The 144,179-nt window shown below is 38.3% G+C and overlaps 3 protein-coding genes and 1 pseudogene across 4 annotated transcripts; 1 reads left to right on the top strand and 3 right to left on the bottom strand.

Annotated features, from left to right (window-relative positions):
• Positions 1–9,471: 9,471 nt before the first annotated feature.
• LOC149812770 (putative inactive receptor kinase At1g27190 pseudogene) lies at positions 9,472–12,178 on the bottom strand (annotated as a pseudogene). The gene has a single exon (XR_016428325.1). The product of XR_016428325.1 is annotated as a putative inactive receptor kinase At1g27190 pseudogene (transcript).
• A 3,925-nt stretch (positions 12,179–16,103) lies between these two features.
• LOC149812769 (putative inactive receptor kinase At1g27190) lies at positions 16,104–17,688 on the top strand. Its single transcript, XM_089991972.1, has one exon. It carries the CDS (start codon positions 16,278–16,280, stop codon positions 17,427–17,429), a length of 1,152 nt encoding a protein of 383 aa, XP_089848098.1. The 5' UTR covers positions 16,104–16,277; the 3' UTR covers positions 17,430–17,688.
• Positions 17,689–31,879: 14,191 nt separating this feature from the next.
• MOS14 (ARM repeat superfamily protein) lies at positions 31,880–100,541 on the bottom strand. The gene is made up of 27 exons (XM_089991971.1): positions 100,250–100,541; positions 99,948–100,025; positions 99,720–99,782; positions 99,039–99,086; positions 98,797–98,943; positions 98,439–98,570; positions 97,967–98,007; positions 97,409–97,500; positions 90,512–90,639; positions 89,441–89,516; positions 89,226–89,346; positions 89,033–89,132; positions 88,754–88,835; positions 79,594–79,676; positions 76,497–76,616; positions 67,691–67,742; positions 67,442–67,597; positions 38,527–38,650; positions 38,312–38,393; positions 38,146–38,234; positions 37,991–38,065; positions 37,398–37,452; positions 36,925–37,044; positions 36,747–36,839; positions 36,518–36,663; positions 32,977–33,154; positions 31,880–32,515 (listed from the first exon to the last, which is right to left on the bottom strand). The coding sequence occupies exons 1-27, from the start codon at positions 100,388–100,390 to the stop codon at positions 32,237–32,239; spliced, it is 2,901 nt and encodes a 966-aa protein (XP_089848097.1). The 5' UTR covers positions 100,391–100,541; the 3' UTR covers positions 31,880–32,236.
• A 26,707-nt stretch (positions 100,542–127,248) lies between these two features.
• LOC149812767 (thiohydroximate-O-sulfate sulfur/sulfate-lyase (nitrile-forming) NSP5-like) lies at positions 127,249–131,069 on the bottom strand. The gene is made up of 2 exons (XM_089992019.1): positions 130,949–131,069; positions 127,249–128,686 (listed from the first exon to the last, which is right to left on the bottom strand). The coding sequence occupies exons 1-2, from the start codon at positions 130,976–130,978 to the stop codon at positions 127,745–127,747; spliced, it is 972 nt and encodes a 323-aa protein (XP_089848145.1). The 5' UTR covers positions 130,979–131,069; the 3' UTR covers positions 127,249–127,744.
• Between the last annotated feature and the right edge of the window lie 13,110 nt (positions 131,070–144,179).

The following is a 144,179-nucleotide window of genomic DNA, read 5'->3' as shown; positions in this document are numbered from 1 at the left end:
AAGCATTGAGGAATAACAAGGGAGTGAGGCTCTATTTATAGAGCCTCACTCCAACACATGGGAGGCAGTCCAGCTCTTTGGACTGCCTTCCAACAGTCATTATTATGACTGTTGGGTGGCAGTCCAACGTCTAGTTGGACTGCTGCCCAGCAGTCATAGTGCACAACAGTCAAAATATGACTATTGGGCACAACAGTCATAGATATGACTGTTGGGTTTGAACTGTATGACAGTTTATTTATTACAATGCTAAATTACATTTTAGTCTTTAGTGGACTGTACTATATGATAAAAAGATAAAAATACCCTTATCGGGTATTTGAATACAATTTTATTTTTAACACTCCTCCTCAAACTTATGGGGAAATCACCGAAAGTTTGCTAAGAAGATACAAAAATTGAGGTAGTGGAAGAGCTTTGGTGAAGAAGTCTACAATCTGAAATTCGGACTGGACATATGGTAACGTAATGGTCCCCTTCAAATATTCTTCGCGAACATAGTGACAATCCATCTCAATGTGTTTTGTTCGTTCGTGAAATGTGTGATTGCTGGCTATATATATGGCACTTTTATTATCACAGCATAGCTTTGAAGGTTCTGAGACATCAACACCCATATCGGAAAGTAGTGCTCTCATCCACACAACTTCAGTGGTTGTGGTAGTCATTGCCCTGTACTCAGCTTCCGTAGAGGATAAAGACACTTTCTGTTGTTTTTTGCATCGCCAAGAAATGAGAGAATCACCTAAAAACACACAAAAGCCAGTAGTTGAGTGACGGTTATTGGGATCTCCTCCTCAGTCAGAATCAGTGTAAGAAATAAGACTTAAATATGAGCAAGAGGATAAGAATAGTCCTTTAGATATAGTTTTCTTGATATATCGAACTATTCTTAATACTGCACTCATGTGGACGGTTGTGGGTGCATGTTGAAATTGACTTGCAGAATGTACAACATGCGTAATATCTGGCCTTGTAATGGAGAGGTACATCAACGATCTAATAAGTTGTCGATAAGGGGTTGGATCATCTAATAATACTCCATCTTCAGCTCGCATTTTTGCATTTATTACTTCAGGAGTATCAGCATATTTTGTGTTTGTGATTCCTAAACGCTCAACAATATCAGCTGCAAACTTGATTTGAGATAAAATATATCCTCTTGGTGAGTATGCTACTTCAATTCCTAAAAAGTATCTCAAAAAACCAAGATCAATCATATCAAAAGACTTTTTAAGTAAAATTTTAATATCTTTAATTTCCTTTTGATCATTCTCTGTCATGATCATATCATCAACATACAAAAGAAGAATGGTCAATGAGGTACCTGTAGATCTCACAAAAAGAGTAGTGTCAGTGTAACAAGATTTAAATCCAAGTTTTAATATCGTACCACTGAACCGATCATACCATGCTTTAGGGGCTTGTTTAAGCTCGTATAGGGCTTTTTGAAGACGAAGGATCATGCCTTTTTCAATAGACAGACCAGGGGGAGGATCCATATATACTTCTTCATTTAAGTTTCTGTTCAAGAATGCATTTTTAACATCTAACTGGTATATCGGCCATTTTCGAATAGATCCTATAGCAACTAGAGTTCTAACTGTAGTCATACGAGCTATTGGGGTAAAGGTTTCTTCATAATCTATACCATATTCTTGAGAATATCCTTTTGCAACAAGTCTTGCTTTATATCTCTCAAGAGACCCGTCACTTTTTGTTTTAATTTTAAACACCCATCTACACCCTATTGTCTTCTTTCCGAAAGGAAAAGGTTGAATTGTCCAAGTGTGAGCCTTGTGTAATGCATCTAATTCAATTTTCATGGCTTTAACCCATTCGTTTATATTTTTGGCCTCGTTATAGTTGGATGGTTCATGATAGGAATGAATAGCTAGAAGACATGCCCTGTAGTTTGGTAAGAAGGATTCATATGAGACAAACCTACTTGGAGGTCTATGTGTTCGTTCTGACCTTCTAACCCTAGTTTCTTCAGTATTTGTTAATTGATTATATCTGTCAAGGGCACATGGATGCTCCCCAGTATTTCGTCTAGAGTATTGAAGAAGATCTTGAGATGGTTCACTACTTGAGTCATTAATAGACTCGAAGGTTTTAATATCATTACTAATACCTTTATTGGGTAACAAATCAAATAAGAAAGCATACTCGGATTCTTCCTTAGGAACTTCAAAATCAAATCCACTCTCATTTTCTAGAAAGGTAACATTTCTAGAAACATAGAGTTTATCATTTGTTTTATCATAACATTGATATCCTTTTTTATTATCTGCATAACCAAGAAAGACACATTTTATGGCTTTAGGAGAGAGTTTGCTATATTTTTCAAGAAGCACGAAGCATTTACAACCAAATACCCTTAGCCTTTTTAAATCAGGAGAAATTTTAAAGAGTTTTTCAATAGGAGACTTGTTTTCCAAAGTTTGAGAAGGCATTCTATTTATTAGATAGACTGCGGTTAGGGCAGCTTCAGCCCAAAATTGCTTTGGAATTTCTTTTGAAATAAGTAGGGTTCTAGTAGTTTCAATGATATGACGATGTTTTCTTTCAGAAATCCCATTTTGTTGAGGTGTCCTAGGGCATGATTTTTGATGCACAATTCCATGATTTTTTAGATATAATTGAAATCCATTTGAAAGAAACTCTCCCCCAGAGTCGGAGCAGAAGACTTTAATATTTGTTTTAAATTGATTTTTAACTAGATTGTGAAAGTTTTTAAAACATGAAAAAACTTCGGATTTGAGTTTTAGAAAGTAAATCCAAGTATGTCTACTAAAATCATCTATAAATGTAACATAGTACGAATAGCCACCTTTTGACATAACAGGGGCGGGACCCCACACATCCGAATGCACTAATTCAAAATTTTTATGTGTCACAGAGGTTCTAGACCCAAAAGGTATCATTTGCATTTTTCCAAGTATACAATCTTCACATACAAAATTTTTATCTTTACAAAATTTTTTCAAAAATGGAAAAAGAGATAATTTGGATATACTTGGGTGTCCTAATCTTTTATGCCAAAGATCTATATTAATGTCTTTGACATGATTACAAAACGAGTATTTTGGTAAACACAGGAAATCCATGTAGTAAAGGTCTCCTGGTCTATGGCCTTGCCCAATCAGCTTCCCTGACTGGAGACCCTGCACCCAACACGCCTTAGATGAGAAGAATACTTTACAACCATAATCAGCAATTTGAGAGACTGAAAAAAGATTTAAATCCAGTTTGGGAATGACTCGCACTTTTGGAACAAAGAATTTTTTTGAAATATCATCAAGGTTTCCTAAGCTTTTGACTTTTAAAGAGGTACCATCGGCAGTTGACACACATGAGAAATATGATTTAGTGCAATCGGATAATAGAGATTCATTATGAGTCATGTGGAAAGAAGCACCTGAGTCTAGAATCCAAGAGGTCTTACCTAGAGGAGACGAGGAAGAGATGGCAGCTCCGGATGTAGAAGGTGCAGCCTTAAGAAGTTGTGAGACGACTTCTGCTATTTGAGCAAGATTTAATTCATTGAAGCTGCCCCCTTTTCTTGATTCTTGAGGTTCTTCACTTAAGGCGGCCACCTTTTTAAATTTGGGATATTCCGGTCTTATATGTCTGGGTTCCTTACAATGATGACAAATAATTTTTCCTTTGTATCCTCCCTTGTATCCTCCTCCATTATGTCCTTCCCCATTGAACTTCTTCTCAAAGTGAGGTGGTTTATATGTTTTCACAAAATTTCTGGGCCTTGCCATGGCAAGGACCTCATCATTAGACTTATGCATTCCAAGTCTTGTCTCTTCTTAACAAATTTGAGCAAGGGCCTCACTTATAGAAGGAGAAGTGGTCCTATGAAGTAAGGAAGATCTTACTTGCTGAAATTCCGGTCGAAGGCCATAAAGAAATGAGAAAAGATTTTCTCTTTCGATTTGGGTCTTTCTCATATCAATAGTCGAACCTTCCCATTTTGGTTTCAACATGGCTAATTCATCCCAAATAGGAGATAAAATACCGTAAAAATCTCTTACACTTTTATCTCCTTGTTTTGAATTACGTACCTTGTCTTGGAGATAATAAAGTCTAGCCATATCCTTTTGGATAAAGGTACTTCTTAGAAAGCTTCATGCGTCACATGCCTTCTTGAATTTGATGATATTGGTGGCGATCTTGAACTCCATGGTATTCATAAACCATGAGAGTATTTGTGCATTGCTTGCCTCCCAATCTTCCAATTTATTTTTGAAATTCTTCCAAGGCTTTGACTTGATCTCCTTCTCTTCTAGTCAATTTGAGTTGTGGTTCACTAGTAGAACCACTAACAAAACCCCACAATTTTTTTCCTTGATATGATTCTCCATAGCCGTCGCTCACATCAAGTAGTTGTTTTCATTGAGTTTGTAGGTGATGACGGTGGCGGACTCTCTTTCTCCCATAATGAATACTTAGAGTTTAAATTAGAGGAGATAGGGAATGATCAATGATCGAAGAACACTTCCTTCATGAGATTCTCCTTCTTTCAAGAGCCTAGCTCTGATACCATGTAATGAAACAAGGTACAATGGAACAATAGTGAAACAAACACAATGCCAACAAAGGGCTTTAATAAACTCACTTGGTCACTAATGGACCAAATACAATCTCAAGAGAGATAAAAATACCAAAACAGCACAAGAGGCATACAAGCCTATAAGATGGGAAAAAACTCTAGAAAAAAACCCTCAAATGCTTCTTAAAGCATTGAGGAATAACAAGGGAGTGAGGCTCTATAATAAATAATGACTATTGGGTGGCAGTCCAACGTCTAGTTGGACTGCTGCCCAACAGTCATATTTTGACTGTTGTGCTTGAACTGTATGGCAGTTTATTTATTATAATGCTAAATTACATTTCAGTCCTTAGTGAACTGTACTATATGATAAAAAGACAAAAATACCCTTATCGGGTATTTGAATACAATTTTATTTTTAACAATCTTAAGGATCAGAAATGCAAAAAAAACCTGAAAAAAATCAAAAAATTTACTTTTCTTCTAGTCAAACATTACCCTCGATCATATGGTACTCTCTAGTAGGAAGTAGTCGTTTTTTCATATTTGTTTTGCAAATCAAACCCTATAGATATTATCTATATAGTCTTTTTAGTTAAAAACATGTTTTAAGAGCTGCAAAAATCAACATGTAATGTGCCAAAATTTCACAACTGAAAAAAAAATCATGTTTTTACATTAAAAGCACTTGATCCAAACCATGCTAAACGCATCTATGATGTCGTTCGCCAATGAGATACAAAGCTAGGGGAGAAAGTGTTGGGTGCAAAGACTAATGACTCACTTCCAATGTAGTTTGGCTGCAAATCAAACAATTTGTGACCAAAATCATGGCTGAAGCTCGAATGATAGAAATGCATAGAAGTATGCCTCATGTTTGTAGGAATATAATCATAGGAACCTCATTAGTCCCATGGACAGATATAAAGAGAGGCTCAATGTAGTATGAATCAGTGAGTTCCATACTTGCATATTACCATATTACATAGAGCCATGCATGATCAAGCATATATACATACACAAGAAATGTGCAGCAAAAAAGATTCTGAAGTTGGCCAAATCCATGTTAAACCATTCATATGCAATCTCATCTACTCTAAGTGATTGCTTGGAAGTTGATCAGCAAAACAAAGTCCCACATTAGTAGATACTTGAAGAAGTTGGGATTCCGAGAATAGCTCACCACATTGTAAATCCTCTCTTGGATTTTACATAACTTTGGAGAAAACTACTGTAAAACCACAATCTAAGAGCAAGGACAGCACCTGATTTTCAGTCACTCCCAGAGTGTAAAACAGACTTATTATCTTTCTTCTCTCTTCCTAATTAATGTACTTAAACAAGCAAACGATCAATTTGTGGTTAAAGTAGCCAGCACTTCACAGAAAACAATCAATGTTTAAAAATGCTCCATCTTGAGGAATCGAGGGACCTAACTCAACTTTGTATGTCATTTGGATTCATATTAAATGGAAACTGAAAACAACTGAGTGACGATCGCTTTCATCACTAAAAATTTATCTCACATGATCATGTAATTTACTTCTGTGTTCAGCCCATTTGTATGTTATTCTTAATGAGAAACTGCACAATAATAGCATGTCAAGCAACCTTTTAGGTGTGTCCATGTGGCATATCTAGAGATAAAAATAGTTACTGTATTTATGTAAATTCTGCATCAATTACTGAGTTTATCTAATATTAACAAATTTAGAATGTTAACTAATGATGGTAAACTCTCTTATCAACAGAATCAAGAGACTAGATTCTGCAGATAACCCTTTTGAGAGCTTGTGTGGTAAAAAATCTCAAAATGTAATCCACATCATTTGATACTTCTATAAGCTAAATTCCCACATGGTTAACTGGTTAGTTTCCTACTTAGATCTGCAGTCTAGTTTCATCTGTCATCTGATGGACAAGAGTATAACAGCCACTAGAAGCCACCAGCAAACTGACAATGACCCATATGGTGAAAGGAGCACAGAATTTTCCTGCATGTGCACTCTGTCCTGGGCATGTGTTGCTCAGAATGAATTAGCTGAAGGTACAAGTTTCATTTGAAAAATACAGCATCAGTATAATTCCTTATATATTGCCACTGTCCAATTTGAGGGTTCGTAAACACTACTGTGCTGCAAAAAAGTAACTGGGGCAAGGGTATGATGTGATAGTAAATGAGATTTATACAGGTAAGTCAAACTCCACATAATTCACCACAGCACATCAATCGGTTGAGAAGATGAAATTAGCTCAATAGAACAATCGGTCATTTAAGTGTAAAATTCAACATAAAGGATTGAACTTTTCTGCAAGCACGTATATACTGCCATAGGCATAAAAGATGCAGAGTTTCTAACCATAAAGAAGCTTCCTTCCGCACACAGCTTTTCCTACCAATATGACTCACAAGTTTCACCAATATCCCAAATTTTGCACCAAACAGAAAAACATAACCACAGAAATCTGTCAATTTTTCCACTGAAAGATTTTTCATAAAAAAAAGTTACTGTTTCCACATCAACTGATGGAGGTAGCAAATTTTTTTGTTTTATTAGCACTAATAAATTTCCCTTTATCATTTCCCTTGCTTGTATTCCACAGATCATTGTAGTCACTTTAGCTATTAGGCTCTTGCCATAACTTCAGGCAGTTCTGTTATTTCATCATGAAGGAGTTAACGTTGTACCAGCATAAGAAGCAAATCTCCAAAACAAATTTGTTGGGTGTCTGCATCAGTACATTTCACTCTATTATATACAACAATTTTGCATGACTTAAAACCTGCTTCTGGGATACGTGAAGAGTTATTTCATGTGAGCATTCATCATCAATTTTATTTTACCATGTACACTTTTTTTATTTATAACCTGAAGAAACCGCACCCAGCACGAAGACCTGGTCGTGCTGGCTCAGCCTGCCATACCTACGGTTGTCGTGCCGGCAGCGTAAAACTCTGAGGCTAGGACCCCTGCCCCCGGGGCCTATGCTATGCGTTGGTTACCATGTACACCTGCTTCTGAGATTTTTTCTTTAAGCATACAATGGTAGTTGCCTCCATACTTGGACTCCACTTCCCTGGCATCGAGTCCTGTCCCAAAAGAGACATCTAGGCTATTGTATCAAGTTATCAACCACCTATCAAGAATCAGTAGCTCACTATGGCTATGTTTTTCAAATTTATTTGATATGTGTTATTTTCCATTGGAGATCACTTTTTCTTCGACTACTTGACATTTTATGATCTTTTGAAGTGTATTAGTCATATTTACACCTTTAGGTCCTATATTTTACCATTAAAGCCTCATGCAAAGAGGTGTTCTATTTTGCTAGTTTCATGGAAAATTAGCAATTTATGCAACTATAGCAACTGCTTTATAGAAATCCAGAATGGTGGCACCCTTCCTCAATCTTATCATTAGTGGTTGCTGCTTTCTAGCAGAAAGGAAAATCATCAGTAACATTCATGAAAGACATCCATAGCACTTTTTCAATAGAAAACGTCTTATAAAAAATATGAGATGCCTATTATGACAAAGAATGGGAATTACACAAACAATAATAATAAATACATTAAACTTCAAAGCTTTACTACATTACCATGTCAATGAAACTATTTCTCGCAAGTGCATAGAAAAATTCATTTTATGGTCATACATACAGGACTTTGGTTTGATCAGTCTATGACCTGCTAAAGCAGAATTTCCAAGGATGAATGGTATATCTTGAGCAACTATCCTCCCTTTATCAGACTCAGCATATTCAAGTTTCTCAAATAGATACAACAATTACAAAGTACTCTTCCCTTTTGATCTACACCTCAGAAATAATTAATCCTCCCTGCTTTACCATTCATGTTTGATGTTAATCTGAGAGAACATGCCCCCATGCAATAAAGAAACCAATCATGTTTTCTATTTAGTAAATAATGTTCTGATGAAAGGGAAGATAATTCAATAAAAGGAGAAAGAAACAGAAGCAACATATGCAGCTTTGTGCAAACGTTAGTGTGATCACTTGCGTATCTTTAACCTTGACATCTTGCCTACGGCAGTTGCTATTTACATAACCCCAAACAACATTTTCACCTTTTCAGACTGTTCAGATCTTATCATTTCCAGTTTCAAGGTTATGCACGCTACATGTTCATTTATTTCCCTCACAGGATTCTAACCACACTTTTATGGACCTATCCCTTCTATAGATAATCAACCATTTCCAACAGCATGTTTCAAATAGATTGAAACCACTGGAAGACAAAGCTCAGTCAGTTGAGTTTCCAATTGGTTTCAATCATATATGAACCAGCTGGTTGAGTAGCGCAGCTAGAGGAACCGGTCTTTGTGTTAAAACAAGTCACCCCCCAGTATTCAAAACCAGCCTGAACAATTACCAGATGGAACAAAAGCCTCAAATCTAGGAAGCAACGAGTAAACTGCAGAGTGGACAAACCATGGAAAATTTATTGGGCAACCACACAGTCTAACATGAACCGCCAGGTCTCATAATTAGGAGTTAAGCATTAGAGCCTTTCTGTCAGGTGATGCTACATATCCATTTAATCAATACTAAAACTCATTCACACCAAAAGAAAAGCCTTAAACTACCTCTGAAAATGTGTATATGCATGTGTGCACGTGTCCAAGGCTTGAAACAGATTATCTGTCTGTGCACAAATTCTCATTTATTCAAATTAAATTCGACCATCTAACTAAACCTACTTAAAATGGAAAAGCAAAAAGAGGGGGGAACTTTGGTTATCACATCAAAAGGAAGATGGGACATATTTTTACCACATGTAAATAATCGAGGCATAATTTGCAGAATATTCTCAATTAACGACTTCCAAGCATACAGTAAGGAGAACAGTTAGCACGCCCAAACAGTGGAATGAATGCCTAATAAGCGCTAAAATAATAATTGTTTTGATCATAAATGATAGCATGAGATTCTTTGAAGCATACGTGATGAAACTCATGAAAAGCAAAAAAGGTTCAGAATATTACACAGAAAGGAATTGACACAAAGTACATTAATTCTAGGAAAAGAGTGAAATTTGAAGATCCTACAAAATCCAACATACCATGCAAATACAACAATACAACACTGAAGTGAAGATCAGAGGAATTCATTCACTACCGATGATTCGTTTCTTCACTTGCGGATGCCAGTTTATTCAAGACGCTCCTCGTCCTCCTTGTTTACTACCATCGGGAACTCATCAAAATGTTCAGAGAAATCAGACTGCTCGCCCATGCTCTTGAGTAACTGGTAGACCTGAAACATAGATGCCCTTTCTTTCGGTCGGGGTGCCACACAAGAAAATGTGACCCTGAGGAACTGCATGATCTCATCGTCGTGACCCTTCCCGCACAAAGACTTATCAATGGCATCCTTAAGACGGCCAGCGGCTGCAAGCTGATTCACCCAATCAACCAAGTTCCCCTTGAATCCTTCATCGGCATTGGACACATCCATCGGCTTCTGCCCAGTCACCAACTCCAACAGCAGCACCCCAAATCCATACACATCCCCCTTCAATGAAGCAACCAATGTGCTCGAGTACTCAGGCGCGACATACCCGAAATCACCAAAATCACCATTAATGAATGTACTAAGATTATTGTCGGAAGAAGCCAGCAACCTGGCGAGCCCGAAATCCATAATTCGCGCTTCGTAGTCCTCGTTCAAGAGCACGATGGCGGAACTTATGTTCTGGTGGATGAATGGTGGCTGGTAGCCATGATGAAGCCAAGCTAGGCCTCTGGCTGCCCCAATGCCAATCTTCAACCTCATCGCCCAATCGAGCGAGCTCGGACGCATCACACCATTGCCGTGTAGGAGCGACCACAGGGTCCCATTGGGCATGTGTTTATACACCAAGAGCCTTTCTTCCTCAACGATGCAATAGCCCAACAGCGGCACCAAATTGGGGTGCCTGAGCTGCCCAAGCCTACCCATCTCAGACCGGAACTGTTTCTCCGACAACGGGCAGTTCGGCAGCCGCTTGATCAGCAATGCAGATCCATCGGACAGATACGCCCGGTAGGAAGTGCCGGTTCGGCTCGACAAAATGATGTTTTCGGGATCGAAATTGTTGGTAGCAGCCATCAGATCGGCCAATTTGATCTTGACGATGGGATTCTGAAACATGAACACATGAACAAATTTGTGTGCCCTTAATCTATCCACCCAGCCGTAGCCCCCACTATCGACGCCGGCGTGCCTTCCCTTCCTGCCACCGAAGTACCACCACCGAATGAAGAATCCGAACAGCAGCGAGATGCCGGCGCCGAAGACTCCGGCTGCGATGATGATGATCATGCTAGTCCTGCCCAGCCCGCCGCACTTCGATCCGAGCGGGCGGCCGCAGAGCTTTCTGTTGCCACTGAACCAGGAAGGATCGAACCCGGCGAAGGACGACGGGATCGCGCCGGAAAGCATGTTGTTCGCAACCGGGAACTTCTTCAGGCGGTCGAGGCGAGAGAGCTGGTAGGGGATCGGGCCCGATAGCTGGTTATCGCTGAGGACGAGGGTGTTGAGGAAGCGGCAATCGGCGAGCTCCGGAGGGATCGAGCCGGAGAAGCGATTTTGCGACAGGTCGAGGGTGACGAGGTAGGGGAGCCACGAGCAGATTCCGGGAGGGATGGCGCCGGAGAAATCGTTGTTCGAGAGGTCGAGGGAGGTCATGCTGGAGCAGTACCGGAGGGAGTCGGAGATCTGGCCGGAGAGCTTCAAGCTGCCCAGGTGGAGCTCGAGCACCCGATTCTCGCGATCGTTCCAGCAGCTGACTCCGGCGAAGTTGCAGATGAAGCCGACCGTCGAGTTGCTGAAGTTCCACGTCAGCAGGTTATCCGCGGGGTCGGAGAGATACTGCTTCAACCCCTTGAGGCAGAGGACGTCGTCCTCCGCCCTAAAACGATGAAGGAACACAGACGCCGCGAGGAACATGAGAAGAAGATGATGGAAGAATGGGGTTTTCACCATGGTGGCGATTGTTGGTTTTGCAGAAAGACGGGGGAGAAGACGGAAGGCTGAAGAATTAGGCCTTCTTCTCCTTCGTAGATGAATCGCTATGGATAAATCATGAATTCTTGTGGTGGTTGGGATTGTTGGTGTTGCAGAAAAGAGGGATAGGAGACGAATAGATGTCAAATCATGGTTTCCACTCCTCCATGGACGTATGATACGAGGAACTTAGGCTTTTTCAAGATGTGGGTATAGCTAGCTTCTGATGGTTATGCAGAAGGGAGGAGAAGATGATAGATAGGAAGAGGAATTAGGAGTTCTTCCTTTTCATTTACGAAGAACTCATGGTTTGTTTTATCTTGGTGGGTGGTGGTTCTGCAGAAGATGGGTGGGAATATTAGGGGGGTTTCTCTCCTAATAGATGGATGAGGACAAGGAAATTAGGTGTTGGCGTTGGTGGGGATTGCTCTCTCTGCAGAAAGAAGGGAGAAGAAGATGAACAGAAGGAAAATCAGAGCTTCCTCTTCCTCATGGAATGACCACCATGAGAAAGCAAGGTTTTTTTGTGGGAAAGGTTAGGCAGGAAGAAATGGGATGCCTGGTTTTCTCATGGGAGAGAGAAAGGAGTAGCTCGTCTCAAAAGAGAGGCCGGCGGCCATTGACCATGAAGAGAGAGAGAGAGAGAGAGAGAGAGAAAGAGAGAGAATTGTTGATTTGATAATCAAACAGTAATTAAATGCTTATGTGTGTCTAATAATGACAAGATTAGTTTGATTTTGGGAGTTTGGGAGCACTAATTAGTTTAATTAATAGTTTGGTGGAGTTTGACTGCAACAGTCTAGTGGGACACCACTGTGTTCGGGTCGGGTCAGGATCCATATTTTGTGGACTCTTATCTGTATTCGGTTGAATTTGAAGAAGTTTGTAGGTACGGATATCAAAGGATCTTATCCGATGCCCGTCCAAATCTGACTCCATTTAGTTGAATTTAATAAGCTAAAATTATATCCGATTTAAATAGGATGTAGATATGGTTTTGATTTTGATTTCTTGGTATCGGCGCATATCCGGATTTGATGGATGGATGTCCAATCCGATTACATGTAAAAAACTGAATTTGATATGAGCTTTTCACCATAGGCCTCTGAATTAGAATCCATATCCTTTTAGCCAACCTCCGATTAGTTAGATCTGGTATTGGTTACATCCAACCCAAATATGAACCATTTACATATCTATTCTTAGGCATCAATGGCATGAGCTGGGAATAGTGCAGGTGGGTATAGATATGATATGGTCAGACCTCCAACTTGAACCTCATTACTGTTGTCTGGATATGGGTCGAAAAGACCCATTGGGCTATTCTTGTCAAGCTGAGATTGGTATGTAATGGATTTGGATCAGATCTTTTTATTTTTTTTTTGAAGAAAAGATCCATTTTATTTTTAAGAACTCTATTTCTTAACAAAATTTCAATCTTTTGTCAGGTCTTTTTGGTAAAAATAATTTGTTTTTTTACTTTTTTTATTCTTGGCAGATAGCTTAAGGTGGTACAAAATTCACATTAGGAGTGCTAACAGGTCATGTCCCACACAACCAGACAAGCTCATGGGTCATTCATTGTACATGGAGTTGTGGGCTTGGACTTTCACTTCAAAAGATTCCCAAATAATTCCATTGCAATAATGATCAATTTGAATTAGGATTGTGATCACTACTACAGATTGGATGTGATTGATAATTGTTATCTTTGGAATTGATTACTAAGGATGTCCATCAAACCCAAATCCAAATCTATTTAGACCCTTCCGTCATCAAAGTTAAATCCGATTAATAATCAGATTTGGATTCGATATCGAGTTTTGAATATGAATCCAAATCCCAGTCCAACTAAGATCTGAATCCAACTAAAATCCAAACCTATGTACCCATAAATGTCAGATTTTAAGATAGTCGGCATCCGATACCGATTAAGTTGGATTTAGTAATGCTTAAATACAATCTATTTACAATTTTAGGCCGACATGGACTAAAACCGTAAGTACTACAGGTTGAGCCAGTGCGACTAGGTGTTTGGGTCTGGAGCGGTTTCTTCGAGTAAAAAAAACATGACCCATTTGCATCTCTAGTTATTACAAAGCCACATAATTGGTATTGCTAAGTGATAGCATCTCAATTCGTGGAAGGTGCCAAATTGGATTAAGTTGGATTTAGTAATGCTTAAATACAATCTATTTACATTTTTAGGTTGACATGGATAAAAACCATAAGTAATGCAGGTTGAGCCAGTGCGACTAGGTCTCTGGGTCTGGAGCGGTTTCTTCGAGTAAAAAAAATATGACCCATTTGCATCTCTAGTTATTACAAAGCCACATAATTGGTAATGCTAAGTGATAGCATCTCAATTCGTGGAAGGTGCTAAATTTGAAAGTATTGCAGCTAACAAAGGGCCCTTGTACACACACGTATATATCACACATGTATATATGGATAAGCCTTAGACCAAACTTTAGCATAAATTTGTAAAATTTCATTAAATCATGCATTTGTAGTCAATTTGACTACATAAATGTACAAAGAGGTTTGTCACTTTTTGTTTCAAGGCTTTGTTTGGAAATTGATACTCCTAGTAAGTTTATGCATTTTGAAAAAGTATTAGTTGTCAATTCCTACTTTGGTGGCAACCATAGTGACAAATATCGAGAGATTTATGAAAATCTTGCATGAATTTGCCTTAAAGTTTAAAACAGCAATTTTTTGCTAGATTTTTAAACTGTGACAAATATCATGATATTTATGTTTTTAGCAGCTATTTATCATAAAAATCCTAAAGTTTTTTGTTTTTAAATATGTTTTATTTATATTTTCTTATATTTTTTATTATAATTTTAATTTATCTTTTATTCCTGAGATTTTACGGAAAAAAAATGCTGAGATTTTTGAAAATTTTCAAAATCTCTCAAGTTTTTTACTGCCATATTTTGCAGTTGTTAACTTTTGTCACTATGATAACAACTAGCTTACCACTTGGTAGTTACCAAATCCAAATTTTAGTGCAAATACAAAAGGGAGGTGGTCGCACACAGTGTAGCCGAGATCGGTGATTCATCGACCAAATTGTTCATGAATTTCGATCTGCTTCCCAGGCGATTTGGAGATCCCAATTTTCAAAGAAAGCCGGGTGGATCACCAGCTGAATGATAAAGCGGGCCAATTAATCATGATTTAAGGAGTTTGCAAGCTGAGGTTGCTCAATCTTTTTTCTTGATTAATCACGATTTGCCATATTCGACGAAGGCCTAATGATGCTCCAGTTAGAAGGATGGAGAAATAGAAAAATATATTAGTTAAAAGAGGTCAGGGTAGGCTTAGGAAGACATGGATGGAGGTGATAGGAAAGGATATGAATGCTTTGAACCTCACCGAGGACATGGCATTGGATAAAAATGAATGGAGGAGAAGGATTCATGTGGAAGACCCAGAATGATTTTCTTTGTTGGTTCATATCGCCGACCCCAATTGTTTTGGGATAAAGGCGTAGTTGTTGTTGTTGTTGAATCACGATTTGCCAAGGATGAGTTTGGCTAATACGAGTCTCACGTACTTTTCTCAGTGCATAAGGGCATGTTTGGAATCTCGATGCTAGGATGGGCATTCATGCTTTTAGTAGTGTTCCTGATGCAAAATCTTGGTCAAATGCCCATGGTGGTCCCGTTGGAAATTTCAGCCTTTGCCCATCTTTGAAAAATCTCATCTATCAAAATATAGTAGGATAAGATGAAAGACTAAAAAAAGAGTTGGTGTTAAGCGGTACTAAACAGGAATCCTCCAATTATGATTTTATAAACCTTATAAAAAACTCACCCATGTGTCAGAATTGAATGCTTCAAGAACTGATCCCTATAAAATCAAGTACAAAGATCACATTTTGTATGGTTAGAATTTAAAAATAAAATGAAAAAACCATTTAGCACGTTCATTTCACACCCAAAGTGTGAGTCTCTTTATATATATATATATATATATATATATATATATATATATATATATATATTGGTTCCTCCTTATGGTGGAAGAGCGTGGACAATTTTATTTTTCACTTATTGTTTTTGAAATCTGACCTTACAAATGCAATATGTGCAAGCTGTTTAGTATGAATAGGCTTTTGGATTATCTGATTATCATGTCTAAGTTTTTAAAAGCTTGGCTTCAAAAATCAATAACTCATTTTTTCTTAATAAAATTTAGAGACTCATAAAATCATATTTTCATAAGAAAAACATGATTCAACTGTTGATTCCTGGTAAATGAGTATGTTGAATACATTTATAAGGTCAAATTAATGAAACATGAAAACAGTATTATACGGATAGAAAGACATTATATATATATATATAAAAAGAGAGAAAGAAAGCTATCAACATTACTTAAAAGTGAAACTCAACAAACAGCACTATATGAAAAAACCACAACACAAAACAAAAAACTCATCAAGGACCACAGACATCCAGATGAGGATCGATTGGAGGCAGAGGCAGGTCTTTGACCCCATCCTTTTGATATTGTTATGGGTTTATATATATATATATATATATATATATAAACCTTCTGAGTGACGAACAACATGCTTTCCGGCGCGATCCCGTCGTCCTTCGCCGTGTTCGATCCTTCCTGGTTCAGTCACAACAGAAAGCTCTGCGGTCGCCCGCTCGGATAGAAGTGCGGCGGGCTGGGCAGGACTAGCATGATCATCATCATCGTAGCCGGAGTCTTCGGCGCCGGCATCTCGCTGCTGTTCGGATTCTTCATTCGGTGGTGGTACTTCGGTGGCAGGAAGGGAAGGCACGCCGGCGTGGATAGTGGGGGCTACGGCTGGGTGGATAGATTAAGGGCACACAAATTTGTTCATGTGTTCATGTTTCAGAAGCCCATCGTCAAGATCAAATTGGCCAATCTGGTGGCTGCCACCAACAATTTCGATCCCGAAAACATCATTTTGTCGAGCCGAACCGGCACTTCCTACCGGGCGTATCTGTCCGATGGATCTGCATTGCTGATCAAGCGGCTGCCGAACTGCCCCTTGTCGGAGAGACAGTTCCGGTCTGAGATGAGTAGGCTTGGGCAGCTCAGGCACCCCAATTTGGTGCCGCTGTTGGGCTATTGCATCGTTGAGGAAGAAATGCTCTTGGTGTATAAACACATGCCCAATGGGACCCTGTGGTCGCTCCTACACGGCAATGGTGTGATGCGTCCGAGCTCGCTCGATTGGGCGATGAGGTTGAAGATTGGCATTGGGGCAGCCAGAGGCCTAGCTTGGCTTCATCATGGCTGCCAACCACCATTCATCCACCAGAACATAAGTTCCGTCATCGTGCTCTTGAACGAGGACTACGAAGCGCGAATTATGGATTTCGGGCTCGCCAGGTTGCTGGCTTCTTCCGACAATAATCTTAGTACATTCATTAATGGTGATTTTGGTGATTTCGGGTATGTCGCGCCTGAGCACTCGAGCACATTGGTTGCTTCATTGAAGGGGGATGTGTATGGATTTGGGGTGCTGCTGTTGGAGTTGGTGACTGGGCAGAAGCCGATGGATGTGTCCAATGCCGATGAAGGATTCAAGGGGAACTTGGTTGATTGGGTGAATCAGCTTGCAGCCGCTGGCCGTCTTAAGGATGCCATTGATAAGTCTTTGTGCGGGAAGGGTCACGACGATGAGATCATGCAGTTCCTCAAGATCACATTTTCTTGTGTGGCACCCCGACCGAAAGAAAGGGCATCTATGTATCAGGTCTACCAGTTACTCAAGAGCATGGGCGAGCAGTCTGGTTTCTCTGAACATTTTGATGACTTCCCGATGGTAGTAAACAAGGAGGACGAGGAGCGTCTTGAATAAACTGGCATCCGCAAGTGAAGAAACGGATCATCGGTAGTGAATGAATTCCTCTGATCTTCACTTCAGTGTTGTATTGTTGTATGGTATGTTGGATTTTATAGGATCTTCAAATTTCACTTTTTTCCTAGAATTAATGTACTTTGTGTCAATTCCTTTCTGTGTAATATTCTGAACCTTTTTTGCTTTTCATGAGTTTCATCACGTACGCTTCAAAGAATCTCATACTATCATTTATGATCAAAACAATTATTATTTTAGCGCTTATTAGGCGTTCATTCCACTGTTTGGGCGTGCTAACTGTTCTCCTTACTGTATGCTTGGAAGTCGTTAATTGAGAATATTCTGCAAATTATGCCTCGATTATTTACATGGTAAAAATATGTCCCATCTTCCTTTTGATGTGATAACCAAAGTTCCCCCCTCTTTTTGCTTTTCCATTTTAAGTAGGTTTAGTTAGATGGTCGAATTTAATTTGAATAAATGAGAATTTGTGCACAGACAGATAATCTGTTTCAAGCCTTGGACACGTGCACACATGCATATACACATTTTCAGAGGTAGTTTAAGGCTTTTCTTTTGGTGTGAATGAGTTTTAGTATTGATTAAATGGATATGTAGCATCACCTGACAGAAAGGCTCTAATGCTTAACTCCTAATTATGAGACCTGGCGGTTCATGTTAGACTGTGTGGTTGCCCAATAAATTTTCCATGGTTTGTCCACTCTGCAGTTTACTCGTTGCTTCCTAGATTTGAGGCTTTTGTTCCATCTGGTAATTGTTCAGGCTGGTTTTGAATACTGGGGGGTGACTTGTTTTAACACAAAGATCGGTTCCTCTAGCTGCGCTACTCAACCAGCTGGTTCATATATGATTGAAACCAATTGGAAACTCAACCGACTGAGCTTTTGTCTTCCAGTGGTTTCAATCTATTTGAAACATGCTGTTGGAAATGGTTGAGTATCTATAGAAGCGATAGGTCCATAAAAGTGTGATTAGAATCCTGTGAGGGAAATAAATGAACATGTAGCGTGCATAACCTTGCAACTGGAAATGATAAGATCTGAACAGTCTGAAAAGGTGAAAATGTTGTTTGGGGTTAGGTAAATAGCAACTGCCGTAGGCAAGATGTCAAGGTTAAAGATACGCAAGTGATCACACTAACGTTTGCACAAAGCTGCATATGTTGCTTCTGTTTCTTTCTCCTTTTATTGAATTATCTTCCCTTTCATCAGAACATTATTTACTAAATAGAAAACATGATTGGATTCTTTATTGCATGGGGGCATGTTCTCTCAGATTAACATCAAACATGAATGGTAAAGCAGGAAGGATTAATTATTTCTGAGGTGTAGATCAAAAGGGAAGAGTACTTGGTAATTGTTGTATCTATTTGAGAAACATGAATATACTGAGTCTGATAAAGGGAGGGTAGTTGCTCAAGATATACCATTCATCCTTGGAAATTCTGCTTTAGCAGGTCATAGACTGATCAAACCAAAGTCCTGTATGTATGACCATAAAATGAATTTTTCCATGCACTTGCGAGAAATAGTTTCATTGACATGGTAATGTAGTAAAGCTTTGAAGTTTAATGTATTTATTATTATTTTTTGTGTAATTCCCATTCTTTGTCATAATAGGCATCTCATATTTTTTATAAGACGTTTTCTATTGAAAAAGTGCTATGGATGTCTTTCATGAATGTTACTGATGATTTTTCTTTCTGCTAGAAAGCAGCAACCGCTAATGATAAGATTGAGGAAGGGTGCCACCATTCTGGATTTCTAAAAAGCATTTGCTATAGTTGCATAAATTGCTAATTTTCCGTGAAACTAGCAAAATAGAACACCTCTTTGCATGAGGCTTTAATGGTAAAATATAGGACCTAAAGGTGTAAATATGATTAATACACTTCAAAAGATCATAAAATGTCAAGTAGTCGAAGAAAAAGTGATCTCCAATGGAAAATAACACATATCAAGGTTGTTACAAGCAATCTGACACAGGCAGGATAAATTTGAAAAACATAGCCATAGTGAGCTACTGATTCTTGATAGGTGGTTGATAACTTGATACAATAGCCTAGATGTCTCTTTTGGGACAGGACTCGATGCCAGGGAAGTGGAGTCCAAGTATGGAGGCAACTACCATTGTATGATTAAAGAAAAAATCTCAGAAGCAGGTGTACATGGTAACCAACGCTTAGCATAGGCCCCGGGGGCAAGGGTCCTAGCCTCAGAGTTTTACGCTGCCGGCACGACAACCGTAGGTATGGCAGGCTGAGCCAGCACGACCAGGTCTTCGTGCTGGGTGCGGTTTCTTCAGGTTATAAATAAAAAAAGTGTACATGGTAAAATAAAATTGATGATGAATGCTCACATGAAATAACTCTTCACGTATCCCAGAAGCAGGTTTTAATTCATGCAAAATTGTTGTATATAATAGAGTGAAATGTACTGATGCAGACACCCAACAAATTTGTTTTGAAGATTTGCTTCTTATGCTGGCACAACGTTAACTCCTTCATGATGAAATAACAGAACTGCCTGAAGTTATGGCAAGAGCCTAATAGCTAAAGTGACTACAATGATCTGTGGAATACAAGCAAGGGAAATGATAAAGGGAAATTTATTAGTGCTAATAAAACAAAAAAATTTGCTACCTCCATCAGTTGATGTGGAAACAGTAACTTTTTTTTTGAAAAATCTTTCAGTGGAAAAATTGACAGATTTCTGTGGTTATGTTTTTCTGTTTGGTGCAAAATTTGGGATATTGGTGAAACTTGTGAGTCATATTGGTAGGAAAAGCTGTGTGCCGAAGGAAGCTTCTTTATGGTTAGAAACTCTGCATCTTTTATGCCTATGGCAGTATATACGTGCTTGTAGAAAAGTTCAATCCTTTATGTTGAATTTTACACTTAAATGACCGATTGTTCTATTGAGCTAATTTCATCTTCTCAACCGATTGATGTGCTGTGGTGAACTATGTGGAGTTTGACTTACCTGTATAAATCTCATTTACTATCACATCATACCCTTGCCCCAGTTACTTCTTTGCAGCACAGTAGTGTTTAGGAACCCTCAAATTGGACAGTGGCAATATATAAGGAATTATACTGATGCTGTATTTTTCAAATGAAACTTGTACTTTCAGCTAATTCATTCTGAGCAACACATGCCCAGGACAGAGTGCACATGCAGGAAAATTCTGTGCTCCTTTCACCATATGGGTCATTGTCAGTTTGCTGGTGGCTTCTAGTGGCCGTTATACTCTTGTCCATCAGATGACAGATGAAACTAGACTTCAGATCTAAGTAGGAAACTAACCAGTCAACCATGTGGAAATTTAGCTTATAGAAGTATCAAATGATGTGGATTACATTTTGAGATTTTTTACCACACAAGCTCTGAAAGGGTTATCTGCAGAATCTAGTCTCTTGATTCTGTTGATAAGAGAGTTTACCATCATTAGTTAGCATTCTAAATTTGTTAATATTAGATAAACTCAGTAATTGATGCAGAATTTACATAAATACAGTAACTATTTTTATCTCTAGCTATGCCACATGGACACACCTAAAAGGTTGCTTGACATGCTATTATTGTGCAGTTTCTCATTAAGAATAACATACAAATGGGCTGAACACAGAAGTAAATTACATGATCATGTGAGATAAATTTTTAGTGATGAAAGTGTTCGTCACTCAGTTGTTTTCAGTTTCCATTTAATATGAATCCAAATGACATACAAAGTTGAGTTAGGTCCCTCGATTCCTCAAGATGGAGCATTTTTAGACATTGATTGTTTTCTGTGAAGTGCTGGCTACTTTAACCACAAATTGATCGTTTGCTTGTTTAAGTACATTAATTAGGAGAAGAGAAGAAAGATAATAAGTCTGTTTTACACTCTGGGAGTGACTGAAAATCAGGTGCTGTCCTTGCTCTTAGATTGTGGTTTTACAGTAGTTTTCTCCAAAGTTATGTAAAATCCAAGAGAGGATTTGCAATGTGGTGAGCTATTCTCGGAATCCCAACTTTTTCAAGTATCTACTAATATGGGACTTTGTTTTGCTGATCAACTTCCAAGCAATCACTTAGAGTAGATGAGATTGCATATGAATGGTTTAACATGGAGTTGGCCAACTTCAGAATCTTTTTTGCTGCACATTTCTTGTATATGTATATATGCTTGATCATGCATGGCTCTATGTAATATGGTAATATGCAAGTATGGAACTCACTGATTCATACTACATTGAGCCTCTCTTTATATCTGTCCATGGGACTAATGAGGTTCCTATGATTATATTCCTACAAACATGAGGCATACTTCTATGCATTTCTATCATTCGAGCTTCAGCCATGATTTTGGTCACAAATTAGGGATGGCAGTGGGGCGGGGCGGGGGACAAGGTCTCCACCCCGCCCCACCTCAAAATTAGAACCTCCATCCCCGCCTCCATCTCCGCACGAGGATGGATTTTAACCTCCACCCCCACCTTCATCCCCGTTTCATGTCCTCCATCCCCGGTTCAAATGGGGATGAGGCGGGGCGGGGTGGGGATATTGCAGGGAAAAGTGGCGGGGACAGCTGGGGTGGGGAAAAGTGTACGTCCATCCCTACCTCCATCCTCGAACGGGGATGGATTTTAACCTTCATCCCTGCCTCCATCCTCGTTTCATACCCTTCATCCCCGGTCCAAACGGGGCGGGGCGGGGGCCCGCTTTCCCCCGGTCCACTGCCATCCCTATCACAAATTGTTTGATTTGCAGCCAAACTACATTGGAAGTGAGTCATTAGTCTTTGCACCCAACACTTTCTCCCCTAACTTTGTATCTCATTGGCCAACGACATCATAGATGCGTTTAGCATGGTTTGGATCAAGTGCTTTTAATGTAAAAAACATGATTTTTTTTTCACTTGTGAAATTTTGGCACATTACATGTTGATTTTTGCAGCTCTTAAAACATGTTTTTAAGTAAAAAGACTATATAGATAATATCTATAGGGTTTGATTTGCAAAACAAATATGAAAAAACGACTACTTCCTACTAGAGAGTACCATATGGTCGAGGGTAATGTTTGACTAGAAGAAAAGTAACTTTTTTTTCAGTTTTTTTTTGCATATCTGGTCCTCAAGATGTGATCTAGGTATTTGTTTATTAGAAACTAACCTTGGGATCATATTTTTCTGGCATAAATGTCAGAATTGATGAGGATTGAAAAATCAACGGCCTACAGTATACTAAATTTTCAAACCTCAAAAAAATATATTTTTTTGGTAGAAAAACTAGAATCCAACGGTTGATTCTTACTATTTTTGTTCATGCTGAACACATCCATGAGGTCAGATTTGGTTAAAATAACCTCCCTCTGAGTTCCAACCAAGGGGTTCCTTAGCCATGTATAGATTTTGTCAAAATGATTGGTCTTTTTATGTGGGCTTTTTGATTGGGCGTTTGACATCATGAAGGATGTGAGACAACTCATGTAGGTGTGACAGGGCAAAGATGATGGCTATGAGCCTATGAGAAAGGGGGCTTAGTTAAGTACGCGGCCTGAAATTTAGGGTGTGTTTGGATTAAGGGAAAATGGGGTATTTTGGGATGCCCCTAGTGGCTACTATATGTTGATGGAGAGTGGTAAAAAAAAAGAAAGAAAGTCCGGGACAATAGTTCCCGTGATGTTCACTAAAGTCACGGGAATCCTGGACTGATGGGGCCTTGTGGAAAATTCTTGTGAACATTTTCTGCCATTATTAATGGCTTGATATGTGGGAAATCAATATTTCATGGTTATATACACGCATACTGTTCGGACTCGGCTTGTTAAGGGTACAGACCTGCTCGGACTCGGCTCATGAGCTCATTACTACCCAATCATGAGATGGCTCGTTGTCTAAAAAAAACAAAAAAAGGTGTTTTTTAAAGCTTGATAATGTATATAACATATGTATACTACATATAATATATGTATAAAACATATATAATATGTATATTATATATAATATATTAATTTATAAATATATAATATGTAAAACGAGCCAAGCCGAGCCAAGCTTGTCAAGTTTGTCCTCGGCTCATTTACCTAAATGAACTGCATCATAGCTAGGCTGGCCGAGCTCAATTTTTGAGCCGATTCGAGCCAAACGATCGATGAGCTTCCCGCTTCGTTTCTCATCCCTACCTCCAGTGAATACACCCAACTTCAGTCTCATGGGAAAAAGACATACACTTGTGGATTTCGAACTTGTGATGTCTAATCACCTTGGTGACCTTCACAAGTTCTTCATATGCTATTGGGGACTCTCTTTAATAACACTTATTGTTGATTAAACACATAAATCTCCTTTTAATAAATAGCATGAAAAAAGTTTAATGACTTCAATTTTTTTTTTTTAAATATGTACCCATGTATAAGGCTGGTAAGCGAAGCGATACGCTTGTGATTTGAGTTGGTTTGGCTCCTTCCTATGGCTCGAAAATTTAGCTCACCAAGTTGTACTTGTAGAGCTTATGTTCTTTAAGTAGGGTTCTTAAGAGCTTGATAGAATCAAGTCTACAATGCACCAAAATTTAATGATAAAAAAGTGAATCATGTTTCTATGTGAAACTATTTGATCCAATTTGCTAATCCTGATAAACGATGTTGAACACATCTTGTGGGGACAAATGAATGAGGTAATGTGCATAAGTATGACTTTTTGCCACAAAATTCAGTGTACTGAAAAAAATTCACACACACACACACATAATGACTTTTTGCCACAAAATTCAGTGTAGTAAAAAAAATTCACACACACACACACACACACACACACACACACACACACACACACACACACACACATATATATATATATATATATATATAGAGAGAGAGAGAGAGAGAGAGAGAGAGAGAAACCTGAGTTTTGGTGTGCCACCGTGCAGAGTCAGGAGCATCTCTCTCAATCAAACCCGTGTATGTTTTAAAGGATAGTTTGTTGTTAGAAATTATAACAAAGATCATGTTTTTCGAAATAAATTATGATCTTTTAAGTGGTAAAATTTTGGTGCAACTTGAGCCATTATTTTTTTTTTGCGTCCTCCAAAACCCTTTTTACACATCACAATAATATATGGCCCAAAATGGGGCTCTTATTAAACAAACCATGTATATGAAATTTGTAAGGCTTTTGTGACCATCCGATCATTTAGGACAGTAGCACAAAATGACACAAAAACTTGTGCTGCTGTTCGTGCTCGTGATCAGCGGTGCAAAAAACTGTGTGGTGCATGACCACGCGTCCGAACCATGTTTGATGAAAAACGGTTCGATGATATGGGTTTGCGTATATATATGAGTCACTAGAATATGCGAAGTAACATGTGAAGCACTATTTTGATGGACTTTTTGTTCTTTTCTCTTGAAACTAACCATGTAAATGTGATATACATGCTTGGTTTTATAAGGACCAGCTCTTAAATTTAAGGACGATTATGATGCATAAATAAGTTGACGACCCATAATCTTTATAAAGATTTAAGCATCCAAAACTCATATTTTTTTATTGAAAATACATGATTCAATAGTTGATTCCAAGAAATTCACTACGTCAAACACATCTACATGATTGGATTTGCAAAAAAAGTGTTGAAAATGCCAATTTAACATGGTAGCTCGTATATTTTTATATCTTATGTTCTAGGGACTCTCTCTCGATATATATATATATATATAGTGCCTTTGAAGGCACCAAATTATATGGATCTATGGAGTTAAAAATCATAGGTGCGAGCTTTATCAACTCAATATGACCACAAATGTGTTAAAAAAAGTTTGTTTACAAAGGATCAAGTCTTTTATCGAGTTATTTCAATCCAAAAGTACAGTTTTTTGAGTCATAAAATTTTAGTGAATTGTAGACTGTTCATTTTTTAATCCATTAAAAAACCTGCTTTTGTGTCACAATCATATAATTCAAAACTCATTTCTCACTAGATCACATCCATAAGATTTAATTTACAAAAAAAAAAATGTATGATTTTCAGCTCAATAGTTCTATAAAATATGGTGCCTTCCAAGGCACCATATATATATATATATATATATATATATATATATATATATATATATATATATATATATATATATATATATATATATATATATATATTGGCTACTAAAGTAATGAGTAAAAATCATATTTTTCCTCAAAATATTTCAATTTTTGGTAGATCAAATGTTACAGATGTGATCTACGTGATATACGTGGTTTGTTTAGTAAGAAACTTATTTTGAATGAGGTGATTATGATAAGCAATTAGGTTTTTAAAGGAGTCCAAAAATCAATGGCCCATAATTAATGTGCCAAAATTTTATAACTCAAAAGATCACATTTTTACATAGAAAAACACCATTCAAGGCTGATCCTTAGCAAACAAACCATTCCGAACACATCTATGTGGTTTGATTGAGTCGATACAACTTGCACCTATGATTTCTAGCTCATTAGTTCTGTGCCTTCGTTAATAGCCAATATTAACCTCACACACACATATATATATATATGCAAGTGGTTGATGGGTGTGGTTTTGATTGAAGAATATCGACTGTTTGACCCTCTTTTGTGTGTTTACTTTTTTAAAGAAATGACCCGCTTTTGTGTTAAAAAGTTTACCTGCCCTTCTTGCAAAAATATACACATGGATTTGCTTATTCCCTGTTCCCACTTTCCTCCTTCCAAAAAAATATTTTTTCATCACCCACTCGTTAACTTGTGCACACACTTTTTAATAACCCCCTTTTTGCTGACTTTTCAATTGCCAATTGCTGTACATTGGACTTGCAAAATTTTATTTATTTTATTAACACAATATATCCTTAGGATGTTGAAGCTCTAAACATCAGTGAAATAAGATCCAGGATTTGACTAAACATACCACAAGGATGTTAGGATTCTGCATGAAACATGTAAACTTCATCACAAGCCATGCTGCCTCCTGGAGTGAACTCTCCTCTGCATCACCAACTGCCTCCTGAAGTTTGCTATGAAAGCCTCCACCTTTGCGTTCACTTCCTCGGCCGAGGCCTGCAGATCGTCGTCGTTGTCGTCTTTGCGCCATTCATGTTTGTTCAGTGTGTTCAACTTCACCTTCCTTTTCTTCTCATCGATCGGCGGTGGCGCCTTCATGGAGGTGATCAAGATGGATCCTACAATGACATGAAGCAGCAGGAACAGTATAGGCTGCGCTAGCGGAGGCCGTTGCCTCTGCAAGAGCAGCAGCAGCAGGAGGTGCCGGATGGCTACTAGAAGCACTGAGGTGATCATGGCTACCAATGCAGTCTTAGTGAGGTGGCTGTATTGCTCTTGCCGGCGCCGGCGGTTCTGCTCTTCTTCTGCACTTCTCATCTTCATATTCAACTCCTTGCTTCCTACTGCACTACTTGATCCTTGATTTATAGTTGTGGGGAATAAGGTTACAGAGAGAGAGAGAGAGAGAGAGAGAGAGAGGTAATGAAGATGTCATGGATGAAGCGTGACAACATTGGGAGACATATTTATGAAGGTGTGTTGCTTTATGTTCTGTAATGTATTTGAAAAAGTGTACTGTGTGTGTAAGAACTAAGAAGGCATGCACTCCCTAATGATTCTCTTTTCACAAAGCAGCTTTGGAAGAGGTCAACCTTGTTCTGCTTTTGTTGTGTGCAGGAAGTTGGTGTGCAAGTGCATGACTGCCCTCCATCTCAAAGATGAACGGTGCTCAACAAGAGGTTGGTTGGTACATATGGGGGCCACCTTGGAAGCATGTCGACTATTCTCAATTAGCCCTGCTGAGGCTTTGATAACCATTATGTGTGTAAGATGGATGGCAGATATTGTACATAACTTTACTTACATTGCAATGGATCGGAAGTGATGCTTTTCACTGTTCACTTTTAAAGAGAAGGGTGAGCGTTGGGATCAGGTGAAATCACATTGCACAAATGCAATGTGCGGCTGCGCCTGATCACCATCCATCAGATGTTGTGCCCCACTCTGTCAGGCTGTACAACAGAGGGTTATCAGGTACCGCGGCACATCCCATTTGTGCAATGTGATTGCACCTGATCCTGCTTCGAAGGATGGCCCAGGTGTTTGTGCATTGGCTGTATGACAGATGGAGCCGCCCAAGTTCGTATTTGAGAATTGAGATGAGCATGTCACCACTTTTACAAACCAAACTCATTGCATACCATCCAACTGCATCCAATGTTCTTTAAGGTGTCATCTTTTTCATTGAAATACTGTCTCATGTGCGCCACCCTTTGCGCAAGCCGAAGCTTGGTGACTCTCTTCGGGCAAGGGTAAGCTCACAGAATTTTACGCTGCCAGGACAGTGATCATAAGTACAGTAGGCAGAGCCAGTGCGGCTAGGTCTATGATCTTGAAGGCGGTTTTTTGTGTAAATATATATAAAAAAAAATGATTTATTGTTCATCTTTATTTTTTATGGTTAGGGCCTTGGATGTAGAGTAGGGAGGGTGATGGTTAGGTGATCGGGACTAATGCATATAGTGATTTTCTGTGTTAAGCACAAACACAGAAAATCGCTACAGGGGCAGTGATTTTCTGTGTTTTTGTATGGCCCACGGGCGTAGCTAGGATTCATGTGAAGTGGGGGCAAACAGGGGTGTAGCAAAAAAAAAAATTTGTGTGATAGTCTGGGGTTGGAGGCAGCGCCCCCCATTTTTTTTTTTTTGAGATAAAATAAAAAATGGCTACAATTATTAATAAAAATCTATTTCATATGGACAAATCAAACTATTTGCTGCAGTCAGGGCTGGGCTACAAAAATGGATAAAAATCTATTTCATATGGAATCAGGGCTGGGTTAGGACTGGGCTTTTAAATTTTATTTTATTTTTTTAACTGGGCCGGGAGGCAGGACTGTACCCCCCCCCCCAGCTCCGCCTATGGTATGGCCCCAGTATTTTGTAAAGTACTCAGGCCCGATCACTAGATCTGCTCTATGTGGGGAGGTGCATGCATACTTTGTAAAATACTCAGTTCCGATCACTAGATCTGCTCTGCATGGGAGGTGCTGATGTTTTGAGTGTAAAAACTTCAGGTTCCCCTTGCCCACCAATATTGTCCACCAGTGCTGAACTGACTTATATTGATGAATCCGGGTAGTATATATTTGAATTTGGGTCAGATCCAAAACAAATATGTTGGAGACTAGTCTGATTGAACCTGATCTTTGCCTGACAAAATTGGATAAATCCTCATTTAATTCTCTGCGTGTGCTTGTGCATGCACGCATGCAAAAACTAGGAACCAACATAATTTGAACCCAAGATCCGTAGGGGAGAATTGACCAACTGTACCATCCAACCACCACAATTGATCTTAAAATATTCAAATCCTTCCAAAGTTGGTCTAAATTAATGGCAGATTTACTCTCTAATGTATGACTCCATGAAAATGCATGAATTGTTAGATCGAAAAAGTGATTGTACTGAATGACAAAAATGATGTGATTTTTGAAAAATCCTACAATTTTAGAAAACTTGCCCAATGTTCAAAACCACAACTTTTCGGTTGTAAAAGAACCTTTTCACCCTTCACACTTGCTAATTTCTTCTAATATGTGATCTTTCCTCTCAAATATCCAAGTATGTGAATTTTAGCCCGTATTTGTGATTTTTCTTACAAATATAAGAATTTCCTCCCACACATTTTTGAATGTCTCCTGCCTATGCTGCTTATTTGTTTTTTAGTAAAAAGATTTTTTTGAGAAAAATCAACACTTCAAAAGTGCGATGGGCCTTTAGAGAAGCTTCAAAAGCACTATGGGCCTTCACAATACTTCAAAAGCACGTATTTGTGGAAAAATTACAAAATATAGTATGCCATTCACAAATTTTGGGAGAAAAATAACATATTTGAGAGGACATTTATATATATATTCTCATATTTTGAGAGAATTCACAAATGTGTAGGAGAAAATTTACATATTTGAAAGAAAATTCGTATATTTGAGAAGAAAGTTCACATATCTAGAAGAAATTCGCATGTGTAAAGAGTGAAAAGGTTCTTTTACAACCGAAAAGTTAAGATTTTGAACATCAGGCAGTTTTTTGAAAAATATAGGGTTTTTCGAAAAATGCATCATTTTGTCATATAGTATGAAAATTTTCCATTGTTAGATTATCATAAGAATGATAAAGAATGCATCTTAAATTCCCTTATTGATTTATTTCATACATTGTTACTAGCTACAATAACCTTCAATGAGGGTGTGAATTTACATGATTATATCCAACCACCGTATTCCAACCCTGCTATGCATGTGTTAATTATTTGAGTACTCAAGAGAGAATTTAAAAGATCAATTATTTCTAGAAGAGTTGTTTTTCTATTTGTGAACTTCCAAGAAAAATATTAAAGAAACATTGCACCTTTTTGAAAGCTCGAGCATTTGGTATAGAACTTATGCATTGTTTAATACATTGATTAAGGTAACCAAGTTTGTGACCTCGAGATGATGAGACCCATGTAGTTCACCAGTTTGGCCATGATGAAGTTCACGAAGTTGGTCAAGTTTCACATGTCACCCACCTATCCCTTAGGTTGGTGAACCATGTCCCTCGATTAGCTAAGTTAGGGTGTCAATGGGTCTGACCTTCACAAAACCTGGGTGGTTCCAGACCCAACTCAGGGTTGCTGATTGCGAGTTCAGGTCCGACCGGTCCTTCCATAGGCAAAACCTGGGTGTCAATGGGTAGGATGTAATCCGATATCCAACCCAAATCCGATTCCGATAAGTTGCATCCGAGTCCGAATATAAATCTAACTAAGATCCGAATCTGATTATGTGTAAGTATTGGAATTTAAGCTAGTTGGATCTGGGTTTGGTTTGGTCTGATCCCATCTGACTCTGAATTCTAATCCGATTATGTCATATCCAATTAGGTTGGACTTGGTAATGGCTAAATCCAACTTGTTTACATCCTTATGCTGGACCAGACATGGTAAAATAATATATTCTTCTAATTTTTGCATTAAAAAGTTGCAGATCGTAATCGGAACTCAGGTCTAGTATGAAATTTCATAAACTATACCCAGTTCCATATGCTAATTGGATCCTCGGGTTCAACCCAAATAGTTAATCGGACCTCTTTCCTTATTACCAAATGTGTATGGTACCAGACCCTGTATGGTTTTGGATCAGGTCATACCCAACCCATCAACACCCCTTAATGGCCTGACACTAAAAGCCGTAGATCACTACATGATGTGGTCTTTCTGGGTCAGCACCTGCAGTACTCATATGCACTCGTGATGAGATCAACACGAGCTTCATGGAAAGGGATGTGGTCCAATGTGGCTTTCTTAGGAAAGTTGAAACGCTTTACTAGAGAAAAAGCTGCACCAACAAGTCTTTGTAACTAGGAAGGAGCAACCAGATGGCACTACCCACAAATTGACCGAGCTGGACCAAGTCAAGCCTGGCCCAATTCGGGCCTTGGGCCCAAAAAGCCAGCATTTCATGGTCCCCACAGCAACAGAATGCAGGCCCCACTCAAAATGCGGCCATGTGATTGGCTGTGGCACACAAGGGATCACTTAAAGAGACCCCTGGATCCAAGTAGGGGATAACCCCAAAAACTCACACCCAAGACCCCTCGGTTATGATTGTGTAACCTGATCATTCAGTTATCTCATTGACCCCAAATTTGACAGATTTCGGATGAGAAACAACCATGAATCCATGATTGGGTCAAAATGAACTGAACTAGGTCATGTAACCATTCATGTAGATGAAAGTTAAATCACAACTACTACACCTAGGGATGTAAATGGTTCAGATTCTGATCAGATGTGGCTAATACTAGATCCTACTCAGATATTGGCTAAATGGATTTGGATTCAGAATCGGATGGTAAAAAGCTCATACCCAATCTAGTTTTTTCACATGTAAACACATTCCCATATCCGTCAAATTCAAATATCCATAGGATACAGTAGCAGAAACTCAAAACCATATAAACACATTTTTATAAATCAGATATTGTTTTGGCTTACCAAATCTGTCTAAATGAAGTCGAATTCAGTCAGACATCAGATAACATCTGATCCATTGACATCCCTAACTCTACCAACCCAAACTGCTGTTTGAAAGCTTGGTTTTGAGAGATGGAAGTGGTGACGAGGATGGCAATGGGAGTGGAGATGGCCTCTCATTTCTCCATTTCAACTGCATCCTGAAAAGGATGCAGCAGACAACACTCTCATCACCCATTTTCTTCTCCACTCCATCACCCTTCTCATCTCTTCACCAATACCACCTCCCAACCAAAGCCTAAATTGTTTCATTTTCAGTGTAAGAAATCCATGCCAACAAGTGCAAGATCGGAATCAGTCCACCACAAACTATACAGAAGATGCCAGAAAAAGAAACAAAAACAAACCATGTAGAAGATGCCAAAAAAATATCAAAACCATTAAAGAGTTCCATCAATCCGTCCTTTACAACATGATAAAAATATACACTATCAAGAATATAAACAAATCCACTATTTTACATGATACAGCAAGAGGAGAGAATAACATCAAGTTTTCAAAACCAAAGTTTCATAAACGGCACTCAAAGTTTTTTCCTGAACAAATTTGCAATGAATTTGTACAGCTATTCTCAAGTATAAATTCCCTGGATAATATTGCCTGAAAAACTGCAATTGCTCCACTCTTCACTATGATACAACCGTTGAGAGTCCAAACCTACCTAGCAATAGACCATTTAAGAGAGCAAACACCACTAAGTAGCCCATCTTCTCAACTATTGTGCACGAACGAAATTCACCTCATGAGGTTTCAAAGCACCCTGCACACTATCTTGCACAGTTCTGTTGCGTCGACAAACATCAGACAATTCTTCAAGTGGGCCAATAAGAGCAGAACTATCTGCTTCGGATGCCAACTTTGACAGAGCACTAAGAAATCTGGAACTCTCAGACTCAGTAACAGCTGCCGGTGGGATGAGTGATATAGCTTCTTTTGCCCATTCACACACCCTCACACCATAAGACCTTGTTAGGGAACGCAAAACATATGATACCTGAAAAGACAGAATACATGTTTTAGATCACGAAAAACCTTTAGTCAGAGAGAGAGAAGTTTAGGAGGTCTCTGAAGGCAACAGTGGGAACCTTTCAATGAAAGCACAAAAAATCTCCTGATCATTCCTATCATGAGCAGTCTCCCATCTTTAAACCACTCACAAATATCACTATACGCAGCCATACTTTAGGCATCTGATCATAAATTGGGCCTGGTCCTCAATTTATAGGATGGACTATGAAAGTAAAGATTGATATGACCTGAAACTTTAGGCTTTTTCTTTTTTTCTACTTACTCCTCCCCTTTCCAAATCCCCCAGGATCTTGTATAAAGTCAACCAGATATATGACTAGTTGAACGTTCTGGTTCAGTTATATTTTTCACAACATTATTGGGCTCATACGCAGACAGAGAGAAAGACACATTTGACAAGTTCAATAAAATGTTTGTAAAACAAACCTCTTCAAGCCGAGATGTTGGAAGTGCACCAGTAATTGAGGCTATCAAAATTCTAGTGATATTTGAACCTCTGGGAAGGACCACATTGTCTATTACAGAACGACACTCCTTCCCATTAGCAGAACTTGCAAGATCAAAAACATCAGACATGAAGGTCAAGATGGAATTGCAAGCTTCCCTGTCACAATTGGAAAAGTTACAAGTTCAGATTTATAGAAATGTTTGAGAAATCTGTATTTCAAACACAACCTGGAAAAAATCAAAGGAACAACCTACAGAATTGAGACATTGTGTCAGTTGCAAAGGCTACAGGAATCACAAACTTATCTTTCAAGCAGATAAAGTCATAAAACTTCAAATTATTACTCATGACAAAACAATGTTTTCCACAAAATAGCATAAAAAATTCCATTATTTTGTAATTATTGAAAGCTGAACTGGCATTTGTAGTAAAGTAACTTGGCAAGGCTACTAACATCACCTCTCTCATTATGCTAACATCACATATTTTCTCATTATTTATCAATAAAGATTTGATCAACTAAAAGAATCATTAATATCAGTTTCTATTGATCAAATAAAAGAGTTAATAATATGAATTTCTATTAATCAACTAAAAGAATCAATTATATCAGTTTCAATTTTTACAATTTTTTTTGAATTTATAACCCGAAGAAACCGCACCCGGTACGAAGACCTGGTCGCGCTGGCTCAGCCTGCCATACCTACGGTCGTCATGTTGGCTGCGCAAAACTCTGAGCCTAGGACCCCTGCCCCAGGGCCTATGCTACGGATTGGCTTGCGCAGAGGGGTGACACCCATGGGAATCAAACCTTGACTGCCCATCTAGCAGCCAAGGCCCCACCCTACTAAGCCAACCCCCCTTGGGAATTTACGTTTTTTCTGCAGCAATGCTGATCCATCGATGTTTGTTAAACACAATGTTCATAGAACTTTGATTTTACTTGTATATGTTGATGATATGATACTGACAGGGAGCGATAATGAACTCATAAAGGAATTCATTTATAAAATTGAGCATGAGTTTCATGTCAAAGATATGGATTGTTTACATTATTTCCTGGGTATTGAAGTTGATTACAATTCCCAGTGCATATTCTTGTGCCAAGAAAAGTATGCAGGGGATCTTTTGGAACGTGCTCAAATGCAAGTGTAAATCTATTGCCAATCCCATAGCCAAAAAATATCAATCCAATCTCCTAGACAAATTTCATGATCCAAACCAATACAAAAGCCTCCTGATCAGAGTTACCGGAAGCTTCTTAGGTAGGTGGGAAACTCGCTTCCCGGAAACTTGCTTCGGAAGTGCGATACTCCTCGCTTCTGAAACTTCATGGGAATCTCGATTCCCTCACACTTCTTCTTTGTTTCCTACACACATGGTCTATGGTTCCTATATGTTTTTCTCACGCTTCTTTTCATGCATTTTCTCTCACGCTTTCACTCACTTTCCATGTACTTTCTTTAAATTAGTAACCATCATTGTTAGATTTTAACAAAAAATGAACTCTTTTACTGAAAAATCACGAAATATAAGAATGATCAATTTTATTTTAGTTTTTATTTGTTTCTTGTTTGATTCCTATTCAATTACTATATTGCTTCATTTTTTTAATATTTGGATTTTAAATTGATACTTCGCTTCCCGCTTCCTATAAATTTTAAAATGCCTCGCTTCTCGCTTATGCTTCCCGTATCGATTCCTGCTTCCACTTTCTAGTTTGGAAACCTTGCTCCTGACAAATTTCAGTATCTAACCATCACCCGTCCTAAGATATCCTTCAGTGTTAATTATATAAGTCAGCTTATGCATGATCTCAAGGCTGGTCATTTTTAGGCTCTCAAACGTACTCTCAGGTAAATTAAAGGAACTGTTGATTTTGGCTTACGTATATTGAAGCAAAGTACTCTTGATCTCTATGGCTTCTTAGACGCAGACTGGGCAGGGTGCCTCGACACAAGGCAATTTACTACCGGGTTTTGTACTTTTCTTGATAATATCATTTCTTGGAGTGCCAAGAAACAAAACACCATGGCCCGATCTAGTGCAGAGGCTGAGTACAAATCCACGCCTCTACAACAGCTGAAATCACCTGGATATCATTTATTCTCAGAGACATTGGAATTCCGCTATTCAATGCGCCTATTCTTCACTATGACAATATTAGTGCTCTTCACATGTCTGCCAATCCAGTTTTTCATAGTGAAGAATAGGCACATTGAATAGCAGAATCCCAATATATCTGAGAATAAATGATATCGAGGTGATTTCAGTTGCTGTAGAGGCCATGGATTTGTTCATGTAAAGTCATTTTGGGCTGTAAAACATGAATCCTCATATCAAGTAACCCTTAAAAGATAACTACTGATCTAGCAAGTAGGTCAATGTTGTAAAAGCCAAAAAGGTCAATCAAATATAGAAGTTTGAAAATGCATGAAGTCCATGGCCATAGGAAGCTAGAATTGTAGCAAATGGGTAAGAACCATGGCAATTTGCAGGTGCACATGGAAAATGCCAAGCTTAATGGAAACTAATTTTAAACATGCAAGTAATAGAAAAGCACAAAAGGAGCAAAAGAAAATGAAAAAAAGGAAGAAACACAAATATCATGAAAAATTTTATGGACTTATCTAATAAAGGAAGAACAAAAAGCTTATAAGAAAGCAGAAATATCTGATGCAAAAAATATCTTCCAAGCAAATTAACATTGAGAAGCAATTAGCAAGATCCAAACATTATGATTGTATATTAAGGAGTTATCTAGACACGGATATCATGTTGGAAAAGAGTCCAGACTGATGAGTTATAATATGCTAAAATTCTGAGCCAAGTCTCTTAAGAATTCCAACCAGATGACAAATTTTATTCTATGCTGCATTTATTTATTGCAGACCAGTGAACATCCCAACCAAAGAGCACAAATAGGGGAAGAAACTTAAATACTGATTGGTTGGAGACTATACTTAGCTCTCTTAATTATGCTCCATACAGAAAAACTACCCGTAAAGTTCAAGTAAAAAAACTAAAAAGAAAGAAAAGAACAATGAAAAACAAGTTTCGAATTTTTAACTAAAGGTGTTCTTGTTGTCATACATTCAACCCAACAGCACCTGCTCAGCACTTGTACTTTTGAGGGCACTGTAATTATTTGTTTAGTAGCGGCAAGAACTGAGAATGATCCGAGGAACCAAGGTTTTGTAAATGACCATGTGACTGCTCCAAATTAGTGATACTTTAAGTAAAAAGAGACTTACCATTTAACTTTTCTGGTAGACTCTCTTATATTTTATTCTCCGTTTTTATGGATCAGAGAAGGCACACTTTGGACAATACATCATTTAAGTCAGTCTCCTGCTATTACAGAAACTTGCAATTTGCAAGTCATTTTTGCTGGTAGCATCTCTTGCATCTTTTCTTTTGTTCTTATAGATCAGCAGAAGCACCATTTAAGTTAGTTTTCTGCTGTCATAGAAGTTTCAGTTCCATCATTTCCTTCTTTACAAGGATTGCAGTCAATACCTGTGTTGCACAGTGGTCCCGATTATGGAACAGTCCACTAGTGATGAGAAAATTGATGTTGGAACAAATATATGAGGGCAATATCTGATACATCTTGAAGCCAACAGGAAACAATCATCTGCTATGTCCGGTCTTGCAGTAAAATCCTACCAAAAAAGGAAAATCATTATCTTCTTTAGATGTCTAAATAAAAATAAATAAATAAATAAATCTAGGCTAACAACATTACCTCAATTTTTGTCAGTAGGTGTGTTGTATGACGGAAGAGTGACTCTATTAAACATCCAAGATAGTTGGCACAAGACGGTTCGGATCCAAATAACTTTGCCACATTATAGTAAAGTAAATTATCAGGAAGAAGGATCTGAGACAGGATAAACAAATGAAACCACTAGGACTAAACAAACCTTAATAACTTCACTAGAAAGATATAGGAAGCATGACTGATGATGCAATTGATACTGTCCTTGAATCACAGTCAACATATCGCCAATCGAGACTACAATAAACTTCCCAGAAGTCCTTACCTGTAACACATTGATAAGAAATCATCCACATAAGTTGATGAAGGTTAAGCTGAACTGATATTTCATCTAAATTGGAACTATTCTATCAAAAATAGAAAATATCCATGTTCCAGCCAATGAAGACAGCATAAGAATCATTGACAGTTATGAGCACAAACTTGCAATTCACAAAACTTGCCATTGAAATCACAACAGACATAAAATTTGCATTAAAATGGCATGGAAAAATACATCAAATTTGCTCTTTAAAATTGCATTGAAAAATAATACTCAAATTAAATAGCCATTAGTTGAAAAGGTGGAAAGCATTTTCTTTTCCTACTAAATGACATTTCCTAACTTGTAGAACTTACAGCATATTTGCAACCTCGGCATAATGCCTCCATTGTCCTCATGTCCCATGCACGACTGCAGATCACATGAACAATTTCAGAACACTGTAAAGGCCATATTCTTAACAGTAAATTAGCATTTAAACACCTACTTTTATTAAACAAAAATCATAATTAGATCAAGATTTTCACTTTTTGAAGTATCTTTCTAAACAGCAAAGTCATTTGCTGTAAATCTAGAAAAATTACAATTCATGGTGCCCATTGATGACACACCAGCATGTAGTTTTAAAGCTTACAAGGGAAACAAAAGTTAGTGAACATGTTAATGTCTATGACAATCAATTGACATTAACAGAACAGATGTTGGCCCCTTCATCACATCAAGGTTCTTAAAGAAAGAAAAAAAGAAGAATTTCTTCTGTTTGAAGCAAAATCTTCTTTTCCTGTAGCTGCCTCCGCTGCCAACATGGAAACATTATTGGATTTGGTGCTGGGTTTGCTCAGGCTTGGAGGGCTTACGCACATCAACACACGCGTACCTGTACGTTTGCATGCACATCTACACACGCATACCTGTATGTTTGCACACACACACACACACACACACTTACTGATCAAAGATGGCCTTAAATAATGGCCATATTCTTTGGAATGCATCTCCCACAGCTTCAGGGTGATTTACGTATCTAGAAATTGCATCAGCACATAAATGTCAACTCATTCACTAGAACAAAGTTTTTGAGCATTAAGCGGACAAGAATAAGACCTGAAAATATTGGCTAAACGATCTATATGAATGGTAAATTGAGCCGGATTCAACTGCTTGATTGACTCAATGCCTTGATTCATAATTTCCTGTTAACATAGACACTAATATTAGTGACAGATAACTAGTGCTGAAGAAAAGGAATTGCAGCTGAAACAGGGGAAACCTGTAGAGGATTCACTGCTGGCAAGCACAATGCCTCAAGAGCCTTTTTAGCTTGATCCAATGAAAGTTCTGTTATAACCACACTTCATATAAAAAGGAATTTACAAATAAGCCAGAAGTGAATAATCATCAACATATGAAATAAATACTGCGTGACATCTTTGAATGTTAGAAAAGCATCCTTATAAGTATGTGAACTCCTTCCCAACAGAGTACCTCAAAGCTTCAACTAGTTGCAATGAATCCTCTGTACATACTTTATAGCTGCCTTCTCCACCAACAGCTCTGTGATAGATATGGAAAAGCCCATCTAGAGAACCACATAGTTTTGCCCTGCAAGCTAGTAAAAGAAGCAAACATTTACCTGGAATCAGAATGGGGCATGTTGTATCATATCTGAAAAACCAACCATTTTAGATGGTAAAAGAAAGAACCACATAAAATCAATAGCAGAGATTGGATGTCATACTTTGATAAACAGCTTAAATTGATTAGCCTAAAAGCATGAAAGCCAAGTTCTTCAATTCTTAAATGATCCAAGCCTAGAAACAAATGTTAATATTTTACCCTATGTAGCTAAAAGTGCTAGTTGGCGCCTAGTTGCCAGGCTCCTAAAAGACCTAAAGGCACATAGGCAGGACTAGAGGGGACTAGTTGGTCTAGTCCTGACCCCCCCCAAAAAAGGAAAAAAAAAAGAAAATTTACAATGAAGTGCTCTTGGAGCACCTACTCCCACGGTCCCACCTAATAGAAGCTTTAGATTTTCAAATTTCTTGAACTTTTTTTTGTTGATCAGAACTTATAGATCTGATCTATAAGCATTATTTAGTATAAAACAAGTTTTGGATCATGTGATTATTGTTAGAATTTACACCTGTATTGAGAAAGGATAGAGAGAGAAACGAAGAAGAGAATGCAAGAGGGGTCTGCGGCTGTCACGATTTCTGTGTTGTAGAAATCGTGACCTAACTTTATATTTATATTTGGATGTACAACATGGGTCTGGATCTATTATAATATCCAAACCCGAAACAAAAGTAACAAAACGTACATACAAGAGATAGTTGTGGGTCGGTTCGGACCCCAACACCTAAAACACCTTTTTCACCCCCCCTCAAGTTGATCATGGTTTTGAATCATGAACAACTTGTCTTTAAGCATCCAAAAACGATCTTTTGTCTAGCCCTTTGTAAATACGTCTGCAACTTGTCTTTCAGTGTTGACAAACTCAGGCTCAATCTCTTTTTCCTCAACTTTTTGTCTTACAAAATGTTGGTCAATTTCAATATGCTTAGCACGACTGTGGTGAACTGGATTGAATGACATGTTGAGAGCACTTTGATTATCACACAGCAAGATAGAGCGAGCAATCGTTTCTCCTACTTCAGTTAGGAGATGTCTAACCCACGTGACTTCGACAGTAGCTGCAGCCATAGATTTATACCCTGCCTCAGTGCTTGATCTAGCAACAACCTTTTATTTCCTGCTGCTCCAAGAGACTAAATTCCTTCCAATAAAGACACAATATCCCGATGTAGATCTTCGTTCATCGGGATCCCTTGCCCAGTCTGCATAACAGTATACAATAAGTTCGCGCTCATTCTTGCCCAACGACTGCGGTGAATATATCAATCTGTCCCCAACGGTCCCTTTCAGATATCTAAGTATCCTCTTAACCGCTTCCATATGTCCAGTACGTGGTGCATGCATAAACTCAGACACTTGGTTGGCTGAATAAACAATATCAGGTCGAGTGAATGTGAGATACTGCAACATTCCTATTAGACTGTGATACCTGGTGGGATCGTCACACAAATCTCCATCATGAGCATTGAGTTTTTGGTGAAGCACACTTGGAGTAACTAGAGGTTTGCAGTCTTTCATGCATACCTTGCTGAGAACATCCACGATATACTTGTGTTGAGTGAGCGTCAAGCCATGAGCCTGGTTATCAACTTCTACACCAAGAAAATAGCGCAAGGCACCAAGGTCTTTCATCTTGAACCTCTGACCTAGTAAGTTTTTTACTTTTTGGCTAAGTCACACGGACTCGGCTAGGGAGGTCCCGCACCCGAGTCGACACGCCCGACATGAGTGCGGACATGGGTGCGGCTTCGGACTCGGCCTGGACTCGGTCAACGCCGAGTCGGACTCGGTCAACGAGTCAAGGCCGAGTCTGTCCACATTTTGGACTCGGTCAACTTTGACCGAGTCCAAAAATGTCTATTTGTAGGGTGAAAAAACTAAAAAATTGATTTTTTTTATATTTTTTATTTAAAATTATATATATATAAAAAGAGACTGTGTTGTGCACAGTCACGGTGCATTGTGCTGTGCACAGTCACAGTGTTGTGCATAGTGGACTGTGTTGTGCACAGTGGACTGTGTTGTGCTGCAGTTACAGACACAGTCACAGACTGTGCTGTGTCTGGGCACTTTTTTAAAAAAATAAAATAATATATATATACATATAACAGAGTCCCCGTGTCCAAAATTTTTAAAATTGCGCTGCACCCGTGTCGCACCCGCATCCATGTGACATAGCTTCTTGGATGTGAGCTTCAGAGTTCCCTGTGACGACGATATCATCAACATAAATTAATAGTAGAGTAGTCACATTCTAACTTCTAAAAATAAATAGTGAGTGGTCCAACACGGAACGAGCAAATCCATGTTTTTGAATCTCAAGCAAGAAGCTATCAAACCAAGAGCGAAATGCTTGTTTTAGCTCTCTTTAACATGCACACATGTGTTTTGCAATTGTGTTCTTGAAATCCAGGGGGTTGCTCCATATAGACTTCCTCCTTCAAATCTCCATGCAAGAATGCATTTTTCACATCAAGCTGACTCAACTTTCATCCATGTTCAACAGTTAGGGAAAGAATAATTTGAATTGTTCCCATTCTCACCATCGGACTGAGGGTCTCATCATAGTCTTGCCCAGCTTCTTGAGTGAACCCTTTTGTCATAAGTCTTGCCTTGTATCGTTCAATGGTCCCATCTGGCTTATACTTTATTTTGTAGACCTATTTGCATCCGACAACATTTTTGTCAGGTGGTCTAGGAACTGTAAAAGTATCTTCAACAAGATACTTTAGTCGATAACACAACAACCTTAAGAATAAATGTGTGAACATACACACCCAAGAACACTTGTGCACAACAAACACAACACACCGAATCACAAATGTGCACTTGCACCCATAAGTTTCATAAACACTAAAGAGGTTGGGCTATAATCCCAAATCCCTTGAGAAAATACAAGAGGAGCTGCCCATATAAATAGGGCTTGGAGGAGGCCTTGGGAGGGGCTCCACATAGTCGTTGGAGCCCCTCCAACGGTCACATTTGTGACCGTTGGAGGGGTCCAACGACTAGTGGGTTGGGCCCCTCCCAATGCATGTACAATGCATTAAATGCAAAAAAACAAAAATACAAAAAGAAAAAGAAAAAAGAAAATACAAAAAAAACATATTCTTGAAAAAAAAAATGTGTAAAATTCCTAAACTACCCTTACTATGACTATATATATTTTATATATATAATTGGTAAATACATATACATATATTATATATATGTATATGTATTACCTTATATATATAAAATATATATACGAAATTACAAGTTTGATTACATAATTTAACACCCCCCCTCAAACTTAGGGCAAGATGACCGATAGTTTGCCAAGAAGGAAGTTGAACCGCGGAGCGCACAGGGCTTTAGTAAAGAAATCGGCCAACTGATATTCGGACGTGACATAAGGAAGGTTGATAACTCCTCGGAGATATGCTTCACGAACATAGTGACAGTCCATTTCGATGTGTTTTGTCCGCTCATGAAAGGTGTGGTTCTTTGCAATGTAGATTGCACTTTTGTTGTCGCAGCATAGCTTGGTGGGTCCTTCAATTTTGATCCCCATGTCTTCTAGCAGTTGGTGAATCCAAACAATCTCCATGGTAGTAGTGGCCATGGCACGATATTCAGCTTCAGTTGAGGAGAGCGACACCTTTTGTTGCTTCTTGCATCTCCACGAAATTAGTGAGTCTCCTAAGAACACACAAAAACCAGTGGTGGAGTGACGGTTATTTGGGTCACCTCCCCAATCTGAGTCAGTATAAGCAATCAATTTTAAATCAGAGGAAGAGGACAGAAAAACTCCCTTATTTAGAGTACCCTTTATGTATCTTACGACCCGTAAGATGGCACTCATGTGAACGGATGTAGGCGCATGCTGAAATTGACTTGCAGTATGGACCGCATGGGATATATCTGGTCTGGTAATACTCAGATACATCAGGGACCCTACAAGCTGTCTGTAAGGTGTAGGATCCAATAGGGGAACTCCATCATCAATTTTCATCTTTGCTCCTACTACCGCAGGAGTTTCACACAGCTTCTCATCTGTAATACCTGACCTGTCAATGATCTCAGAAGCAAGCTTAGTTTGAGATAAGAAATATCCTCGAAGAGAGTATGCCACTTCAATTCCCAAAAAATAAGTTAAAAAACCCAAGTCAGACATTTCAAATTTATCTTTTAAGATAGATTTTATACTTTTAACCCCGTTAGAATCACTCCCAGTGATGAACATGTCATCAACATACAGAAGTAAAATAACAATCCCTGCATTGGATTTTCTAACAAATAGAGCAGTGTCAGTAAAACAAGAGGAAAAACCATTCTCAATCATAACAGAGTTAAATCTATCATACCAAGCCTTGGGAGCTTGTTTTAGGCCATAGAGTGCTTTCTGAAGACGAAACACCTTTCCCTTAGGAGTCTCCATTCCAGAAGGAGCATCCATGTAGACTTCTTCGCTTAAATCGCCATTTAAAAAGGCATTTTTCACATCCATTTGATAGATGTTCCATTTGTTGATAGAGGCAACAGTTATAAGACATCGAACAGTGACCATACGAGCTACAAGAGCAAAAGTTTCTTCATAGTCAATACCATATTCTTGACTATATCCTTTTGCAACCAAGCGAGCTTTATACCTTTCAAGGGATCCATCACTTTTAGTTTTTACTTTGAAAACCCATCTGCACCCTATTGTTTTCTTACCTTTAGGAAGATTTTGGAATTCCCAGGTTTTGGCTCTTCTCAGAGCCTCAAGTTCATTGTCCATGGCATTAATCCATTCAGGGCATTTACGTGCTTCTTCAAAATTTCTAGGTTCTATATAAGAGTGGATGGCACTAAGGCAGGCTCTATATCTTGGTGAGAAAGAGTCATAGGAAATGAACCTAGAAGGAGGCCTTCTACTTCTCTCAGTTCTACGAGGGATCACTTCATTCTGAGAGGCACTGGAACTGGCATCATTATATCTGTCAAGAGCACTCCTAAAGTTGTTTTGATCTCTATGAGAGTAGGTGATAGGGTCTCTAGGTAATTCAATAGGTTGATGTGACGAAGGAGACAAGGAGATGTTTTCCTCGGTTTCCAGTTCATTTGGGTTACCTTGATCTGACTCATTATCACTAGTATCATCATCCTTATTCAGTAAATCAAATAAAAAGGAGTAATCCATATTTTCATTATGGGGGTCACAACTTTCAAATCCACTAACATTTTCCAAAAAACTCACGTTCCTGGAAACATACAACTTATCACTTTTGATATCATAACAACGAAACCCCTTTTGGGTTTCAGAATAGCCAAGAAAGGCACAAGGAATGGCCTTTGGAGAAAGTTTGTCATTCTTATCAGTAAAAACAAAACACTTACACCCAAAGACCCTTAACCTGCAATAATCAGGTTCCTTATCATACAGTTTTTCAAAGGGAGAAATTTTGTTTAAATTTTTCGATGGAAGTCGGTTTATGAGATAGACAGAGGTAAGAGCTGCCTCAGCCCAAAGATTTTTTGGAATGTTTTGAGAAATGAGCAAAGTCCTAGTTGTTTCAATGATGTGCCTGTGTTTTCGTTCGGCTAACCCATTTTGTTGAGGGGTTTTTGGACATGATTTTTGGTGAAGAATTCCAAAATTTTCAAGATAACCCTTAAATTCATTTGAGAGGTATTCTCCTCCAGAGTCAGACCTAAAAATTTTTAAAGATCCATTGAATTGATTTGAAATCATCATGTGAAAATTTTTAAAGGTTGAAAAAACTTCATGTTTATGTTTAAGGAAATAGATCCAACAAAACCTAGTATAGTCATCCACAAAGATTACATAATATGAAAAACCTCCTTTAGACATTACCGGAGCCGGTCCCCATACATCGGAATGGACAATTTCAAATGGTTTTGTCGTAAACATGGATCTTTGAGGAAAGGGCAAACATTTCATTTTCCCAAGAATGCATTCATTACACAAAAAGTCACTTTTACAAAGATGTTTAACAAAAGGCAAGTACGAGATTTTAACAATATTGGGATGACCCAATCTCTTATGCCATACATGAATGTCTTTGTTTTGGACGACGTTGCAAAATTGACTCTTGGGAACTTGAAGAAAATCTACGTAGTAGAGGTCTCCTCTTCTAGAGCCTTCCCCAATCAATCTCCCGGACTGGCGATCCTGTATCCAACATTTATTAGAAGAAAATTTTATATCGCAACCATGGTCCGAGAGTTGGGAAACAGAAAGAAGATTTAGGTTAAGGTTTGGGATAAAACGAATTTTTGGAACAAAGAAGTCTTGTTTTTCAAAATTACCTATTCCTTTAATCTCAAGAGATGTACCGTCCGCGGTTGATACAAAGGATGGAAAAGCACTTTTAGAAAAATTTGAAAGAGTGCAATAACTAGGGGTCATGTGAAAGGATGCCCCGGAATCTAAAAGCCATGATGTCTTACCGGGGGAAGAGGATGACATAGCGGCTCCGGAAGTACCTCCCTTGAGAAGAGGTTGTAGGGCTTCCACGATTTGTTGAAGAGAAAGAGACTCACTTGATAAAGGGGGTCGTTCTTCAACTTGAGATGCCATAGCCGTTGCAATCAATTTCTTCCATTTAGGACACAAGGGTTTGATATGTCCGGGTTCTTTACAATGATAGCAAGTTACTTTGCTATAGTCTCTTTTGCCATACCGATCATTTCCTCCTTGACCTTGATTCTTGAAATGAGGAGGTCTATAGGTCCTCATGTTATTTCCCGGTCTTGACACGGCATTAGCCATTTCACCATCTTCTTGAGTAGAAGAAGTAACAAGAATGCTAGGGTTATTTTTGCCAATCCCCATACGGGTTTCTTCACCACTTAACTTGGTGATAACATCTTCGAGTGAGGGGGATGTGAAGGCGGAGAGAAGAGAGGACCGAACTTGTTCAAATTCGGGTCTAAGGCCATTTAAAAAATTGAAGAACCGGTCTTCTTCAAGTTGTTTGTGCCTTAATTCGATAGCCTCACCACTCCATTTAGGTTCAAGAATTGCGAGCTCGTCCCAAATAGAGGATAATTCGGCAAAGTACTCCCGAATGGTCATGTCATTTTGTTGGAGAGTCAAAGCCCTCTTTTGAAGAAAGTACTTGTGGGATAGATCTCTTGAGGTGTACATTTTCTCAAGATATACCCAAGCTTCGGAAGCCCTTTTAAATTTGATGATGTTGGCATTTATCTTGGTCTCAACGGATGAGAAAATCCAAGATAATATCTTGAAGTTCTTCATTTCCCAATCATCATGTTTCTTAGAATACTCTTCAAGGGCCTTTTGTCTTTCATCCCCTTCAAGAATCTTAATATCACCTCCTTCAACAATGGTAATTTTGGGTTCCGGTTCCGGTATGGATCCATAAACGTAACCCCAAAGCCCCTTTCCTTTAATATGGGCTTCCATATTACCGGCCCAAACATGATAGTTTGAGCCATTAAGCTTAAACCCAAGAGAGAAATGGGAGTCTTTTTCGCCCATTAGAGAGGAAAGAATGCAAGAGATAGTATGTACCTTAATTACTTTTTGCGTCTTTCTTGACAAAAGGAGCTCCTAAAATATTGCTCGAAGAAGATGATCCTCTTTGATTTCAAAAAACTTGAAGGCACGCTTCCCGAGGAATGCAAAAGAAGGCGAGTCACAATTCTTCTTCTTCAACGAGGCTCTGATACCATGTAAAAGTATCTTCAACAAGATACTTTAGTCGATAACACAACAACCTTAAGAATAAATGTGTGAACATACACACCCAAGAACACTTGTGCACAACAAACACAACACACCGAATCACAAATGTGCACTTGCACCCATAAGTTTCATAAACACTAAAGAGGTTGGGCTATAATCCCAAATCCCTTGAGAAAATACAAGAGGAGCTGCCCATATAAATAGGGCTTGGAGGAGGCCTTGGGAGGGGCTCCACATAGTCGTTGGAGCCCCTCCAACGGTCACATTTGTGACCGTTGGAGGGGTCCAACGACTAGTGGGTTGGGCCCCTCCCAATGCATGTACAATGCATTAAATGCAAAAAAACAAAAAGAAAAAGAAAAAAGAAAATACAAAAAAAACATATTCTTGAAAAAAGAATATGTGTAAAATTCCTAAACTACCCTTACTATGACTATATATATTTTATATATATAATTGGTAAATACATATACATATATTATATATATGTATATGTATTACCTTATATATATAAAATATATATACGAAATTACAAGTTTGATTACATAATTTAACAGGAACAACTTCCCAGGTTTCACATTCATGCAATGCCTGCATTTCATCATTCATGGCTTCTACCCATTTGGTAGAAGTGACTGCCTGATAGTACATAGTGGGCTCATCTTCCTTATTGAGTGCAGTTAAAAAAAGCTGAAAATCCAAGGAGAAGTTGTTATAGCTGACCCACCTGTCAATAGAATGTCGTATGCGATTTGATTTTCTGACCTCAAGAGTATGAGAGGGAGTAGGATCGGTGACTGAGACATGATTTGGATGATTTGATACTTTCGGTCTCTGTCTAGAATAGGAAATGCCTTTGTATCTGCCTGATACGAATGATGGTGCTCCCTCCTCATTTTGCGATCCCGATGTCCCAGTGTTCTCGAACATCTCTTCTTCTCGTTGTATATAATCTCTTCTTCTCGTTGTATATAACAAAAAGTTCTAAACTCAGCCAAGGATAGTAAAGTTCAGTTGTGTTAGGGGACATATCCATTGTGTCGGTACCATGATCAAAATTTTTCTCATCAAAGACAACATTTCTTGAGATTCTAATGCGCCTGTTGATTGGATCATAACACCTATATTCTTTGTAGTCATCTGCGTATCCCACAAACCTACACTTCTGAGCCTTATCCTGAAACTTGTTTCTCAGGGACTAATCAATATGCACATAACAAACACATCCAAAGACACGCAGATCGTGATAACTAGGGTGAGCTCCAAAAAGACAATAATAAGGAGACTTATTTTCCAGAACCATAGGCAGTCTATTTATCACATGAACGGCAGAATGAAAAGTTTTTGTCCATAGGTTGATGGGAAGATTACTGTCATGAAGCATACTCATGGCACTTTCACTATATGCCTATGTTTTCGCTCAGCAATCCCATTTTGTTGTGGGTGTGTAGACAGAACACCTTTCTTCCTATTCCGTTATTTTGAAGAAAAGAAATAAAATCACGAGCTAAGAACTCTCCACCTCCATCACATTGGAAAATTGAATGGACTCAAAAAATTGATTTTTAACCAAGGAAAGAAAATTTTGAAACAAAGGGAAGACTTCCGACTTATTTTTTATGAAATATATCCAAGTGTATCGAGAATAGTTATCAACAAAGATCAGGTAGTATCTGCTCCCGGATCCAGAAACAATTGGGGCAGGTCCCCATACATCGGAACAAATTAACTCAAAAGGTTTTGAAGCTCTCTTATTAATGGAATGAAAAGGCAATACATGACTTTCGCATGAAGGACAACTGAGACACTTCTGACTTCTCTCATCCCCATTGAGACTTTCTTTTGGAATGAGATTATTAGAGACAAGTTTCTCAATAAAATGACTCCCACAATGTCCTAATCGACTATGTCATAAGAATGACTTATTACATTCAGAAATACTAAAAACATTAGCAGAAGAGGATGAACACGACTCTAATGAAGACTTCGAATCCAGATGAACAGGGCGGGCGGAATGACATGGAGCTTCTTCAAAGACATATATATTGTTTCGTCTCTTTCCTTCAGCAAATGTTTTCCTCGTACGTAGGTCCTTGACCTGCACAGAGAAGGGAGTAAATTCAACTGAAGCATTATTATCATTAATAAGTTTGGAAACGGAGATAATATTTTTCTTGATGTCGAGAGCATGAAGAACATCAGAAAGTGTAAGAGTAGAATATGACATAGGAATGACAATTTTTTCAACATGGGAAACAGGATGGTTGGATCCATCTCCAGTGACAATCTTACTTTTTCCAAAATAAGGAATAGGGTTAGAAAGTTTACCTGCATCGCAGGTTACATGAGTCGCTGCCCCTGAGTCGACAAACCAAGTGCCTTCATCACTTTGCTTCAATTTTAACTCTGACAAAGTGGATATCAGCAGATCTTTAATCTCTCCACTGTCACTGATATTTGTGAACTTTCTTTTGGTTTCTGTCTATGGACCCTTTCCTTTATTCTATGGATTATGCCAACAATTCGCCTTGATATGCCCCATTTTGTTACAAAGGAAGCAAGTGGGGATGGATCTTTGTCCCTGCGCATGAGCTAATATATTGGGCGTGGGAAGTAGACCACGTTCTTCGTGTCCACTTCGCCCTTGTCCTCCTCGTCCTCTACCATAAGTCACTCTTGTGGCAAAAACTTCTTGGGAATTTGTGTGAATGTGAGTTTCTTCAGAGAAACCTTTCAGAGTCATTTCATACTGAATCAATTTAGCTCGTAGCTCATCAAAGGTAGGAAGGACAAGAAGGCACAATAGTGAAGTGACTATCATATTGTAGTCAGATCCCAATCCACTCAGAGTTTGTTGCACCATGTCACTGTCACTTACCGCACATCCTATAACTGCAAGTTGATCTGTGATAATCTTTATCTTGTTCAAATATTCCATGATGGTCATAGAATCTTTTCTTAGCAACTGAAATTTTCTTTTGAGAAAAAACATCCTTGCTTGTGAAACCTGCGAATACGTCTGAATCAGTCGCTCCCAGAGTTGTAGTGTTGTACAATTGTCAGGGATGGCAACAAGGACCTCTTGAGACAGGGTTGAAGTGATGTATGCAACAACTGATTGATCTTTCTTTTCCCAGTTGAGAAATTCTACATTTTTTACATACACGATCGAACTCGCCCCTTTATCATCTTTCTCTTCACTCGGGACAAATTCTGGTGGGACTGGAGTGGTTTCATCCAGGTAACCTAAGAGACCTTGGCTCCTTATAAAAGGAACAATTTGTCTTTTCCAAATCAAGAAGTTTAAGGTATTCAACTTTTCAGAAACGAGTTGGTTGAGAAAACTTGAAGAAAGATTTGATTGAGAGGAATAAGGATCCATTGAGAATGAAAATCAACAAGAGTGTTCACGAAATGCTCAGCCCCTTTTTTCTTTTGGCTGTCAGATTCTGAGAATAGAGAGACTGAACATTTTTCTATACACTCCAAAAACTGAGATTGACGTGATGAAAAATACTTTCACACGTTAGATGTATTTTCAGACAAGTATAGAAATGGATAATCAAGAAGTAAATTGCATAGCAAAACAATAAGGAATCACGAGAAAAGTTGTAATATTCGAATATGCAAAGGTAGATTCGTGGAGGAGATTGGGCAAAAGGAAGATCAAACAAATAGTACCAACAAAGGAGATCAAGCAGATAATATTAAACGAAAACAGATTTGAATTAGCAATCGTGATTGGTTTGGTGTTTCACGTGAATCGATTTCAACGATTCACGTGAAATACTGTCACCCCTTTTTCACGGTCTGGGTTCACGTGAACAGGATTCACGTGAATCTCAGATCCACTAGAATGTAAAACCCACGCGAGATGTGGGTACACAGGAAATTTTAGAAAGAGGAGAAGAATGAGAGAGGAAGAAAGGAAATGAAGAAGAATAGAAGAGTAGAAAGGGAAGGAACAAAAAACCTCAAATTTCTGATCATCGCACCTGTCGGAATCCTCTTCGGCCTTTAGATGGATCTCCGCTCTGATACCATGTTAGAATTTTCACCTGTACCTGTATTGAGAAAGGATAGAGAGAGAAATGAAGAAGAAAATGCAAGAGGGGTCTGCGGCTGTCACGATTTGTGTTGTAGAAATCGTGACCTAACTTTATATTTATATTTGGATGTACAACATGGGTCTGGATCTATTATAATATCCAGACCCGAAACAAAAGTAACAAAACGTACATACAAGAGATAGTTGTGGGTCAAGTTTGGATAGTTGTGGGTCGGGTTCGGACCCGAACACCTAAAACACCTTTTTCAATTATAGCATACATGTAGGCTTTTTAAGACCTTTAAAAATCAATGGCTCATAATGTATCAAATTTTTATGACTTAAAAAATCTTTTTTTTATGTGCAGAAACATGAACCAAAGCATGATCCCTTAACTATGTTGAGTACATCCATAAGGTCTGATTACGAAGATACAACCTACAACTATGATTTCCAGTATGTGGGAGTAGGTGCTCCTGGAGCACCGGAGCATTACCCTCTCTCTCTCTAAATTTGATGATTCTAAAAATCACGTTTTTACATTTGAATCAACCCGATCAAAAGTGTATTCCTAGTAAATATATCTTTACTGGGACAAACTCTTGTATGGATCTAGCCAAAAAATGGTAGATATAATACAGATGTGTTTAACATGGTTTAATCACTATGTTAGGAGGTTTTATCATGTCTAATACACCACAAGATTCAATTTCTTAGATGGTGAAATAAATGAACTCACAATTCATGAAAGATGGGTGGTTTAGAAATTATGTAAAACATCATATTAGAGTAACACATGAAAAATAGTAAATAGAACACGCTGAACATGATCCAAGAGTTAGATTTTGCTTTTGGAGATTAGATCAACGTAATGTACCACCGTAAGTTATGGCCACAATAGATGCATATATATATATATATATACATAGCAAGAGAAAGAGAGAGAACATGGATCATCCTGCCCCCTTTTTTGTTAGGTCACTTTTCGGGCCCTCTAAAAATCATAGTTTGAGGTGTTTTATGCTCTATCTGAACCGTTCGATGTGTTTATCATTGCTTATTTATTAATAAATAAGCTTTGTTTCAAATTGCTTCAACGTAAAAGTGTTAATATTTATCATCAAATTTTACTACAATTACAGCTGTTAATCTTTTTATCGCTTTAAAATACACATGTGAGCACAAAGATGTTTAATCAAATACATGTTCTCTATTGAATAAACAATGACATAACACATCTAATGATTCAAATAGAGCGTAAAACACCTAAAACTATGATTTTTGGAGCGTCCTAATGGTGACCTAACAAAAAGGGGGCAGGATGATAGTGAAGGGTAGATACTTAATCAATAGGTGCTTGAACACCTACTTGATGTTGCCGAGCTTCCATTGCGTGCACGATGGATGGACGCTCAATCTTTTTTTACGCAAAAACACGCAAAAATGGATGAAAAAGGGTATTAGCAGCGCTTTAGCGCCGGTAAAGATCTCAATTCTGCTGGGACCTTTAATGACGCATAAAAACGCTTGAAGCGCGGCTAAAGCTTTATTTGGCGCAAAAAGACAAAATTTTAGCGTCTTTACCATTTTTTGTCGACCGTATCAAGTGGCTACACATTTCCAATATATATATGGTTAAGATTTTCTACAAACGATTGTATGTGCAATCAACCTAGCAAATGGGGCAGAATCCCCTTGTTTGTTTTAATCTCACATCAAACACCATAGATGTAATCTACATGTTTTGTTTAGTGGGAGCTGACTTTTGGATCGCCGAAATCCGACCTGTATACAAGTTTATCCGGCGATCCAAAAATCAACGGCTATGAAGGCATCAATTTTTTTCAACTCATAAACGCATGTTTTTTTGTCGAAAAAACATGATCCAAGAGTCGATTCCTACTAAATCGAGCATGTTGAACCATAGTCACAAATATCGGCAATATTTTCAAAATATTGTAATTGTTCCCTTGTGACCTACTTTGTACAGTTGTGTCTAGAGTCTGTTTTGCTTTGGTTGAGTCTTGATGTAAGTCTTGAGTCACTTGTAACTTTCTCCGAGCCACCCTTGCACTTTGGTTCAGGTTGATCAATACCTTGAAGGGTTAGCCCGTAGATCTGAATTGTAATGAGCATGCGGGCAAAATTATGAATGAATGCAAATGCGTTGAGATTTCTTTTGTTCACCCTTATTGTGATTACTTTCAAGTGATTGCAATTTCTCTCCCTCTATTCTCTCTCGCTCTCTTGCACTCTCTATTATCAAAGCTTCCACAGCGGCAAACGAGTGACCGAAAGGCTTGCAGCGGTAAGGAAGGATCTTCGCGCCGCACTGGCCTATTAAAAAAATAAGCCTATGACAAGTGGTACCAGAGCACGTTCTCGAGCTGAGGAAGAAACTCCAGAGTCGGTGTCGAGAGATGCGCCGACAGGCCGTGATTTGTGAGCAAGACATTGTGGCACCCCAATAAAACTTGTGTAGCACCAAAGGTAAGGCAATCACCAAGATCGAAGAGATGAGTTCACTTCGAGGCCATGCGCAAATGGCCGAGACTGTCAATAGACTGGTGGTTGATGTGACTTCGCACGAGAAAGCGATTTCACGCGCATTTGAGTCGTTCGGAGGACTAGACGATAAGGTGACGAGCCTCTCAGAGCAGGTGAACTTGCTGATGAGACAAGTTACTTCGGTTACTACGATATTTACCACTCTGCAGAATAAAGTAAATGAGCTTCAATTAAAGAAGTGCACTTTGCAACAGACAGTGAGACCCTAAATGGCAAAAATGGTGATATGCCATCAAAGATAGATGTGTCGAGGCCATCGAAGTTCAATGGTTCAAGAGATAACAAGGCCACAGAGAACTTTTTGTTCCAGGTGAAAGATTACTTGGATATTCAGAACGTATTGGCCGAAGTAGCAGCTCTCCTCGACGGAGATGCTATAGCCTAGTGGAGAAGGAAACATAACGATATAGAAAGAGGGCGTTGCGTAATTGATACTTTTGAGGCATTCAAAACTGAGCTATGAAACGACTTTATGTCGAGGAATGTATAACGCCAAACTTATCAGATGGTGTCAGAATTGAAGCACACTGTAGCCTTGATAGACTACATCAGGACGTTCCAGAAGCTCATGCTGGACATACCCAATATGCTAGATAAAGACAGACTCAACTGGTTTATTGTGGGACTACAGCCATGGGCACAGTCTGAAATGAAAATGAGCAATCTCAAGATTTTGGAAGATGTGTATGCGACGGCCGAGCGACTAGTGGATACACAGTGCAAGTCCTTCACTTCATCGACTAAGGCTGGAAAGAAGCTGAACCACGGATGCAAGGAGGATCGACGTAACAAGGGTGAGGCGTCGACCCAACACCATTTCGACAAGAAGCAGAATTACAAGTACAACAATAACGATAAAAAAGGGCGGGTTGTGACTTGTTGGTTCTGTAGCGATAGACATATCGCAAGGCAATGTCTAAAACACTTCGTGAAGGACGACGGGCAGGCCAATGCAATACAAGCAGAGAGTAGTGATGTCGAGGTCGTGCAGCCTAGGATGGGGGCCATGCAGACCATAAATGCGGTCAGAAGTTGTGCAGTCGAAAGCATACCGATTAGCAAAGAACTCATGTATTTGGAAGTCATTGTAAATGAGAAGTCTGCTATGACAATGATAGGCTCCGAGGCCACACATAACTTTGTCTCGCGGAAAGAGGCAGAGCGGTTGGGCTTGAAGCCCGAGCCAAAGCAAAGGACCATCAAGACGGTGAACTCTGAGGCCAAGACCATCTTTGGTGAAACAAGGGATGTGGCTATTCACATTGGGAGTTGGGCCGGCAAAGCCAACTTCTCAGTGGTGTCCATAGACGATTTTCGAATGAATTTGGACATGAAGTTTCTTCGCAGCCAAAATATGATGATGTTGTCGAAGTTCAACTCGTTAACGATCATGGAGCCAAACTCTTTGCACACGGTGCAATGCCATATTCTTAGAGGCAAGACTTCAATGCTATCTGCTATACAATTGAAGAAGGGTGTCAAGCGGGGAGAGCAGACATTCCTAATTGTCGTGCGTACCGAAGAAGGGAAGGTGGAAGCAACAGTGCCGCCGACCCTTGACCCACTATTGACAGAGTTTCGGAAAGTGATGTCCCTAGAACTGCTGAAGCCTCTGTCGCTGAAACGCGAGGTTGACCATAGGATTGAGTTGACCCCTCAAGCAAACCCCTTGCCATGGTCCCTTATCGCATGGAACCGGCTGAATTGAATACTTTTTCAGGTGAAACATGATGGTTCTAAAAGGCTATGTATGGATTACCGTGTGTTGAACAAGGTCATGGTAAAAAACAAGTGTTCGTTGCCACTGATAGCAGATTTATTCGATTAGCTAGGCAGTGCCCATGTCTTTTAGAAGCTAGATCTGCGACTGGGTTACTGATAAGTGAGGATTGCTGACAGTGATGAGCCCAAGACAACTTGTGTCACTCGTTATGATGCCTACGAATTCCTGGTGGTGCCATTTTGGTTGACTAATGCTCCGGTCACATTCACAACATTGAAAAACAAGATCTTCTACCTGTTAGATTTTCAATCTCCAGGTCGTTCCACGCGTGAGATCTGAGAAACAGAGAGAGATAGAGAAAGGGAGAGAGAAGTTGGGGAAAAAACCGATACCCAGTTGTGTTAGGGTCGGCTGCTGTGTATACTCCTTTATATTAACATGCTATTACAAAATTAGGTTACTAAAATACCCTCATTACAATAAATTATATTACACAATGCCATTAATGAGAAGTCACGGGTCTGGATCTCCAGATCCATGACCCGTTACCAGAGAAAACACTTCTTTTCACCCTCCCTCAAGTTGTGCATGATCTTGAACCATGAACAACTTGCCTTTTAACATCCAAAATCTGTTTTTTGTCAATCCTTTTGTAAATATATTCGCCACTTGATCTGTAGTTCGAACAAATTCAGGCTCAATCTCTTTCTCTTCTACCTTTTGTCTCATAAAATGCTGGTCTATTTCAATATGTTTGGCACGACTGTGATGGATTGGATTAAAGGACATAATAATGGCACTCTGGTTGTCACACAAAAGAAGTGATCGAGAGATCGATTCTCCGACTTCTGTCAGTAGATGTCTAATCCAAGTAGCCTCAGCAGTGGCGGCTGCCATTGACCTGTATTCAGCCTCTGTACTGGATCTGGCAACAACCTTTTGTTTCTTACTACTCCAAGAAACCAAATTCATCCCAACAAATACACAATAGCCGGATACTTATCTGCGTTCATCTGGATCTCCCGCCCAGTCCGCATCAGAATAAATAGTGATCTCATGTGCATTTTGCCCATTTGTCTTTCGCTTATATATGAGACCATCCCCAACCGTTCCCTTCAGACATCGTAGTATCCGTTTAACTGCTTCCATATGCCCTTCACATGGTGCATGCATAAACTGAGAAACTTGATTCACAGAGTAGACTATATCAGGGCGAGTAAAAGTGAGGTATTGTAACATACCCACTATGCTACGGTACTGTGTGGGATTATCAAAAGGATCTCCGTCTTAAGAACTAAGCCTTTGATGAAGAACGCTAGGAGTGCTCAAGGGCTTGCAGTCTTTCATACCCGCTTTATTGAGAACATCAATGGTATACTTATGTTGAGTGAGAGTCATTTTTTCAGAAGTACTGTCAACTTCAACTCCAAGAAAGTACTGTAGTTTGCCAAGGTCCTTCATTTTGAACCTCTGATTCAAGAGACGTTTGACTTCTTCAATGTGCTCATTGGAATTACCAGTGATGATGATATCATCCACATATATCAACAACAGAGTAATTGTGTCTTGGTTCTTAAATATAAATAAGGAGTGGTCAAGAAGAGATTTCCTAAAACCATATTTTTGTATTTCAAGAGAAAAGTTGTCGAACCAAGATCGAGATGCCTGCTTCAATCCATATATCGCCCTTTTAGTCTGCAGACATATTTTATAGGATTACCTTCTGCGTAACCAGTGGGTTGTTCCATGTATACTTCTTCTCTCAAATCTCCATGAAGAAAAGCATTCTTCACATCAAGTTGGCTAATAGTCCATTGGTGTTCAATAGCTAAAGAAAGTATGACTCTGATTGTCCCCATCCTCACCACTGGACTAGAAGTTTCATCATAATCTTGTCCTTGCTCCTGTGTAAATCCTTTGGCTACAAGTCTCGCCTTGTATCGCTCTATAGTCCCATCTGGTTTATACTTTATTTTGTACACCCATTTCGAACCAACAATGTTTCTGTCAGGTGGTCTTGGTACGACATCCCACGTACCACATTCATGTAGAGCTTTCATCTCTTCATTCATTGCATCAATCCATATTCTAGAATTTGACGCTTGAGAGAACGTTGTGGGTTCATCTTCTTTATTCAAGGCTGTTAGAAAGAGTTGAAAATCTAATGAGAAATTTTCATAACTGACCCACCTTTCAATTGGATGGCGAGAACATGTGGGTCTTCTAGTATCAACGATGTTGGATGTAGAGGATGCGTCCATATCCGAATTAACTGTGGTAGGCGGCTCTCTTTCTCGTCGAGTGTAGACGAGGCCTTTATACCTTTCTGGATTCAAAGTTGGGTTTGTATTTTCATGGGCAATCATTTCATCAGTAGACACAGGTCTCTTATCCTTTTGAATGCAATTTGAGCAAACATCACTAGCTCCTGAGAGAAGTTCATAATTCAACCAAGGATAATAAGCCTCAACTTTAGGTTTTGATTCTGAAGAACAAGTACATCGACAATCAAAATTCAATTCATCGAAGATGACATTTCTTGATATTTTGATGCGCTTGCTCACCGGATTATAGCACCTGTACCCTTTATAGTCATCAGCATAACCCACAAACCTGCACTTCAGGGCCTTATCCTGAAACTTATGTCTCATTGAACTGTCAACATGAACATAGCATAAATAACCAAACAAATGCAACTCATAGTAGTTGGGATGTACACCAAAAAGAGACAAGGAGACTTGTTTTCCAAAACAGTCATGGGCAATCGATTTATCACATGAACTGCAGAATGAAAAGCCTCTGTCCATAAAGTGATCGGAAGACTACTGTCATGCATCATGCTCGTCGCACTCTCAACAATATGGCAATGCTTCCTTTCAGCAATCCCATTTTGCTGAGGTGTGTGTGGGCAAGACACCGTTTTCCTTATCCCGTTACTTTAAAGAAAGTTAGTAAAGTCAATGGAAGAGAATTCACCTCCTCCGTCACATTGGAAACTTAGGATGTTTTCAGAAAATTGGTTTTTGACAAAGGAATGGAAGTTACGAAACAACTTGAAAGTCTCATATTTATGTTTCATGAAAAATATCCAAGAATAGCGAGAATAACTGTCAACAAATAAAAGATAATATCTAGTTCCAGATATGGAAGCAACTGGAGCAGGCCCCCAAACATCAGAACAGATAGTCTCAAAACGTCTTGAAGCTCTTTTATTGATAGAATGAAATGGTAAAACATGACTCTTACATAAGAGAACTAGAACATTTGTTGTCATTGACATTTATTCCTAAACTTGACTTGGGAATGAGGTTATTTGAAACAAGCTTTTCAATGAAACTACTACTGAGTGACCTAGACGACCATGCCAAAGATTTGGCTTATTGATTTCAGAGACACTAAAAACGCAGGTAGGATTTTCAGAAGGCAACGATGATTGGAGCTTCAAGTTTGGGTCTGCAGAGCGAATATGTGCTGAAGGATCTTTTTGAAAAACATACATATTGCCTTGCCGTTTTCCTCTAGCGAACGTCTCCTTCGTGCAGAGATCCTTGACAAGAACAGAAGAGGGAGTAAATTCAACTGAGGCTTTGATATCATCAACAAGTTTAGAAACTGAAATGATGTTTTTCTTGATATTAGGAGCATAAAGAACCTTTGAAAGGTTGATGGAAGATTCGGGCAGGGGTATAATGGAGTTTCCAATATGCGAGACAGAGTGGTGTGATCCATCTCCAGTAACTATACTACTTCTACCAATGTAAGGAACAAGTTTTAGGAGCTTACCTGCATCACCAGTACCTTGCTCATTTTGTTTCAGATTCAATTCTGCTAAGGCTGACAACAATAACTCCTTTACTTCTTTGTTGGTCCTTGTACTGTCTGTGCCTCTTTTTGCTTCAGTTTGTGTTGATTTTCCTTTATTTAGGGGATTGAACCAGCAGTTAGCTTTGATATGCCCCTTTTTATTACACAGAAAGCAGGTAGGAATTGGCCTCTGTCTTTGTGGATTGGTATATGTGTTGGGTGTAGGCAATAATCCACGACCTCCTTGACCGCTTCTCTCTTGTGCTTCCTTTCCCTTGATATCATAACTTCCTCGTCCTCGTGCATAAGTAACCCCTGTAGCAAGCACTTCTTGTGTCCCAGTATGCATAGATGATTCTTCAGAAAATCCCTTTAGATTCATCTCATATTGTAACAATTTTGCACTCAGATCTTCAAAGTTGGGCAGCTCAAGTAAACATAACAGGGAAGTGACAATCATATGATAGTCGTGTCCCAATCCTTTGAGGGTTTGCTGTACCAAATTTTTATCAGTAACTGTACTTCCAACAACTGCTAGCTGATCTGTGATAACCTTCATTTTTGTTCAAATATTCCATGATGGTCATGGAATCCTTTCTTAACATTTGAAATTCTCTTTTAAGAAACATAATCCTGGCCTGAGAAACCTGTGAGTATGTCTAAACAAGTCTGTTCCAAAGTTGCATGGCAGTGCAGTCATCAGGAATGGCCACAAGTACCTCTTGTGACAGTGCAGATGTAATATAAGCAACTAGTGCTTGGTCTCTTTTCATCCAAGCCACAAATTCAGGATTTCTAACATATACTGTAGTAGATTCCCCTTTGTTGTCCCTTTCTTCTCGTGATATAAACTCAAGAGGAACTGGAATGGATCCATCCAGATGTCCAGAAAGATCCTGACTCTTAATGAAAGGTATGATTTGCCTCTTCCAAGTCAAGAAGTTACCATTATTTAATTTTTCAGACACGAGTTGGCTGAGGAAACTTGAAGAAAGAACCGACTGGCTAGGAAGTGAATCCATGTTTCACAGTATTAAGAGTGTTTTCAGCACAATCTGCCGACAGTTTTTGTAACTCCTTTTTTTTGTAGAAACTAATTCAGATCAATGGCTATCAGATTGCTGATTTGAAACAGAAATTGAATATCTATCAAATTTCTGATTTGTATAGGAAATGGAATATTGGGTATGAAAATAAAAAATTTTGTGAATATGAATTCCCACTTGGTATTGACGCAATGCTTTCAAGCTAAAAGTGATAAAGTAGAAGAAATGAGGATATATCGGCTTGATCAGATCTGATCAAGGATGCAGCTGAATCAAAATAGGGCCCCGATTGCGTGATTAGATCACGCTACGATTAAGAACGATAAACAGGGTATATTAATGACAGAATGAAGAATGAAGGAAAAGGTATTTTCAACAAAGGATTTGGATCGAAAATCTAGGCTGAGTCACCCAGTCCTCTCTGAGTTGACTCAAATTAGGTAGGGAGATAATTTGATCAGATCTGATGAAGTTCAAGGGACATAGAACATAGAATGCAGATCAAGTCTGATTGGGGAGAGAAGAATGGACTGGGTCAGTCGTGAACCAGAAAAAAAATATCAGATGAGATGGGGAGACAGACCCAAAAATGGGTTGGGTCAGTCGTGAACCAGAAAAAAAATCAGATGAGATGGGGAGACAGACAAAAAAAAATATTTTCTTGACTTAGAAGAGGAAATCGAGAGGGGATAGATCTTTCAGACGTACCTTTGAGATCGATTCCAGTTTCAACTAAAGCGTAGCTCTGATACCATGTTAGATTTTCAATCTCCAGGTCGTTCCACGCGTGAGAGCTGAGAAACAGAGAGAGATAGAGAAAGGGAGAAAGAAGTTGGGGAAAAAACCGATACCCAGTTGTGTCAGGGTCGGCTGCTGTGTATACTCCTTTATATTACCATGCTATTACAAAATTAGGGTACTAAAATACCCTCATTACAATAAATTATATTACACAATGCCATTAATGAGAAGTCACGGGTCTGGATCTCAAGATCCATGACCCGTTACCAGAGAAAACACTTCTTTTCACTACCCTCAGATAAGTTCATGGTAGTCTATATTGATGACATCGTGATCTAAAGCAGCAGCATGGAGGAACATGTCGGGCACTTGCGAACAGTGTTTCAGGTGCTGAAGGAGAATGACCTTTGTGTCAAGCGAGAGAAGTGTCTCTTCGGCCAAGAGTAGATCAACTTCCTTGGCCACGTCGTGGGGCGTGGTTTGCTACACATGGACGGGCCGAAAATAAGAGTCTCAACCAAAGTGTCAGAGTAGTAGTCATTCCTTGGCTTGGAAAACTACTATCGGCAGTTCATCGAAGGTTACTCTCTCATTATTGCACCCCTTACAGATTTGCTGAAGAAGAATCAAATATGACTCTAGACAGGAGCCTGGCAAGATGCCTTTAATGGCTTGAAGAAGGCCCTGATGAGAGAACCAGTGATGCGGTTGTCGGACCACACAAGACCCTTTAAAGTCCACACAGATGCTTCAGACTTCGCCATCGATAGAGTTATCATGCAGGAGGGTTATCTGATTGCTTACAAGAGTCGGAAGTTAAAAGATGCGGAGAGGAGCTACACTGTGCACAAGCGTGAGATGATGGTCATCGTGCACTGCCTCAAGACTTTGCGGCACTATCTTCTGAGTGCATAGTTCATCATTAAGACGAACAATGTCACCATGAGCTATTTTCAGACGCAGAAAAAGCTGACACCCAAGCAAGCTCGATGGCAAACGTTTCTAGTTGAGTTCGACTTCGGTTTGGAGTATAAGGTGGGGAAGACCAACATTGTTGTGAACGCCCTTAGTCGCAAGAATGAAGTGGCAGTTGTGCGAGCGAAGCCTTCCAAAGTTCACTTGGAGGGCGCATTGTTGAACCGCATCCGCAAAGGAATGCAACAAGACCCGACAGCGCAACACTTTGTCTCCTTAGCGCTGGCAAAAAAATACTCGACGATTCTGGCTACGAGACGGCCTCCTCGAGACTAAAGAGAGATGCGTCTTCGTGCCGCGGTAGGAAGCCTTCATCGCGAATTGCTCAAGGAGTGTCATGATACATTATGGGTCAGTCATCCAGGACAATAGCAGACTTTAGCACTCATTGAGCACGGTTACTATTGGCCGCAGATGAGAGACGATGTGGAGGGGTATGTGCGAACGTGCCTCGCATGCCAACAAGACAAGGGAACCCACCAGAAGACTGTCGGCCTCCTTGAGCCTCTAGATATTCTAGAACGTCCTTGGAAAAGCATTTTCATTGACTTCATTGTTAGTCTATCAAAGGTAGATGGCTTTAGCTCCATCCTAGTGGTGGTGGATCGTTTCTCTAAATATGTCACCTTCATCCCAGCTTCCAATGAGTGCCCTGCAAAGAAGATTACAAAGTTATTCGTCAAGCACGTTGTGAAGTACTGGGGTATACCAAGAAGCATTGTGAGTGATTGTGATACTTCAAGGGCAAATTCTGGAGTGAAGTGTTTCGGCTATTCGGCTCTGATTTGCTATTTTCAAAAAGTTTCCACCCCTAGACGGATGGGCATCAACGGGTTGTTGGAGCAATACCTCAGGCACTTTGTTAGTGCCAATCGGAAAGATTGGGTGAAGCTCCTGGATGTGGCTCAATTCTGCTACAATCTTCCGAAGAGAGAGTTTTCAGGCCACAGCCCGTTCGAGATAGCTACGGGGTAGTAACCGCTGACTCCACATACTCTAGCCGCACAAGAACATGGAAGGCCATCATTTGCCTATCAGTTTGTTCAAGACTGACATGAGCAAACCGAACTGGCGAAGGCGTTTCTGCACAAGGCGGCTAAGAGGATGAAAAAGTTGGCGAACAAGCGTTGACGGCCTGCTGAGTTCCATGTTAGGGACCAGGTGTTGGTGAAACTTTACCCGTATCGCACAGGCATCTTCCGTGGATGACACCGCGGACTAAACAGGAAGTATGATGGACTATTCACCATCATCAAGAAAGCAGGCAAACTAGCGTACAAGCTGGACCTACCCCAAGACTTCAAGGTGCACCCGGTATTTAACGTGTGTAACCTGAAACCGTTCTATGCTGACGAGGGAGATCCAGAACGTAGCATGCCACAATGCGCTCCTATCCTGTAGAGGGCTTCAGCAACACAACGTGCCGAAAAGCCTCTCAGCAAGAACCTTTGGCACAAGGTCAACTACTTGGGCGAAGCGAAGAAGTATTTTGTACAATGAGAGACAACAGAACCAACGTGGGAGTCAGCATTCCGGATGAAGAGTCGTTATCCAGATGAAGTCAGGGCCTATCATGAAACAGATGATGCCGAGGGCGACGCATGATTTAAAGGGGGGAGCCTGTTCCCCTATGACCTACTTTATACAGTTGTATCTAGAGTCTGTTTTACTTTGGTTGAGCCTTGATGTAAGTGTTGAGTCACTTGTAACTTTCTTCGGGCCACTCTTGCACTTTGGTTCAGGTTAATCAATACCCTGAAGGGTTAGCCCATAGATCTGAACTGTAATGAGCCTGAGGGAAAAATTGTGAATGAATGCAAATGTGTTGAACTTTCTTTTGTTCACCCTCGTTGTGATTACTTTCAAGTGATTGTAATTTCTCTCCCTCTATTCTCTCTCGCTCTCTTGCACTCTCTATTATCAAAGCTTTTGCAGTGATATCATTGTTGTAAATTCAGCAAACGATAATATAGGTAAAATATCAGGATATTTTAAAAATATTGTCAATTTGAAAATATATTGATATTATCACAAAAATATTGTGTTATTCTCGTGATATTATCAATTAGTTTTACTGTTTTTATTTATTTTTTATATTTTAAATATGTTTTTCTTCTTTCATTTATATTTTTACTTATTTCTTTTATTATTTATGTATTTTTTACCTAAACATAATATTTTCTTATTTTTTATTTTTCAAGATTTATCACCAAACCTATAATATAGCGAGAAATAGCCTTACCGAGATATTGCCGATAGTGATATTTGTAACTCTGTTGAACACATCTATGGTGCTAGATTGTGTCAAAACAACTCACATGGTGAGATTCAAACTAGATTGTAAGTACAATTGATTGTAGCAAATATAAACATATATATGTGTGTGTGTGTGTGTGTGCGCTCGCGCTTTCGCACACATACATACATATATGTATTTGTATAAATACTTTTGACATGGTTATATGCATAATTTAATATCAATTCTTTGGCTAAACTTTGATACTTTGATGCATTACAATATATATATAGATAGAGAGAGAGAGAGAAATTTTCTAGGCCTTATTTTCGTTAGGCCCCGACAAAAAATGCGGTTGTAGCCTTGTAGGTGTTTTATGTCGAATATGAAATTGTAGATGTGTTTGCAATTGTTTATTTACCAAGGAACATGTTTTGGATTGAATCAATTTACCAAAAAAAATAGAATCTTCTATTGTCAAATTTTAGCACAATATGAGCCATTGATTTTTCACCCCCCTCTAAAAAAATGTGCATGAAAAATACATAATTTAATGCATGTTAACTACCCAGTAAACTATGATAAACACATTTATTAGTTTAGATCAGTGTTGTGAAAGCGTTGAGGCGTAGCGAGGCGCTCCACCAAAAACCGAGGCAAGGTGTAAAGCGTAAGCCTCAAAATTTTTTTTGAAAACTTTAAAAAATTTATAAAAAATATCTAAAAAATATAAAGAAATAAAGAAATGCTTTATTGATGAAATAGCAACCAATAAGAAATAGAAAATCTCAAATAAGTACTAAAAAATATGAGATTAACATATAAAAGTAACTAAAAACTTATTATATAACTGGAAAATATATGAAATTAACCAAAAAAAGTTAAAATATACTAAGAAACTGATTACATAACTGAAATAACTGGAAAATACATGAGATTAACCTACAAAAGTTAAAATATATGAGATTGTTCTAAAAAATATGAGATTAACATATAAAAGTAACTAAAACAATGATTACATAACTGGAAAATATATGAGATTAACCGACAAAATATAAAATATACTAAGAAACCGATTACATAACTGAAAAATATATGAGATCAACCAACAAAAGTTAAAATATATGAGATTATTCTAAAAAATATGAGATTAACATATAAAAGTAACTAAAAAACTGATTACATAACTGGAAAATATATGAGATTAACCAAAAAAAGTTAAAATATACTAAGAAACTGATTACATAACTGAAATAACTGGAAAATATATAAGATTAACCTACAACAGTTAAAATATATGAGATTATTCTAAAAAATGTGAGATTAACATATAAAAGTAACTAAAAACTGATTACATAACTGGAAAATATATGAGATTAAGCAACAAAAGTTAAAATATACTAAGAAACTGATTACATAACTGAAAAATATATGAGATTAACCTACAAAAGTTAAAATATATGAGATTATTCTAAAAAATATGAGATAAACATATAAAAGTAACTAAAAACTGATTACATAACTGAAAAATATATGAGATTAACCAACAAAAGTTAAAATATATTAAGAAACTAATTACATGACTAAAATAACTGAAAAATATACGAGATTAACCAACAAAAGTTAAAATATAGTAATATACTAAGAAACTTATTATATAACTGAAATAACTGGAAAATATATGAGATTAACCTACAAAAACTGTTGATTATGTCTCATAAATCTTTTTGTAAAAAAAAAATTGTGCCTCAAGCTTGCGGCTTGAGACACAGAGGGCCGCGCCTCAAGGCGAGGCACGCCTTTTGCGCCTCAAGGCGCGTTTTTTATAACACTGGTTTAGATCAAACAAAAATCAATTGCAGCCACGTTTTTTGTTGGGACCTAACTTGGCGCCTAACAAAAATGGGACCTGACTAGAACATTCCCCATATATATAAGGGATTCAAATAAGTATAGAAACATATGCAACACAGTAGTTAGCAATATTCGTACATACAACACAGTAGTTAGCAATCATTTACTGATTATACACAATAGCTAGCATTTCTACATTGAATACTTATAGCGGCGATAACCAAATAACCAGTAATATGAATAAAACCAATCCAAGAAGAATAAACGAAGGTTAAGTGAATAAGCACCATGCCACTATAATGGCTTACCAAACCGATTAATCCACCTAAGCATAAGTAAAATGCCTAGGCGTTGTAATTCCTAGGTGGGTATCTTAAAAGGTACCAATTTTGCCGACTAGGCCTTGCCTAAGGCGCCTAATCGGTGACTAAGCTGACCTCACCTACATATTGCTTTTGAGATTTTTTCTGTGAAACGTTGAAAGTAAATAAATAAATATATGTATATATAATATATATGTATTCTGATTATGCTATGAATATAATATATATGTGTGTTAAAATCAATTTATCTGTGAAAGACAAAGCATTTTGTTGATTATACTGAATATGTAATGAATATTTGGATATATGTGTGTTCAGTTATATATATGTATATTCTGGTTATGTATATTTTGTGAAAGCATGTGTAATTTTGTATTTGTGAGATGAAAATTTGAAAACATCTTATTACTAAAAGAATTAAACATATTTTGTATACTTTTTTTTTAATTGATGTACCTACTAGTCCCGCCTTGTCCTCAGAAGTCTTTTTAGGGGTCTACCGATCAGGCACCGCCTAGCGCTTTTGACTACGTAGTATGAGAACAATAAAAAATTAATAACTAAAATGATTAATAAAAGAGTAGTGAACAGTCACATACAACACACATCCGTGCATGTGCACACACAGAGAGTAACATGAATTAGCTCCATGCCACTACAATGGTCACCAAACTGATTAATAAAAGAAAAACTAATACGAAAACAGGGCTACACAGTCATGCACACAGTGATACAGAGTCATACTCACACATGCAGTCATAAACACACGGGGCTATACACACACACACACACACAAGTCATAGAGTCACACCTTAGTAGTTAAAACCACACCTAGATGCCTAGGTGACCTAGGTACAAGCCAAATGCCTAGAAGTCCCTAAGTAGCTAGGCGAGCACCTGGGTGGCAGTGCACCTAAGTTAGTGTTTCGATTTTGTTGTTTATAATGTTTTAAAACATTATAATCATGTTGGAGATGCATATTTTGAAATACTTAAGTATTTGCAAATTTTCTTCTGATTTATGATTTGTTTATACTTTTATATCAAATAATTCTTTTTTGTGGGCCTCTAGGTATGAACTCGCCTAGGCAATGCCTAGCACCTAGGGGAGTCATCACAGGTGTCGCCTAACGCTTTTGACTACTCAGAGGGCACACAAACGGCACACAAACATACGCAAATACATGAACAACACAACCACAAGAAGGGGGACCAGAAGAAGAAAAGAACACAGAATAGACAGGTCTTGACTACAACTGTGCATCATGGTCTGCAATGTCAACTAATGGAGAAAAAGACCTAGATTGCCTTCCTCTTCCTCTGATCAGCTAGGGCAAGAGAGAGAGAGAGAGATGCATGACTTTGACCCCCCATTCAGCCCAGGCAAGGGCAGACAAGTCCACGTCCAGTCAGCCTAATCACCGACTAGTCACCCAGGACCTAGCCAATCAACTAGGTGTGTGGGCTTAGGCATTAGACCTATGTCAACTAGGAACATAGTTGACTGACCAGACGCACTTTTTGACCACTAGGATTTCATCCCTAATTTAAGACCAAGAAATGAAGATGGACCAGACATGAGCACCATTAACACGGTGTACAGGAAAGGCAAGCACAAAAGAGAGACAACACAATAAAAACCAATCTACTAGAATACCCATTAAAAGTAGTCCATCGCATTAGCAAATACATAAGAAATGTGAAAAGTCATACTAGGCTAAAGTATAGATACTAGGTCACAGCAAACATACCATCACAAACATGGCGGAATGCCATACATGCAGCAGCTGCACAATCTTCAGATGTACTCATGCCTCTAGTAAGAATATCAATTAATGATGGCAGAAGAGGTAATGCAGCTGAAGAAGCATTCAACCAGGTTGCATATGCTCCAATAGTAAAACAAGCTGTGTTTAATATCCAAAAAAATAGATGTAGATATCAAACCGCCTAATAAGATGTCTAGAAGAGGCCATAAGGGAAAGCACAAAGAATATTACTTGTCTGAAGCAACTGGGGCTGATGCGGCAGTTTAGGAAGAAAATTGAAAAGCTACAGCAACAAAAATACACAATCAAATTTCTTTCGCATGTGCAATGCAGACAAGCCAGCAATTAATAACAAATATAGCTAGAGTCCTAATAGACAATCAACCAATTAATAAAATGAATAAATAGAGTGCTAGTGCAAAAGCAAGCCAACACGCTTTAAGTATCGAAAGAAAGGATTGCAACTCATAGAACATCATTCTATCATCATAATGTAGCCTGTGAGCAAACAAAAACAATAATATCAAACATTTTGTGTACCTCAGGTATTACAGGCCAAGTTTATAGAGGCCAATGAATGAACAAAACAAGCACTCAAACATCAACAAGCTCCACACAGCAAACTCATGATTTTCTCCTTTGCACTCTTGAGAACACATAGAAAACATGAAACACCTAAGTGGGACTGCACTATATAAAGCAAAAGACCACAAAAGAGTACTAAAAAAATAGTAATGATTTTTTATGGAACTAATTCAGAAATCAAAAAGACATTTTCATCAACAACCTCAAAACCCCAACAAAAATATCAATTTTTGCCATAATGCTGTTCTCGAGAATTCATCAGCAAGGGGAATATCTAGAGGGATATTCAAAAGAATTATTTTCTGATAAAGTCACAATTTCTTATGAAAAAATTGGAAAAAATAAAATACTTAAAAGACTCAATTTAATTACAGATAAAGGATTAATATTGGGATACTCTCATGCTGACATCCTAATAATATCATCATAAATTTGAAGACACATTGGGAATATGAATATTTTCAGGATTTTTTACAACAACAACAAATTGGGTAAAGTATTGTAGCATTTTATCACATGGAGATATTTAAGACATGGATCACAGCCATACTTTTCAGGCTCTCTACATTGGAAAGCAAACTGCAACCCATGATCTATGCCACATGGGTACAGGTATGGTTGCAGGTATGAAAGGTATGGTACAACGATTTTAAAGAATGCGGGTATGGGGACACAACTATATATATATATATATATATATATATATATATATATATATATATATATATATATATATATATATATATATATAACATTCTGAATTCGCTTGGATCAAAATCCAAATCCATTGGAAAATAAACACCTTTTATTTTTAAAAATAAAAAAGGTGGGCCAAACACCCTTTCCCCTCTCTTTGTCTCTCTTCGTAAAAAAGAAAAGAAGAGGGTATTTTTGAGAATCTCTCCACCCCCTCATAAATGAAAAAGGAAGAGGGCAGCAGGGTCGAAAATATCCTCTCTCTCTCTCTCTCTCTCTTTTAGAGAAAAAGGGGAAGGGCATTTTTGGGAACCCCCTCCCCCCTCATAAATGAATACGGAAGAGTGGGAGGCAGGGAGGGTAATTTTTGAGAACCCGCTGCCCTAAACGAAAATGGAGGGGAGTTAGATGTTTCTTGAGAATACCCCCTCCTCTCTCACTCTCACAGAAGAAGACAAAGAAGAGGAGGAGGAGGTAAGTACTGTTAGAAAATGACATATATATGTATATACTTGAATATATATATATACATACTTTTCGTAATACAAGACTATGTATATGTATATATATATGTATATAACTATATATTTAAAGTATATACTTATATTCTTGTAATACTTTTTTATTTATTTATTTTTGTAATTTTATTTCTTTCTTATTTTTTTTGTCTTTTTGTCAAACAGTCATAATTGACTAGAGCTGTTGGACTGTCAAAACAGCCAACAGCCTTTTTGTCAGGTTCTGTCAAACAGTCAAAATGTTGACTGTTTGAATAGAGCTGTTGGGCTACTCCCAACGGCTCTAATTAGAGCTGTTGGGAGTAGCCCAACAGCTATTTTAATAGCTCCTCTCATGTAACCTCTCTATAAATAAGGGCATGCTGCCCATTGTAATTATAATACAAAGGTAGAGGGTTTTACCTCTTACATATTCAGATTCAAGTGCATTTATGCACTATTCTTATGTTTGTGCTGTGGAGCATTTTGTATGCTATTTTGGTTTACCATATTGGGTGAATGTATGTTTTGTCAAGTTGTTTGTAGACTTGATTGTGTGTAAGACTCTTTACATGGTATCAAAGCTTGGTGTATGATCAACCGCGCATTGGTGAGCTGCCTCGTAAAGCGTGTCTTCTTTCTTTCGTGATTGGTGGTTCCTTTTTTTCTTTGGATTCATCATGGGTGAATTTTTTCCGCACAATACAAGCAACTCCAACTTCATTCCGTCATTCAAACTTGAAGGAAGCAACTATAACATTTGGGTGGGACACTTGGAGACATTCATCAAGGGTCAAGGTTTGTGGGGATTTGTAAGAGGTACTATTCTTGAACCCACTCCCAAAATTACATTAGGTGAAAATGACGTTAAGACTAGTCTTGAAGAAAAAAACGAAGTCATGGAAGAATACTACAAAAAATTAGATGAATGGGAAATGAAAAATGCCAAAATTCTTTCATGGATGCTTAGTGGAGTTGAGACAAAAATTGCCTCAAACCTTTTGTGTTACAAAAAGGCAAATGAAGCATGGGAATATCTTAGAGGTATGTTTACCGAAAAAGATAAGGCTCATAAGTATTATCTCCAAGAAAAAGTTAGAAACATTAAACAAGGAGATAAGAATATAAGAGATTATTTTATGAAGTTATCTTCCATTTGGACCCAACTTGCCCAATTTGAACCCAAATGGGAAGGAAAGTGTATAGAAATGCGGAGAGTTCAAGTTGAAGAAGAGAGACTTTTTGCTTTTCTCTATGGTTTGAGACCCGAGTTTGAACAAACAAGGGCCTCCTTGCTATCATTTTCATCACCTCCTCCTATTCATGAGATTCTCACTAAACTTAGTGGAGAAAAGGCTAGGCTAAACATGAGTAAAAATGTTAGTGTGCTTGCTACTTCTAGCAATGGTCAAGAAGAGTATTGCGCACTTGCCGCATCAAAACCAGGACACTATATCAAGCCATATAAACCTCCTCATTTTAATAAGAATCGAGGAGAATCAAAAATCATTTGCCATAATTGTAATGAGCCCAGTCATATTAGGCCTCAATGTCCTAGATACAAATATAGGCCTCAAGAAAAGTGTGTTGCGGCTGCACCATCAAAACAAGATGAAGATACTTTGAATCTTAAAGACCTCACCAAATCATTATCTCAACTGACGGAGGCATTGCAACCACTGTTTAAAGGATCTACCTTAGGAGCGACCATTGCAACCTTTTCTACTCCTGGTATGTGCTCTTGGCTTCTTGATTCAGGAGCTTCTTTTCATATGACCCCACATAGATCTATACTATCCGAATGTCAACCTAATTCAAATGCATCATTTGTTTCTACTGCCGATGGTACTGCCTTGGAAATAAAGGGTGTTGGAATTTTTAAAAATGATTTGTCAAAACATAACAACTTTTATATTCTGAAAATAAGACTTATACCAAAACTTCATCTTAATCTACTTTCTGTTTCTCAAATCTCGGATTATGGATGTGATGTCATTTTCTCATCAAGTAAATGTTGGGTGCAGGATCGCCAGTCCGGGAAATTGATTGGGGAAGGTTCTAGGCAAGGAGATCTCTATTATATGGATTTCCTTTGTATTCCAAAGGAATCATTTTGCAACACTGCCCAAACAAAAGACATACGGACTTGGCATCATAGACTTGGGCATCCAAATATAAGAAAATTAAATTTTGTACCTATTACCAAGAATCTTTGTAAAGATAATTTTGAATGCAAAGAATGTTTACTTGGTAAAATGACAGTCTTGCCTTATGGTCAAAGAACTTTTTACTCCTCAATGCCTTTTGAATTAGTTCATTCGGATGTATGGGGTCCTGCTCCTGTAGCCTCTAAAGGCGGATTCTCCTACTATGTTGTGTTTATTGATGACTTCACTAGATATTGTTGGATTTACTATCTTAAGTATAAATCAGATGTATTTGCAACCTTCAAAACATTCCATAACATGATTAAAAATCAATTTGAAAGTAAACTCAAAATTCTCAGAACTGACTCTGGAGGAGAATACTTGTCAAATGAGTTTAAACAATTTTTAGAAAATGAAGGAATTTTACATCAAAGATCATGTCCTAGAACCCCGCAACAAAATGGAATTTCAGAAAAGAAACACAGACATATTATGGAAACTACAAGAACTCTTCTTATTGCTAAAAATGTTCCAAAAAATCTTTGGGTTGAAGCTGCATTAACCTCAGTATATCTTATAAATAGGATGCCTTCCAAAACTTTATCTAATGAAATTCCTTTTGAAAAATTATTCAAATATCAACCTGACTATCAAAGACTGAGAATCTTTGGTTGCAAATGTTATGTTTTGAATGATAAAGGAGATAAACTATCTTCTAAAGCTATTTCCTGTGCGTTCATTGGTTATTCAGAAACACAAAAAGGATTTAAATGTTATGATACCAAAAATGATAAACTTCTCATTTCAAGGAATGCTAATTTTGTTGAAAATGAAAGTGGATTTGAAGAAAACATGTCAGAAGACATAAACTCTGATTATTCTTTCTTGTTCAAACTATTGTCTAATGATGAAAATATTTATGTAGAACCTCTTATTGAAAATAGAACAATAGTTGAACCAATAGTATACACTAGAAGAAATCGAAATGCATTCAATGAAGGTGTAAATCAAAGTAATCATGAAGCATCAGAAATTCCTTCAGAACAAACCACTATTCGTAGATCAGAACGAACCTCAAGAATCCTAAATAAATTTGTGTCTTATGATTCATTCTCTCCTAAACATAAAGCATGTCTTATAGCTATCCACTCATATTTTGAACCCTCATGTTACAATGAAGCAAAAAAATTACCTGAATGGATAAAAGCTATGCACATAGAATTAGAAGCTCTTAAAGATGCTAATACTTGGGAAATTCTGGATTTACCTATAGGAAAAAAGACAATAGGTTGTAGATGGGTTTTTAAAGTAAAAACCAAAAGTGATGGATCCTTGGAAAGGCATAAAGCCAGATTAATTGCCAAAGGATATTCTCAAGAATACGGAGTAGATTACGAAGAAACTTTTGCTCATGTTACCAGGATGACCATTGTTCGAATGCTTGTAGCTATTTCAGCTATTAAAAATTGGAATATATTTCAAATGGATGTTAAAAATGCATTTTTAAATGGGAATCTCAATGAGGAAGTATATATGGATATTCCACCTGGATTAATAATTCCTTCAGGTAAAGTGCTTAAATTAAAAAAGGCATTATATGGCCTCAAACAAGCACCTAAAGCTTGGTTTGATACTTTTAACAATGTTATTACAAGGTATGGTTTTAAACCATGCTATACTGATACAGCTTTGTTTATCAAGAACTCTTCTGTTGGTATTATAATTTTACTTTTATATGTTGATGATATGTTAATTACAGGTAGTGACAAGGAGGGAATCAAGAAAGTAAAACAGTTTTTGAAAAGTTCTTTTGAAATGACAGATCTTGGGTTTCTAACATACTTTCTTGGTATAGAAGTTTCATACTCTAACCGAGGATACATATTGTCACAAACAAAGTTTGCTTCAGATATTATTGACAAGTCAGGACTTTCAGATGATAAAGTTGTTGATACTCCAGAGATTGTTGGAATGAAAATGCGAGCCGATGATGGAGTTCCTTTGGACAATCCAACTCCCTTCAGACAGCTAGTGGGATCTCTTATGTATTTAAGTATTACAAGACCAGACATAGCCCATGTTGTACATATAGCCAGTCAATTTCAACATGCTCCAACATCAGCTCATATGAGTGCAGTCATGAGAATTATTAAATACATCAGAGGCACTATAAATAAGGGAGTCTTTCTGTCCACTTCTTCCTCCTTAAATCTTATTGCATATTCTGATGCTGATTGGGAAGGAGATCCAAATAACAGGCGCTCAACAACTGGTTTTTGTATATTTCTAGGTGAATCTTTGATTTCATGGAGGTGCAAGAAACAACAAAAGGTGTCATTATCATCTACAAAAGCTTAATATAGAGCAATGGCAACTACTACTATGGAAGTCGTGTGGCTCAAACAACTGATTTCAGATATGGGGATTTACCTTCAGAATCCTACAAGATTGTGTTGTGACAATAAGAGTTTGATATACATTGCTCGAAATCATACATTTCATGAAAGAACTAAGCATATAGAGATGGATTGTCATTTTGTTCGTGAAGAATATTTGAAGAAGACTATTGATCTTCCCTATGTGACATCAGAATATCAACTTGCTGACTTCTTCACCAAGGCACTATGCTCACCAAGATTCAACTTTTTACTTGACAAACTTTCGGTGATTTCACCATAAGTTTGAGGGAGACTCTTAGAAAATGACATATATATGTATATACTTGAATATATATATATATATACATACTTTTCGTAATACAAGAGTATGTATATGTAAATATATATATATATATATAACTATATATTTAAAGTATATACTTATATTCTTGTAATACTTTTTTTTTATTTATTTTTGTAATTTTATTTCTTTCTTATTTTTTTGTCTTTTTGTCAAACAGTCATAATTGACTAGAGCTGTTGGACTGTCAAAACAGCCAACAGCCTTTTTGTCAGGTTCTGTCAAACAATCAAAATGTTAACTGTTTGAATAGAGTTGTTGGGCTACTCCCAACGGCTCTAATTAGAGCTGTTGGGAGTAGCCCAACAGCTATTTTAATAGCTCCTCTCATGTAACCTCTATAAATAAGGGCATGCTGCCCATTGTAATTATAATACAAAGGTAGAGGGTTTTACCTCTTACATATTCAGATTCAAGTGCATTTATGTACTATTCTTATGTTTGTGCTGTGGAGCATTTTGTATGCTATTTTGGTTTACCATATTGGGTGAATGTATGTTTTGTCAAGTTGTTTGTAGACTTGATTGTGTGTAAGACTCTTTACAAGTACACCCTTCCCCTCTCTTTCTCTTTTAGCCACTGCATTCTTCATATTCTTTCTCCTCCTCCAACTCCTCTTCTTCTTTTTCCCCCTTTTCCTCACAAAAAAAAGGGTTTGGGTTGGGTCCTGGCTGGACCCAACTCAGATGCAGAGACCCATCACATTCCTATGCCTCAACCGGTACTTGTACCCGTGTCTGGGCATGTTGACACGGGTACAAGGGGTCTACAGGAGTTTCTCTGTGACATAGCCCATGATCCATCATTTCAAGCATATTCAAACCAAGGCCTTTGAACCTTCACAACCCACGATGCACAACCAGAAAACTTTGTAATGTTCTCCAAACACATGATTCACCACGCTAATATTTGACTTTATATCAGAAATGCATTTCCATGTGCTTGTATTATAGTGTCCAACTTTCAATCCCTGACCTAAATATATAAAGAGAGGCACTTGTGGCACAATAGTCCAATATCTTCAAGTCGGTGTAATTGTGATGCTCACTATAGTAGTTTAGTTGCTTATAATACGAACTCTTTTAATGAAGTTGCTTATAAATATGATGAATCTACATCCCATGCTTAATACACTTTTAATACTTAGATACTAGTTATATCACGAACACTTTTATGTTAATTTTTTATGTCAAAGAACATTTGAAAATTGTACACAACTCCTCCGTTTACACAATTTATGTTTAATACTTTTCATATAAAATGAAAGTCTATAAAACCTGGCTGAATAATTGGGCAGACCCAGCTGAGTCCTAAGTCAAGTTACAAGTCACTAAGTTTTCAAATTATGGCTGATAGATATATGTTCTGAGAATTATGCAACGCATTTAATCAAAACATAAATGGTTGTTATTTTTTCATATATTCTATTTCAGAGAACAAAGGCAATATTTTTCATCAGATGCAATTCAGACCACTTCCTGTTTATTCTTGATATCGATTATCGAGCTACTTATAGTATCATTTCAGGAAATTGTGTATTATTACTCAGACCATAAGGCCATGGTTGGAGGTTGCAATTTGTTGGCTGCCCAATGATACTAGTGTCATCACACATACACATGTGCATGAGCGTGTGCGACTCAGAGAACAAAGGCAATATTTTTCATCAGATGCAATTCAGACCACTTCCTGTTTATTCTTGATATCGAGCTACTTATAGTATCATTTCAGGAAATTGTGTATTATTACTCTCAGACCATAAGGCCATGGTTGCAGGTTGCAATTTGTTGGTTACCCAATGATACTAGTGTCATCACACATACACATGTGCATGAGTGTGTGCGAACACACACACACAAATATATACACCCATTAGCATACACTCATACATGTATGTTATTTAGGGGTGAAAATGGAGAGAGTTTGGTACAACCACCAATTTAAATCCAACACTTTATTTCTGGATACAGATCACTAGAGTAAGACTGAAAAGGTATTTGGATAGAATTCACATTTGCACATTTGGATAATTTTTGGATTAAGATCAGATTCAGATCAATGTTTTAAGCTGGATCTATGTTTGGCTTCTGATTTTATCTGATTCATCTGCACATAACCTTGATTCTTGTCTTCTTTAATGGATACATATTTTAGCAAATTTCCATTGCACTAAATTTCCGTTAAGTTTGTGGATACATAAAAGGTTGGACCCAAGATCCAAAGGCATAATGATAAGGAGATTTATTTCAACAATGAGATCATGGATTCAAAGCACACTTACAATATTTAGGGGAAGGAGAAAGATGGTTGTTTGAGAAGGAAATCATGAACATGATAAAAAGTGCGAATAGTGTTAAGAATAGGTATACATACTTGAGGCATTACTTCAACTTCACTGGAAGGGACAGAATTGGCAACAGCTCGAATACAATATAGTGCCGCCTCTGTAGTATGCCAATCCCAAGAATCACCAATGTCAAAGGAGCCTACAGCCTATCTTAAAAAAATAAAGTGGAACACCAGAAATCAAACCAAGCACTATCAATTACATGGCAAGGAATAATTAACATTATGGTGTTGCTTCAAATCCTTAGAATGAAATAATCACAGACAACATATTGCAAACAAAATAGCCCATGCAATCCATTGACATGCCTTGGAAGTTCATGCCCATCAAGAAAGCTACTATATATATAAGTATGATACATGCATATAGTCACAAATATCAGTATTGGCTATATCAGGGCGAGGCTATTTCTTGCAATATTATAGGTTAGGTGATAAATCTGGGGGCTTAAAAAATTTCAAAATATAAAAACAACAAAAATAAGCAAGAAAATATCATGTTTAGACAATAAACTGTAGAATGAGACAATGCGAAAAGAAACAGCAGTTTGGAACATCTTGCCAGAGTTACCATCAGCATTCATCTATAATAAATGGCATAAGAAAGCAAAATGTACAGAGTGTAACTTACATCCTCCATGCCTACCAAACCTAACAAGCTCACATAAACCTTCTCCACTGGCAATTTTCTGAATATTCGGTTGGCACACTACATCAATTTTCATTACTATGATATTTCAGTTTTATTAAAAGGTCCAGACTCCAGACTGTATTTGTTAGTTGTACTTGTACTTGGTAATCAAACAACTTTTTGACAAATCATATATGGTTTCTTGATAAATTACTAAAAATAACCTCAAAATTTCCAGAATGTTATGGAAAAAAGAGCTGAACTTTTTAACATCCATCTAAACCAGTGGACTTCAACTCCAAGTATATGTATGTATGCATTCATACATAGAGTAACGGGTAGGTGCTAAATGAAATATGTTAAATGATACGTGCTAAATGGGGTTTTCTGCTCTTTCAGTGTTTTTTTCGCAGTTCCGACCCCATAAATGTGTTGGGCATGGTCGATTTATGAGGAATCCACACCTGGATCATGTGATTTTGATGAAAAAAATTATATTTGGAGCCTTGAAAAATTACAAAGATTTTGGACCGTTGATTTTTTGAACCTTATAGAAACCCACCCATGTGTCGGAATCAAACACTTAAAGAGATGATTCCTATAAAATCAAGTACATAGATCACATCTGTATGGTCAGAATTTAAAAATAAAACGAAAAAGACCTGAAAGACCCATTTATCATGTATCATTTAGCATATTTCATTTAGCACCTACCCATTACTCTTCATACATATATTCGTAAATTTATGTGTATATATTTAGTGTCTACATGCACGCATATGTGCTTGTGCATGTTCCTAAGCATGTCTAGGATGGTGACTTTTTATTGGCTTTGCAGTGACAGAAACACAATGGAAACATGCAAATATTGCTGTTTGCTTGAACTTCGTATCATAGTAAGTGTAGAACATATACTTAATTATACTGTTTACCACCCATTGCACACCCATATTTCTTACCCTTTAGTCATTGTCCAAGTACTGCTTTACCATATTTCCCTTTTGCACCACATTGCACCAGTTTTATTTTTAATATAAGTGCAAGTTTTGCCCTCAGTTGTTATCTTATGACCCCACAAACAATTCAGTTATATGCTGGAGTAATATCTGCAACAATGATATGGACCTAATATCTTTATCCACATGTTCATGATTTTGTTGTCAAAGCTCTCCCTCCTTGAAGGCTATGTTACCGGGACACACCACTTTAGGTGCCCGTACCCATGTTGACACGGGTATGGGCATATGCCATTTGGAGTGTCCTATATTATATTATATTATATTATATTATATTATATTTTCAGTATATAATATATTATATTCAGTTTATTTTGAATTTATGTGATATTTAATATATATATACATATATATATAGCCGTGTCCCCGTTCCCACATTTTTTGGAATTGCCGTTCGTACCAGTACCCAGGTGAGATAGCTTGAAGGTTATTTTGCAGGCAGTGCTTCATAGCCACGACTCACCTTGTTTTGCATCTTAAAAGCACTGTTCTTAAGGTCCATCATAATGCCCCTTCACTTGCATGGGATGCCCTTCATCAGCTGTGTGATCTAGCATGACAAGTCTTCTTCCATTATGCTCACCATAAAACCTCCTATATGCGCATTACTATTACTGGGTCTTTGAGAGCTCTCATCCATCTGTGCTTTGAAGATCCTTAGTGATAGTTTCAGACTAAGTAGGAATGATGACCTCATTCATTTTCCCTAAATTATTTTGCTCTATCAGTGATTGATTTCAAAGTAGCTACAGAAACATGTAAGAGCTACTAAAAAGATGAAATCAACTGGGACCCCAAAGCCTCCAGATACCATGCAACTTAAGATCAGCTAGTACATTCTCCCTCTGCAAAATGAGTTGCCAATAGTATAGTGCATCCATGGAATTTGCAGTTGTGGCTCACTCAGCATCATAATGCATTTTATCTCAATATTTTTGTTAGACACTTTAATTTTTTATTTTAATAAAAAAGAATTTCACAAGAGTGGACTGTGGTTGTCAACTAAGGTGAAGAAACAAAAGACATCCTAATTGCTGATGAGGCAAAGGTATGACAAGAAAATGGCAATAAAATCTGCTACCAAAAGAACAACGACCAGATAAGAAAGATACATCTCGTGCTAATGACATTCAATAGCTCAATCACTATAATGTTTGAGATATCAGTATGAAATTATAAGAGATAAGTATAAACTTATGTTCAGTATGCTTCTAAAATATTGCACGTGCATTGCAATCATGTATCTACATCACTTTGGAGATCATTATTTTTTTTAGCTAAGCATCTGCAAGGAACAAGTATCTTCCATAGCCAGTCAGATTTCCATGATTTATTGAATAATGCAAATACTATACACCAGCATAGTTTTGAAACTATAGAATTTTCAATAGAAACAATTTCCATAAGAAGGGTTTCCAAATATAGATTACAATGAATGTTATGATATAAAAAACACAAAAAAATAAATTCACCCAACCTTCATAAAATTTAAAAAGAGGATCTTCACAACGGTATCACCACCCAAAACTGATGCAGCATCAATTAAAATGTCCCCAACAGCTAAAACAAAGTAAAAACAATAAACATTCCATAAGTATCACTTGGTACACAAGTTTATAGATAGCATGCATAATCGATGTCAATCTCACCTACTAAAATAAAGAAAGCAACAATGCATGAAACAACTTATAAAAGCACAAACAAAATTTCAATAATTTATGAAGGCTTTAAAAGTTTAAATATTTATATGTACAACAGATTTAGATGCAGTCTGGCAGATAAGACTTGCAATTATATTGCAGATTGTTTTAGCTTAGATTAGCCATGATGGATCAAAATCGAATATGGAAGGATAAGCCACCAGAGTGGTTTCCTGACACAAAGAACTTGTAAATCATAATGGTTATGATCCACTAAGGCTCGCCTAACCCCAGCTTGCCTATCAGAAGAAAGGGTTCCAAACTCAGTAGTGGCAACTACACACGAGGGTTGTGCTCGTTGCAGGACTTAACCCAACACCTTATGGCAAAAAAACACATCTACAATTTACAGAATATAATGATAACAAGCACACAGAAGTGGAAACTATGGAATAGAAAGAAATGAGACAAAATTAGAATTGTCCCCCCAATTCAAAACATATTAACGCCTACAATTTCAAACCACATTATGCTTAATGGAACTTTGATCAACTAATGTACATACCCCTTTTTCAGTTTGGTCCAACATGAAATGAACTTACAATGTGATGATGGAGCCAATTCCATAATATACTTTCATGACCCCCAGCCAGTTTCCGATTTGGCATAAAAAATCTACTTATTCTTATATTTCAGTTAAGTGAATAAAAGAGATCTTGAACTAAGAAATTGACACATTTTGCATTGAAAAGCACAATTTAAGTGGGGTTAGCGAATGATAACAGAACGGTGACTGCAGTATCATCATTGAGATGTCTCATGGTGAATCTCAGCAGGATGAGAACCAGATTCATGATAATAATTTTGGAGAAAAATCAATTTGAAACTGTATGCATATGAATAATATTACCAACTTTTTGTTCACTTTTTTTGGTTCGCATTTTAAACACATTAAAATCAGTATTTCTAAAAAGGTACAAGATATTACTAGGTTGTTCATAACTGTACTTACTTTGTATAATCATACAATTAATGAATCCCTTTTATCCACTCAGATGGCCTACAGAGAAACAGGCAACCATGGTTTTGAGTAGCCCAATCCATACAGCACATTGTCCCTGCATGTAGATGTGGCCCAGCAAGACAAGAAGAGGAAGAAAAGAAATCAAAATATGACCCAAAAAAAGCATTCTTGGTACGGGAATTGCTCAGCGAACCCGACAAAGACTTGATCTATTTTAATACATCACCTATCCAGTTATACCTAAAGATCTCCTTGAATTGATGAAAGCACCACTAATACAATAACTAGCAAGTAGATTCAAGTTCTGAGGGTCAAATGTTGAATAGTTCAATGATTCCTCCAGCTTCCACCAAGGCAAGGTATTAACCTGAAATTTCTACTATTACTAATCCAATGCAGCTATATTAACCGTTGGCCGATATGGTTATTATTTTACCTATCGGCCTTGACTCCTGTAACCACATGAAGCACATTGAAATAGATTGACACATTACAAAAGAGAGCAGCTCTTCGATGCAATCTTTGCTTTGCAATACCTCATTGCCAGTCTTCATTTCTTGCATATCAAGAGCTCAATGATATCACCATGAGCTCTAGAGAGGTTATAGTATATGGTAACATATGTCACCTCTTCCTACTATGGTATAATATTACATATGGCCCAAAGAATCATCATACAATGTCTTTGATGCAAACCAGACTAGACACTCACATGTTCTTTATAAACAAGCCAGAGATTTTCAAAATCATAATTTTGATTTTTTTTGGTCACTCTTGCGAACTGTGCCAAACTGCACACCTAGTCCCAAAAAAAAGACATTTTTCATCTATGCTATCAAAAGTGAATGGTGTGAATGGTGGTGACATAGGTTATTGTGTCTGTGTGCTGCCCCACCCTCATTGCTTAGGCACAAAAGGCATCATGCTTAGTTGCACATCAAACGTAGAAATTAAAAGACAAAAGTGCAAGAAATCTTGAAGCATCAACAGGTAGCGGTGCACAATGGGTTGGCCCAAATTGTAAGGCTCGTGGTTTTAAAAAAAATGTTTTGGATCCAGGTTGGATCCAGATCGCAGCCACCCCCACCACCACATGTTCTATTTAAACCCCGCATAGGGGGGGTTTCTTTTTTTAAAACACCTGAAGCCTGACCCCAAGCCACCCCTGACTCTTTCCCCTCACCGAAGCCCCCTTCTCAGCTCTGAGCACCCTCGTCTCTCGCCTCTTACCCCTCGCCGGAGCCCTCCTGATTTCTCCTTGAGCCCCGACCTCCCCTCGCCGGAGGCCCTTGTTTCTCTGACGCCTCCTGCCTCTCTCTCCTCCCTCTTCTTTCTCCCTCGTCTTCTTCTTCCTATCGCCGACACACCCGGACCGACGCTGCCCCCCTCCCCTCAGGTACGCTTCCTGTTGCCTCTTCCCTCTCCTTCTCGGTAGTGGCGGCACCGTCTGGTGCCGCCGCTCTGCCAAAAGTAGTGGCACCACGCAGGTGTCGCTGCTCCCTCTTCTTCTCCTCAATTTGTTGCTGGCAGACTGAACGTCGCCGGGGGGGGGGGTGCCGACCACCCTCTTCTTTCTCCTCTGTCTGTCGTCGGCAGATCGGACCTCACCGAGGAGGGAGGGTGCCGACCAGAGCCACCACTGTCGGTGGCTCTGGCTCGCCAGGAGGAAGGGTGTCGAGCACCCTCTCCTCTCATCTATTTCCTTGTTTTCTGCAGGCTGCCTAGAGCCCCCTGCGATGGTGGCTCTGGCATGCCTGAAGGGAGGGTGTCGAGCACCCTCCCTTTTTTTCCCTTCCTTTTCGTTTCCAACAACAACCATAGGTTGTTGTTGCTGTTGTGGTAGGGACGACTGACAGGGGATGGTTGAGGTCGTTCCCCTGTCGCCCCTCCCTCGTTTGCCTCTCCTTTCTCTCTCTCTCTCCTTTCCTTTGTCAAGAGGGTGTCGCCCTTCTTGCCTATTTTTGTTCTTTTGACAGGAGGGTGCAGCCCTCCTGCCCGTCTCATTTTTTTTCAGCAAGAGGCGGGAGGGCGCTACCCTCCTGCCTGGCCCTTTCTACCGAGCTGAGCTCTCAGTTGAAGGAGTGAGCCTAAGCTCGGTCCTGTCTTGTTTGGGGGCCAGATCCAGCTCGGCTATCACAAAGAGCAGCCCAAGTCGGCCCTGTATCCCGAGCCGACTCGTGTGTGCTAAGTCTGACTCGATTCCTTCAAGTCCGGCTTGATCCGGTCTGTTCGAACCGGATTTAAGTTTGACCGTTGCGACGTAATCGTTGCTGCCTTTCGTCAAAATCTAAGAACTTAACACAATACAATCAATTGCAACATACTACTTCAGTACAATGGACAAGACACGTTTACCGAAGCACGAGCTTTAAGAACCTATGCTCAGAATCGTCAATGAGTCAGATCATCTCCGAGGTAGGGGAAAGTTGCATACGAGAACAAATGACGGAATACTTATAAGTATATATATGCTTTTAACTCAATGATGCAGTTTTGTGTATTTTTGTCCATTTAAATTATGTTATTTATTTTACAGTCGCATTGCAATGTGCACAGGCTACTGCTTACGCAATTTATTTAGCCGACGTACAGTTTCGTACATTGTGCATCGCTTACACAATTTATTTAGTCGATGTGTGGTTTCGTACATCGCGCATCGCTTATGCAGTTTATTTAGCCAATGTATGGTTTCGTACATCGTGCATCGCTTACGCAATTTATTTAGCCGATGTACGGTTTCGTATATCGTGTATCGCTTATGTAATTTATTTAGTTCGATGTATAGTTTCGCACATCGGGCCTTGCTTTATGTCATTTACTTTGTTGTCGCGTTGTAATGTGCATAGGCTTATACTTTAATATATATGTATTCTATATACATATATAACTTTATAAAATATGTAGTTTTGGGTACTCCTGTCTACTTTAGATTACGCATGTATGTTTTTTAAAGACGCGTCTTTGCCGAGTCTCTATTTTTAAAAAAGGATTTCACATGCGAGTTTTTAAGCTCATACTATTCATTGTCTCAAAAAGCAAAAACAAGTATTTGGTGTATGGGTATTCGCAACCGAGTTTTTTCCTCACACCTACGTAACAGAAAAGCTTCGACTACGTAACCCTAGGTGGTACGTACGTTCAAACCTTCTTTTTGGTATCCAAAATGAATCGGATATTCCCCGGCCTAAAGCACGGGACTTTGAAATTTCTAAATAATGTTGGGGTTTCTTTCTGAGAAACTGATATATTTCTTATCGTAGTAGTACTATCAGACATGCATGACATGTTAGTACTACGATGATTGGACTGGAGGTTTATGGTAACCTCGTAGCGTGAAAATGCACGATGATTAAAAGAAAATCATAAAAATTGTGATGATCGCCTTCACAGGCAAGATGCTCGATTTGGTTTAAAAGACCAGAGCATGGATAATGGGTCGTCAGTTAAAATAGAACCTGACATACCCATTCGTCTCTTTGGTTCCTTCAAGAGAGAGGATGAGATGGTATAAAAACTCTGATGGACAAGTTGTTAGCAACTACGCTCCTCGAGTAGCAATGACTCGGTGACCCCAGTCATCGAAGTTAAGGGACTGGGCTACCAAAAAATATCCTAGATGGTAGATCTCAATGACTTATACAGAAGTTCGGATGTATCTCCTTGAACAAGTGGCCTCTGGAAAATTCTCTCGGTCATTGGTCGTCCCCCTTAAGAGCAGATTCAGCTAGTTGTTCGCGGTATCAAAATACATAGAATAAAAAAACCCGGGCAGTATCAGTTGTTTCTACGTTTTTTCTGTACGTACCCTCAGGACAGTTAATTATCGAAACAAGATTATTATGCTTATTTTACTTATTCTAAACTCCACATCACAAAAGGAACAACATATATGTTAGTTTTGTTCTAAATTTTGATATCTATGCACCTACTAGATTTTTATAAGTCTGGCCTGTTTTATGGGGTATAAGTAATGATTAGGTCGGTACGGCAGGCGATGACGTGATGATATCAAGATCCCACTCTTTCTCTGATGTTTCGTTCCTAAGCACGTTTTGTAATTTTGCATAAGGGCTTCCTTTGAAATTTCTCTTTTCATATAAACTTTAATTATTAAAAACCTCGTGTTGAATCTTTATGGTTTCAATGATTGTATGGGTATACAAATCTATTGTGTAAAGGAAAGTTCACCTGTAATGGACTCAAGGTCCGTTGACTTGTTATTTCAAACACAATTTTTTTGCTGAAATGTCATTTTAAACTCTGAAAAAGGATTGATTGCAAAGCATTTAAAAATTTCTTTCCTAAAAGATTACAAGTTAGAGATTTTGAGGTGTTACACAAATTGACATGCACACATTTAGCTTCTGTCCACTAGGCTATTTGGGGTGACCAAGCCCATTTACTAACAGGCCAAGTTTTCTCCTAGTTCTTATTGGACTTGGATCTTAGGGAGGACTCACAGCCGCCTACTGGCCACAAAAGAATGTTTTCAGCCAGTCAGGGCCATTAAAAAATGCACTTCTACAGAAAGAGAAATTACAAGAAAGGAGAGAGAAGGAATAGGAAGAAGAGGATTAAGTAAAAGAAGAGTAGATCCACAGGAAGAGGAGGATGAGAAAAAGACAAAGTTAATTTACTAATATTAGGGCTGGTCACCATTTCCGCCACCAGTTATTGCCATAGGTCATCATCACTAGCTGCCACTAGGGCTGCACAACGAGTCGAGTTAGCTCGGCTCGTTTAAGCCCAGCTTGGACTCGTCCGAGTAAATAAACAAGCCAAGCTTGAGCAGAATCTCAGGCTCATTAAATATAAACGATCCGAGCTTGATCAAGCATTAGAGCTCGGTTAATAGTCATACAGTGGCTAGTTTGGGGATATGTATAATTTTTTTGGTATAAAAGGCACAAACAAAGGTTTCATCCAAGTGGGTAGTGTATTTGATGTTTGTACGAGAGGTGGGTGTTTTGAATCCCACCCTTCAGACTTTCATTGAAAAAGTTTTTTTTCAAAAAATCAACTTGGCTCAAGCCGAGTCGAGCTTGAACATGTCTTTTTCTGAATGAGCCAAGCTTTTTGAGCCTAAGCTCGGCTCGAGCTCGGCTTGTGTGCACCCCTAGCTGCCAGATAAAGCTAGCAGTCATGAGAAACCCTAAATCCTCAATGTTTAAGAAACAAGAACCAAACCCTCAAGCATAAATTGCCCAATCCACTAATGGGTCATCAAATCAACCATCAGGTCCAAACCTATGTCACAGGGAATCGGCCAACTGGGTGCCGCACCTGCGTCGACGCGACGCGGGTGCGCGTGTGGGTGCGGCACCCAGTGTGGTCAACCTGACCCTGGGTGTGGTCAGCGCACCCAGGGTCATTTATGTCCAACTTTTGGACTTTATATATATATATATATATATATATATATATATATATATATATATATATTATTTATTTATTTATTTGTTTGTTTGTTTTTGCTGCACCCAAGTTTTTTTTAAGTGCTGCACCCGCACCCATGTGACATAGGTCCAAACTGTTAATAGAATGAGTCAAGTTTCAAACTAATATCTACTGGTTGACTAAAACCTTGGCCCAAACATAGCAAGGTGGGCCAGGTCGCTTGGTCTGAAATGCAAGTTGGCTCATTGCCATCCTATCCATAGGTAAGGGCTTGAGTCAAATATCGAGCACAAGTCCATGATTTGGGCTATGCATGTCAACAAAGAGAAGTTCACCTAGGTGATCGCTTCCAATTGATGACTTGGCGTATGAGAAAAAGGATTCATTTCATAACATAAATAGTACAAATAGAATTAAAAGACCATTGGTGGGACCTAAAACTTCAACAAATTGACCAAGATTGACTATGCTTCGTCTAACAGCATTACTGTATCAATGTTGCCTCTCTTCCATACCACATCACAGCAGTTACACCACCTTGAACATTATAAGTATGATGGACAAATGCGAATTAATGCATGCATACACATACATATGCATGTGCCCGTAGACATGTATAGATATACACATATATACACTCGATAAATAGTATATGTACACACACACACACAACTATTTATAATTATATATAAGTAAACCATTATCATGGGGCCTAGTGCATTTTAATAGCATGCATTGTTTATAGGACCAACAACTGGAAAGCATCCAAAACAAAATTAATATGATTAAAAAAGCGAAAACTTCATCTTTAGAGAAAAAAACTAGACAGGTCTTGCTCAAAGCCTCAAATAGACAGCTTTTATACTGATTTGTTAGGAAGCAGGCTTCTCAAATGCACCTGTTTCAGACTTGAGAAATCATTTCTAGCTTGTGCCTATCATTACTTCCTAATTTAGCTACCCTTTCTGACAGCTTTATATGAGACAACACCGTAACAATGGAAAAAAATACTAAAAAATGAGTTCAAAATAAAACTAAATTGGCTATACATACCAGAGTTACTGGAAGCTTCATAGATAGGTGGGAAGCACACTTTCCCGAAACTCGCTTCAGAAGCGTGAAACTCCTTGCTTCCCAAACTTGATAGGAATCTCGATTCTCCCACGCTTCTATGTTTCCCACATGTTTCTTCTCTGTTTCCCTACATGATTTATATTTGCTTCTCACGCTTCTTTCTATGTTTTCCATGTACTTTCTTTAAATTGGCAACCATCATTTTTAGATTTTGAGAAGAATTGAATTCTTACACTACGAAATCACAAAATTTAAGAATAATCATTTTTATTTTAGTTTTTAGTTTTTTCTCCTTTGATTTGTATTTTGCTTCCCATTTGATCCCATATCACTTCCTCTTTTATTCCTATTTCGCTTTTCAATTAATTCTCCGCTTCCCGCTTTTTATAAATTTTAAAATATCTCACTTCCACTTCTCGTTCATTTCCCGCTTCCGCTTCCTAGTTTAGTAACCTTGATACATACACATATATCAAAACATTCATCAGGTTGTTAACTTGTGCAAGAAAAATCATAGCAAGTAATTATTTCAATTTTCAGTCACTCAACTTCACCTCATACTTCAATCTATATTCATATTGCACTTTATGTCGAATTGACAACTGATGTCATCTACAAGCAAATAGCTGTAATAAAATATTAAAATCACCAAATCCTACCATTCTAATGGCCAATGCACCATAAACCACCTAAAAAATTTTACCCTTAAATCAAGCTTACATTAGTTTCACAAAATGAATGCATAGAAGGTCATATACCATTATTACAGTACCTCTTGCAAATAATCCAGAAAATGTAGAATAATAATATCTTTACATTACTAGTTGCGCAGGAGTCACAGGATCAAGTACACATACTATATGATGTTCTCTGGAAACTACAAGACGCCCAAAGTCAGAGCAGAAACTTCTAGATTGTTATGATCCAAATGCAAACCAACCTCCTTATTGTCAATAGTACAAGATTTTAGCTTTTTACATAGCTCACATAAACACCTAGTTCAATGCAATTACATGTTCAGAAGATTGCTGAGGTAGTTGAAAACTGGGCATCCCATCCATGGTTTGGAGAGCACACTAGTTAAACTTGAAGTGGCCTATCAACTCAGCACCAAGTTGAATGACTGAAGGTGAGCCATCAAACTCATTTGCATCACCCAAATACCACATGATTATTAACTTACATCAGCCTGAGCCAAATCCTTCACCATCTGATTGTTAGGTGTTTTATGCAATACAGGCAATTTGTAGGCACAGGCACATGCATTTGCAGGTTTGTTTTTTGTATTATGTGTGAAATGGAATCACAAATCATGCATTTACAACATTAATTAGTACTATCTGACATTTATAGGAATTGTTCCATTAACTGCAAAAAATTAAATAATCACACTAAGTGGTATGATACTATCAGCATCCAGCAAGAACGAACAATTTTGCATAATCATCCTCCAGAATGAAAATTCAACCATGAAAAGGTTTTATAGTGATTTCCCATGGTACCATATCTAGTCTGCTTAAAGTCCCTTCTGTCCTCTTTCGAGAAATCTTCATAATCCTGTGGATATTGAACTCTGAAAGCAACCTGTGGCATCAGTCTAACAGAATTATTTATGCAAGATTCAGGAAAAATAGCAAGATATCTTATAGACATCAATAACCAGGGTTGCTAACACCCTAAAGATATTCAACAAAAAGAAATTATGTGACACATCACACAAGAACCAACGAGGATAAAAAAACTCAGATTCAAAGTAGTAAACCAAGGAACAGAAAGTGTACCAAAGATATTAGTGTTTCATAGGTTGTGCGAAAAATTGCAATCCTCCGGTCTCTCTCAGCTCTAATGGCATCTTCAGTCCCCAGTGATGAGTATGACCCCCTAAAGTCAGAAGATGAAACCTTCATCATCATTTGCGTGTACATATAATAACAACTAATACGTAACAAATCAAGGAAACAACTGTGACATCACCACTCGGTCAAGCTAACTTGAAGACTGTGCCAGAAGTTAAATGTCATTGAGGCAATGTCATAATCTGGATGTGAAGCAACTTCAAGTAATGCTTGAACTATCATCATTGATTCATCAGATCCTGAAATGAAAAGAAATACCAACTTTTCATTATCAGAAATCTGAAACATCTTAACTATAGCTTAAACTGTTTAAAAAGGTAGAGACTGAAGTACCAGTTGCAATCAACTCCACATAAGAATCCCCCATATCAGAAAACAAGCGAGCCATGGCCTTCACATCATCCTCGTCCTTCAAATGATACACCAACTATTATTAACCTTTGGGTCCTCGGTAAAACTAAATATCACACAATCTGCTTTACACCAACATTCTTGCATCCAGCATGCAGCATAAAAACCAAATATATGAACTCAAAAAAACAAATAGAGCAGAAAAAAGAAGAAGAAATGAGGGAAGAAGGAAAAGAACACACCCCAACAAATAAAGTCCTATAGTTATAATGACAAGCAGGTGTGCTGAAACCTGGTGTGTAAGCAGAGAAGTATCAAATTAAATCAAATTCCCACTTTTTTTTATTTCAGAAGTCGATGGTATACAGCATAAATAAGGCACATGCACTTCACTTACTCAATTGGAAAAAAAAAGGCAAAGGAAGATGAAAGAATTAAGAGAATAGACTATCACAATCTTGACAGTAGAACTTGACTGAATCAACAAATTCCAAAGCAAAATTTCACAAAGTTAAGAAGTTAGCCACGAGTTAAAAGGAAGAAATCCTTCACATCAAAGCAGTCAAATTAGAATTATCTTTCCCAATTATCAATATGTTCTGTAAGGTCCAAATAAAACTGTTTTTTTAGATGAAAAATAATTTTTCAATAATGGGATGAGAAGCGAAAAAGATGAATGATTCACTCTGTTACTCTTCCACTCATGTTCACATATTGCAGTTTTATATAGAGCAACCAAGACGTAACTTATCTGAACAATGTTAAAAAATCAACAGACATGTAGCTTATATTGACAATAATTTGTGTCAACTGTTAAGTTAGCTTAGCTTCTCAAAATAAATGGTTTGAAATTGAAATCATAAGGTGGAAAATGTGTAAAGCCAACAAATGAGAATATATCAATATAGTCAAACAAAAAATGCTATTCATAGCCTGCAGCAACTCATGAAGAAATACTGAAAAACCAAAAATGACACATGATTTACTTTAGATTCTAAACTCAACAAAATGAAAGAAGCTCGGACATGTTCTCCATTTTGTCAGCTAAAATACCTTGGATGGATCTTTAAACTGGTCCCTTAAACCCATAACATGTGGCACAAGTACTTGAATCAGAGGCATCTGAGCAGGTAGACCACCAGGATTCTCAGATACTGTGTAGCGTATCAATTCACAAATTACTGCACAAAAGAAGACATTTTAAAAATACATAAACCAAAAGTTCAATAACAATTAGATTCAAAAGTAAGGGCCTTTACATTAATATATTCTCAAGAGAACAAGTACTTAACTTTAACAAGATATATATATATATATAAGTTGTAAGAAGCAAAGAAACACCTCGTCAGCACTAATACATACATGCATACATATATATCATAGTCACCTGTATCGTTCAAGGTAATTTCTCAATGAGGGTATTTCTCGAAGATATTTTCAAAAGTTGAAAAATCTTAGAAATATTAAAAAAAATCTAAAGAATAAGTAAAAATAAAGAAAATAGAAAAATGAAAGAAAACTAAGATAAAGACCTTAAAATAGACAAGATATCCCTTTCTTCCTTCCTTTCTTTCCTTCCTTTCTTTACTTCCTTTTTTTCCTTTCCTTCTTTCCCTCCTTCCTTTCCTTCTTTCCCTTCCTTACTTCCTTCCCTCCTTTCTTTCCTTCCTTTCCTCCCTTCTTTCCTTTCCTTCCTTTCCTCCCTTCCCTTTTTTTTCTTCTTTCTTTTCCTTCCCTTCTTCCCTTCCTTGTTGCAGCCAACTCGTGTTCCTGTAGTGATATTTATTGTGATAATATCATGGTAAATATATTTTGCCAATATTTTTAAAATATAGTGATATATTTCTGATATTATCAGCCACCTTGAAATTGTTGATATTATCGTAATATTTTAAAACTATCGGCGATATCAGTGACACTGATATTATACATATAGATGCACATATGTATGTAAATGGGGGGAAATATTGGCTAACCTAGTGGGTTCCAAAATTCCTACTTGAAACTCATAGAGGGAGGCCGTTTTGACAAAATCAGACCCTATGGATGCATTTAGTGAAAAGACGTGTTTGTGTTCATATTGGATCACGGGTCAGGGTCCATACCCGTAATCATGTATTCCTTTCATTAATGGCACATATATAATTTTTCTTTGTTATAAAAAGGTATTTTAGTACCCTAAAATTTTGTATTAGTAACAGCATATAATGACAAGATTAGCAGCAGCCGATTCCGGTATTGGGAATCAGGATTTCTCTGCAGCTCCTTCTCTCTCTCTCTCTGTTCCTCATCCTTCACGCAGGGTAAAACTCTGGATTTTATAAAATCTCACATGGTATCAAAGCCACGCGAGAGCTGGATCTGGGATTGCTTCCAAAACGTATGTCTAGAAAGATCGTTCAGTCTCCCAAGTCAGAAAATTGATTTCCAATATCTTTTTGCTTCTCAACCTTGATCAGACCAATATCTTTCAGCTTCTCAACCTTGATCAGATCTGATCACGTTTTCTGTAATTAACCGATTTTGTCTAGCCACCTTAATTCCCAAAATATTTCTGCATCATCTTCTTGATCAGATCTGATCAAAATCAGATCTGATCACGTTTCTCTGTTATTAATAGATTCTACGTTGCCTTCTTAATTCTCAACCTAGTTCTAAACCATCTTGTTGATCAGATTTGATCAGAATTAGATTTGATCACGTAATCGATTGCCTATCAACTTCGCTAATCCTTTCTTGATCAGATTCAGATCTGGCTTCATTTGCCATTTGACATTTCCATTCTTTTCATCCTTGAACAACTCTAAATCAATATCAGAGTTGAGCTTTACTTACGTGTTCATTTTAAATTTTCATACTTAGTGCTTACCTATTTATTCAAATCTGGATAATTACAGATCTGATCAGAATTCATATGCATGACTATTCTGTCAAAAAAAACCAAAAAAAAGAGTAAGAGGCTGCAGGAATTTCTTTGAGGTTGAAAGTTGTCTTTCGATATACTGATTCTTTTAGCTATTATTGGGCTTTGTGCTGGACATATTCTTCTTATTGTGAAACATGGATTCATTTCCTTCTCAGTCTGGTCTTTCTTCAAGTTTTCTTAGTCAACTCGTTTCTGAAAAATTAAACAATTCCAATTTTCTGACGTAGAAGAGGCAGATCATTTCTTTCATTAGGAGTTAGGATCTTTCTGGACATCTGAATGAATCTGTTTCAGTCCCTCCAGAGTTTATATCACGAGAAGAAAATGACAGTAAAGAAGCATCTACCACAATATATGTTAGAAATTCAGAATTAGTAACTTGGATGAAAAGAGACCAGGAGCTAGTTGATTTTATTACCTCTACTTTGTCACAAGAGGTGTTTGTGGCAATTCCAAATGACTGTACAACCATGCAACTTTGGGACAGACTAGTTCAGACATATTCACAGGTTTCTCAGGCCAGGATTGTATTTCTTAAAAGAGAATTTCAGATGTTAAAAAAGGACTCCATGACTATTTTAGAGTACTTAACAAAATGAAGATCATCACAGATCAACTAACAGTTGTTGGGCGTGCAGTGAGTGATAAAGATACAACAAACTCTAAGTGGATTGGGGCCTGACTATATATGATTGTTACTTCCTTATTGTGTTTACCTGATCTGCTCAGATTTGAAGACATGTGTGCAAAACTACTTCAATATGAGATGAACTTAAAAGGGTTCTCTGAAGAATCATATATGCATACAGGCACGCAAGATGTTCTTGCCAGAGGGATAGCTTATGGACAAGGACGAGCAAGTTATGATGTTAAGGGAAGAGGAGGACAAGGAAGAAGTGGACAAGGAGGTTGTGGACTATTACTTACACCCGACATACCTCCCAACTCACAGCGATAGAGGCCAATTCCTACTTGTCTTCTGTGTAATAAAAAGAGGCACATCAAAGCTAATTATTGGTTTAATCCCCTAAATAAAGGAAAATCAACACAAACTGAAGCAAAGAGAGGAATTGATAGCTCAAAGGCCAGTGGAGAAGTAAAAGAGTTATTGTCAGCTTTGGCAGGATTAAATCTGAAACAGAATGAGCAGGGTACTTGGTACGTGGACTCTGGGGCAGCGACTCATGTTATTGGTGATGTTGATAAGCTCTTAAACCTTGTTCCTTACATTGGTAGAAATACTGTAGTCATTGGGGATGGATCCCACAATTTTATCTCTCATATCGAAAATTTGGTTATACCTATGTCAAAGTGTTTTCTCAGTCTTTCAAAGGTTCTTTATGCCCATAACATCAAGAAAAACATTGTTTCTGTTTCTAAGCTTGTTGATGATATCAATGCTTCAGTTGAATTTACTTCATCTTCTATTCTTGTCAAGGATCTGTGCACGAGGGAGACGTTCGCTAAAGAAAAATGACAAGGCAATATATATGTTTTCCAAGAAGATACTTTTGCTCGTGTTCGCCCTGTTGACCACAACTTGAAGTTTTCCTCATCGTCGTCTTCAGTGATTCGTTCATGTGTTTTTAGTGTCTTTGAATCCAATAAGCCAAATTTTTGGCATGGTCGTTTAGGTCATTGCAGTAGTAGTTTCATTTAGAAGCTTGTCTCAAATAACCTCATGCCCAAGTCTAGTTTAGGAATGAATGTCAATGACAACAAATGTTCTAGTTATCTCTTATGTAAGAGTCATATTTTACCTTTTCATTCTATCAATAAAAGAGCTTCAAGACCTTTTGAGATTATATGTTTTGATGTTTGGGGGCCTGCCCCAGTTGCTTTTGTATCTGAAACTAGATATTACCTTATATTTGTTGGCAGTTATTCTTGTTATACTTAGATTTTCTTTATGAAACACAAGTCTGAGACCTTCAAGTTGTTCCAAAATTTTCACTCTTTTGTCAAGAATCAATTTTCTGAAAACATTCTTTGCTTTCAATGTAATGGAGGAGGTGAATTCTCTTCAAGTGACTTTATTAACTTTCTTCAAGGTAATGAAATAAGGAGAAGGATGTCTTGCCCTCATACACCTCAGCAGAATGAAATTGCTGAAAAGAAGCATCGCCATATTGTTGAGAGTGCAATGAGTATGATACATGATAGTAATATTCTGATTACTCTATGGACAGAAACCTTTCATTCAGCAGTTCATATGATAAATCGATTGCCCATGACTATTTTGGAGAACAAGTCTCCTTACTTTTCCCTATTTGAAGTTCATCCCAACTATCATCATTTGCGCGTGTTTGGTTGTGTATGTTATGTTCAGGATAAGGCTTTGAAGTGCAGGTTTGTGGGTTATGCAGATAACTATAAAGGATACAGGTGCTATGATTCCATGAGCAAGCGCATCAAAATATCAAAAAATGTTATCTTCGATGAATTGAATTTTGATCATCGACGCATCACTTCTTCTGAATCAAATTCCAAAGTTGAGGTCTATCATCCCTAGTTGAATTCTGAACTTTTCTACAGTACCAACGATATTTGTTCTTCAGATTGTGATCAGAAGGATAAAGGAATTATGCCTGCTGATAGGTTGATTGCATAGGAGAGTATAGAGCCATCTTTGGATCCAGAAAGGTATAAAGGTTTTGTTTATACTCGACGAGGAAGAGAGGCGCCCACTATTTTTAATCAGGAAATTGATACATCCTCTACACCTACTTCTACTTTTGATGTTAGAAGATCCACCTTCTCTCGTCATCCGAACGAAAATTTGGTTAGTTATAAAAGTTTTTCACTGGACTTTCAACTTTTTCTACCTGCTTTGGGCAAGGAAGATGAGCCTACAACATTTTCTTAAGCAGCAATTTCTAAAAGATGGATTAAAGCAATGAATGAAGAAATGGAGGCTCTACATGAATGTGGTACCTGGGATGTTCCCAGATCACCTGACAGAAATGTAGTTGGGTCGAAATGGGTGTACAAAATAAAGTACAAACCGGATGGCACTATAGAACGATACAAGGCGAGATTTGTCGCCAAAGGATTTACACAGGAGCAAGGACAGGATTATGATGAGACCTTTAGTCCAGTTATGAAAATGGGTACAATCAAAGTCATACTATCTTTAGCTATTGAACATCAGTGGACAAGTAGTCAGCTTGATCAAAAATGATTTTCTACATGGAAATTTGAATGATGAAGTATACATGGAACAACCCACTGAATATGCAGAAGGCAATCCTACAAAATACATATGCAAATTAAAAAGGGCGATATACGGGTTGAAGTAGGCATCCCGTTCTTGGTTTGATAGTTTCTCTCTTGAAATACAAAAATATGGTTTTAGGCAATCTCTCCTTGACCATTCCTTGTTTATATTCAAGAACCAAGACATAGTTACTCTCCTATTGATATATGTAGACGATATTATCATCACAGGTAACTTCAAAGTTCATATTGAGGAGGTCAAGCATCTCTTGAATCAGAGATTCAAAATAAAGGATCTTGGGAAACTGTGATACTTCCTTGGAGTTGAAGTTGACAGTACTTCTGAAGGAATGACTCTCACCCAACATAAGTACACTATTGATGTCCTCAAATAAGGCAGGTATGAAAGATTGCAAACCCTTGAGAACTCCTAGTGTCCATCAGAAACTCCGTTCTCAAGATGAAGATCTATATGAGGATCCTACAAAATATCGTAGCATAATCAGCATGTTGCAATATCTCACTTTCACTCAACCTGATATTGTTTACTTAGTAAATCAGGTATCTCAGTTCATGCATGAGCCACGTGAAGGGCATATGGAAGCGATCAAACGGATACTTTCGTACTTGAAAGGAACGGTTGGGGATGGGTTTTTTTACAGAAAAAGGACAAATGGGCAAAATGCACATGAAATTATTGTCTATACTGATGCAGACTGGGCAGGAGATCCAGACGAACGCAGATCGATATCAGGCTATTGCGTGTTTGTTAGGATGAATTTGGTATCCTGGAGTAGTAAGAAACAAAAGGTTGTTGTTAGATCAAGTGCAGAAGCCGAATATAGGTCAATGGCAGCTGCTACTGCTGAAACTACATGGATTAGGCGCTTACTGACAGAAGTGAGAGAATCGATCTCTCGATTCCTCCTTTTATGTGATAATTAAAGTGTCATCAATATGTCCTTCAATCCCATTTATCACAGTCGTGCCAAACACATCGAAATAGATCAACATTTTGTGAGACAAAAGGTAGAAGAGATGAGCCCGAATTTGTACGAACTACTGATCAAGTGGTTGATATATTCACAAAAGGATTGACCAAAGACAGGTTTTGGATGTTAAAAGGCAAGTTGTTCATGGTTCAAAATCATGCACAACTTAAGGGAGGGTGAAAAGACGTGTTTGCGTTCATATCGAATCACGGGTCAGGGTCCAGACCCGTAATCATGTATTCCTTTCATTAATGGCACATATGTAATTTTTTTGTGTTGTAAAAGGGTATTTTAGTACCCTAAAATTTTGTATTAGTAACAACATATAATGACAAGATTAGCAGCAGTCGATTCCGGTGTTGGGAATCAGGATTTCTCTCCTTCTCTCTCTTTGTTCCTCATCCTTCACGCATGGTAAAACTCTGGATTTTATAAAATCTCACATTTGGCATGGTCAAAATAGTATAAATCAACCTTGAAACGTATTTTCTTGACTAAGGGTTGAAATTTTGGATAATTGTAGGCCATTGATTTTTCAATGCCCAGAAAATCTGACATGCACATCAAAGAACCATGACCAAGGGTCAGTTTCTACTAAACTAAACATATAGATCACATCTGGAGGGTCAAATGTGCAAAAAAAAGAACTATAAAAAAAATTAAAGTTTTTCACTAGGGGGTTTGAAACCCATGAGGGTAGCAAACATTATCCTATATACATACATATATATATATATGTGTGTGTGTGTGTGTGGAGAGAGAAAGTGGATATCGTGCACATGTTCAAACTATGAGTTGTAATATGATATATCATACCATTTACAGCAGCGTCCAATAAGGAGTTCGACCTCAGACAAGATAGCGCAGCAACAACCAAGGGATGAGTAGCAAGAGTAGATGCTGAAATTCTGAAAAGAACCAAGTACCTCTGGATCAGTTTTGCATCATATGAATAGAGTTTCCTTGAATATTTCCATGACAAAAATGATAATGTAATTTGGAAGTTAAAATGACATATCAACTGCTACATGCAAACACAGACATTACATGCACAAAAATTTAACAATTAATGCATCAACGGATCAGAGTGGACAGAAATCATTTTTCTACATAAACACATTCAACAAAATTGTAGAATGAAAGTGAAATGGGTGACGAGTAGTCAACACATGCATGAAATAAAGCAGAAAACAGAAAGGAGGAAAGAATCAACTATTAAAAAGCCTAGAGGCGTGATCCAGAAGATCAAGACCTGAAAAAGCAAATAAACCAGCATTTCAAAACAAGTAACAACTCCCAATGTATAAACCTGCACTAAAGCATGCATAAATAACAGATCATGTTGGTACAAGAATACAAGTCCTGAAAACCTACCCATGGTTTAATCTTAGCCAAGATGCAAATGCTTCCAGGACCTGCCATTCAAGTGGATAAACATTAACAATCTAGATAAATAACCATCTCAAGAAACAAAATGAAAAAATAAATACTAACAAAATAGCCCCTAAGGCACAAGGATATACTGCTAATTCAACTACCCAAAAAAAAAAAATGGAGGTAACAATTTCATAACCATACGTGCATGCATGCACACGCACACACACACGCACACGCACACGCACACGCACACGCACACGCACACGCACACGCACACGCACACGCACACGCACACGCACACGCACATACACACATGCCAATGCCAAAAATCCAATGAAGGGTCAAACTTAAAGTACAGAAGCACATGTATCTGAACTGCAAACACACATATAAAAGGACATGGTAACCTACAAATGATATTCCAGACACCATTTTCTAGAACAAAATGAAGTTGCCAAGGACCATTTACCTGCTCTTGAAACTTAGTAACACTCAGGCAATATGTCAAAAGATCAAGGGCAACTTTAATGGATGACACAAGCTCATTTTGAAATTGACGCCGTCTCTCTGGACGAGCTGCAATTTTGTAGCTAAAAGCTTCCTGGTGAAAGGCAAAACAACACAAGCTCAGTAACAGAAAAAGGCCAAATGGCCAACATGGGTTAATTTCCCCCCTCTGTGTGTTATGAAACCCATGCAAAGAATCTTTCTGAGCATGGCATAGAAAAGAGTGAAAAAAAAATCAAAGAGGACAGCAAAGGCCAGAAAAGGTACAAAGCAAACCGGAAATTTTTCAGCTTAGCAGTCATAGCTTAAGTAAATCATACTTGTGGTAAGATGGCAAGCAGCTCCAAGAAACTTGGTATATAGTCTGGTCTGGAATTCATCTCTTCACTTAGCCAGTTCAAGATCCCACCACCACCCCAGTCTTCTATCGGAACATGAACAGCCAGAGCAGCTAATGCTACACAAATCTATCAAGGAAAGTGTGGACTGATAAAATTACTAGTTAAAATAAGGGGTTCAAGTCTTCAAAACATATGTGAAGGCGACCACTATAAAAATCTACCTGTGTTCGTACTTTTGAGGGTCCATTTGAGAATTGCTTAGCTAAAGCCTGCATCAAGAAGAAATGTTGGTAAAAACTGAATGCAACGAACAATGTGAAAAACCTCCCCCAAGCATATTTTGCAAAGTGTATAAAATTGAACAGCCAAAGAAAGTTCATCCCATCTTCATAGGCTGCAACTTTTCTCCATTGAAAATGTGCCCAAAGCATACATTTCCACCCTCATTGAGTTTTTGCTGTGACGCAACCATGGAAAGATATATACGTCGAAGAGGGTGCTCTATGGCGTATATATTTATCATGAAAAAATAAAATTACTTTGCCACTAAGGCGGTGTTTGAATGCAACCACTTATCCAGATGAACAGGAGAAGGTGGAATCATCTATTATAGATGATAATGAGATTTCCCAGCTTATCCCGTTTATCTGGATAAGTGGGTGCACCCAAACACCCCCTAAATTAAATCAAAACAGAACTAAGATATAATAATAAGAACAACTAAAAATATAGCTGCTTTCCATGATGCAGCATAAATGACAACCAAACATAAACATCAAATTTTAAATGACCATCCCCAATTAACAAGTTTTGCTTCCTATGCAAGTAAAACTGTCGTTGCTAATTCTCAACTGTGCGTTCTTCCAAGCAGATCATTTATCTACTTCTATTGTATTACATACACATAAGGAGTCGCATAAAGGGCGAAAGGCTGCAACAGGAAGCTCCTCAAAGTCCCGTTGGACCTGCCAACATCATAGAGAAGCTTATCAAGGGAAAAAGTTGGGCACTTGGGCCAGATTATATCAATAGTCAATACATCAAAACATAACATGGTCAAAAAACATAAGAAGAGAGCTGCACAAAAGAAGAGAGCTAAAGATGTTTTGCCTTCTAAGGCACCCAAATACCTTTGTTTTCAAAGTCTGCGAACAGAAAATGAGTGTTTCTAGGTTGCTATTTGCATCGTGAAGCAAACGATCAGAAACCTGAAATTGCAATCCACAACTACATAAGCGGGTGTGTTTTACTGTACCCAAAACAACTGTTTTCTCAACAAACTGGATTAACAAGATCGCGACCAAAATAGAAACTAGCACATTGTACAATGATCATGAGCTTGATCGATCGTAGACCCGAAAACCCATCGAAAAATGGGGTTAATCAAAATTGGAAACAAGGAAAGGAAAACAGATGGGGAGAAGGATTCTACCTCCCAAGCGAGGACGCTGTGTTGGAACTCCTGAAGCCAATGATTGGCTTGGTGGCGAACGTTGGAGTCGGGGTTGTGGTACAACGCGGTTAGGGCTTCGATCAGCGTCTTCTGCAACTCCGCGGCGGCCATGGCCGGCATCCCGCGCGAACCCAAAAGGTCTCTCGTGGGAAATGGTCTCCTTGATTGCCCTCTGCTCTCGATTTTCCACCCACTTTCTGTTTTTCGCGATAGCTTAAGCACCCATTTCTCTCTTTTATTTGCCTCCCTCTGTTCTTCAGTAAGGGACGTTTGTTTCACGCCCTTTCCTATGAAAATGGCTCACTTTTGTAGAAAATAGTGTCTCACTCCTACGTAGGGTGAAACAACAAAGTTAATGGAAAATATACGGTGGCACCGTGGTGTTACGGACCTATTTTCTTCACTAGACCAGCACGGCACGACGGTGTTTCCTTACCGTTGCAAGTCTTTTTATCGCTCGACCTTTCCTTCTCTTGTACGGTTAGAGTATGCGGAGTCAGTGATTGCTCCTCCATAGCTATTTCAAACGGGTTGTGGCAAAAAGACTCACTCTTTTGAAGATTATAGCAGAATTGGGCCATGTCTAAGAGCTTCACCCAGTCCTTCTGATTGACACTAACAAAGTGCCTAAGATGTTGCTCAAATAGTTTGTTGATATGTTCTATTTGCCCATCCCTCTATGGGTGAAAACTTATTGAAAATAGTATATCAGAGCCAAATAGTCTAAGCACTTCATGCCAGAATTTACCCATAAAACAAGGATCGTGATCACTCACAATGCTTCTTTGTACACCACAGTGCTTCACAACATGCTTCACGAATAACTCGACAGTCTTTTTTGTGGGGCACTCCTTCGAAGCTGGGATGAAGGTGACATATTTAGAAAAACGATTTACCACCATCAGGATGGAGCTGAATCCATTTATATTCGGCAGACTAACAATGAAGTCTATGAAAATGCTTTTCCAAGGATGTTCTAGAATAAGCAAAGGCTTAAGGAGGTTGGAGACTTCTGGTTGGTCCCTTTGTCTTACTGGCAGACGAGACATGTTCGCGCATACCCTTTCACATCGTCTCTCATCTGCGACCAATAGTAGTTGTGATCAAGAAATGCTAAGGTCCGCTCCTGACCTGGATGACCGCCCCAGAGTGTATCATGGCACTCCTTAAGCAGTTCATGGCAGAGGCTTTCTCACCGCAACACAAAGACGCATCATCCCTTTGTCATGAGGAGGTCATCCTGTAACCAAAATTGTTGAGTTTTCCTTCTTGCACAAGAGAGACAAGGTGTTGCGTTGTTGTGTCTTGTTACATATATTTGTGGATGCGGTCCATTAGCGTACCCTCCAAGTGAACTTCAGAAAGCTCTACACACGCAGCCGCCCGTTCCACCTTGCGACTAAAGGCGTTAGCAACAATATTGGTCTTTCCTACCTTATACTCCAATGTGAAATCGAACTCAGCCCAAAACATTTGTCATCGAACTTGCTTGGACGTCAACTTCTTCTTCGACTGAAAATAGCTCATGACAACGTTTTTTGTCTTGACGATGAACTGGACACTCAAAAGCTAGTGTTGTCAGGTCTTGAGGCAGTGCACGATGGCCATCATCTCATGTTCATGCACAATATAGTGCCTCTCAGCATCCTTTAACTTCCTACTCATGTAAGCAATTGAATATCCTTCCTGCATGATAACTCCATCAATGGTGAAGTTTGAAACATCTGTGTGGACTTCAAAGGGTCTTGTATGGTTCGGCAATCGTAGCACAGGTTCCCTCACCAAGGCTTTCTTCAAGCCATCGAAGGCATCTTGGCAAGCTCCTGTCCAGAGCCATACTCAATTCTTATGTAGCAAATTCATGAGGGGTGCAACAATGAGGGAATAACCTTCGATGAACCATCGATAGTAGTTTGTCAAGCCAAGGAATGACCACAACTCTAGCACTTTACTTGGCGAACTTCATTTCTGGATGACTCTTATCTTTTGCCCGTCCATGCATAACAAACCATGCCTCACAACGTGGCCAAGAAAGTTGATCTCTTCCTGTTCGAAGAGACACTTATCTCGCTTGACACAGAGGTCATTCGCCTTCAGCACCTAAACACTGTTCGCAAGTGCCCAACATAATCCTCCATGTTGTTGTTGTATATCACGATGTCATCAAGATAGACTACCATGAACTTGTCTAAGGATAAAAAATCTTGTTTATCAATATCATGAATGTAGCCGTAGCATTTGTCAACCCGAATGGCATCACTAGAAATTCATAGGTACCATAGCAAGTGCCACGAGTTGTCTTTGACTCATCACCATCTGCAATCCTCACATGCTAATAACCCGATTGCAAATCCAACTTCGAAAAGACTCAGGCACTGCCTAACTAATCGAACAAGTCCGCTATCAGAGGCAGTTGATACTTGTTTTTCACTGACTTTGTTCAACGCATGGTAATCCACATATAGTCGTTTGGAGCTGTCACGTTTCACCTGAAAGAGCACATGAGTGCCAAATGGTGCTTTTGAAGAACGAACAATGTCTGCTTCTTCTCATCCAGTTGCATGCGTAGCTCTTTCAATTCAGCTGGTCACATGCAGTATGGGACCATAGCAGGGGGCTTTGCTTTTGGGGTCAACTCAATCCTATGGTCGACGTTGCGTCTTGGCGACATACGCTTTGGCAGTTTCGAGGGCATCATTTCTTGAAACTCCGCCAACAGAGATGCAAGAGTCAGCGACACTATTGCTTCAACCTTTCCTTTTTCAATGCACATAATAACTAAGAATGTTTGCTCCCTTCGCTTGACACTCTTCTTAAATTGCATCGCAGATAGCATTGAAGTCTTGCCTTCAATAGTGAGGCATTGCACCACGTGCAATGAATCTAACCCCATGATAGTCAATGAATTCACTTCCAATAGCATCATTACAATCTAGCTATGAAGAAACTCCATACCCAAAATCATCAAAAAATTATCCAAGAACACCACTAAGAAGTTGACTTTCCCGACCCAACTCCCAATTTAGATAACCACATCCCTTGCTTTACAAATGATGGGCTTGGCCACTGAGTTCATCATTTTTATAGTCCCCTGCTTTGGCCCGGGCTTCAAGCCCAAAAGCTCTGCCTCTTCCCACGAGACAAAGTTATATGTAGCCTCGAAGTCTACCATTGTCATTGTAGACTTCTCATTCGTAATGACTTCTAAGTACATGAGTTTTTTGCTAACCGGTATGTTTTCCACTGCATAACTTCTGATCACATTTATAGTTTGCATGACACCCTGTCATGGGTTGCATTACCTCAGTATCACTACTTTATGCTTGAACAACATTGGCATGTCTGTCGTCCTTCACAAGTCGCTTTGGACATTGCCTTGCGATATGCCTATCCCTACAAAACCAACAAGTCACAATTCAACCTTTTTTGTCATTGTTGTATTTATTGAAATTCTGCTTTTTGTCGAAGTGGTGTTGGGTCGACGCCTCACCCTTGTCGCTTCGATCCTCTTTCTTGCCTCCATAGTTCAACTTCTTTCTGGCCTTGATCAATGGAGTGAAGGTCTGCGTTGAGTATCCACTAAGCGCTCGACTGTCACATATGCATCTTCCAAAGTCTCTGGTTTGCTCCTTTCTACTTCATACTATGCCCATGAATGTAATCCCACAATAAACCAGTTGAGTCTGTCTTCATCTGACATATTAGGTACATCCAACATGAGCTTTTGGAACGTCCTGATGTAATCTATCAAGGCTCCAGTATGCTTCAATTCTGACACTATTCGATATACTTATCATTGTACATTTCACGACATAAAGTAATTTCGTAGCTCAGTTTTGAAGGCCTCAAAAGTATTAATAATGCAATGCCCTCTTTCCATGTCACTACGTTTCTGTCTCTATTATGCTATAGCATCCCCATCAAGCAGAGTTGTTGTAGCCTTCACCCTGAGGTCCTCGGTCTTTATATTATGAATATCCAGATAGTCTTTCATCTGAAACATGAAATTCTCATTGGCCTTGTTGTCCTTGAAACTATTGAACTTTGTTGCTCTTGTCACATCTATCTTTGATGGCTTATCACCATTTCCACTATTTATGGTCATTGTCCGCTGCAACGTACAATTCTTTAACTAAAGCTCTCCTACTTCAGTTTGTAGAGCAGTTATTATCATAGTCAGCAAGGTAACCTGCTCCATCAACAAGTTCACCTGCTCTCACAGACTTGTTACCATATCATCCAGTCCTCTGAATGACTCCAATGCACGTGAAATCGCTTCATCATGCACAGTCACATCAGCCACCAGTCTATTGACACTCTTGACCATCTACTCATGGCCTTAAGGTGAACGCATCTCCTCGGTCTTGGCAACTACCTTACCTTTGGTGTTGTGTAAGTTGTATTGGGTGCCACGATGTCTTGCTCACAAATCGCGGTCTGTCGGCAAGTCTCTCGACACCGACTATAGAGTCCCTTCCTCAGCTCGAGAATGGGCTCTGGTACTACTAGTCACGAGCCTATTTCCTTCAATAGGCTAGCGCGATGCGATGATCCATCCTTACCACCACAAGCCTTCTTATCGCTCACTTGCCAGTCATGAAAGCTTGTAATCAGAGTGCAACAGAGCAAGAAAGAATAGAGGGAGAAGAATTGCAATCACAAGAAGCAATCATAATGAGGCTGAACAAAAGAAAGCTGAATGCATTTTATTCATTCACAATTTAGCCTGTAGGCATCTTACCGTTCAAGTATACGGATTGCCCCTTCGGAGTATTGATTAAAAGCGGGCAGCTTATATTAGACTCAACGAAAGCAAAATAAACTCTAGATGCAACTTCATAATGTAAATCACAAGGGAACACATGAGATCCACATAATAAATGCAAAAAAAAAAAAATAGTTTTCCTATCAAAATGAGTTAATACCTCCTCACCAAGGAAGCACACTTTCCGTCGAATGTGGCCCTTTCGAAAGAAAAAGGTTTGCTTGGCACTGAAGTGAATAGGGATGGCAGTGGACTTAGGGGAAACGACCCTCGCCCCACTTCACACATTTGGATCGAGGATGGAGGCAGGGATAGAGGTTAAAATCAAAATTCGTGCAGAGATGGAGGGAATGGAGTTACATTTTCCCTCTCCCTGCCCCATCCTCGGCTTGCCTCGACCCACCCCATCCTCGTTCCTTCTTTAGGGATGGGAATGGACTGAGGGAAAACAAGTCTCCACCCCGCCTCACCCCATTTGGATCGTAGATGAAGGACATGAAACGAGAATGGAGGTTAAAATCAAAACTCGTGTGGAGATGAAGGGCAAGATTTTGAGACGGGGTTGGAGACCTTGTCCCCCGTTGCCACCCTCACTCCTGTCTACTGCCATCCCTTGGAGTGAAAGTGTAATAAGTGAAGATTAGAGAAAGAAAAAAGTATCAATGCAATCTTTTCCCTTTGCCAATTCATTGAATCAGGGAGGAGAAAAAATAAAAAGCAAAAGAAATTTTCATTTAGAAGCTAACCATTTGCCCATAATTTAAAAAATAAGCCTCACTTTTTTGAAATCCTCAGATAAAGGCCATACCTTTGCTGAAACAGCCAAATACCATCTTGAAAATGTGATTTCTTTTTGGTTTCCTGTAAATCTTCGTTCATCCTCATGAAAAAGAAAAGGTAATAGTTTTAATTCTTGATGATGAAGGTTGCTATTATAATTTGACTAGTGATTTAACTCGAGTTAAAGGACAATAATAAATGCAGACCCTTGTTTGACAGTTTCTCAAAAAAACAGAAGCTCATATATGAAATTTCAAAAGTGCGATGCTCGTTTTTAACATTGGGGGCAAAAGGTTGTCCCACAAATGAAAATTTCTCATCTTTTACAAAGATAAATAGCTACACAAACTTGAATTCAAACAAGAGCAAGCCATATTCTCAAACATGGGAAAGAATCATTTCCTTGTTCATTATACCCTTCATGCTTTGTTCGTTCATGACTGTTTAGGAGTAACCAATTCATGGGACTACTGTAGTGATAAAGGAGGAACTATAACCAATCCAGGTAGCTGAAGTTACAAAAGTGTTGTTTGGCACACTTTATGTTTTGTGCTTCATGGCAATTATCTCACATTGGGTGTATTGGGCTATATAAATATTTTGTATTCAAACTAGGGATGGCAGTGGACCGTGGGCGTGGGACTGGGACTGGGACAAGGTCTCCACCCCCGCCCCATCTCAAAATCTCACCTCCATCCTTGCACGGGTTTGGATTTTAACCTTCATCCCTGCCTCCAGGTCAAAATGGGGAAAGGCAGGGTAGAGGCTCATTTTCCCTCGATCCATTGCGGGGCAAGGTGGGGATCGTGATGGGAACGGGGTGAGGCGGGAGAAAGCGTAAGTCCACAGGGTTTTGATTTTAACCTTCATCCCCACTTCCATCCCTATTTCATGTCCTCCATCCTCGGTCCAAACATAGCGAGGCGGGGTGAGGCCCCCTTTTCCCCCAGTCAGTCCACTGCCATCCCTAATTCAAAGTATTAGAAAACCCTCTTTGAATTTGCTCAAAATATTTGGAATTCATTTATTTGTATCAGCAGCATCAACAATGTTTTTTTAATCAATAAAATAATAAAAAAAACATGTGTCATTGATTCCTTAAGTCCTAGACCTAGGGATTATCAGACTGAGGCCTAGGTTTGGTTCCTTTTGGACTCAATAGACATGGATGGCCACATTAGCCCCATGAATTGGTTGTTGGCACAGGTGAATTGAGCTCAGGCCCAAACATGGTGCATCCCTTGACTGGCCATGCCTGGTTTGCATCATCCAATGCTATTGTTTGGTGGGCAGGCACCTACCTTAAGACCACTACTCATAGCAAATATAAACTTTGTAATATGACATTTTAAAACTATCAAATAAGAGCTGGGAAAAGAACCAAGCAGCTCATGGCTTGACCCAGTTCAGCTGATTCCAAACTCATTTCCTGTCAGATTGTGGAGATGAATAGCCAATCACAAGTTGATGGTGAAGCATAAACAAGTCGAGCATGAATTTTTAATATAAAAAAAATTATCAGGTGTAGACTGAGACTGGTTTATGTAAACCCTATTGGACTCAAATACTGGTTTTTTTTTCTCTCTATGGTAGGTCTGGTTGAACATTGGGTTCAGACCTAGTACCATTACATCATGGTCGGATTTGGGTCTTGACCACGTGGATCCATTGAAGGTCCAACCCGTTGACACCCCTATAATTGCCTATCCTGAACCAACAATTCAAGCATATCTTAATTTTCATAGTCATGGTTCACCACGAGGTGGTATCCCATGTGGTAAGCGGAGTCCTCTGCCAAGCTGAAGGCCCAGGTTCGAATCCCTTTGCCACATGGAGCTTAAGAGATACCTGGTAGGGGTCTGCCTAACCCCAGCTTGCCTTTCAAAAAAAAAAGGCATGGCTCATGACATAGTTGCATTGGTACTCGATACAACCTAACCCTAACTTATCGCGTAGCCGGCGTACCAATACCAAGTACTGGTATGAAACTGGTCTCCGAAACTATAAACAAGAGTATCAAATATTTAAGAAATTCATCTCAATTACTTGATAAATGTGTACCATCTTACATAGAAACATGTTTTTATTATATTATAAATGAATATCAAGTTCGATTTTATTCATTTTTTTCATACAAAAAACAATTTCATTTTATAAAGGCACTTTTTATTAAGAGTAATAAATATTATAATTTGTGACAAATTATTATACAAGAATGACTTATTTTCATATTATGTTTAATCATTTTAATTTTTAGGTATCTTTATAGAAATATATACTTCATATCAACTTTTGAGAAACTCGTACCAATTCTTTTTATTAACCTATATTACAAACTGGTATCAATATTTTTTGGAACCGTTTTAATGTGTTTCAAATAAAAACTTACCTGAACCTTATTAAGCCCTTCCGTACCCATACCCATACCCATACCCATACCCGTTTCTGGCAACTATGGTTCATGGCCATATATAAAATACATCATGTCTTGGAAGAGGTAAGGAACTTCATAAATTTATGCATGAAACAAAATAGTTATCTCTCCATTTTTCTTTAGGTTCTACTGTAGGGCTCACTGATAACTTGAGAAAATAAAAGCAAACCCTATCCACAGTTTTTTGTGTTTCCCCATTTAAAGAGTAAATGATTATGCTCTATGATTCTTAAAAGTTGTGACAAATATCGCGATATTTATAAAAATCTCGCAGATATATCTCGAGAAATTACCTGAAAGTTTAAAACAACAATTTCTCGTGAGTTTTTCAAACCATGACAAATATCATGATATTTATATTTTAAAAAGATATTTATGGTGAAAACCTTCAAGATTTTTTGTTTTTAAATGTATTTTATTTATATTTTCTTATACAATTTATTTTTTATAATTTATTTTTTAGTCCTGAGTCTTTGCCAGAAAAAGTGCTCGATTTATGAAAATTTTCAAAATCTCTCGAGTTTTTTCCAACTTGAGTAATATGCGAGTCAAGTTTGGGTTATGATTTTTGTAGAATATCCAACCTGACCCAGCTTGATCAGAGAGTTTTATATGTATTTTAGTGAAAGTACACTCCTTAAATTATATGAATCTAGGTTTGGGATTCTATTTTCTTGACCTAACAAAACTTGAACCCTAATCCAAATCTAAATATGAAAACTGGTTATTTAGGTAGGTTTGGGTATACCATAACGGGTTGGATACGGACCCATTGACAACCTTACTTAAAGTGCCTGAGGTGCTATATCTTAGAATATACCATCAACTATGATAATTCCTCTGACCGAAACAGGCCTTGCACTTACCATGATCCATATCTTAATCAAATTCCATTACATGATCATGTAGTCAATAACAAAGCTAATGGATCCAACACTTAGTCTTTCTGGGTCAGCATGATTGAACCCATCACCAAGGGCTAGTGTTGTTGAGGAACAAAAAACAGTTGGTTGCGGGCCTAATTATGCTTTCCCTGATCCAATCAATTTTCTGAAGAATGGGTCTGGGTTCAACTTAGATCTCATGGTGGAATTCCGAATATGTTTAGCGTCTGAGCTACTACAATACTGATTCTTGCTGGAAACTGGTAAGCACTATTGATTTGTGTGGTAAGGTAAAATGGGTTCGGTTAGACCCAACTTCAAAAAAGATCTGACTTATTATTTAATCAATTCTGATATTTTTTTTACTGCATTTTTTTTTACGTCCAATTATGATCTAATTAAATGGACCAGATAATAATATGGGTCAGATCAGGTTTCAGCCTCCAAAAGATTTGCATCTTGAGCTGTAAGCCTGTAGTGTATAGCTTAGGGATGGCAGTGGACCAGGGGGAAATGGGGCCCCGCCCTGCCTCATCCCATTTCGACCGGGGATGGAGGACATGATGAAGGCGGGGATGAAGGTTAAAATCAAAACCTGTGCAGGGATGGAGGCGGGGATGGACTTATGCATTATTCCACTCCGCCCCATTCCCATCCTGGTCCCTGCCTTGCCTCGCCCCGTCCCGTCTCCAATCCTTCTTTAGGGATGGCAATGGACTGAGGGAAAACGGAGCTCCGCCCCGTCTCGCCCCGTTTGGACCTGGGATGGAGGACATGAAACTGGGATGGAGGCTAAAATCCAAACCCGTGAGGGGATGGAGGTCCTAGTTTTGAGATGGGGTGGGGGTGGAGACCTTGTCCCGCGTCCCTGCCCCGGTCGGCTGCCATCCCTAGTGTAGCTAAATATAGTTTATTCACAGGGGCCGAATAATATAGCTGTATGGTTAGGTTTCACTATGATAACCATAATAAAAATTTTGTTTTCAGGAGTTTCTTGGTAAAGGAAAATCATGTGATAAATTAAAGAGTTTATTTTTCTAGGAAATCTTTGAAAAATATCTGTATATTCAGAAATTATATAAGAAAATATATAAATATTTAAAAAACATAAAATATAAAAAAGATATTACCATTTAAATAAAATGCTAATATCGTGATAAAACATGATATTTTCAAAATAGGTGATATTGAAAAAAATATTTTTTTTTTAAGGATTATATCAGTTTTGTGAAAATCTCATGGTTTTGAGAAAATGCCGATATCTATTACTATGATCATAGTTGAGGTATCTCAGATTGGAAACACATAGGTGGTTACCTTCCTTGCCTATCTAAAAAATAAAAAATACATAAATAAAATAAAATGGTGGATCGTTTTGGGATTCATTGGCTTCATTTAGTGTCATTAGAAACTATATTACTTGCTCTAGGTTTGGACAAAAACTCGATGAATGCCAATTGATCAAGGTTTTTGGAATTCGAATGCTAGAAAGAAATTTGGTATAGGGAATTGAGGAGAGAGAAAAATGTAAATCACAAAATCCTGCATGATTAGATAAATCAAACAACACCCTTTATTTTTACCAAACCTCAGAATTACAAGTCATTGAAAAAGATTTATTTTTATTCCAATCCAAACACAATTAGGCCAGAAAAAGCACCGCTTAATTGGGACTCTTTCTCTCTCTCTCTCTCTCTCTCTCTCTCTCTCTCTCTCTCTGAAGTTATCATCTAGGGATGACAGTGGCCCGAGGGAAATGGGGCCCCACCCCGCCTCGCCTCGTTTGGACTGGGGATGGAAGACATGAAACGGGAATGAAGGTTAAAATCAAAACCCATGCGGGGATGGACTTACGCTTTCCCCCGCCCCATCCCGATCCCTGCCTTGCCCCACCCTGTTCCCAATCCTTCTTTAGGGATGAAAATATACCGAGGAGAAATGGGCCCCACCATGCCTCGCCCCGTTTGGACCGGGGATGGTGGGCATGAAGATGGGATGGAGGTTAAAATCAAAACCCTCATGCGGGAATGGAGGCGGGGATGGAAGGCAGGATTTTGAGACGGGGCAAGGGTGGAGACCTTGTCCCCCACCCTTGCGCCGGTCCACTGCTCTATAACAATATTTTTTATCACCAATTGCATAACCATAAAGATTTTGAGGTCCCAATCTAGCAACAGGGAAGCCACCTTCATGCTCACTGACCCATTCATGACTAGAAGAGCACACTTTAGTCTCCAAATCTGTCACCTCTTTGCTCCCAATATACTCAAAGGTTGTCACTTTCAAAGAAAAAGGCAACTACTATGATAGAGCTCAAGTCTCCCAAAGCAAGACGAAACTGCCATTTTCTAAGAGAGAAAAGTTCTATCACTACTCTTTGAAAAGGCAAAAAAGAATTGAATTGAATTTTGCCAACTTCTCTTGTTTGGTTGTACGGGTGAATGTAACTGCGTGCACTTTGAAAGTGAAAGGTGTGGCAGTGCAAGTTCCAAGATGAGGCATTGAATTGTTGTACACAACTTGTTCATATTGGCATCATTATTTTTTTTCAAGGCAAGTTGAGGTTAGGCATACCTACAAGTGAATTAGAGTATAAACAAAATTATACAATCATCATAAAATGGACGCCAATCTAGGGGTTGATTAACCCATTGGCTCTCCTCATCTACAAATGCTAGTTTGGCTAGTGTGTGGGCCATATATTGATATGGTGTTGTACAAAATGAATCTATATATTCCTAAATTTACCTAACAAAAAGGTAAGTTCCAAATCTATGTTTTCATAACAAACCTTTCTATTGGCATCCCTTGGGTATAAAGAAATTCATGGTGAGATTGAAATGCTGTAGCAATGTAATCATCCAAATGTTGTGCAATATCTTGGAAGCTAGGGGAAGAATATCTTGGGGCAATAACATCTAAGGATTATCACCTTATTATTTTGTATCACCAGATTATTTAGTAATTTCCTTGTCAAATCTGACTTAAGATGACATTGTTTATTATCATGATTGTCATATCCTTAAAAGAGAACACTCAGTAATCACACAAGACAAGATTTTAACGTGGTCCGATCCTGGAATGATCTAAGTCCACGATAGAACAAAATTTCTCTTTTTACAACAACTGAGATGAGAGGTTCCATTGCACCAATTTATATCATGGTTACATGCCCCTGAGGAGGAGTCTTATACGCCTCTTGGGTCTCTTGATTTACATTAACAGAGTCCTCAATTACACATACAACAACAACAACAACAACAACAACAACTACGCCTTCATCCCAAAACAATTGGGGTGGGCGATATGAACCAAAAAAGAAAATCATTCTGGGTCTTCCACATGAATCCTTCTCCTCCAATCATTTCTTTCCAATGCCATGTCCTCGGTGAGGTTCAAAACATTCATATCCTTTCCTATCACCTCCATCCATGTTTTCCTAGGCCTACCCCGACCTCTTTTAACTAATATATTTTCCCATTTCTCCATCCTTCTAACTGGAGCATCATTAGGCCTTCTCCGAATATGTCCAAACCATCATAAATGTTTCTCTCTCATCTTATTTTTAATGGGTGCAACACCTACCTTCTTACGTATCTTCTCGTTCTGAATCTTATCTTTTATTGTATTTTCACACATCCATCTCAGCAAACACATCTCAGCTACACTCATTTTTTGAATATGATGTCTCTTGGCATCACAACACTCGGTACCATATAGTAAAGCGGGCCTAATAGTCATCCTATAAAACTTTTCCTTCAACCGCAATGACATTCTACGATCGCACAACACTCCAGTTGCACTTTTCCATTTCATCTACCCAACCTTTATCCTATGATTTACATCTCCATCAATTTCTCTATACTTTTGAATGATAGATCCCAAATATTTGAAACAATCATCCACCGGTATTTCTTGCTCACCAAGCTTCACTACACTCCCATCACTACTTTGTTGCTTACTAAACCGACATTCCATGTATTCTGTCTTACTCTTACTCAACTTAAAACCTCTTGCTTTCAATGTTTGTCTCCATAATTCTAACTTAGCATTAACCCCAGCTCTAGACTCATCAATCAAAACAATATCATCAGCAAAAAACATACACCATGATACATTTTCTTGCATTGATCTCGTAAGCTCATCCATCACTATAGAAAATAGGAAAGGGCTTAAAGCATATCCTTGATGTAACCCAACCGTTATAGGAAAATTGGTTGTCACCCCTCCACAAGTGCGGACATTGGTTATTACTCCTTCATACATATCTTTGATTATACTAATGTACTTGAGAGAAACACCTTTCTTCATCATTGTTCACCAGAGAACGTCTCTAGGTACTCTATCGTATGCCTTCTTCAAATCAATAAAAACCATATGCAAATCTTTGTTCCTCTCTCCATTTCACTCAATAAGTTATCTAAGAAGATGGATAGCTTCCATAGTTGATCTTCCAAGCATAAAACCAAATTGATTCTCCGATATCATGACAACCTTCCTCAACTTAGACTCAATCACCCTCTCCCAAAGTTTCATAGTATGACTCATGAGTTTTATACCACGATAGTCTTCAATTACAAATACATCTTGATTAATTACAAGCTTGAATCCTCTCCAACTTGTTTGAGCTTAATTGATCCTTATAAGGGCTCTCTTTTTGAAGTGTAGTCCCAATAGGACTCTCCAGGAGGCTGACATGTTTATCATCTTGAGTTGAACTCTCTTTCTTGTTGTCTATCCTTGCAAAGCTCTTATTTGCACAAGTTCTGGATGACCTGAATGATGCCCTTGAGTTTGGATATGCGTCTGGCGAGTCTAGTTAAACTTGATCCACTAGTTCCTTAAGGGCATGTTTGATACGCCGTTCCCAACGGGATTCAGACAAAAATTCCACTGGAAACAACCAAATTCAACAAACGTTGGAAGCGACGGATGACGTTCCGCGCATCCACCGCATCCACCGCATCCATAAATGTTTGTAATTGTTTATCCACCTCCCCCCTTGTTACAAAAAGAATAGGAACGGAGGGGATGAAAAAAAATGCATCGGCGGGCGCAGCACCACCGCCTCCGGCGCCAAAAGGAGGCGTCCCTTTGGCAGCGGGTGGCAGCCGACCCTCTCTTTCGCGCCTGACCCTCTCTCTTAAAAGTTAAAACTGTCTCTCTCTCCTAAGCAGCAACCGGAGGGGCGGAGCGCTCTCTCTCGGCGAAGAGGCGTGGCCGCTTGCCCCCCTTCTTCTTCTTCTTCTTCTTCTTCTCTTGTTCGTTCTTTTTCTTTTTTTGATTTTTGCTTAATTAAGGCTTTTTTTCTAATTTCTTTGATGATCCTCTTCTTCATTATTCTTCTTTCTTTTTTGTATTTTCTTCTTGATTAGCGCTTTCAAGAATCTCCATTGAAGCTTGTTTGGAAGAAGAATTTCCTAAGACTGGTTCTTGTGGCAGGAATTTTGTGGATATTATTCATGCTCATTGTGTTATTATTTCAAGTCTGGTCGTGCCAATTGTCTGTGGCTTCATTTTCAGGTGGGCCTTTGGAATTATCCCATCTAAATTGTTTGTTAATCATTTCTTGGTCATGATTTTTTATGAGGCATTCAGAATCAGAGTTTATCAGCAACCACAAAAGTGGTAGTTTGTCTTCTGTTGGTTGTTTGATAACATGATTTCTGATAGAGGCATATGCCAAATATTCTGTGTTAGTTTTCGATGACTTGCATTGATAAATGTATTATTTTTGTGATTTTTATGAACTTATACAGGGATTTGTGGTTTTTATGAACTTATTTTTGTGTTAGTTTTTTATATATGCTTTCTGTATCATAAATATTTATCAATTGAAGGTGAAAGTTTACTCTTTTGCGTCTAAACTTGTGCCCATTCTTGTCAAAACATTGCTAGATCATGAACCTGCTATGAGCCTATGACTTTTTGCAATTTCTGTTGCAATTTATAACATAGCATCTGAGTCCACCATCATCAAACATCAGACATTTGGAACATGGCATCTGAGTACAGTCCAAACAAACGTTGAACTTGGAACAGTTGTTACGGAACGAACATAACCAATATTCAGTTCTGTCTCTTTTGTTCATTTCGTCCAACCCTTGACAAGCCATCAAACATACCCTAACAGCCCCCTCAAGTTCAATGACCTAGAGAGGGTGTTAGCTTGGTATAAAGTAGAATAAATCGAAATGTTGGAACTGGCTTTGTCATAAGATCTATAATCTGATCTGCAGATGAAATATACTTCACAAAAATGTGTTCTTTAGTTACATGATCTCAAATAAAATGCACATCAATATCAATATGCTTGGTGAGATTATGAAAAATCAGGTTAGTAGACAAGTAGGACACCAATGTTATCACACCACAAAATCGACAAGCAGATATAAAAATATGAAGATCTCAAAGTAAGTAGGAAAGCCAAAGGACCTCAATAACAATGTTTGATAAGGCCCTATATTAAACTCAGTACTGGAACATGCAACAGTTGATTGCTTCTAGGTTGACCAGAAAATAAGAGAACCTTCCAAGAACACTGCAAATCCCTCGGTGGAATGGCAATCATCAATGCTACCAGCTAAATCGGCATATGAAAATGCAGAGATGTGAAATTGAGCACACTTAGGGATGAGTAACCTGAATTGCAGTGTGTGCATTATATAACGCAAAATCCTTTTAATAGTCATCCGGTGGACAATAGTGGGTTGATGCATAAACTAACAAACTTTATTGACTGCAAAAGCAATACCAGGCCGAGTTAAAGTAAATTAGTGCAAAGCACCTATAACTTGACAATTCATTGTTGGATCTTGCAAGCGATACCCATCATGCAAAGGCAATTTTATAGAGGAAGCCATAAGAGCGGTAAATGGATTTGCATAAGTCATGTTAGTATGATTCAATAAGTTCAACATGTACTTTTGTTGAGTCAAATATAAGCTTGCTAAGGTAACTGTAGATTCAATTCCCGAAAAAGTAATGTACAAGACTCAAATTCTTAAGAGTAAACTCATCTCCCAACTTTTGAATAATGGCTTGTAAGTAGTTTTTTGGAACTGTCAGTAACAATTATATCATCAACATAAATTAAAATATACACTCACATAGAATCACGCTAAAGCACAAATAGAGATGTGTCAACTGAAAAAATAATAGAGGCCAATACTAGTGAGAAAAATACTCAATCGCTAGTTCCATGCTCTAGGTGCTTGTTTCAAACCATAAAGTACCTTGTGTAATTTACATACATGGTTGAAATACTGCGAATCCAGAAATCCTTATGGTTGAGATATGTAGACTTCCTCATATAATATCCCATGCAAAAAAACATTATGAACATCAAGTTGTTGTATGGGCCACCAAAGAGAAAACACAATAGTAAGGACGATTATAATTGTTGGCAGTTTGACCACTGGGCTAAAAGTTTCAAAGTAGTCAATATATTTCTCTTGACTATAACCTTTTGCGAGCAAATGAGCTTTAAACCTTTTCAAAGTACCATCAACCCATCTCTTAAATCTTATAAATTCATTTGCAACCAATAACATTAACATTAGGTTGATGGTGAACAAGACTCCATGTGCCATTTTTGAACAACACATTGAACTCCTCTGTCATAGCATGATGCCAATAAAGTACTTTTTGTGCTTGAGAGAAACATGTTAGTTCACTTTCTTGGGACAATTCACTGAGAAGTAGAGTGTATGAGATATCTAGTTGCAAGAAAGGATTTTGGTTTTAAATAATTTGTTTGTGATCTAGTGACCATAATGTGAAGTCTATTGGCTTGGGGAGCAGAGGACGATTGTACAGGTGCATGCAAGGGGGACATAGGCTGGGTAGGTTCAATAGTTGGCATAGGCAAATTTGTTGCCTGATCCAAAGAGGATAAGATAGAGGGTGTAAGGACTGCTTATGAATTAGGATGAAGAACTAGGTTTGGTATGGGTATACATGATGATATACTAGGAGTAGTTATTTTAGGGATTGATGAAACTAATTTTTGATAAAGAAAACTTGTTCATCAAATTAGACATTTTGACTAGCAATGATTTTCTCAGTCATAGGATCCAGACAAAAATATCCTTTTCACACAACCATTTTGTTCATGTGTGTGTGGATAGATAACACGATGTCCAATGCCACAAGTTTTTAAATAGGCAGCAAAAAGTCTATATTCTCCTCTTCAATCAGTTTGGAGGGATTTGATCTGACAACCAAGTTTGTTCTCAACCAATTTCTGAAAGCTTTGAAACACATAAAAGACTTAATATTTTCTTTCAAAAACATATAACCAAGTAAACCTAAAAAAAGCATCCATAAAACTCATATAATATAAATATCCTTTACCACTAGAAACAAAGGAAGGTCCCCAAACATCAGAATAAACTATTTCAAAAGGTCTTTTAACTCTATGCATGGAACAATTAAAGGGTAAATTATAACTTTTATCCTTTTGACAAGCCTCACACAATGAGCTAATATTATTATGTGCGAAAGAAAAATTATGGTTATGCAAAATCTCACTAACAATATGAAAAGATGGATGTCCAAAACTTTTGTGCCACTGATCAAGAGATGCCCATTCTCCAACATATGCTGACGCATGAAGATTCATCACTGTTTGATCTACCCTGGAGATATCTAATATGTAGAGCCCTTGTTAATTGGTACCCTACAATATTGCTTTTCCCATTTTGTGATTCTTCACAAACCACTAGAGGTGGGCATCAACTTGGCCCGGCTCGGGCCCATTTAGAGCTCGATTTGCCAGGCTTTAAGTGTGGGCCGACCTGTTTACTAACAGACTGGGTTTTGGCCCAATTCTTAATAGTCTCAGGTTTGAAGAGTAATCCATGACCCAACCCATTGGCCCAATGTGAAGTGGGATGGGTCCGGCCTGGCCCGACTCAAATCCATTTGTAAATAGTAATAATTTACAAGTTCCCAACTTCCAATGTACCCAACTAATTATCTTTCTACTTTTCATAAATTAATGCAACTAATTAGGTAAATAGTAATAGTTACCAAGTTAAATTGTTAATGTTAATTGCCCACCACTATGTAATAGTTAATTTTTAAAATATTTATATTATTAAAAAAATAATAAATAACTCAAGCCCATCGGGCTGGCTCGGGCCCAACCCACATATATAATGGGCTAGGTTTCAATCTGGTACCTAACAAGTCCAAGCCTAAAATCTTGACCCAAACTCGGCCCATTGCGGGTCGGAACGACTTGCCACATGGGGCCGCTGGGCACGTTGCCCACCCCTACAAAACATTGATCATGATGAAATTCAAGAAAAAGACATTGTCTTTAGTAATTTTTTGAACGGATAACAAGTTTCTTGTAATAGAATGGACATGAAGAATATTACTAAGCAGATATTTGGAGCCAGAATAACTTAAGACAAAGTTATCGATATGATAAATCTTCAAGTGAGAGCCATTGCCAATTTTAATATGATCATGTCCCTGGTATTATGATTGAAGTGAAAGATTGTTCAAATCTACTGTAACATGGTGCATCACTCTAGAGTTTGGAACCAAGCTCTATCATCTATTGGGTCCCTTATGGTGGCATTGTAGGCTTCATGAGTGATATCTTTCTGCACTTTGAATACTTTGCATTGTAGAGCTCCATGTCCTTGCTTTCGGCATGCTAGACACGTAGTATAATAATTTGCAACTATGTGGCCGTGATTACCAAATGAGTGACAAATTATGAGATTATTGGATTTTTGCCGTCCTCTACCTCTTCCTCTAGAGGAGTTAAATCCACGATTTCAAGGAGCTGAGTAGGATTACTTTGATGAAAAATAAAATTGGCCATAAGAGATTCTAGATCCGCCTGTTCATGTATCTGTCCCTCATGCACCAAAAGAATCCCCAATAAATCATGAGAGAAAAACAGATCATCACAAGTGTTTAAAATTATTCTTAAAGAACCATACTCATTGGGAGATAAAAAAATATGCATAGTGAAACCTTCATTAGAAATTGGCTTTCCCACCATAGTCTGGGCTAAACTTTTAGCCTTATGAATATAATTTGTAATATTATCTATCCCCTTTTTTTAGATTCTATAGATGGGACTTGAGCTGCTAAACACGAGCCCTACAATGTGCAACATATGTTTTTCTCAGTGTGTTTTACACATTGTATGATGTGGTCAAGCCCATGACTTGACAATGTATCATGTCTTTAAACATGATCTAACTTAGCAAAAAATGATCCATCTCTCCCATTCCTCAAATGTCGGATTCTTTCTAGCCTCTTTATTAGGCTCCATGATAAACATGTTTGGACAAGGTTTTGACCCATCCACAAACCCCATTAAATTGTAACTTTTCAATAGTGAGATAAATTGAGACTCCGACAAAAAATTTATTGGTAGACAATTTCACTGACAAAAAGTGTTGTAGGCTTCTTGGAGAAGGAATAAAAGAGAAATGATTATTCAAACCTGATATAGAGTTGTTGTTTTCAGCCATCCAGAACAATACGACAAAAGAGAGGTAGAAGATCTGCTAGAACCATAGTGATGAAGACAAATGCTCACACGTCGCATGTAAAAATGATTAACTCTGATACCATGAAAGAGAACACTCAACAATCACACAAGGCAAGATTTTAACATGGTTTGATCCAGGAAGGATCTACGTTCATGATAGAACAAGATTTCTCTCTCTATCTTTTTTTACACTAACTGAGATGAAAGGTTCCATTGCACCAATATTTATAACAGAGTTACATGTCCCTCTGGAGGAGTCTCACATGCCTCTCGGGTCTCTTGATTTATATTAACAAAGTCCTTCTCAATTATAAATACATCTTGATTAATTATAGGATTATGAATCCTCTCTAGCTTACTTGAGCTTAATTGATTTGCATGACTTTCTTAATGAAATGTAGTCCCAATAAGGCTATGATGTGTTTACCATCTAGAGTTGAACCCTCTTTTTTGTTGTCTGTCCTTACAGAGCTTTTATCTGCACAAGTTCTGGATGACCTGAGTGGCACCCTTGGGTTTGGATTTGTATCTGGTGGATTTGGTTGAACCTGATCTGTTAATTCCTTATCAATCCTAAATAACATGACATGTGTTTTCTTTCAAAGTTGTGCATTCAAAAATTTTCATTGATTAATTTATTGTGTTGGCAAGTTTTATGTCAGGTGCATTTCAAACATGATCACTTTAAACAATACATGCTCACAAACTTGTAGGCATTTGTGATAAGTAATTCCTATGAACTCATGTGTCATTTTGGGAAATGTTTCTACTTTAGGAAACAAATGCTATTGGTCTGCTACTTTTTATGAGCAATTCTTACTAATTCATTTTTTATTTTGGAAATGTTTATTCTCTAGACATAATTATTAGTCTTCTATGTTTCATGACTACAAGATGGTGTTTATTATGCCATCATATCATGTGGCCGATGATCTTTTTGGAATAGTCTGGCCATGTTGGAATTATTGATACATATTCATTTGAAGCAATGAAACATTTTATTTTTAATTTGAAAAGCTAAATAGAAGAAATATCACACTATTGCCTCCCTCAAATAACATTAGCATGATTTTCATGTTACAATATGCAATCACGCTTTATTATATTTGCAGATTTCTCATTGCACGAATTGATGGCTTTTGATTTTTTTTCTTTTCAGATTTAGTTAATGTTGGTGGAAAATTATCATGGTTTATTGCATGTATCCAATATATATAGAGTTTAATGCTTCATTAATTCTGTCAACATCTTTGTGTGTGTGTGTCTTATCTTATCATCTCTTGATGCAAATATCAAGAGAGCTCTTATTGATACATTGGTATCCTTGACCTATGACAGGTATTTGAAACCTCACAAGTGTTTGGGAACTTTTGTTCCCTCTAAGAATTTATTTATTTTATTTTATAACCATTATCGTGGTATAAAACTCATGAGTCATACTATGAAACTTTGGGAGAGGGTGATTGAGTCTAGGTTGAGGAAGGTTGTCATGATATCAGAGAATCAATTTGGTTTTATGCCTGGAAGATCAACTATGGAAGCTATACATCTTCTTAGACAACTTATTGAAAGATATAGAGAGAGGAACAAAGATTTGCATATGGTTTTTATTGATTTAGAGAAGGCATACAATAGAGTACCTAGGGACGTTCTCTGGTGGACAATGATGAAGAAAGGTGTTTCTCTCAAGTACATTAGTATAATTAAAGATATGTATGAAGGAGTAGTAACCAATGTCCGCACTTGTGGAGGGGTGACAACCAATTTTCCGATAACGGTTGGGTTACATCAAGGATCTGCTTTAAGCCCTTTCCTATTTGCGATAGTGATGGATGAGCTTACGAGATCAATTCAAGAAAATGTACCGTGGTGTATGTTGTTTGCTGATGATATTGTTTTGATTGATGAGTCTAGAGCTGGGGTTAATGCTAAGTTAGAATTATGGAGACAAACATTGGAAGCTAGAGGTTTTAAGTTGAGTAAGAGTAAGACTGAATATATGGAATGTCGGTTTAGTAAACAACGAAGTAGGGATGGGAGTGTAGTGAAGCTTGGTGAGCAAGATATACCAGTGAATGATTATTTCAAATATTTGGGATCCATCATTCAAAAGTATGGAGAAATTGATGGAGATGTAAATCATAGGATAAAGGTTGGGTGGATGAAATGGAAAAGTGCTACTGGAGTGCTGTGCGATCGTAGAATGCCATTGCGGTTGAAGGGAAAGTTTTATAGGACGACTATTAGACCCGCTTTACTATATGGTACGGAATGTTGGGCTGCCAAGAGACATCATATTCAAAAAATGAGTGTAGCTGAGATGCGGATGCTTAGATAAATGTGTGGAAATACAATAAAAGATAAGATTCGGAACGAAGAGATACGTAAGAAGGTAGGTGTTGCACCCATTGAAAATAAGATGCGAGAGAATCGTTTACGGTGGTTTGGACATATTCGGCGAAGGCCTAATGATGCTCCAGTTAGAAGGTTGGAGAAATGGGAAAATATATTAGTTAAAAGAGGTCGGGGTAGGCCTAGGAAGACTTGGATGGAGATGATAGGAAAGGATATGAATGCTTTGAACCTCACCGAGGACATGGCGTTGGATAGAAATGATTGGAGGAAAAGGATTCATGTGGAAGACCCAAAATGAATTTCTTTTTTGGTTCATATCGCTGACCCCAATTGTTTTGGGATGAAGGCGTAGTTGTTGTTGTTGTTGTATTTTATAACCATTAAAAAGGTTTTTTTATTTACTTAATTTTTTTTTGATTTTTTATTTAAACAAATCTTTTGATTTTATTTTCTTTAAAACAAATTTTAATTTTAAAAAAGCATATTCAATTTTATGTCATTTAATATTTGTATTTTTTATATAAAAATTATATTTTAGTTCTTTGATTTTTTACATTATTACCTTTAAAAGTTCACTTTCATTTTGTTCTTTTACCCCTACACTATCATAATATTGAAATTACATAATATTTATAAAGAAAAAGAGTCTACAATAAGTAAGATGATTTCTTTCTTTTTAAATTTGTATTTAATTTCTTTCTAGTTTTTGCTTCTTCCAATTTTTTATTTTTATTTTTATTGAAATTATTAATTTCCAATTATTTTTGTTTTTTTCATTAAATTTTATATTTATTTATTTTATAATCTAAAAAACTACTAAATAATTATATATTGCACTCAAGTATTATAAGTATTTTTATGACTTGTGAAGATTACAAGATATTATCTTAAAAAAATTAGAGTTGCATAAATAATTGTTACTATTCTTAATCATAAAAGTCATGTTTACTTGAAATTTCATTTTCACATACATGTGTTTGTAATGATTTGGTAGTAACACAAAACGCCACATTAGCTTTATTCAATTGTATTTTTTAATTAGTGCAATAACTGTTATGCAAAGTGAGAACCACCAACATAATGAAGTAGACTACAAATAAATAAAAAAGAAGAGGAAAAAGAAGAGCACCAAATTTAGGTGGTGTGACGGTCAGGCCTACGTCTGTGGGCAAACATGGAGCAAAAATTTACTAACCAAATGTTTTGAATACAATAGCAATATAAAAACTCTTAAAGCCCCAAAACTCCAATATACCCAAAGTTCTCTAATTCCCTTGAAGAGAGACAACTTTCTATAAAAGAAAAAAACCCTAAGTAACATATAAATTTTTTTGAAAATAGAATAGGCCTACACCCTTCTTTACCATGACAAACCTCAAGGAAAATTCCTAGTATATGGTCTTCAAATTCAAGACACCCACAACAATAACTTATTACCATTTTATAGTTATGAATTTACAATTATATCATTTAAACTCTTTTTGAATAATTATCAAAATTTTAAGCACCTTTATGATTTCCTTATATATTCAAAGCAAATATACAATATTTAATCATTGTAGTACATGTCATGCTCAAGATACATAAGGGATGACGGCTCAACCTCAAGTTTTAGATTTTTTTTCTTGGCTTATCATTTTAACATACTTAAATCTTTAAACCTAATAGAATCAACTATATACATGTACACATATGTGGTGAAAAGTAAATCTTTGATTCTTGGAAGCATAGGTGGTTGAGTTTGTATCAGACCTAGGGATGACAGTGAACCGGGGCGGGGGGACAAGGTCTCCACCCCCGCTCCTTCTCAAAATCCTGAAGGATCGAAGTGAAGAAGAGATCAGAGGATTTGAGATTAGTTATCGTAAACGGCCTGCTTCAAAGGAGGTTTCTACTCACACATCGCATGCCTCAGTGAGTAATCCCTTCTCCTTAAAATAGAGAAGGGTTGCTGGGAATTTTACCTCTCTTTAGGTAGCCGTTTACCCCAGCAACTACTTCCTGTTTCACCTGGAGCTTATCCAGAATGAGAGGGTCATTATGGATAAGGCCACAACCTCAATCGTTAGAGAAAGAGTGGGCCCTCCTCTTTCTTTAACGGTTGAAACAATTTCGTGAAACATGGCCACAGTTACTTATAAATCCTGCCCTCCATGCCCGCACAGGTCTTGATTTTAACCTCCATCCCCAGTCCAAATGGGGCGAGGCTGGGTGGGGCCCCATTTTCCCTCAGTCCACTGCCATCCCTAAAGAAGGATCATGGACGGGATGGGGTGGGGCGGGGTGGGGCCGGGTGGGGCAATGCGGGGATTGAAGATAGGGACGGGTTAGGGTAGGAAAAAGCACAAGTCCATCCCCTTCTCCTTTCCCGCATGGGTTTTGATTTTAACCACCATCCCCGCCTCCATCCCTGTTTCATGTCCTCCATCTTCGGTCCAAACGGGGTGAGGCAGGGCGGGGCCCCATTTTCCTCCAGTCCACTGCCATCCCTAATCAGACCTTATGTCACAAGAACACACCATTTTCAGACTTTCATCTAGGGACATGATACATGTCACACTACCACGACAAACGGAGACAATATTTTATTCCTTGTGTCCTATTTCTAGAAAAAAATTGTGAACTCCCTCTAAAACTTATATCTAGGAATGGTTCATGTTTGTGTCCTCATGACATGGATTAAACCTAATTCTAAACCAAGTGTAAAACCTAAGCCAATATTGATCCTGTTTGTGTTCAGTATTAGTATAAATATATTTCAGACTTATATGGGTCATTGGATTTGGATCTAATGTATTAGGTTGGCTATAAACGGGCTTATAGTATGTGCCACTTTCAAAATTTTAAAGTGTCGAGTTGAAATTACTGTGATGTAATTATTTAAGGTGTATAGTTTAGAAAACTAATTCAAGCATAAAACCAATTGGACTTGTACAGTTCAAGCATGATTTACAATGGGTGTGAACCAGGCATATATGCTCCCAATTGGGTTGGGTCAGTTCGGTTAAGAGGACAGAACTTGACTAGCAAACCTCATAAATTTGGGGTTGCTAGATATATTTTGAATAACATTATAGAACATAAATACATATGAGGAGTGTGCATTTTGTTAGGTCCCTTCGTAAATCACAGTTTCATGTGTTTTTTGTCTTAATTTGAACTGGTAGGTGTATTTCATAGTCTACTCAGTAGAAAACGTGCAGTAGATTAGGCATTTTTCATGCTCAGACGTGTTTTTTTCTAAATTAAAAAAATTCAATTGCTAATATTTCACTAAAATCTAATAAAGTATTCAAGTAATTTCATTAAACCAATTTGACCAAAAAATGTTTTTTAGTAAATAGGAAATGATAAACACATCTACCTGCTAAGGTCAAGCAAAAATAACCAACTATGATTTTTGAAGAGTTCTAATGGAAATGGGTCTTAATGAATGCATTTCTTGTGTGGATATTCATGTAAGTTTAGAGTAGTTTAGGTATAAATCATAGACAAATATCAGCCATCTTTTAAAAATCTACTGATTTTATCACTAGATTTCAAAAACTGATATAAGATTGAGAAAAAATACAATATTTTCAAGGTATTACTTATTTTGAAGATATCGTGATATTATCACATTATTATTGCAATATTTATATATTTTATATATTTATTGTATTTTCAATGTTTTCTTATAAATTTATAGATTTTCTTATAAATTTTTAAAATTTAATTATACCAATAATTTTCCAAGTTTTTTTTCCGAGAGAACAATCAATTTTAATTTATCTCGAGATTTTTCTTTGCAGAGAAAATCCTGATAATGGGATTTGTGACTATGGTATCAGTCCATTCTACTTCTGTCTGTTTGGATATGAACCAGTTAGGATTGCTATGGCTGGTTGTCTAAATCAGTTCAGGTGCAGAGGGATTCAGTATGAATTAGGTTTGGTTCAGAAGCACACCATAAGATCCAATCAGGCATGTTTGGTTGCATCTCATGTGATTTGGAGTCACATTCAACCATGTGGTTTGGTTCAAAAATGTGATTTGAAATCACATTCCATTTCTCATTTTCATTTTATAATGCTTGGTTGGTTGTGCAAATGATATTCATTCACTCATTTGCATGAGATTCTGAATCACATGAGAGGTTACCAAACATGCACTCAAGAACTGACTTCATTATTCATGTAAGACCAAGTTTTAACCTGATCCTACATATGACTCCATTAGAAGTGGGTCAACTTGGGTCTGACCAGTCTGCTTCTTTGGTTCAGTTTCAGATTAACTGACCCACTTAACACCCGTACAGATTTTGCCTTTAACAATGAATCGATTTTCTCTGCTTTGGCAACTACTCTATATTTTTCTCTATTTCATGAAAAGACACTGAATGCATCTTGCACCTTGTGAATGCCATCAAGTTGAGGTGATGTCACTAATTCGAAACCCACGGGTGTGCACACCATGAGAGTTTCAAACTGGGCGTGCTACCTGGTGGGCAAAAAATTGGGATTGTTTTTTGGACAATCCAAGGGGAAAACCCACCCATCAGTGGCCACAATTTGTCTGGCCTCCGGTTGGTAAAACACTTGAGGTCCCCAGCTTCGACCATGCAGCAAGTGATGCCACCTGTGGGTTTTGAACTTGTGACATCCCATCAACTTGGTGACATTCAGAATTCACCTTACCAGATGAGCGGAGACCTTGTGAGCAAAGGCGTAGCTAAGGGGGGGCAGGACTGGGCTACAGCCCAGTCCTGCCTCCCGAAACAGTAATTTTTTTTTTAAAAGCACAGTCCTAGCCCAGCCCTGATTCCATATGAAATAGATTTTTATCCATTTTTGTAGCCCAGCCCAGTCCTAGCCCAGCCCTGACTGCAGCAAATAGTTTGATTTGTCCATATGAAATAGATTTTTATTAATAATTGTAGCCATTTTTTATTTTATCTCAAATTTTTTTTTGGGGGCGCTGCCCCGAACCCCCGACTATCACACAAATAAACTTTTTTTTGCTACACCCCTGTTTGCCCCCCCCCCCCCCCTCACATGAATCCTAGCTACGCCCCTGCTTGTGGGCTTACACTAATGAGCTCGCCAGTAAGTGAAGGTTGCTTTCCCCAGTTATCCAAAAAGAAAAGTTCCATTAAAAAAAAAAGCTGAATGCGCCTCTGTTAACAATCTCAATCATTTTCTTACTACACTAGAAATCTACAAGTAGAAGCAAACCAAACCTAGCTCACACTCATGTCAAACTAAAATACAGAACAAGAATTTCAATTCAACAGTGAGTATAGGTGACCTTAGTTCGGGTCTGTTTGAAAAAAAGAAGAAACCCTGCCTTACAAAAATTAGCCAAAGTAGGATTAACCTTTGAATTTGAAATCACTGCTTATATACCTCCTATTGGCCATATGAGTTCTGGCTCAACTTAGAGTCAATTTACCTAAACAAGCCGAATTGAAGCTTGAGCCAGAGCATATTAAGATTGGTTAAGCTTGCATTAAAATCTCACTGGGTATTTGATTACCTCGATTGGATCTCAGATCCGAGATCATGATTTGGCTTGAAGCCCATGGTAGATCAGAGGATCTTAGAGGACCAAAGGTTCTCAAAAGACCCCAGACTCAATACAAAAGAAAGAAAGAAGTGGAATTATTGTGATTGTTCATAATACAAGCTGGAGAAAACAAAGAAAACAACACCGGATTATTTGGCAGGAGTTTTACACACATATTCTTCCTCAACATTCAAAGTGAAGGAGTGAAGAAGAAGATATCATCCAACCTGTCATTGGTTGGAGAATTCCCTCCATAAACCAGCATCCCTTCTCCAGCAGCACTCCTCCCACCTGAAAATGCACACCATCCGCGCGGACCCGGATGTTCTCCGGGTCCTTTGTCATTAAACTTAATCCACACCAATGCCACTGTGTCAAGAGCATAAGCCTCATCTGAGAACTGCCCAGCACCAAGATGACCCTTATCACTAGGATCTATCTCACCCCCATAAACTACCACATACTTTCCAATACCAACAGCAGCGAACATGCTGCGAGAGCTCGGCTTGTCGCCTGCTGTCTCAACCTGCTTCCACTCGCCAGTTGCAGGGTCGAAGCGGTGGACATCGTCGAGCTCTTCGCCGGAAAAACCATACACAACCCACACTTTTCCACCACACACTGCTAGCCCAGGCCCTCCCCTTGGTCTACAGGCATCCCCTGGTGCTGGATAACAGATCCACTGACCAGCTTTAGTATCATAAGACCACAAGTCATTCAACCTGCCTTTGATGCCACAACCTCCAAAGACATACACATGCTGCTCATCAGCAGCCATAGAGTGATAGCTCCTGTTAGTAGGGCCAGTTTGACCTGATGTTAGAAGCTTCCATTGCTTGGTTACTGTATCAAATGAGTAGAGCTCATTGAGTTCAGAGTGATCAGCATCTCTGCCACCAAACACATAGATGGTATGCCCAACTGTGGCCATCATCATACCAATCCTTGGTGGGGGTATGTCCCCAGTAACTGGTGCAATGGACCATGCTGATTCATTGAGGTCGAAGACGTACATCTTGTTGTCAATTGGCACACGCGGCTCGAACTCACCTCCAAACACATAGGCCTTCATTCCTACAATTGCCACTGCATGAGAGCTCCTGGCTTCTGGTCCATCACCCTTTTGCTCCATCTATGACAGAGAGAAAGAAAGCAAAGTAATTTTGTTGTGTATCTGTGCATATGAGTGTTGTGCTGTGGCACTATAGCTGATGAGCCATGACCATTTGATGCAGCTAACTGTGCATTGTTGGATTGAGCTGCATGGGACTAATGGACACCAAGAGGGCTATGCATTTGGAGTGTATAACATTGCCTTTTTCCACTTCACTGGGTATTTTTTATTTTCTAACTCCAACATGAAAAAATATTTCAGGATAAACAAAAAGGGGAAAAAATCAGAATCATAACAGAGTGAATATTTTTCAAGAAATTCATTTTTCTTCACATTTGTTTTTCATTTTTCAAGTTTACTTTCTGCTTTTTTATTGGAAATCCAATATTATTGCGAGATCAACATCTGCAAAGAGGTTTGGACTGTGGAAGATCAAGAAAATGATCTATGACTATGACTAGAGCAGAGTCCAAGACAGTGAAAGTAAGGCAACCTATTGACTTGGTTCAATGTGTCAGTTCAGCTGGATAACAAAGTGCCTTATCTGGTTTACTTTTTTTCACTCTCTTCTCTCTGAATCATGACTCTGAATCCCCCTACCATAAGAGCGCTGGAGTTGCAAATTTCTAGTAGACACCAAACTCTAAGCTATATAGATGAACTGTGCGTTTCATGAAAGACTAGATTAGATACTTGAAAAAAATTGTTACAAGCAGCATATCATTAACATGAAAACTGTACAAATTGATTCATAAGAGTAATTGGAACACTCTTCCAAACAAAACTATGATTCATAAGAGTCCAAAAACTGAAAAACTCTTCCAAACAAAACTATGATTCATAAGAGTCCAAAAACTGAAAAACTCTTCCAAACAAAACCATGTAAATAGTGAGGTACTTTTACGTTGCTGTGGGGGATACCTATTTGCAAATGGATGATGAATACAACAAAAAGTAAGGGAGTAGACAACAAACTTTTTTCATTTTTCCTAATTTGGTTGCACCCTAGCTGTGTGAGCTTTCAAACAGAGAGACACATAGGGCTGGGGAGCCTGATGATCTTTGATACTCAGTCAGGTTGCTGCTGGCCCTGGGCTTGGCATCTGGGTCTGAGACCAATTAAGTCAAACCACACCTGAGCCTTAAAAATCCACTTTTTTCTTATTAAGCTTGGGTAAGTTACAGTTCTCAGGGGTCAGGGCCAAGTTTGTGACCCAGCAGGCCAAGGCTATTAAAAGTCTGACAAGAAAGGGAAAATACTGTCTAGCCTCTAGAGTACCGTACTCTCCAGCTGAAACTCATGGGGAGCAAGTTTTATTTGATCAATTTAATCCCACAGATGTGTTCAACATGGTCCATTTACTAGGAAATGCATTTTAAATAGAGTGATTTTGATGTAAAAACATGAATTTGTCAATCATGAATTTTTGATGCATTGTGGTCCGTTGAAATTTGATGCCCTTCAAAAAAATCTACTCATATAAAGTGATCGACGTTCGAGAACTTTTTTTTTTACCATGTAGATTATATCCATAAGCTTGATCTTAAAACTGGGATGTTTCTACTGGAGGGTACGGTAGACTAGAGAGTTTTTTTTAAAAAAAAAGCTGGGGTTATAAGCAGTCCCTTACCAGATATTTCTTAAGCCCCAATATGGCAGAGGGATTCGAACCTGGTCCTTAAGCTTGGCACAAGACCCCGCTTACCACATGGGATACCACCTCGGTGGTTCGGTAGATCAGACATTAACCAATATTATACCAACAAGAAATAACAAAACACATCTACAAGAAGAGGCTGCATGCTTGGTGGACATGCAGCGACCTGCCTGACAGCCATCCATCTTGACATTTATTGAGATGGGTGTGGTGCCCATCTTGAGAAATGCCAAGATGGAGGGCCAGCAGCAGTCCGCTGCATAAAAATGACACCATCATCTCACTCTCTTGGTCAAGAATGAACCTCCCCTCCTTTTGGGGACCTTATTCATGGTTTATAACAATGTTGTAATCGTTAGGCCAAGGATTCAGGTGAATTGATCGATACCGATTCTCAAGTAAATCGTTCTTAATCGACTAATAAGTATCGAACACTAATCGGCTGATTCACACAGATACTGACAACATTGGTTCATACCACTAATATCTCATAGAAAAAGAGAATCAAAAGAGAAAGAGAAAGAGAAAGTGGCAAAAAGGATCGGCCATCACAGTTTTTTCAATGATATTGTCAGGGAGTGAATAAGATTGCAATAATTACAAGAAGATGATGAAAACTAACCTTCACCCATTTCCCCTGAAACTTGGCCATCGCCGTTGGTAGGGAAGATTTGGCCGGAAAACCTGCCGTGGAAAATTTCCGGTGAGTATGACACTCAGAAGAGTTGATGGGCCACCTACACTTGGCAGTTGGCACAAAAACAAAAACAAAAACAAGAACGGGGTCTTTGGGTGTGGATGGATTTGTCATATATATAGACAACAGAGTTGGGTATAGTTAACAACGTTCTGATAAACTCGTCATAGATTCTCTTGTATCTACAACAATGCCCCCAGAAGCTTGTAAAATGCATCGAGTTTGCTGTCATTTTAGGCGTGTTTGAGTTGATAAGGCGAAATTGTGCTGTGGATAGGGCTAGTAGTAAACGAGCGGAGCTTGGCATGTTTGGGCTTGACTCATTAAGGATGAACCCATGCTCGGGCTCGGCTTGTGAGCCGAGCTCGTCACAATATGGAGAAATTGTGCTGTGGATACGGTTGGTTAACGAGTGGGTGAGGCTTGGCTAGTTAAGGATAAACCCCTGCTCGGGCTCAGATTGTGAGCTCATCACAAGCCGAGCCAAGATCGTTAAGAGTCGATCACTAGCTTGTTAATTTTATAAAAGAAATGATTTTCAAGTATTTTTTTAAAAGCTTAATAACATATATATATATATATATATATATATATATATATATATATATATATATATATATATATATATATATATATATATATATATATATGGGTAAACTAAGTGTTTAATATCAGTAGATTCAGTTTTACAAAAATAATTAAAATACCAATAAAAGAATGGTAGTCTTTTGAACTTGAAGAAAATTGAAAAGTTAAACACCTTTTTCAAAGAAGTAACTTTATAAATTCACCAAATTTATCTTTTTGATCTAAAAAAGTAACCATATATTTTTTAAAAATACTATTTTTAAGAGTATTTTAGTCATTTTAGTATGGTTGAATTCATCTAACATTAAATAAAATTAGTTTAATGTTAGATTAACCATATATATATATATATAGCCTATAGGAGATGAGCTTGCCATATTTGTACTTGGCTTATTTACCTAAATGAGCTGTCTTGCAGCTCGAGCTCATTGTGAGATGAGCCTAGCTGAACGGTGAACTTGTTGCCTCCTTCCCAGCCCTAGCTATGGAATATAATGCAAGCACACAGAGAAATAGCTGCTTGGACATGACCACTGTTGCATACCGTCACACCCGAGCAGGGGCGTAGCTAGGATTCATGTGGGGGGGGGGGCAAACAGGGGTGTAGCAAAAAAAAAAAAATGGTGTGATAGTCTGGGGTTCAGGGGCAGCGCCCCCCCCCCCCCCCCCCAAAAAAAAAAAAATTTTTTTTTTGAGAAGAAATAAAAAATGGCTACAATTATTAATAAAAATTGTAGTGGCCATAGAAATGGGTCGGATCCAGCACGGGCAAGTGCCCACCCTCGCCAGGTGCTGGATCCGACCCGGGAATTAGCGCTGGGCTAGGCCTGGGCTTTTAATTTTTTTTTTTAACTGGGCTACAGCCCAGCCCAGTCCTGCCCCCCCCCCCCCCCCCCCCCCCCCCCCGCTCCGCCTTTGCACCCGAGCACCACCACTACCATCTCACGAGCATGATCAAGATGAAAAATCTATTATGGCTCTCGTACCATAATAGATTCACAGCAAGCACACAACCCACAAAATTTAACGTGGTTTGGTTCCTTGAGGACCTCCATGACTCTCAAACACTCACACCTCTCTTCTCCATTAGGTATTGGGCCCTGTCCCAAGATGGAGGATGATCAGGTGCTTAATGCACACATTTTAAGAGTATTTTCATGGTTTTTTGTTTTTGTTTCTCTTAAATCTGACCATACAAATATGATGTAAATGCATGTTTTATAACGACCAGTGCATCCAACTATGATGCATAAACAGGAATTTTTTAATGCACAAGAATCAATGGCTCATAATTTTACAAATATTCAAGCATCCAAATATCATATTTTTTCATAAAAATACACTACCCAACAATCGATTAATAGCAAATTTACCATGCTGATCACATCTACTCAGATTTGTAAAAAAAAAAAAGTTTGAAAATACCCAGTTCATACAGGTTCTCATATGCTAGTGGTTCTAGATAAAGCCAACGAAAGTTTTCTCATCAGTTTCTATGATCAAGTGGGAGTTCACTTTTACCCTCAAAGGCCTCATACACTAGTTAGGTGGGTGGGCTTAAGGCTTTCAAGTTGAAGGAAGTTGAGAGTTCGATACCCAAGGTAGAAACTATTCTCAGTGCATAGGTGGGCAATCTAATTGTTCACTTTTTTACTATCTTTTCATAATAATAAGAGCAATTAAAATACTCTAAAAATTTCATGAACAATTGACTTTGTCATATGCTATAGTCAGTTTGCCAGCCACGTAAAATAGCCAACACCTTGCCTATAGAAAGTTTTTTTTTTTTTTGGATTTATAATCCCAAGAAACCGCACCCGGCAGCCTGTCATACTTACGGTCGTTTTTTTTGGATTAAATCTGAACCGCTCAATTGATGGCTAAGATTAGTTCACATTCTCACTTAGATGCTGACTGATGCTAGTCAGTCATTCAGATGCGGTTGGACGGCTGGGATCCTTTGATAGAATCCTTTCTGCCAAGTGGCCCATTGTCAGCTTTAGGGTCAGTTGGAATCTGATTAGACATAGATTCAATTATTGACTACTTAGACCTAAGCATATCCTGACCTGAAAATTTGCAGTTAGATCCAACTTTGACTGCTCTAACTATTGTTTGTTCAATTTCTTTTATGGGATGCTATTTGCGATTGTACTGTTCAAATAAACTGAAGAGATTAGAACTAAAATACCTTTTTTCTACTTCTACCATCATGAAAAATCATTTCCAGGTTTCATATCCAATTGTGAAAAATGATAATCTCGTTCATGAATTATTACATAGATTAATTAAATAAAAAAATAAAAGCCGAATCCGTCAACATCTGTTTGGATTAGGGATGGCAGTGGACCGGGGGAAAGCGGGGCCCCGCCCCGCCTCGCCCCGTTTGGATCGGGGATGGAGGCGGGGACAAAGGTTAAAATCCATCCCCGTCCGGGGGTGGAGGGGGGGATGGACATGCACTTTTCCCCGGCCTGCCCCGCCCCGCCCCGATCCCCACCTCATTCATGATCCGACCACTTTTCCCTGCAATATCCCCACCCCGCCCCGATCCCCACCTCATTCCTGCACGACCACTTTTCCCTGCAATATCCCCACCCCGCCCCGCCTCATCCCCGTTTGAACCGGAAATGGAGGACATGAAACGAGAATGAAGGCGGGGATGGAGGATAAAATCCATTCCACGCTGGGGATGGAGGCGGGGGTGTGTTATCGTCGTGAAATTTTTCCCGTCTTCCCTTCCTTGCGGAAGGGAGAGGAAAATGCTTTCGCGCTTCAAACTTGACCGGATTTTGGAAATTTGTTTTGAAATACTCGCCTCCGTTTTCAAAATTGCGAAAAAATCCATGGGATGGGGCTCGACCTGTCGGTACGAGGTTCGACCGTTCCTGTCGCCTTTAACAAGGGTAATCGAACCAAGGACCAAAACTATACTTGACTTAGTTAAATTATCAAAATTGTATTCTATCCTAAATGCACAGAGAATTCAGGCATGTGCTATGAGATTTTGAAAAATGGAAGTAGGAAAAACATGATGTATGCTTGGAAAATATTTGGAGTTGAAAGATATTTCTCAGGGAAAAGGTGAAAGTCAATTTCTCAGGAAACTCAGATGAAAGGGGTTTTGAAATCACGAGAAACTTCATAAAGGTGTGGGAAAATCATAAATGGATGAAAATTCTGAGAAAATGGAAAGAATTCTTGAGAAAAGGGTAAACATTTGAAGGGAAAATGCTTGTCAGGAAAAGCTTCAAGTTTTGAAACCTTTCTTTAGAAAATGGTTGAGATTCATTGGAAAATTCTTTGGAGAAGGAGAATTGAAACTTGGGAAACTGACATCCTGAGAATCTTAGCCTTGAAACACTTGGAAATCGATTTTGATCTTTGAGAAAGGTGAGAAACTTCTTTTGAAAATCTTGAGAAAATAACCTTTTCCATGGAAAACTGTGGAAAAACTTGACTTGGGAAAACAAATTTTGAAAAATTCTAAGAGTTTCTTAAGAAATCGATTTCTTGAGAATGAAATTTTCTTAAGAAAATCATGAGAAAACCAATGATTTCATGATGCAAATGATATGAGTGAATGAATGCACTTTGAAAAGATTTTCTGAGAAATTTGTTGAAAAAATGTGTATTAAGTCAAAATAAATCCTTCACATATTCTGACTGTGGCCATGAACATGTTCAAAGCTTAATTGATTTAATGCACAATACTTTGCAAAATTGGAAATATGATGTGCATTTTAAGATAACCTAAGAGTGTAGACTCAATGTGACTGGTAGAAAGATGATGGATCTGGGTCTCGTCCATATTCCGACTAGGGCCGTAAATATGGATTCCACTGAGTTCATCAACTCCCTAAGAGTTGGTGCACGTGCCATTCGTGTACATCCATAGTGCTTTTGAAATAAAATACATGAATCACATAAGCAGGATATTGCATAAATTCAAACTATATGATATGCATCATAGTCTAAGCAGAAAATTAAATCTCTTATTCCAAAATTTACATTATTACATCACTAAATAAATGAAATAAATGGAAATTGCAAACTTCAGCTCCTTTTAAATGTCCCTGCCAAACTTGAAATAAGGTTAGCTTAAATATGTGAGTTTTTCCAAGATTTTCCAATAATATTATAAAATTATTGGACTTAATTGGATATAAACTCTATTCTCATGCTTCTTTGATATTTGAAATGATGTAAATGCAAGAAATTCAGTAGAAAATAGTTTGAAACTCGAAATTGTGGTCAAAATGACCAAAATACCCCTAATATTAAAGTTGTACCTTTAAAATCAAGGTTTTTTTTTTGAAGGAAATTTTGGTAAAAATTGAGATTTTGAAATTCGAATTGAAACAAATGATGATGAAATGCATGATAAGACATGATGACATGCTGCTAAACACATTAGGACTGAAAATCAGAATTTTGACATGCTATCATTCATAAAAAATAATGAATTTCACTTGTTTTTCGCTTGGATTCGGGTCTCGTAGGGCCCTGTTTTGATGATATGGCTAAACCGAGCCTCAAACGAATTCGAAATGCTGTCAAATTCGGTATGAACCATTTAACTATTTTGATAAACAACCTAGAATGCTAAAACTCACGAAATGACATGGTTTAAATACTAAAATTTAAAGAAAATCCTAAAAGGGGCGAATTTCGCCTACGGACCCAAACCAAAAGCAATACTTAATATGATAATCCAAAAATTACACCATAGAAACATCTTATATTTTGCAAACTGCTAAAGGACCCGAAATTGAACACTTTTGGCTTTTACAACCTTGGGATTTGAACTACGGTGAGTTTGGTAACCAGAATTTGGTTCTGATGGAGGAAAAATCAACCAGATCTAATATAAAAATGCTAACAAAATAGCAAACAACCATGGAAATTTCTGATATTTAACTAAGGAACTAACGACACTCACAGGAACAACTTTCATTTTTATGATTTTGACATTTGATCAACAGTAACAGAGATAAAAATACGAATTTTTATGCCTAAATCAACAGAGCAGATAAATATCACAAAACATGAGACTGACAAGAAAAATCCGAAACAGATAGTAAGACTGTTCTAAAAATCATAAACTTTCAGATAAAAACATAGGACATCTCGACAATGACATTCACTTTTTACAGATTCGGATTTAGAGCAATACCCAAAGAGAACCCATCGCCTTAAGTCGATCCAAAATCTCAGAGACCCAAATCAGGATCTGACACGTGTCCTGAACTCTCGGATTTTTGTCAGACATCAAACAAATTCAGAAAAATCTGATAAAATCAGATTAAATACTAGATAGCATCCCGAGTTCAGGATATTTTTTTGATCAAAAATAGGACCTCATATGAGAGAGATCTAAATTTTACAAGTTAGAAATACATTTTTAAAACGTATCCTAGGTAACAAAACCCAATCTACCATTTCAAACATTTACTGCTGTAAATAAATTCAAATCATTCCAATTTTTTTGCAGATTGCTAGGAACACCTAGGGACGCGTACTGTGATTTTTTTCGCATTTTTAAAGAAAAATAAATGCATGAAATGATGAGTGAATTGACTGACAAAAACAGGAAATTACAGAAATGAAGCAGAATTGAAACAAAGGCTAAAAAACATCTAATTAATTCCTAAAATATACTAAATCAATGAAATAAAATATGAACTAAATCTAATTAATGCATGAATGTTAAAATCATCAAGAAAGCATAATTTTACTTTTAATATATGTCGCTTTATGAGAATAGCTCGATCCATCATTCGGATGAGCTCTTTCTTCAAAACGAAAGTGCAAATCAAGACAAAGGCATTATTTCGATAAAACCAATTAGAATAGATGTGCACCTTGTGTTCTTTTGCAGCTTTGGAACTCCTAAAATGAACGGCTACCAACGACTTCTTTCGTCCTTCGACCCGGGCTTCCGAAGGTTCACAAAAATCGATCCACGCGCCTAGATCGAGTTGGAATTGATGCGAGCAAGCTTGGTACTTCGATGCACCCTCTCAATTGAGCCCAAGGGGGGCGTGAATTCAGAACATCAAAATCGTGTAGTAGGGCACTCAAAGTGAAAATGATAAATCCAAAAGGATCTCCCCTAGGCTGGGCGTGGGCCCTTGTATTTATAGAAATTTTTGGAAAATTTTGAAATTCAAAGAGGCTTAATCTGAGCCCTCCATGTGGCGCCATCTCAGAGGGTGTTGTCTTGGAGTTTGAAATTCAAATTCTGCTTTATTTTGGAAGGAGGAGAGACTGCCATGTGTCGCCATCTCAGAGCATCCATATTGACATGTGTCAGAAGGAAAGACATAGGATTCAGATGGTGCCACCTCAGAGAGAGTTTGAAATTTAAATTTTTGCTTTTTCTAGAGGAAAGGAGAGGCTGACATGTGGTGCCACCTCAGGGTGGCTCTACACTGCCATGTGGCAGGAGAATAAGAATGGAAGAAGCAAAATGCGCCACCTCAGAGGGGAGCTTTTTCTACATTTTCTGATGCAGGGAGGTTTGGACATGTGGCGGTTCAGGATGATTGTGCTTTTGACAAGTGTCAGCTGTATGGAGAAGCCTTCTCAAATGGCGCCACCTTAGAGGGAGATTTGAAATTCAAATGGGGTTGGCCCTGGAGGAATGGAGGGTGGACATGTGGCGCCACCTCAGGGTGGCTCCTAAAATGCCATGTGGCAGGAGGGAGGAGCAAGGAACATGTGGCGCCCTCATAGACCAGATGAAAAAGGCAAAACTCAAGATTTGCGCAACTTAGGCCTTGTCTGAAAATTTTTGAATGGTTGTTTTTTCTGAAGAAGGCCAGGAGTGACACGTGTCCCCTACTTTTTCTGAAGGAAGCTGAAAATGACATGTGTCACCTACTTTTCTGAGAAAAGTAGGGGGAGACATGTGTCATCCTGCTTTTTCTGAAGGAAGCAGAGAATGACACGTGTCACTTGCTTTTTCTGAGGAAAGCAGAGAATGACATGTGTCACTTGTTTTTTCTGAGAAGAGCAAAGAATGAAATGTGTCACTTGCTTTTTCTGAGAAGAGCAGAGAATGACACGTGTCCTTTGCAGGAGACACACTTCAAATGACGCCACCTCAGAGGAGACAAGCCCTACTTTTTCTGAACAGGACAACACATGACACTTGGCATCTCATGGTGACTTTGGAATGACACATGGCACAGGGTGAAGAGGGTGGATACTGACACGTGGCATGGAATGAGGAGGATGTCTAATGACATGTGGCGGCTTCTTAAGGTAGCCCCACACTGACACTTGGCAGATAAATGGGAGGAGAGAGAAAAGACAAGTGGCGCCAATCCAGGGGACAAGGCTCCTATATTTTTGGGTTTTTCAAAGTTCAGGTTTTTCAAAAGAAAAGCCTGTGTGACACCACCTCAGTGTGGGTCCCACATTGCTTCTTTATTGAAATAAGAACAAGACAACAAAACCTCTTTTTGGAATTTTCACAAAATCTGGACTAATTGGTAAAACAGATTTTTTTGAAAAGAGTTGGCCCTTGTAGGGAAATTTTGTAAAAGGAAGATATTTGAAATGGTCAAAAAGGCAAAGTCTGAGATGAAATTTATTGAAAATTATTCAGATTGTTTTCCTGATAAAATTTTTGAAATTCTGAGTCCTGGGGGTAAAATGGGAAGAATTAATAATTTTGAAGACCCAGGGTTTTGAAATTGATTTTAAAAATAGTTGAAATTCTAATCTGGATTAAAAATTTTGAAATCAAGAGTTCTGGACCTCGAAATGACATGCTGTGCAGTGCAGTGATATGAAATGCTATGCAATGCTATGCAATGCCATGTCTTATGAAATGCAATCCTGAACCAGGATTTGGAGATTCCCGTCTCCTGTCAGGAATAAAATTTTGAACATCTGAGCTGAAATAGAGAAATTTTGAGAGTTGTAGATGAAATTTAGACTTCTGTAAGGTTCCAAGCTCAGAAAATGACCATTTTGCCCTTCGGCGATCTCAGGAACTGGATAATGGTGCTGGGTGGAAATGTCGGGGAGGTGAGTGAAAATTTGGGGTGTTTACAGATGCCCCTCTTTGCTACTAAGCCGGCTTGTGGCCGAGCTTAGTGCAAAGAAAAACACACCAAATTTGGAGTATATAAAAAAATGCCCCAGTTAGAAGGATCTGACTGGGTATGAAGAAATTAGCCCAAGGAAGATGATAGATATGAAATGGAGAATGAAGAGGAAAGATTCACTTTATGAGAGTGAAGTTCAGGTTTTTGCCCTTATCCTGGATGGGACAGAAAATGCTTCGTGTGAAACGAAGCTCAGGTTTGACCCTTAACCTGATCGGGGAATGAATATCTTATTGAAATGAGACTCAGGTTTGTACCCTTATCCTGATCGGGCGAAAAATGGAATACCTCATCAATGGAGGCCCAGGTTTGTACCCTTATCCTGATCGGACGGAAAATGGAATACCTCTTTGAATGAGGCTCAGGTTTGTACCCTTATCCTGATCGGGCGGAAAATGAAATACCTCTTTGAATGAGGCTCAGGTTTGTACCCTTATCTTGATCGGGCGGAAAATGGAATACCTTTTTGAATGAGGCTTAGGTTTGTACCCTTAACCTGATTGGGCAGAAAATAGAATACCTTTTTGAATGAGGCTTAGGTTTGTACCCTTATCCTGATCAGGCGGAAAATGGAATACCTCTTTGAATGAGGCTCAGGTTTGTACCCTTAACCTGATTGGGCAGAAAATGGAATACCTCTTTGAATGAGGCTTAGGTTGGTACCCTTATCCTGATCGAGCGAAAAATGAAATACCTCTTTGAATGAGGCTCAGGTTTGTACCCTTAACCTGATTGGGCAGAAAATGGAATACCTCTTTGAATGAGGCTCAGGTTTGTACCCTTATCCTGATCGGGCGGAAAATGGAATACCTCTTTGAATGAGGCTAAGGTTTGTACCCTTAACCTGATTGGGCAGAAAATGGAATACCTCTTTGATTGAGACTCAGGTTTATACCCTTATCCTGATCGGGCGGACAATGAAATACCTCTTTGAATGAGGCTCAGGTTTGTACCCTTACCTTGATTGGGCGGAAAATGGAATACCTCATCGAAGGAGGCTCAGGTTTGTGCCCTTATCCTGATTGGGCAAAAAATGAAATGGAATCCTTGATGAAAGAGACCATGATGGAACCTTCAGATTTTGCACAGTAAATCCGACAGGGGTTTTGCAAAAGGAAGGAAAATGGGGTCCCTAAAGCTTGAAAAGGGGTTGATTTCAGGCGTCTCATTGCTGAGACTAAATAGCTTTTGAAATTGCCTTTTGCCGGAAATGATTGGTGGTTCGACCTTGAACCGAAATGGGACTGTCTATGGTGGGACAGTGGGGACACAGGGAAGTGTGCAAATTTGAGAGTTCATGCTCTCAAAGAAGGGAAGTAATCAAGTCCTTAGGAGGGATTTAAAATTGGTGTCAGGATGTATCAAAAACGGTCATCAAGCTCTCATTTCACGACAGGATAGCTAGAAAATATTGTCAAAATGGTGAGAATTTTGTTGTTGATTCAAAGTTTTTGAAAATATTGCACATTGTTGCAAAGATATTCTTTCTTTTCTACCCAAAGCATTACCTCCAAACAAGGTTCACTTCGTAGAATCAAGATTGAAATCCAAATTGCTTGCAATTGACCTTCTTTAAGGAAGCTATCAATTTTCTTGATATGAACAAAAAAGAGAATTTGATATTATGAAAGCAATTGATGAAAGAATATTGATAATAGAATTTCACAAGATTAAAGAGGATTCTGGATAAATTTGGCAGTTTGATATTCTGGGAGCTTCTCTCATGATAATCTTTCTGCACTCTTTTGGCTCTCTTGAGTCTTTTTGCTACATTCTCCTTCATTTTGGAGATGTTCTGACTTTCTCTCTCTCTCTTTTTCCTCTCTTGCTCTCTTTTGGCAAGGGTACGTCACAAACTCCTTCAACTTGGAGATGTTTCGATCCTTCTTTGACGATATTGGCTCATAGGTTAGAGATCTTTGGATGATAGCTGAAATTAAATATCTTTTGGGGATTGTCGGGAGGTTCATTGCATCTGCCTTCATCTCGACAGTGCTTTGGACTTTCTCTGGAAGGATCCGTCACAAACTCCGTCATCTTGGAGATGTTTCAAATCTTCTTTGGCCCCGGGGTCTGCTCGCTTAATTCGCCTTCATCTTGGCGACAATTGAGAGATCCCTTTTGCGGATACTTAATTGCAGCTTAGGTGATTCTAAGGAGAAAGGGCTTGGGTAAATTCTCTCTTTTTTTAGCGCTCATGATATTTCCACTGCCTCGTCTTTACAAGAATAGTCTTTAAAGATGTGCCATTAACTGCGATCAATATCAATCATCTATGGCTTTTCAATAACATTGAATCTTCTTTTCTGGCCATATCGAGGATTTATCCTTCATCCTTTTGGTTGGCCAATAAAAGGAATTTGAAGTTTGAATCTCTTTTCACAAAAGCTTCACTCTTTTGGAAGTAATGCTAAAGGTAAACTGAGGTAAGATTTTGTGCAATAAAGACACTGAAATCAACAAATAATTTGATTGACAAAATGTTCTTGAAATCTTTGGTGAAAGTGAGCATTTAAGATCCGGCTCAACACATCCGTGACGAAAATTCTCCTCTCTTTTTCCCCAAAAAGAGAGACTCAGGCTTAGCCCTTATCTGAATGGGAAATGAGAAATACTCCTCTCTTCCCTGAAGAGGAGGTGTTTGCAAAATAAACTTTCGAAGAGAAATTGAGCTTTCGTCAAAGCTCCCTAATATTAGGCTTCTCTTATGGAAAGTGGGTCGATAATAGTGAGGTCAGAAAATTTGGGTCATGAAAGAAACGAGTCCATCACACTCTCCCTGATAAGAGGGTCCTTCATGACGAAAATGGCCTAGTATGAAATTGGGGGGTTACAAGAAAAGCGAGTCTCCGTCGAGCCTCTCCCTTTAAAAGGGTTCCTTGTGTGAAATTAGAAATTGTTTTGCAAACGGTTCACAAAGATGCGAGTCTCTTCAAACTCTCCCTAAAAAGGGGCTAGGTGAACGAATTGGATAACATGCGAAAAGAACGAGCTCCTTCGAACTCTCCCTAAAAAGGGTCTCTCGCAAGAGAAAATGATTGAAATTGGATATTGAGATTGATTGACCTAAATGTCGAAATTGGAAATTGGAAAATTGGTTGTTGGAATTGAATGACCCGAAGGTCGAAATTGGAAATTGAGTGACTCGAAGGTCGAAATTTGGAAATTTGAGTGACCCGAAGGTCGAAAATTGAGTGACCCGAAGGTCAAAATCTGGAAATTGAGTGACCCGGAGGTCGAAAATTTGGAAATTAAGTGACCCGAAGGTCGAAAATTGGAAATTGGTAATTGGTAATTGAAATTGAGAATTGGAAATTGGGTGACCCAGAGGTCGGAATTGGAGAATTGCCTGATTTGAAGATTTAAATTGGAATTTGGAGGGCAAAATATCAAATTCGAGCAATTGACAGATCCTGATGATTGAAATGACTTGGATTAGCAAAGGAGAATAATGAGTTCGAGTCAGAGCTCGAATAAAATACAGAGATCACGAGTCGGAACCCGAATCAACAAAAGAAAATAAAGAGCTCGAATGCTACAGAGAGATCACGAGTCGGAACCCGGATCAACAAAAGAAAATGAAGAGATCGAATGAGAGCTCAAATGAGGTTGAGAGATCACGAGTCAGAACCCGGATCAACAAAAGAAGATGAAGAGCTCGAATCTGAGCTCGAATGAATAAAGAGATCTCAAGTCGGAACCCGGATCAACAAAAGAAAATGAAAACCTCGAATCTGAGCTCGAATGAATAAAGAGATCTCGGGTCGGAACGCGGATCAATAAAAGAAAATGACAAGCTCGAATCTAAGCTTGAATGAATAAAGAGATCTCGAGTCGGAACCCGGATCAACAAAAGAAAATGACAAGCTCGAATCTGAGCTTGAATGAATAAAGAGATCTCGAGTCGGAACCCGGATCAACAAAAGAAAATGACAAGCTTGAATCTGAGCTTGAATGAATAAAGAGATCTCGAGTCGGAACCTGGATCAACAAAAGAAAATGAAGTGATTGAATTAGAGCTTGGATAAGATAAAGAGATCTTGAGTCAGAACCCGGATCAACAAAAGAAAATGAAGAGCTCGAGTCAGGGCTCGAGTAAGGTAATGAGATCACGAGTCGGATCAACAGAGAAAAATGAAGAGCTCGAGTTAGAGCTCGAATAAGGTAAAGAGATCATGAGTCAGAACTCGGATCAACAAAAGAGAATGAAGAGCTCGAATCAGAGCTCGAATAAGATAAAGAGATCACGAGTCGGAACTCGAATCAATAAAAGAGAATGAGGAGCTCGAATCAGAGCTCGAATAAGATAAAGAGATCTCGAGTCGGAACCCGGATCAATAAAAGAAAATGAAGAGCTCGAATCAGAGCTCGGATAAGATAAAGAGATCACGAGTCGAAACTCGGATCAACAAAAGAGAATGAAGAGCTCGAATAAGATAAAGATATCA

The sequence above is a fragment of the Nuphar pumila genome, chromosome 16, assembly GCF_984573655.1.
Source record: "Nuphar pumila chromosome 16, dmNupPumi1.hap1.1, whole genome shotgun sequence".
NCBI lineage: Eukaryota > Viridiplantae > Streptophyta > Magnoliopsida > Nymphaeales > Nymphaeaceae > Nuphar > Nuphar pumila.
Note: the sequence above shows the minus strand (reverse complement) of the source record. Positions and strands in the feature narration are given on the sequence as shown.

Bases quoted from the DNA above. Each gene is read 5' to 3' on its own strand.
- MOS14 (XM_089991971.1), bottom strand. From the start codon at position 100,390: ATGCCGGCCATGGCCGCCGCGGAGTTGCAGAAGACGCTGATCGAAGCC. The intron at 89,517-90,511 runs GTATTTTAGCTG...TATCATTTGAAG, and splicing joins AGTTTAAAGATCCATCCAAG to GACGAGGATGATGTGAAGGC. The intron at 37,045-37,397 runs GTAAGTTCTACA...AATGTGTTACAG, and splicing joins GCCGAGGTTGCAAATATGCT to GTAAGGACTTCTGGGAAGTT.
- LOC149812769 (XM_089991972.1), top strand. From the start codon at position 16,278: ATGATCATCATCATCGTAGCCGGAGTCTTCGGCGCCGGCATCTCGCTG.
- LOC149812767 (XM_089992019.1), bottom strand. From the start codon at position 130,978: ATGGCCAAGTTTCAGGGGAAATGGGTGAAG. The intron at 128,687-130,948 runs GTTAGTTTTCAT...TCTCTGTCATAG, and splicing joins TTCAGGGGAAATGGGTGAAG to ATGGAGCAAAAGGGTGATGG.